The following is a 143621-nucleotide window of genomic DNA, read 5'->3' as shown; positions in this document are numbered from 1 at the left end:
CTTTTTCAACACTGTTGTAACTACGAATGGTCACTGAATGAATTCCTGTAAGTCGAGGACTATCTGTATCTTAAATGTAAAAAAAACACTTGGTGTTTCGTTAAATTATACTCACTCTGTGTAAATGTTTTTCAGCTGTTGAGACAGAGTCACATTCTTTGTGGCCAGAAAGCTAGACATCTCTGCGGTTATGACTGCAGCGCTCACACCGTCTTTATCCAGTACAACAGGGCTGCACATATATCCTGAAAGTTTACAGGGAAAAAAAACTCAAACCCTATTTGTAAAACTGCTCCGATACAAGTGATGAAATGCAAAAAGGCACATAAAATAGTTATTACGACCAATTTTGGTCACCACAATTCAAAAAAAATATATACGCTGAGACTTTGGAAAAAGTGCAAAGAAGAGCAACTAAGATGAATTAAAGGCCTGGAGACTAGAACATATGAAGAACGGTTGCAGGATTTGGGTCTGGCTAGTCTAAAGACAAGGAAGATTAGGGGCGACATGATAGCAATATTCTAGTATTTGAGGGGCTGCCTCAAATTCTTCTCCAAAGCACCAGAGGGCAGCAGAAGAAACAATGGTTAGAAACTCATCAAAGAGAGAAGCAACCTGGAATTAAGGAGAAACTAAGAAGGCAAGAGACAGTGAGAACAATTAACAATTAAAATATAAAATACTAGTGCTGATAACCCGGCGTTGCCAGGGTATTTATTTATAGGGGGAAATGTCTGGAGCAAATGTAATGTCTAATGTTGGATTTTCCCACTTATCAGAACGAGCCCCCTTGTGGAGTACTGTGAAACCGTCGCCATGGTAACCCCACTGCATTGTACAGTAGAAGCCATTTTGCGGCAGTACAGTAGAAGCCATTTAAAGGCACAATAGGCTGTATCGTAACAGAACACACACCCCGAGGGGTGTTACGGGTATCTTACCCCCACAGTATTTGTTTCCAGAGGGTAAGTCATCTGTCTACCAAGTTAGGTTGAAATTGCTCGAGGCATTCCAGAGTTATGCTGGAACATACATACATACATACACACAGCCATTTATAGAAGATATAGATAGATAGATAGATAGATAGGTAGGTAGGTAGGTAGGTAGGTAGGTAGGTAGGTAGGTAGGTAGATCTATGTTCCGTTACTGTTTCATAAGGTGAAGCATATTACCGATGGCTTCTTCAAAAGCAAATAAGACATTTTTTCCTTGGTCTATCAGCTCCTTGGCTCGGTTTCCCATCCATTTAAATCCCGTTAACGTTTCCTGTGTGGACCAAGGTTCAATGAAAAGATACATGAGAACGGAAGAGGAATTTCTTTTAAACGTATTTATTATTACTACCTGTAGTAATATTGCTCTACGTGGTGATGTCACTCGACCTCATATTTCTGATGTACTGTACACCTACACCAGTGATTGCTAACTTTTTTGTCATTGTGTGCCGAAAGCGTGCGCGCGCACTCATAATGCAATGTGCATGCAACCCACCCTGCGCGCACGCCTGTGAAGGCAACCCCAGATGTGCGCCCCGCGTGACCCACCCGCATGCATGTGCATCTCCCGCATGAACCCTGCACATGTGTGGCAGACCCGAAAACCAGCTGGCACACATATGCGCAGTGAAGTTGACCTGGAGTGACGGCCGGTGCGACCTAAATTCGCCATCACGGGCCTATACATTTATTAGCTTCTAAGTGATGTCAGAAATATGTGGCCGAGTGACATCACCAAGTACAGCAACATTGCTACAGGCAGTCCTTGACTTATAAGTTTATTTAGTGACCGTTCGAAGTTACAACGGCACTGAAAACAGAGATCTACGACCACTTTTCACACTTAACAACCGTTGCAGTATCCCCACTGGCAACTGACTCAGATTTACGATGGTTGCAGTGTCCCCAGACTCAAAACTCAAAGGGGGGCAAAACTCACTCAACCAAAGTTTTGCTTAGCAACAGGAATTTGGGGGGGGTGTCAATTGTGGTTGTAAGCCGAGGATTGCCTGCAAAGGGAAACCCAAAGGAACTGGACCCTTATGTTGTGGCATTCCAGGGGATCTGGTAGCAGACTCGGACAGTGAGGAAGTTGGGGAGGAACATGAGCCAGTCCTGGAGTCTGGGGAAGGCTCTGATGAGGGCTCTGTGTCGGAGGCAGAGAGGGGGCCAGAGCCGTATGCCAGTTATCAGCTGCCTTCACAGTCGGATATCAGTGAGGCAGAGGAACAGCTGGAGCCTGTTCCCAGTGTGCGCATGCGCAAAGCTGCCAGGAGAAGGGAACAGCTAAGGAACAGGGGCGACTTGGGAGTAAGGCCACAGGTGGATGATGAATGGCCCCTCCCAGAGGAAATAAAAGAGGAGCGAAAGGGGAGTGGAGTTTGCAGGAGACAATTAGTTCGCTTAATTGGTTCGTGACTCTCCAAGACTCCTTGCCAAGTAATTGCTGCTACAGCATGGAGTTTCAAAGATATCGGCCTGGCAGCTCTCCAAGCCCAAAAAAGGTCTGTAGCTGTGAAATCTCTTGAAAGACTGTTGGCCAGAGGAATTTTGCTGGAGAGGAATTCACTTTAAAGCTAAATAAAAGGGGTTTTATTGGGACGAGGAGTCGGCTTTGTGCTTTTGGGAAGCCTCGGTCAGAACACCTTACCTCAAAATGAAAACCTTCCTTAAGAGCGATCGCTTGCAATATTTTGGAGGACACGGTGCTCGATAACATATATACGTCTTTAATGGCATTGGGAGCCTGACTTTGATTTTTCCAGCATGTATACAGCCACCATCCTAAAAGAGCTCCAAATTCGTTGCCGGAAAACACTTTCCATTCTCCACTGCAGGGATGAGAGAGGCTGCCAGTGGTTAAGAGAATAACCTGACAACATAAATATGTCGGCGAAACAGTAACAATAGCGACAATGGCACGAATTCTAATTCTGAACTGGTTTTGTTTTTCTTCACATGCAATTTTTGGATTGCAATCATTCGTTAAGTGGCCATTTACTACTGCTGTCTTTTAGGATATTTTTTATCTTCTGAATCTAGCCTAGGATTTAACAGAATAACAAGCAGAGTTGGAAGGGACCTTGAAGGTCTTCTAGTCCAACCCCCTGCTTAAGTAATTTCTTTAACCGCGCAACTAATAACGTCTGTGTCAGGCCTGCAGCCATATTCCTTTTGGATCTTTGGCCTGCCACACTTTCTGTTATTCTACTATGCCTTTTCTATTGTGGGAAAATGAGAGGAGGGGATTGTACAGAGTTAGATGCTACGTAGCCAAAACAAAATTCTTTCTAGAAGCCCAAGGTCATCCTTTGTCTCTGCACCTGACCGGAACTGGATGGGTGGAACTACCAGCATGGCAGTAGAAGATTGGACCATGTGATGGACTTGTGAGTGTGAGAGCAAGATCTTGAACTTTCAACTGGGTGGGAAAACTGGGAAGCTTTCAGATTCGGGTTTTCCCAGATGTGCCAACATGGCTCTCTTCATAAATTGGAACTTTGAGCAATACTTTGCCTTGGACCCTAATTTAATTTTGGATGCTATTTGGAATCCCGATATATAGGTAGTGCTTGACTTACAACAGTTCATTTAGTGACCGTTTAAAGTTACAACGGCACTGGAAAAAAGGGACCTGTGACCATTTTTCACACTTATATCTGTTGCTGCATCCCGACGGTCACGGGATCAAAATTTGGACACTTGGCAATGGACTCATACCGTATTTATGACGGTTGCAGCGTCCCAGGATGTGATCCCCTTTTGCGACCGTCTGACAAGCCAAGTCAATGGGGGAAGCCAGATTCACTTAACAACCTTGTTGCTAACTTAACAACTGCAGTGATTTCCAAAGCAATGTTGGCAAGCGTCTAATGGAGATTCTTAGCCATCCAGGTCATGGTTGTCCCAAAGGTGCTTTTTTCAAGAGGCAACTGGACTTTCTGGTTTTTCTTTGAAGACATTTCGCTTCTCATCCAAGAAGCTTCTTCCACTCTGATTGGATGATAAGGAATCACCAAAAATGGGAGTTCTAGCCGCTACCAAAAAAGCCAACACGGTTCTAGGCTACATAAACGGAGGGATAGAATGGAAGGATTTATACTCTTTTTAGAAAACTGGTCATTTGCATCCTTTTAGATTCTTTGATGCGTCCTTTTTTATTCTTTTATTTTTTTCTATTTCTTTTAATGCAAATGACCTGCAGACCTGGTCTGCAAGGAGTATAAATCCTTCCATTCAATACAATACAATAGTAGAGTTGGAAGGGACCTTGGAGGTCTTCTAGTCCAACCCCCTGCCTAGGCAGGAAACCCTATATTGTTTCAGACAAATGGCTATCCAACATCTTCTTAAAGACTTCCAGTGTTGGGGCATTCACAACTTCTGGAGGCAACTTCTGTTCCACTGATTAATTGTTCTAACTGTCAGGAAGTTTCTCCTCAGTTCTAAGTTGCTTCTCTCCTTGATTAGTTTTCACCCATTGCCTCTTGTTCTACCCTCAGGTGCCTTGGAGAATAGTTTGACTCCCTCTTCTTTGTGGCAACCCCTGAGATATTGGAACAATGCTATCATCTCTCCCCTAGTCCTTCTTTCTCTTAAGCTAAACATACCCAGTTCCTGCAACCGTTCTTCATATGTTTTAGTCTCCAGTCCCCTAATCCTCTTGGTTGCTCTTCTCTGCACTCTTTCTAGAGTCTCCACATCTTTTCTACATCGTGGCAACCAAAACTGGATGCAGGATTCCAAGTGTGGCCTTACCAAGGCATTATAAAGTGGTATTAACACTACGCAAGACCTTGATTCCTCACCATCCAGTCAGAGCTGAAGAAGCTTCTTGCATGAGAAGCGAAACATCTTCAAAGAAAAACCAGAAAGTCCAGTTGCCTCCTGAAAAAAAAGCCCCTTTGGGACAACCGTGGCAAGAACGAGGCAAAACTCACTTAACAAACGTCTCACTTAGCCACAGAAAGTTTGGGCTCAATTATCATAATTTGAAGACTACCCATATTAGATTTATATGCCACCGATCTCTTTTTACATATTATTCACCATGGCAATTTATCATACCTAGAGGAAACACAGGCTCTAACAAAACAGTCTTTGAATACCCTGTTTCCCTGGAAATAAGACCTTCCCGGATAATAAGCCCAATCAGGCTTTTGAACGCATGTGCTAAAATAAGCCCTCCCCTGAAAATAAGCCCTCCCTGAAAATATTGCAACACAGCAGCAGCCACGAGGTGACAACCACAGCCGCCTCCTGCACCCCAAAAATAATACGACCTCCCCGAAAATAAGACCAAGCGCTTATTGCGGGGGTCAAAAGAAAATAAGACCCTGTCTTATTTTTAGGGAAACATGGTAGTACAAAAAAAAATAGTTTTCTTTTTTTTAAAAAAAAGATTTAATACTTCCCAGGTATTCCTCCCAAACAAAGAATAATTAAGTTTGGTAATCGACAAACTAACCTTCCTTGTTTCTCGGCCACTGCAAGCCGATCGGCGTCCGGATCATTGGCTAAAATAACCTGAGCGCCTTTCTTATCCGCCAGAGCGAAAGAGAGAGTCTGGAAGGAGTAAAAGGTAAAAAGACCGGCACAAATTATCCTTTGAAATAAAACCAAGAAAAAAATATTCTACCCTCACCAAAACAAGCATGGATGGTAGGAATGGGACAGTTCGCTTAGGCCAGGGGTGTCCAAACTTGAGAACTTTAAGACTTGTGGACTTCAACTCCCAGAATTCCCCAGCCAGCATAGCTATGCTGGCTGGGGAATTCTGGGAGTTGAAGTCCACAAGTCTTAAAGTTCTCAAGTTTGGACACCCCTGGCTTAGGCCGTCTCACCACCGCCAACTTACTGCGGTGAACTCGCCGCAGGATAATTCAACAATTCAATTTTATTATTTAAAACAATTTTAAAAATTATTTTAATTTTTGCATTTCCCGCTTTGTTCTGTCTTTCCTTTTGTATCCTTTCTTTAGCTATTCTAGTCCACCGTTTCTTGGATATTAGTGTTAACTCTTGTCCCGCGGTGAGGTTGGGCCATGCTGAATTGTACTAGACCTCCGACAGCTCATTGCACGGGTGTCAAACTGGATTTCTTCAAGAGCTGGATCAGCATTGTAGTTCTCCTCCGTGGGCCGGCTGGTGGGGGGGGGGGGGAGTGGGGGAGACAGGACGGATGCCTCCTGCAGCACCCTGCCGGCCAAAATACGCTACGGGTGGCCACGTGCACCCTCCCCCCCGTGACCCAATTTCAGTCTGGACAGCCTCCTGCAGCACTTTGGTGGCCAACATGGGGACGTGGGAGGACCTGGGCACATTCCATTTAGGCTGTCAGAGGCACTGCGGGCCAGTCCTTTGCTATTTCCGTGGGCCAGACTTAAGCACCCCGTGGGTCTAGATCCGGCCCGCGGGCCTTGAGTTTGACACCCCTGGTTTACCGCAAAGCTCCAGAAGTCTAGATCGCGATGCCAACATCATGAGGAAGAAGCGCAAAAGATTTTGGAAGCTGGATCTGGTTCAATGGCACGAGGTGCAAAAAAAAGGACTCATGTTTTGAAAACCGCTGGGAAATTAGAAGCGGGAAGAAGCGAAGAAATCGACTAGCCGTTTTTGAGAGTTACAAGTGTAGGCAAGCTTGAAAGAATGTTGACATTCAGAACTACGCTTTAGCTGCAAAGAAATGCCCGAAGGGACAGGAGACGAAGTGAAGATGGAAAACAATGCACTAAATCATGTTTTACCAGTACACCTTTCCCTTCTTCTGGATTTGGGTATTTTACGGTGGGAAATTCCGGATCGGGGTCCTTCTGTTCAGGCACCGCGAAGGGAGGACTAAAGTCGAACGCCTTAAAGGCCGACTGCACAAACTCATGGCCTACCCCGTGGACAGAGGTGTGAACGAATTTCAACTTGGTCTCCTTGTTTATATCCCTGAAATCAAGTAACACGAAGGACATTTAGCTGGTAGAAGATTGTCTGCCGCAAGGAATAACAAAAAGGGGAAGGGGGGGAATTATGGAACACTTGCTTACAAATTGCCCAATTCAGTAGAGCTAGTCCTCAACTTACAACTGTTCATTTAGTGGCCATTTGAAATGATAATGGCATTGAAAAAAAGTGCTGTAGCCTGTCAGCAGATTCACTGTCCACCTGTGGCTTTACTCCCAAGTCGACCCTGATTTCTGAGCTGTTCTTTTCTTCTGGCAACTCTGCGCATGCACACACTGGGAACAGGCTCCAGCTGTTCTTCTGCCTCACTGATGTCTGACTCTGAAGGCAGCTGGTAACTCGCATACGGCCCTGGCTCCATCTCTGCCTCCGACACAGAGCCCTCATCAGAGCCTTCCCCAGACTACAGGACTGGCCCATCTTCCTCCCCAACCCCCTCACTGTCCGAATCTGCTGCTAGCTCTGTTGATGCTAGTGGGCCACAACACTGGCTTATTGGACTTCTGGCCATGGTTGCTTTTTGGTTAACCTGGTTACTGGATTACTCGTAGACAGAGGCTGCTGAAGGTGCGAGTGAGAGCTCTGCCCCAGGACTTGTGGTGAATGGGGTAACATTTATGGGCACAGTTGGAGCAACAAAGGGGAGTTAGACCTGTTCTCTGGTTCTATTGCTTTCGTGCCAGGCCCCGGGCCATCACAAAATCGGACAAAACTCCATTAACCAATGTTACACTTAGTAACAGAAATTTTGGGCTCAATTATCATCATAAGCCGAGAACTAGCTGTGTTCGTGATTTGAGCTCCAGTATTCTTTAGCAGCTATGAATTTTGAATTGTGTAATGATTGAAAGCGTTTTTACTTTGTTTCCCCCCCCCCCCACTTCTGTTCTCCACCCAACGTCTCTTCCTGAGATGGGCGGCTCCATAAATGGAACCTGGAATAAATACAGACAGCCCTCAACTTACGACCGCAACGGAGCTCGACATTTACGTTGCTGAGCGAGACATTTGTTCACCGCTGTTTTGCTAACCCCGTTTTACGACTTCCCTTGCCAGCTTTGTGAAGTGAAATCACTGAAGTGGCTCAACATGGTTATTAAGTGAATCTGGATTCCCTGTTGGGTTTGCGTGTCAGAAGGTTGCAAGAGGGAATCCCGTAACACACACACACCCTGCGGACACTGCAACCGTCATAAATGTGAGTCGGTTGTCGAGCGTCCTAATGTAAGTCATTTTTCCCAGTCCCGTTTTAATTTTGGTCACTAAGTGAACTGCTGTTAAGTCAAGGACTACCTATAATGAAACAAGCCACTCACCTGTGACAACAGTGCCGCTGTATATCTTTGAAGTAATCCTTGTTAACCGTTGCGTAAGGATCATGGAGGAGGGGACTCTGATCAATCAGGCTGTCCTCCCATGCTTGAGGCCACGGCTCTAGGTTCCCATTAATGGCGTCAGCGATGCCGCGATCGTGCGGCCCAATGATCTGAGAGCCATTTTCCCAATAGACCTAAAGGCCACAGAGATTTATTTTTAATCTTTGGTAGCAAATGTTTTGGCTGTTTTCTTGACCTAGGCCGTTTTTTGCCCTCCCCAGGCTTCAGGAAAGCCTCCGGAGCCTGTGGATGGGGAATCACTGACCTACGCTATTTAAATTCACGCTAACATCCCTGGAATTAACCGAAAGACTATTTTATTTTATTTACTACTACAATGCCTCTAATCTTTATAAACAACTCAAGGTGCAGATGTATCTAACTATTCCTTCCTCCTCCCTATTTTCCACATCACAGCAGCAAAACTCAACTGTGAGGTGGGTTGGGCCTAAGCTGGGTTTCATGCCCAAGGCAGGACTAGAACTCACCGTCTCCTGGTGATTGGCCCCAAGTCCCCCAGTTGGCTTTCATGCCTAAGGTAGAGCCAGAATTCAACATCTCCTAGTTAGTGGCCCAAAGTCACTCAGCTGGGTTTCATGCCTAAGGCAGGACTAGAACTCACCGTCTCCTAGTGATTGGCCCAATGCCCCCCAGCTGGCTTTCATGCCTAAGGTAGAGCCAGAATTCAACATCTCCTAGTTAGTGGCCCAAAGTCACTCAGCTGGTTTTCATGCCTAAGGCAGGACTAGAACTCACTGTCTCCTGGTGATTGGCCCAATGCCCCCCAGCTGGCTTTCATGTGTAAGGCAGAACTACAACTCACCGTCTCCCAGTGATTGGCCCAAAGTCACCCAGCCGGTTTTCATGCCTAAGGCAAGACTACAACTCACAGTCTCCTGGTGATTGGCCAAAGTCCCACAGTCAGCTTTTATGTCTAAGGTGGGTCCAGAACTCACAGTCTCCTAGTATTTGGCTTAAAGTCACCCAGCCGACTTTCACACCTAAAATGAGACTAGAACTCACTGTCTCCTGGTTCCTAAGCCTGGCGCTTTTAACTCCTGGTGCTTCAATCCATCCCAAGATATTTCTGCTAGGAAAACCATGCAAGGTAATACCTTATATCCATTGTCTTGTTTGGGATTGTGAGATGCAGTCACCATAATTCCAGCAGCAAGTTTGAGGTGGCTCACTGCATATGGCTGTAGGAAACCGGAAGAAAAATATTAAGAAGGAAGAAGAATGATGTCTGTTCTGACCCAGCCTTAGCAGATTAGCAGAAGCAAGAAACAGAGTCCTTGTCACGAAAAAACCCTCCTTATTTACCTCTTGTGAATTAATGGCATTCACCCACCAAAAAGCCCGGGTCCTTCAAGTTAATTGCAGCAACAGAACTTATCATTCCTTGCGATAATTGCAAGGCCACCGAAAGGCTGCAAATTAAGTTCTGGCAAGCAGTCTTTGTGGCACGAAACACAATGAGCAAAATCTTCAGAAATACGAACTGTTGTCTCCTACGACCACCACTCCCCTTTCCTTCTATTTATTCCCAACCAGGGAGAGGCCATTCAGGGTGCATGTTTGCTTTGTTTCCTGAGTCGACTCATTGTCCTCCATTGTTCACCTCTCCTAACTGCTCTGTGCATACATGCATCTGGAACAGGCCCCAGCTGTTCTTCCTCCTCACTCATCTCAGCCAATGGGGAAGGCAGATTCACTTAACAATCGTGTGACTAACTTAACGTCTGCAGTGATTCGTTTAACAGGGACAAGAAAAGTCACAAAACGACGCAACACTCCCTTAACAAATGTCTTGTCAGCGATGGAAAGTTTGGCAATTATGGCCGTAAATTGAGGACTGCCTCTATAGGAAGCACCCTTATGTTTATGATTTTATGTTGCAATAACAACCAAAATCACTTGATGAGTTGGACGGCTATAGAAATTGAACCAATATTCTGGGGATGCTCCTGAAACAATCCCATTCCAATTCTTATTGGAATACAAGATGGAAGAAGAGCAGGTTAAGGAGACAATGGTTGCATGTGTGATAACCTTTGGCGATAATGTACATTTGGACAAATGGCAAGAACTATGGGAAAGGAACAGAAAAATAACATTGTCAATACCGTATAAGGAAAACTTATATGTTTTATAGGTGGCACCTTCCACCCGCAAGAATTGCCCAAATGTTCAGAAACTGAGCACCAAATTGCTGAAAATGTGACCATGAATCAGGCATGTACTACCACATGTGGTGGCTGTGTCAAAAAACAAAAGAATATTGGTAGAAAATCCAAAAGAGGCTGATAGAGAGGACCGAAGAGGAAACAGAATTCACACCGGAACTATTTCTTTTGGGAATTATAAATCATAAATATAATAAGGGGGTAATTTACTTAACAATAAATATTATTATTAATGGTCTTTGCTGAAAATTAGAAAAACAGGGAAACTCCACAAGAAGGGGAAATAATTAGGAAAATTCTGACTTGTGCTGAAATGGATAAATTGACATGGGAATTGAAGAACAAAGACAAATCAGAATATTATAAGATCTGGGATGAATTTTATCGATGCTTGGAACAAAAAAGAAAAGATTCAAAATAGGCAATGGCTAAGAGTCATAGAATAGAATTATGTATGAAACTATAACAGTGAAAATGTATAAGATAAACACAAAGCAACATGATTGGAAATACGGTATTTCTATATTTGTAAATACGGAATAGATCAAATGTTAAAAAGAAACAATCCCACTGTATCTGCCCTGCCAGTGTGCACCAGCGACAAAAACGACAACGAAAACCCTACCACAAAAGGAGTTGGTGTGATCTGAGAGAAAAGGTAGACCGGAACTCCCTGGGTGACGAAAGCGGTGGCAGTGAGTCTTGCAAACCTAACAGCCAGAAAGGAAACAAAAAAGATGAAAAGTCAAACTTGAATTCTATCACAACTAACTATTGTGTTTAGTTGGCACCTGAAATGGCTTTACATATTATTATTATTTTTCCCAACAGAAACAAAAGCTTATGTTTTATAAACTAAGCCAGGGGTGTCCAAACTTGGCAGCTTTAAGACTTGTGGACTTCAACTCCCAGAATTCCCCAGCCAGCAGAGCTGGCTGGGGAATTCTGGGAGTTGAAGTCCACAAGTCTTAAAGTTGCCAAGTTTGGACACCCCTGAACTAAGCCGTCCAGAGTCACTTTGTAGTGGTGGGGGACAGCCAACGTAAAAATTTACTAAATAAATAAGTCGGCTCAATCAAATGAATTTATTAGTTGACACATGAACACATTTAGTAATAAATTAATATATTTCTCACTAGTTGATAACCCGGCATTGCCTGGGTATTTATTTATAGGGGGAAAATGTCCGGACCAAACATAATTTCTAATGTTGAATTTTCCCCCTTACCAGAGGGATCCCCCTTGTGGAATACTGTGAAACCATTACCATGGCAACCCCACTGCACTGTACAGTAGAAGCCATTTTACAGCAGTACAGTAGAAGCCATTTTAAGGCACAACAGGCTGTATCTTAACAGAATACCCCCCTCCCCCCCGAGGGGTGTCTTATCCCTACAGTATTTGTTTCCAGAGAGTAAGTCATCTGTGTACCAAGTATGGTTGAAATTGCTCGAGGTGGTCCAGAGTTATGCTGGAACATACATACACACACACAGCCATTTAGAAAGAAAGAAAGAAAGAAAGAAAGAAAGAAAGAAAGAAAGAAAGAAAGAAAGAAAGAAAGAAAGAAAGAAAGAAAGAAAGAAAGAAAGAAAGAAAGAAAGAAAGAAAGAAAGAAAGAAAGATGGATAATAGATAAATAGATAGACAGACAGACATAAGATAGATATAAGAAGATTCTAATTTAATAGGAATACAGCAAAAAGTGTATTCCTGTTAAAAGTTACATTTTATAACACTATAGTTTCTGTTTGTTTGTTTATTTATTTGTATCCCGCCTGTATTATTTTAGAGATAACTCAAGCTGGCAGCGATATGCAACAGAGCTTCTTCCTTCTACGATCCCTACAACAACAGTTTTGTGTGTGAGAGTGACTGGGTCAAAGTCCCCTGCTGGTTTTCAGGCTTAGGGCCAAACTAGAACTCAGTCTCCTGGTGATAGAGCTAAAGACACCCAGCAAAATGTCATGGCTAAGATGGGACTAGAACTCATCACCTCCTGTTGATTGGTCCAAAATCACCCAGCTGATTTGATGGCTGAGGTTGGAACTAGAACTCACCGTCTTCTGGAGATTGCTCCAAAATCACGCAGTTGGTTTCATGGATACGGTGGAACCAGTGGTGGGTTGCAGGTGGTACATCCTGGTACGGGCTTACCAGATCCTGCCCGGAGCACCGAGTACTGTTCTGCTACCGTGCTCCGGACGGCCCATCTGCCTGCTCGCGCTCCTTACCGTCTTTTAAAGCTGTTGGCGCTTCCGCGCACGGCACGTACAGCGTCTGCGCAAAGCTCCGCTGAGCAGCTGGGGCATCACGGAGGCTTGCAGAAGCGTCATTTGACGCTACAAAGCAGGCGGGTGACACCGGGGCCTTTCCAACCGTACCGACTGGAACGCAATCCGGAACCCACCACTGGGTGGAACTAAAACTCATCATCTTCTGGTGATTGCCTCAAAGTCACCCAGCCGGCTTTCATGTCTAAGGCAGGACTAGAACTCCCAGGTTCCCAGTTTCTATCCCGATGCCTTAACCACTACACCACGTTCGTTCTCTTGTCCTCTAGGACAATAGCACTTAAGATTTATACACCTCCTCACAGTGCTTTACAGCACTATCTGGGAGGTTCACAATGACAGCCTCTTGCCCCCCAACAATCTGGGTCCTCACTTTACCGACCTCAGAAGGATGGAAGGCCGAGTCAACCTTGAGTTGGTGAGACTCGGACTTTTGGAAGTGGGCAGAGTCAGCCGGCAATCCTGCATTCAAACCACAGCGCCACGGTGGCTCATCCTGATGCTTACCACTCATGAGCTTCTCTTTATGGAAGCCGTCTAAAATTGCTTTTAGAACAGACAGGTTATTTTCTAGGAAGAATAATGACTGCCTAGACTGAACTGAGATTAAAATAATAATAATAATGAAGATGGTGAAGAAGAAGGAGGAGGAGGAGGAAGAGGAGAAGAAGAAGAACAGAAAAAAGTCACGAAATATCGAGACCTGGCCATCGCAACTAAACGGCTATGGATGAAACATGTAACAGTGACACCCATTGTGATCGGGGCACTTGGCATCATGTCCAAGAATTTTACAAGATACATCAACAAATCACAGCTTCCTGCAATAACATCAGTGGAACTGCAAAAAACTGCGCTCTACTCGGAACATCTTATATTTTAAGAAGTTACTTGGTTGATACCTAGGACGCTGGCAGCAACCCGTATCAACCATTAGCACCAGTCACTGGTACCTGTGACACATTTTTGAATGTTCAGTTGGCTGAGTTTCATGCTTAATGAATAAAGTACAATAATAATATTTCCTTGTGATTCAATCAAAAGATTAACAACTTTGAAAACAGAAGCCACTAATTCAGGGGTGTCAAACTCAAATGTCCTCGAGGGCGGCATCAGGACTGTGTTTGACCTTGGGGGAGGGGCTGGGGAGGAGGCGTGGCCAGGTTGGGCGTGGCCAGCTTGATATCATGTCGGGAGCGCCTGTGGGGGCCCAAGAGCTCTGCCTGCGAAAACACAGCTCGCGGCCCTCCCCTCTGGTTTTGCTGGCAGAGGGTGGCAGGAGGCTGTTGCAGCCGAAAACGGAGCTCCGGGAGGCGGGGGGAGTGCAGGAGGACCTCCCGAGATCCATTTTCCCTGGCAGAGGGTTGTCCAGAGGCCATTGCAGCCGAAAATGGAGCTCAGGAAGGGGGGAGCGTAGGAGGCCTCCCGAGCTCCATTTTTATTGGCAGAGATACCCCGGTCCAGTCCGTCGCTGTTTCCTGGGTGGCCCCGTGGGCGAGATCTAAGCACCCCGTGAGCTGCATCCATCCCGCAGGCGTTGAGTTTGACACCCCTGCTCTAATTGGACAAGCACTGCAAGAATTGTGACGGATACCTTTTGCTGCTACCCCCCGTTGATGGATGAGCCCGCGCATCGTAGCCTATAACCACTCCTCTCTTTTTCAGGTCACTGATGTTCTTTTCCAGATACCTACAAAATCCCTGAAAACAAAACAAAGCAGTTGCGTTTAGCCGTTTTATTAAGCTGTGTCGGTTTTGGCACACCTTGTTCCGACCGACGCTTCACAAAATCACGAAGCAGACTCCTCGTCCCGACATATTTATTAAGCGAATGTGAATTTATTGTCAGTTGCGCATCCAACTTTCTTTAGTGTGGTCATTGCTTGGAAAATGGGGACCCGACTTCCTTTAAATATGCACGCGGAAATAACTCTGATACCTGGGAAGTCTGAATAATAGTCAAGTCATTCATCTGGGATGTGCCTGGCCCCATCGCCGCTCGAAGTCCCGCCGTCCCAAATTCCATCCGTGAGCCGAAGCATTTCAATAGTTCTTCTGTGCTTCCCTTGGCAATCAGCTGCTTCACTATTTCCAAGGTTTTAGGATTCTGCAAAATATTACAAACTTGAGTTTAGTTATGTCCTCTTGTTGTATACCTGTATGGTGAGCTTCTTGAAAGTGTTTCTCATATATCTATATCTATACCTACCTACCTACCTACGTAATATATAGCCACCCATGACATGGAAAGTGGCTATCATCTAGCTATCGTCTGTCTGTCTGTCCACAGACACATACACACACACACATATATATATATCACACTTAGCTTTCGTTAGCCCAGTGGTGGGCAACCTTTTTTTTCAACTGAGCCAAATCTCGCCAAAACCACGATTGAAATTTATTTTGAGAGCCACATTTTTAAAACCGAAAATACATAGGATGGTACACTGTTTTTAGTTTCAATAAGTTTTTATTGAGAATATTCTGCATGCAAGTATCCACATAGGTCGGGAGGATACAAATAACACAGCTAATAAAACAAAAATTTTAGAACGATATTATTTATCGATAACGTTAAATTCCGTAAAATTTGCCTTACAATGTAGAGAAAATTACATCCTGACAATGACTGACAAAGTCACAACCACTAATGTGAACATTTGCCTTGCATTTCCTTGGATAGTTTGAGTAAGTCAGGTTTGTATGTTGTTGTTTTTAATTTCATCTCTCTCTCCCACTTTCTTTCTTTTTTTCTTTTTCTTTCTCTCTCTCTCTCTGGCTCTTTGTCTCTCTTTCCCTCCCTCCCTCTCTGTCTCCCTCTGTCATTTTCTCTGAGTGTCTATCTGTCTCTCTCTCTCTCTCTCTGTATCTCTCTCTCTCTCCTCCTTCCCCCATCTCTGTCACTCTGTGTGTGTGTGTCTGTCTCTCATTCACTCTGTGTGTGTGTCTGTCTGTCTGTCTCTGTCTCTCCCTCTGTCTCTCTCCCCTCCCTTCCTCTCTCTCTGTCACTCTGTGTATGTGGGTGTGTCTGTCTCTCACTCATTCACTTAATCACTCACTCTGTGTGTGGCTCTCTCTCTGTCTGTCTATCTTTCTCTCCCTCCCTCCCCCTCTCTGTCTGTGTGTGTGTGTGTGTGTGTGTGTGTGTGTCTGTCAGTCTCTCTCTGATTCCCTCCCTCCCTCCCTCTCTCTGTTCCTCTCTCTGTCTGTCTGTCTCACTCACACACACACACACACACACTGTGGTCACCTTGTTGAGTGTTCCAATCACAAACACTCAACAACTGGCCTGCATTTATGGTATTTTGCAGAATTCTGCAGTCATAGGACCAAAATTGATTGGAACACTCAACAAGGTGACCACAGTGTGTGTGTGTGTGTGTGTGTGAGTGAGACAGACAGAGAGAGAGAGAGAGGAACAGAGAGAGGGAGTGAGAGAGGGAATCAGAGAGAGACTGACAGAGTCTGACAGAATCAGAGAGGTACTTTTAACTACCTGGCAGCGGCGTTTTGCCTTGGGGGGCTCCTCAGAACATCCCAAGACTTCGGAGGGAAGCCTCCAGCCCGGAGCAGGAGCAAAGCCCCTTTCCCAACTGGCCCCTCCTCCCTCGGAACGCTTCGGAGGGAAGCTTCTGCAAAAGCCCGGGTGAGTGACAACAAGTTCCCGCCTTTACGAAGTCTCCGAGGCTGTAATTTTCTGAGCTGTGCGTGCGCGCCTGTTTTCCACTGATGGCCTCCGGAATCATCGCTCGCCGCTGCTCCACGCCGTGGAAAACAGGCGCGCGCACACAGCTCAGAAAATTACAGCCTCGGAGACTTCGTAACGGCGGGAACTGGTTGTCACTCACCCGGGCTTTTGCAGAAGCTTCCCTCTGAAGCCCGAGAGGAGGGAGGGGAGCGGGCGCCCGGCACACAGAAGAGCCACATTAAAGGGTGTAAAGAGCCACATGTGGCTCGCGAGCCGCGGCTTGCCGACCACTGCATTAGCCACTGCTAACATTGTCAGAGTGTAAAAACCATTAGAGAGACATCTGCCTTTATACACTATTAATTTGGCTACTGCACGCCTGAGCAATATATTTTAAGTTCCGGAGATCGCAATGTCTGTTTCTTCTTTTATAACTACACCTGGAACTCATATTTTTAGGATAATTCGCAACACACACACACACACACGCACACACACACAATATGTTTACAGCAAATTCTCGACTTACAACCACAAGGGAGCCCAAAATTTGAAACCCATGCTTGATACTGTATTGCAATTTTTTTCACTTCCTATTTTATGATTATTTTGTGACAGAAGCAAACAGTCTTCCACGCTTTTGCTGGTGGTTTTACCTAAGACCATCCTGAGTATATAAAATGGCAGATATTTCAATTGAATTGAATTCGAGGACCGTTTTGCAATTCCAGATTACTTTGTCATAAATCGTCTTGAGTGAAACGTAGGAGCCAACGTTTGTTCCTGTGTTCCAGGCGGCTGCTTGCTTCGTTCCAAGATGACGAGATCGGCCCCCGTAACAGCTTGCCAAATTCAATTCCTGTTTTGCAACAGGCACAATTCGGCTTATCGGACGAATGATCCAACTGAACTTTACTTAAAGTTTTGTAATTTTTCTGCCCCTCTGAGCTACTTGCTTAAGAGTGGAGACTGTCACAAATCTGCTTTACTAAGAGGGGCTTTGAGGGAGTAACACCTAAAAAGGTTTTTGCAGAATAAGGTTGCTCAATTAAAATTCTATTCTGCTTGCATCTTGCATCAGGCACCACTGAATGATTAATCCATTGCAAGCGTTCTTTGGTTCCAGAAATTCTTGAGATCAAGAGGTGGTCATTCTATTCTATTCTATGCTATTCTATGCTATCCTATTCTTTATTCTGATATTCTGTTTTGTTCTATTCCAATATTATTCTACTCTATTCTATTCTTTATTCTGATATTCTATTCTATTCTATTCTATTCTGTTTTATTCTTTATTCCAATATTCAATTCTTTATTCTGATATTCTACTCTATTACGATATTATTCTACTCTACTCTATTCTATATTCTGATATTCTATTATATTCTATTACGATATTATTCTACTCTATTCTATTCTTTATTCTGATATTCTATTCTATTCCAATATTATTCTACTCTATTCTATATTCTGATATTCTATTCTATTCCAATATTATTCGACTCTACTCTATTCTATATTCTGATATTCTATTCTTTATTTTGATATTCTATTCTATTCCAATATTATTCGACTCTACTCTATTCTTTATTCTGATATTCTATTCTATTCTTTATTGATATTCTATTCTATTCCATTCCTATTCTGTTGTTTTATTCTTTATTCCAATATTCTATTTTAATCTAATATTCTATTCTATGCTAAACTATGCTATCCTTTTCTTTATTCTGATATTCTATTTTATTCCTTTCTTTATTCTGATATTCTATTCTATTCCGATATTATTCTACACTATTCATATTCTTTTCCGATATTATTCTATTCTATATTCTGATATTCTATTCTATTCTTTATTCTGATATTCTATGCTATTTTTTGAAAAATCGACAGTGCTAATTAATTAAATGTAATCACCAGGATATAAATGTGTACTAGAGAGCTATAAAATTTAATTTGGATCATCACATGCCCTAAGCATTTAATGCTTGTAGCACACATTATGTACTTTAACCTATTCATAAAATCGAAACCCAGAATGATTAAATTTACGTGATTCAATGCTCGCTCTATGCTGTGCTATCTTACGTAGGATACAACGAGGTGTGTCACATGAGTTGCGTTAGGTTTCTAAGAGACCCTACAAAGACAAGAAGACTTTATAATTGCCTATCGGACTGAAATAACCGAGCAAGCCGAATACCAGAATTAAGGCAGTTGGAAGGGACCTTGGAGGCCTTCTAGTCCAACCCCCTGCTCAAGTAGGGGACCCTGTTACGGATTGCCCCAAAACATATTTCACAAGCCATCCTGAATACTTCTGCAGATGTCGCAAAGAGTCCCCTGAAGCGTGAGATGGGCCGTTATCTAAATTTGATAAATTAATTAAAAGGCCCAATCACTATCCGGAATTGAGGCCCTTATTTTATTTCATAATTCAGGTGACTTGCATGCCACTGAGATGTAGAAAGGATAAATAAATTAAGCTGTCTAAGCAGGGCATTAAAATGCAAATAAACACCCAGAGCTATAAAGGCAGTTCCCAACTTACAACATTCAGTGACGTTACTGGGAAAAGGGACTTATGACTGTTTTTTACACTTACGACAATCGTAGCATTCCCCAAGGTCACGTGATCGAAATTCAGGGGCTTGGCGACTGACTCATCTTTATGACGGTTGCAGCGTCCCCGGGACATATGATCAAGGCAGTCCAGGTAGTCCTCAACTTACAACCGCAAGCGAGCCCAAAATGTATCTTGCTAAGTGAGACATCTGTGAGGTGAGCTTTGCCTCATTCTACCAATTTTCTCGCCACAGCCGTCAAGCAAACCCCTGCAGTCCGTAAATGGGTCACACGGTCGTTCAGTGAATCCGGCTACCCCCACTGACGTTGCTTTTCAGAAGGCCGCAAAGGGGAATCCTGTGATGCCACCGTCATAAATGCGAGTCAAGTTGTCAAGCATCCAAATGAAAATTACGTGGCCCTGGAGAGGCTTGCAATGCTCGGTCGCAAGTGTGAAAAATGGCCCAAGGCCCCATTTTTTTTCCAGCACCGTCGTAACATCAGACGGTCACTAAACAAACTGTTGTAAGTCGAGGACTACCTGCCTATGGAGCAATGACTTAAAAGCCCAAGGCAGTAGTATCCTCTATAGTACAGTTTAGAGGAAAAACAGCCTCCGTTAATCAGAAAGGCGGACGTTTTGCAAACTGAATGTCTCAGGCATCTGATTTATTTACTATTAGGAGCAGCTTCGAATGACAGCAACCCGGAAGCCACCGCTGGTTCAAATCCTGCTTGGGCCTTGAACTCGCATCGGATTTTCTGCCGGGGGGGGGGGGGGAGGGGGGGGAGGCCGGCCAGCAGGAGGAACAAAGGAGGAAGGATCCAAGCGTTGGCCAGAAATCCAGCAAAACCAGCCCCAGCCCCACTGCAAAGGGCACCCCGCTACAAACCCATTGGAGCAATTTAAAGGAATTCCAGGACTGAAAGTAAAGGGGGGGGGGGGAATCCACATTTTTTTGGGAAGGGGGGGAGCCCAGTCAAAACCCATTTTTTTCCTTGTTTTTTTGGGGAGGAGTGCCTGGTAGCAACAGATCCCCAGCCATACCCCATTTTTTTGTTGCTTTTGTTTTGGGGGGGGGGGTGCTTAGTAGCAGATCCCCAGCTAAACCCCATTTTTTCATATTTTTTTGGGGGGTGGTAGTGCCTGGTTGCAATAGATCCCAGGCAAACCCCATTTTTCCTTTTTTGGGGGGTGCCTTGGGTTGCAACAGATCCCCAGCCAAACCCCATTTTTTTCTTGGGTTTTTTGGGGGGTGGGTGGGGGTGGGATGCTTGGTTTCCAATATTTCAATATTATTCTACTCTACTCTATTCTATATTCTGATATTCTATTCTTTATTCTGATATTCTATTCTATTCCAATATTATTCTACTCTACTCTATTCTTTATTCTGATATTCTATTCTATTCTTTATTGATATTCTATTCTATTCTATTCCTATTCTGTTGTTTTATTCTTTATTCCAATATTCTATTTTAATCTAATATTCTATTCTATGCTAAACTATGCTATCCTTTTCTTTATTCTGATATTCTATTTTATTCCTTTCTTTATTCTGATATTCTATTCTATTCCGATATTATTCTACTCTATTCATATTCTTTTCCGATATTATTCTATTCTATTCTTTATTCTGATATTCTATTATATTCTATTCTTTATTCTGATATTCTTTGCTATTCTATTCTTATTTTTTGAAAAATCGACAATGCTAATTAATTAAATGTAATCACCAGGATATAAATGTGTACTAGAGAGCTATAAAATTTAATTTGGATCATCACATGCCCTAAGCATTTAATGCTTGTAGCACACATTATGTACTTTAACCTATTCATAAAATCGAAACCCAGAATGATTAAATTTACGTGATTCAATGCTCTCTCTATGCTGTGCTATCTTACATAGGATACAACGAGGTGTGTCACATGAGTTGCGTTAGGTTTCTAAGAGACCCTACAAAGACAAGACTTTATAATTGCCCATTGGACTGAAATAACCGAGCAAGCCGAATACTAGAATTAAGGCAGTTGGAAGGGACCTTGGAGGCCTTCTAGTCCAACCCCCTGCTCAATATAATTCAGGTGACTTGCATGCCACCGAGATGTAGAAAGGATAAATAAATTAAGCTGTCTAAGCAGGGCATTAAAATGCAAATAAACACCCAGAGCTATAAAGGCAGTTCCCAACTTACAACATTCAGTGATTACCGTGAAAAGGGACTTATGATCGTTTTCCACACTTACGACCATCGTAGCATTCCCCAAGGTCACGTGATCGAAATTCAGGGGCTTGGCGACTGACTCATCTTTATGACGGTTGCAGTGTCCCCGGGACATATGATCAAGGCAGTCCAGGTAGTCCTCAACTTACAACCGCAAGCGAGCCCAAAATATATCTTGCTAAGTGAGACATCTGTGAGGTGACCTTTGCCTCATTCTACCAATTTTCTCGCCACTGCCGTCAAGCGAATCCCTTCAGTCCGTAAATGGGTCACGCGGTCGTTCAGTGAATCCGGTTACCCCCACTGACGTTGCTTTTCAGAAGGCCGCAAAGGGGAATCCTGTGATGCCACCGTCATAAATGCGAGTCAAGTTGTCAAGCATCCAAATGAAAATTACGTGGCCCCGGAGAGGCTTGCAATGCTCGGTCGCAAGTGTGAAAAATGGCCCAAGGCCCCATTTTTTTCCCAGCGCCGTCGTAACATCGGACGGTCACTAAATGAACTGTTGTAAGTCGAGGACTACCTGCCTATGGAGCAATGACTTAAAAGCCCAAGGCAGTAGTATCCTCTATAGGTTTGATGATATCGCTCCTGACGGGTTTTTTAATTTTGTGATTTTATTTAGGGGATTTTAAACTGTGATCTTAATTGTTTCCATCCATCTGTCTACCTCCTCCATGTATATGTGTATGTATTGTCCATATTTGTACTTTATATGTTTTTTATTGTACGCCGCCCCGAGTCCTTCGGGAGAGGGTGCGGCTAACAAATAAAATTTTATTATTATTATTTATTATTATAGTACAGTTTAGAGGAAAAACAGCCTCCATTAATCAGAAAGGCGGACGTTTTGCAAACTGACTGTCTCAGGCATCTGATTTATTTACTATTAGGAGCAGCATCGAATGACAGCAACCCGGAAGCCACCGCTGGTTCAAATCCTGCTTGGGCCTTGAACTCACATTGGATTTTCTGCCGGGGGAGGCCGGCCAGCAGGAGGAACAAAGGAGGAAGGATCCAAGTGTTGGCCAGAAATCCAGCAAAACCAGCCCCAGCCCCACTGCACACCCCCTTTGGGGGAGCAAAAAGGGCACCCCGCTACAAACCCATTGGAGCAATTCAAAGGAATTCCAGGACTGAGAGTAAAGGGGGGGGGAGAATCCACATTTTTTTGGACGGGGGGAGCCCAGTCAAACCCCATTTTTTCTTGCTTTTTGGGGTGGTGGTGGTAGTGCCTGGTTGCAATAGATCCCAGGCAAACCCAATTTTTTCTTTTTTTGGGGGTGCCTTGGGTTGCAACAGATCCCTAGCCGAACCCCATTTTTTTCTTGGGTTTTTTGGGGGGTGGGTGGGGGTGGGACACTTGGTAGCAACAGATCCCCAGCCAAACCCTGATTTTTTTCTTGCTTTTGGGGGGGGGCTAGTAGTAACAGATCCCCAGCTGAACCCCACTTTTTTCTTAGGGTTTTTTAAGGGGGCGCCGGGTTTCAACAGATCCCCAGCTGAACCCCAATTTTTTTCTTGGGGGTGGGGGAAACGACGACGCCTGGTTGCAAGAGATCCCAGCATGCACCCCCTTCATAGCCTTGGAACAAAACCTTAGCAAAAGGAAGGGAGGCCACCAGGAGACCCCCTCCCCCACTCTCCCAACCCCGATCCTCTGCTGGGAAGCTTCCTCTCCGGAGCCCCGCGGGGGGGGAGATCGGGAATCGGGGCGGCGATCGACCCTCGGGATCCCTTCCGATCTCTCACCTTGTCCCAGAGAAGCCACTGGGCCGCCGCCGCCCGGGCGCGATCCGCCTCCTCCGCCGCCATCCCGATGCCAAGAGAAGCGCAGGGAAGGGCCGGACTGCCGGCTCTCTCGGCGGGCCCCGCCCCGGGAGGCGGAGTAAAGGTGGGCGGGAACCTCCCCGACGAATGGCAGCGCCCACCTGGGGAGAAGGGAGGAGCTCCGCGCAGGGGCGGTGTGTGTGTGTGTGGGCGCCCAAGGAGGCGATTTGCCCCGCTCCGCCCATTGAAGGACAGGGAGGGAAGGGGAAGGAAAGGGGACCACTAGGAGATCACCTTAGAGGCAACCAATGCCTGCAATTCTTTCCTGGCATTGTCGGGAGCCAATCCCGGCCTACGGTTGCTCAGTCATTTCTGGTAAATTTTTTATTGGGTATTTTTTTGGGGTGTGTGTGCCTGGTTGCAACACATCCCTACCTGAACCCCAATTTTTTCCTTGTTTTATTTTGGGGCACCAGATTGCAACACATCCCTAGCTGAACCCCAATTTTCTTCTTGGGTTTTTTTTAGGGGTGCCTGGTTGCAACACGTCCCCAGCTGAACCCCAATTTTTTCTTGCTTTTGGGGAGGGCACCAGGTTGCAACACATCCCCAGTTGAACCCCAATTTTTCCCTTGTTTTTTTAGGGGGCACCAGATTGCAACACATCCCCAGCTGAACCCCAATTTTCTCCTTGGGTTTTTTTTAGGGGGTGCTGGGTTGCAACAGATCCCAGCAAAACCCCATTTTTTCTTGGTTTTTTTTGGGGGGTGGTAGCATGCTACACTATTGCTCAGTCCTTTTCCGGCAAATTCCCCCCACCCTCCCTGCTCTGCTCTGCTCAGGATGATGGGTGGGGTTGCTTAAGACAGCTCAAAGACTCCTTTGTGGCCGAGGAGGTCCTATGGGGGAGAGGTTTCAATTGCGGAGATGTAGGGAGAGACCTTTGCCAATGTCCTGAAGCACAGATTTACCCAACTGTATTTTTTTTTACTACAGGTAGTAGTAACTTACGACTTACTTACGTAACTCGACTAACAACAGTTCATTTAGTGACTGAAGTTACAACAGCAGTAAAAAAAGAGTGACTTAGGACCAATTTTCACACTTAATGACCGTTATAGCATCCCCCCGTGATTTATATTCGGATGTTTAATAAACTGACTCACATTTATGACAGTTGCAGCATCCCGGGATTAGCCGATCCCCTTTTATGACCTCCTGACAAGCAAAATCCAGGGAGAAGCCAGATTCACTGAAGCAACCGTGTTAACTGACTTTACGACTGCAGTGGTTCACTTAACAACGGCGGAAAGAAAAGTAGTAAAAGAGGGCAGAGCTCACTGAACACATTTCTCACTTGGCAACGTCGATTCGGGGCTCAGTTGTGGTCGTACGTTGAGGACTAGCTGTATTCTTACTGGTTTTCATTTAGGAGGTATATTTCAGGTAAGAGAATCTTAGATCTGCCCCAAAACACAAGAACTTGCCTATGGACTTCAATTCCCAGAATTCCCCAGCCAGCCAAGCATGGATGATTCTGGGAGATGTGGGGGCGGTGCTTCGGGAAGCCAAAAATAGCTGTATTCGGTGTATAAGATGCACCAACATTTCTGCACTCTTGGAGGGGGGGGGGAAAGGTGTGTCTTATACTCTGAAAAATGTGGCACATCACCCAGCAAGGCTCAACCAAGCTTGGGAGAGTTGCCCCTGCCAAAAATTGCAAAATAATCTAAAGCTTGTGAGAGAATTTATTTGTCTTACGTTAGAAAAGAGATGCATTCATTTCATCAGATAGGAAATATATTTGTTCTGAGTGACCTTGATATTCTTTTCCTAATGAAACATTGCTCTTACAAAGTCCAACTTTCTTGGAGCCATAGATCCCATGTGCCAGGTGTAATAGCCCATAATTAAGCGTATATCTTGCAGTGAAGTTATCTTAATTATTACCTTTATTAATTGCCTTTAGAACAGATCACAGCGTATTTTCCCAGTGGCTTCACTTCCTGGCGAATTGATATCCTTTCTCTTTCCGTAATTAATTTTAAACTATGGTAAGAGAGGAAAGAAAGGGACGCAGTGGCTCAGTGGCTAAGACGCTGAGCTTGTCAATCAGAAAGGTTGGCAGTTTGGTGGTTCGAATCCCTAGTGCCACATAACGGAGTGAGCTCCCGTTACTTGTCCCAGCTTCTGCCAACCTAGCAGTTCGAAAGCACGTAAAAATGGAAGTAGAAAAATAGGAACCACCTTTGGTGGGAAAGTAACAGCGTTCCTTGCGCCTTCAGCGTTTAGTCATACCGGCGACATGACCACGGAGACGTCTTTGGACAGTGCTGGCTCTTTGGCTTTGAAACGGAGATGAGCACCGCCCCCTAGAGTCAGGAACGACTAGCACATATGTGCGAGGGGAACCTTTACCTTTAAGAGAAAAAAAGAAAACAATAACTGAGTCTAATAATAAACAGTAAGATGAAAAGCTAAATGAAAGAAACCAGAGAGTCTCAAACGCCTCTTTATATTCATGTATTATATATTTGCACAGTGCTTTCCATTAGTGCAAAGTTGATTTAGTACAATCAATTAAAATACTGTTATAACACAAACGATAAGTTAAGACCGGTTGGAAAATAATATTTTCTTTTTTAAAAAAAGTTTTAAAAGGTTTTTAAATCTATCTATCTATCATCTATCTATCTATCTATCTATCTATCTATGCGAAATACCACTCATGCATCATCATGAAATCTCCAGAACCGTAAAGCCTACAAACTTGAAATTTGGTATGTAGGTTCCTCTTGGCTTCTAGGTGCCCGCTAAGAAAGGATTTTTCAAAATGACCATCAGATCATTAGTATTTCTTATATTATTATATTATTGGAACTCTGTTCCAACTGCCACTTGGGTGTGGGTGTGGTCAGTGCGTGACTCATCCAGCCTGCGGGCTGGGAGCTTAGACATTCTACTCCCCCTCCCCACCTGAAAAATGAAAATGCTCTGATGCTAAAGAGTTAGACTGAGGGAGAGAAGGGGATAAGATAGGAGAGGCCTCTGTGGGGCAAGCCTGAGGGAGGGAAGGGGATAGGAGAGAATCAATGGGTCCAGCCTGAGGGAGAGAAGGGGAATAGGATAGGAGGTGTTTCTTTGGTGCAAACCTGAGGGAGAGAAGGGAATAGGATAGGGGTAGATTCTGTGGAGCAAGCCTGAGGGAGAGAAGGGGATAGGAGAGAATCAATGGGTCCAGCCTGAGGGAGAGAAGGGGAATAGGATAGGAGGCATTTCTTTGGTGCAAACCTGAGGGAGAAAAGGGAATAGGATAGGGGTAGATTCTGTGGAGCAAGCCTGAGGGAAAGAAGGGGATAGGAGAGGATCAATGGGGCCAGCCTGAGGGAGAGAAGGGGAATAGGATAGGAGGCGTTTCTGTGGGACAAGGTTGAGGGAGAGAAGGGGAGAGGAGAGGAGAGGCTTCTTCGGGCAAACCTGAGGGAGAGAAGGAAATAGGATAGGGGAGGATTCTGTGGGGCAAGGCTGAGGGAGAGAAGGGGAGTGGAGAGGCCGATTGTAACTACTCATTAATTTTCAAGCTGTAAGTGTCAATTTATCAAATTTATCAAAGACATCGAGGTGCATTGTGTGACCAAGAGAGCTTTGTGTAACTATCACAACAAGGCTGGGCTGCTAATAGGTAGCGCTTTGCACTTCTACATGCACATCCTTGTGCAAGACTAAGGAGGCCGTGTGAGTGTCCTACTCGGGTTGCACACTTGCAATTCCACATACCTTCACGGCACACAACAGTATGACACAATACACAACTAGGCCATTGCGGTGTGCCTATTACACAGAAGATTAAGAGAGGTGGCTTAAACAGACGCTAGCGACAAACAAGTGTGGTGAAACAACATAGAAACTTTCTGTTAGATATTAACTCTGTCTGCTGTGGTTTCCAACAAGGTCCTCTGTTCAGGCGGGAACAGAGATTGAATCCCATTGGTTAAGAGGTCTGACAGCTCCCTATAAAAGGGCTGCTGTCAGTTGCTGGATTGTGCAGACTTGTTCCTCTATAACAGGGGTGTCCAAACTTGGGAACTTTAAGACTTGTGGACTTCAACTCCCAGAATTCCCCAGCCATGCTGGCTGGGGAATTCTGGGAGTTGAAGTCCACAAGTCTTAAAGTTCCCAAGTTTGGACACCCCTGCTCTATAATAAAGAGCGGTTGTTACATTAAGCCTGTGTCTGCCTCCTCATTGTCCGATCTAACGCCTCCCAAGTGGAAAAACTTGCCTCCAGAAGTTTTGGGCACTCCACGTTTTTAAGAAGAGATTGGATAACCAATTGTCTGAAACGGTATAGGGTTTCCTGCCTGAGCAGGGGGTTGGACTAGAAGACCTCCAAGGTCCCTTCCAACTCTGTTATCCAAGTAATTATCATATTTATTTGAGCATTGTGTTGTTGGGATTGCTACGTATTAACTTTCAGGAGGGCATGTAGGTGTATTAGGATCTTCCTATTGTTGGAAGAAATGTCCTTCTGGATTCGGCTCCAAGTGGGGAAAAAGACACTGGAGACATGGGGGCTGCTTGGAAAGATGGTTTTAATGGTGGACAGGACCACATGGCTTGAGTCCTGAACAGAAAAGGTGATCACATGCTCCAGTGTTGGTGGAGAAAAAGAGATGCCGAGTCCCTGGTTTTATGCCCTCTCTGGCCTTTGATCTTGATCTTGTCTTCTGATTGGTTGTCAGACTCCCATGGGGCCATGCAGGGGCAACTCTCTAGGCTGCGTTTTGAATCCAGGTTTGGTTGAGTTCTCAGATGCCATGTGGCGAGTTGGGTAAAGAGCCAATATTATCATGCCTTAATCCCATCCCCCTGGAGCTGAAGAATTCTTTATTATGTAAAGCAGGGGTGTCCAAACTTGGCAACTTTAAGACTTGTGGACTTCAACTCCCAGAATTCCCCAGCCAGCTCTGCTCTGCTGGCTGGGGATTCTGGGAGTTGAAGTCCATAAGTCTTAAAGTTGCCAAGTTTGGACACCCCTGATGTAAAGGGACTGGCTTGGCCTTCTTAATGGCCCATTGACAAAGTGGGCGGAGGCAGGAAGCTACAAGGAGCTATTCTCTCTTTAAACATGTTTCTTTTCACATCCAGGGAAATGTAATATTCTGCCTTTTCAATAGTTCCTAGGATATTTCATTTTTCTGGGAGGGGGCTGGGGGATAACTTTCCACACCATGTGTCTAGCTGCCACACACTGAAGGTGATACGGAATACAGAATAACAGATGGAAGGGATCTTGGAGGTATTCTAGTCAACCCCCTTCTCAAGCAGGACACTTTATACTATCCCAGATAAGCGGCTGTCCAACTTCTTCTTCCATTGATGGAAAACATTTGGCAACAAGTTGTTCCACTGATTAAGTGTTCTCACTGTCAGGAAATTTCTCCTTCGTTCTAGATTGGTTTTCTCCATCTGTCACCTCTTGCTATAGGGTTTCCTGCTTGAGCAGGGGGTCAGACTAGAAGACCTCCAAGGTCCCTTTCAACTCTGTTATTCAACTCAGGCATTCCCAGTAATAGATCATGGTGACTGTTGCTATTTTTTTGATAATACCTGTGCAAGAGAGTGACAGAGAGAGAGAGAGACAGACAGACAGAGACACACACGGGGAGACACACACACACACACACACACACACACACACACACACACAGAGCAACAGAGAGAGACTTAATCACTTTGGAACTGTGGGATTAATTATGTTAGATCGGGTAATGGAGAGGCATACACAGGCTTAACGATAACAACAGCTCTTTATTAACTACAATGAGAACAATCCAGCGAAAGTTGAGCCTAACAGCAGCCCTTTAATAGGGAGCTGTCAGATCCTTCGACCAATAGGATTAAACCTCTGTTCCCGCTGGAATAGAGGACCTTGGTGGAAACCACTGTAGTTAGAACAAGTATGTAACAAATTACATTTTTCAAATCTTCAACTTTCATGATTTTCATGGGGAAGACTGCCCTCTGCTGGTGTGGAGATAACATTTCAAGCTCTGGATCCAGCTGTATTTAATGCCATATTTTTAGACACACCCCATCCTATTAATCTCAGAAATTTAAAACAATTTCCTAAATTACAAAGTGTAAAATTAGGAAGAGCAATCGTGATTGGATTTGTTATTTTCCAAACCTAGAATACCAAAGGAGAGGAGAACTGTACATTTGTATACATCAGCAAAAGTCTGCTGGCTTAGATTATATCTTCTCATGCTAACAATAAAGGAAAATTAAATTGGTTTACAAGAAGGACATACTTTTGCTGTAGAATACAGCTTGCTATCTGATCCATCCTAAGAACTCTTACATCTGATCAATTTTAAACCATGGAGACCTGCAAAAATCTTTATAAAACCCTAGTAGGACCATACCTGGAATACTGCATTTAGTTTTAGAATAGAATAGGAATTTTGTCTGAAACGGTATAGAGTTTCCTGCCTAGGCAGGGGGTTGGACTAGAAGACCTCCAAGGTCCCTTCCAACTCTACTATTGTATTGTATTGTATTGTATTGTATTGTATTGTATTGTATTGTATTGTATTGTATTCTTTACTGGCCAGGTGTGATTGGACACAGAAGGAATTTGTCTTTGGCGCATAAGCTCTCAGTGTACATTAAAAAAATACATTCATCAAAAATCATAAGATACAACACTTAGTGATAGTCATAGGATAATAAATAAGCAATCAATCATACTAGGAAAATAAATAGAACAATACAAATTGTAAAGATACAAGCAAGAAGGTTATAGTCATAAGTGGGAGGAGATGGGTAATAGGAAGGGAGAGAATGATAATAGTAATACAGTCTTCGTAAATAGATTGACAGGGTTGTGGGAATTAGTTGTTAGGCAGAGCGATGGCATTCAGGAAAAAACTCTCCTTGTGTCTAGTTGTTCTGGTGTGCAATACCTTTAGTGTCGTTTTGAGGGTAGAAGTTGAAACAATTTATGTCCAGGATGTGACGGGTCTGTAGATATTTTCACCACGTTGCAAAAAATTACATTACCAAAAATTATATTTACACATTTTGTTTGTTCGCCACATTACAAAAAAGAGGTTGAGACTTTGGAAAAAGTGCAAGAGAAGAGCAACTAAGATGATTAAAGGCTTGGAGCTAAAACATAGGAAGAACGGCTGCAGTTTTTGGGTTTGGTTAGTCTAGGGCAGGGGTGTCCAAACTTGGGAACTTTAAGACTTGTGGACTTCAACTCCCAGAATTCCCCAGCCAGCATGGCTGGCTGGGGAATTCTAGGAGTTGAAGTCCACAAGTCTTAAAGTTCCCAAGTTTGGACACCCCTGGTCTAGGGGAAAGAGGTGACATGATAGTAGTATTCCCATATTTGAGGGCCTGCCACAAAGAAGAGGAGGGGTCAGCTTATTTTCCAAAGCACCAGAAGGCAGAACAAGAAACAATGGATGGGAACTAATCAAGAAGAGAAGCAACCTGGAATTAAGGAGGAACTTCCTAACAGTAAGGACAAATGACCAGTGGAACAGCTTGCCACCAGAAATTGTGGGTGCTTTATTACTGGAGGTTTTGAAGAAGAGACTGGACAGCCACTTGTCTGAAATGGTAAAGGGTCTCCTGCTTGAGCAAGGGGTTGGGCTAGAAGACCTCCAAGGTCCCTCCCTGCTGTATTCTGACTCCAAATATTATTGGATCCCCACTGAAGCAAGAGCTTATTGAAAGGAGAATACTACGAATTGTCCAAATCTATTTGAATATGGCCTTGCTGTCAAAACCCATTAGCTCCTCACCTGAAAAATTAACATTGGGGTAGAGGGACTAGCTGGCTATTTTGGCATTTCAAAATAAATACGTCTCTTGTGGAGAGCGCAATATTAATCATTCAGGAGGTTGGCGGTTTTGTCACAGTTCTTGGAGAATGAAAACATTGGCCATTATGATGCTAACCGATCTGTCTCCCAGAGCAGATGAGTAGGTCAGAATACGGCTGTCAGTCATGTCTTCCTAAAGATTTATGGTTGGGAAGAATTCTTGAAGGACCAACGTCCAACCTTCTGCTCAGGGGAAAGATCCAAATTAAAGCATCTCAAACAGATGATTGTCTGCTTCAATACATCCAGTAAGTAAGAGCCCATCCCTATTCTGGGTCTTCTAACTGTTCTTATTGTCAGGAAAGTTTTTCAAAGTTGAACTTTGCTTTTCTTGTAGCTTCAATGCATTATTTGGTACTAGCTGGATACCTGTGCTTCGTGAAACTATGTGATTGGGCAATGCAGGAGACAATCAATTCAATCAGTTGGCTCAGTGGTGGTTGGTGACTGAAACACATAGGGGAATATTGCTCCCGCCGCCTTGAGTCCGGAAGCAGCAAAGCAGCATAGTTGGAAGGCGTAGACATCTTGGTGAGGTACCGACGTTTAGTACTGTAAGGAGGCCCAGACTGCTCCTGAGTGAAGGAGTGGAACGTCTGCCAGTTTGAACTGAGGTAATAGAATGGGAGGCAACTGGCAGTTGGAACAGAGTTCTTTTCAGGTGGGGAGGGGGAGTAGAACTCCTTAGCATCAGAGCGTGTTAATTACTGTATAAGAAATACTAATGATCTGATGATCATTTCGACAAATCCTTTCTTAGCGAGCAGCTAGAAGCCAAGAGGAACATAGGTGTCAAATAACAAGTTTGTAGGCTTTACGGTTCTAGAGATTTTGCGATGACTGAGTGGTATTTGTCTTTTATATATACAGATTTTGGATGATGGAAAGACCTTTTATATGGCACTTTTGCGATAATTGAAGCAGGTGATTGTACCACCCTCTCTGAAAGAGCGAAGGGGGTGTGATCCTATCACAAATCAGGAAAATCCTCCTGCTGTTAAGTTGTGCATAATGGAACATTGGTGGGTTCTCCATCTTTGTAACGTTGGAAGAAGGTGGGCTGCCCCCGCTCATGGATGGATTTATAGAGAAGAGAATATTTGTAGCTCAGGGTTGAACTGAGGGGTCTTTTGTGGTCTCAGAGCTTGGTTGTTTTCTTGTAGATGTTTCATTACCAAACTAGGTAACATCATCAGTACTAAAGGAAGTGAGGTTTTGTCTCTCTCTCTCTCTCTCTCTCTCTCTCTCTCTCTCTCCCTCCCTCCCTCCCTCCCTCTCCCTCCCTCCCTCTGCCTCTGCCTCTCTCTCCCCCTCCCATGGTCCCTCCCCCCTCTCACACACACACTACTCCCTTCTAATACTGATGATGTGACCTAGTTTGCTAATGAAACGTCTGCAAGAAAACCACCAAGCTCAGAGAGCACCAAGGACCCCACATGGATAGATTTTCTGCACATTGTAGATATAGATAATCCTTGTAGTTCCTTTTGACTCCACAGATCTGTTGTTCACTGATTCTCACAAGCTTCTCAAAGCGAAATATTTCCAATTTCTTCAATATCTCTACATAAAACTTAAATATCTAAGACTGGTAGTAAAAAATGCTTTAATGCTTTAAAGTTTTTTTTTAAAGTTCCGACGATCAGCTGTATGACCATTAGCTGTTCTGTGTGATCATTGGATTTTTTTTTTTTACTTTTTAAGGCATTTTTTAAAGTAAAAAAAAAAAGTTCAGACGATCGCACGGGACAGCTGATTGTTGCACAGCTGATTGTTGGAACTTTAAAAATGTTTTAAATCATTTTTAAACTACCGGTTTTGGAGAATCAGTACTGTATTTTTTGGAGTATAAGAGGCACATTTTTCCCTCAAAAAAGAGGGTGAAAATCTGGGTGCATCTTATACACTGAATACAGCATTTTTGGCCTCCTGAAACGCCTCCCCCTTTGCAAAAACAGCCATGCATAGCCTTTAGGAGGCTTCCAGAGTGCTCCTGGGAGATAGGGAGGGCAAAAATGAACAAAAAATTGGCTGTTGTTTTGCTCGTTTTTGCCCCCAGGAGCACTCTATAAGCTTCCTAAAGGCTATGTATGCCTTTTTTGGACAAAAAATAGGCTCATTTTCACGAAAAACGGGCGTTTTTTGGGAGGTCTGCAGAGTGCAAAACCTTTTTTAAAAATTTGCCTCTTCAAAATCTTGGTGCATCTTATACTCTGGAAAATACAATAGTTAAAAATGCTAAAAATAAGTTTTAAAAAAGTTGGTCATGCCTACCCAGTCACATGACCCTCCACCAAGCCACACCGCCACACCCATGGAACCGGTAGGGAAAATTTTTGAATTTCACCACTAAGACCCTCTTCATTGCTCTTCTCTGAACATTTTTGATTTCTCTGACTCCAACTTCAAATATGGTGTTCAGAATGGAACAAAGCTCCACTTTTTTTCCACTTTGGAATATTGCTGTCCAGTTTCTGCCTCTGCAAAGGTTTCATTACATATTTGAAAATGTGCATTCTGGCGAACGCCTTCTAAAAATTATATTAGTACATGTTTAAATGCAATGCTTGGGAAAGTAGAAATAAGAGCAGCAGGAACCAAATGCGAAAGAATTTATTTATCCACCCCCCCTTTGCAATCGGGTGGCAGGAATTAAAAAGGAGAAACATCAAATTCTCTTGTTGGAATTTTAGCTCTGAAAACAACTTGCTTGTTATAAATATGCATGCATTATTCCGGATCAATATTCAGAAAAATGATTGCACATAATTGCAAAGAAGGAAGGAAGCTTTCGAGCCAGACTTTAGAGCTATGCTTTGAACATCTGCAAAAGTAGAGTGGAATGACACCTTCTCTGAACTAGGAAACTAAGAATAGAATAACAGAGTTGGAAGGGACCGTAGAGGTCATCTAATACAACCCCCTGCTTAGGCAGGAAACCCTACACCACTTCAGACAAATGGTTATCCAACATCATCTTAAGAACTCCCAGTGTTGGAGCATTCACAACTTCTGGTGGCAAGTTGTTCCACTGTTTAATTGTTCTAACTGTCAGAAAATTTCTACTTAGTTGTAGGTTGCTTCTCTCCTTGATTAGTTTCCACCCATTGCTTCTTTTCCTGACTTCAGGTGCTTTGGAGAGTAGCTTTACTCCCTGTTCTTTGTGGATTTTGGAAGACTGCTATCATGTCTCCCCTAGTCCTTCTCTTCATTAAACTAGACATACCCAGTTCCTGCAACCGTTCTTCATATGTTTTAGCCTCCAGTCCCCTCATCCTCTTTGTTGCTCTTCTCTGCAATCTTTCTAGAGTCTCCACATCTTTTCTACCTCGTGGCAACCAAAACTGGATGCAGGATTCCCAGTGTGGCCTTACCAAGGCATTGTAAAGTGGTATTAACACTTCACATAATCTTGATTCTATAAGCTGACCCCTTCTTCTTTATGTTGTTGTTGTTAGTTGCAAAGTCATGTCTGACCCATCGCGACCCCATGGACAATGTTCCTCCAGGCCTTCCTGTCATCTACCATCCTCTGGAGTCCACTTAAACTCACGCTGATTGTTTTGGTGACTCCATCCAGCCACCTCATTCACTGCCGTCCCCTTCTTCTTCTTTTGCCCTCAATCTTTCCCAGCATGAGGCTCTTCTCCAGGGAGTCCTTCTTCCTTCTCCTTAGGTGGCCAAAGGATTTGAGTTTCCTCTTCAGGATCTGGCCTTCTAGAGAGCAGCCAGGGTTGATCTCCTCTAGGACTGACCGGTTGGATGGCCTTGCAGTCCAAGGGACTCAATGCAGGAGTCTTCTCCAGCACCAGAGTTCAAAGGCCTCCATTCTTTGGCCTTCAGCCTTCCTTCTTCTTTATGACAACCCATCAAATATTGGAAGACTGCTATCATGTCATCCCTAGTCCTTCTTTTCTCTAGACTGGCCATACCCTATTCTTGCAACCGTTCTCTGTATGTTTTAGCCTCCAGCCTTTTAATCATCCTCGTTGCTCTTCTTTGCACTTTTTCTGAAGTCTCGACATCTTTTTTGTAATGTGGTGGCCAGTGGTGGGTTTCACATAATTTTACCACCGGTTTGCCGGGCATTGAAAATGTGAGCGCACACATGCCTTCCACACCTGTACTTAGCTTGCACAAGGGGCTTGCACACATGTGCGCAGCTTAGAAAACGTGGCTAAATTTTGCCTTCCGTGCATGCGCTTTGCTTGTGCTCTAGGCTTGCATGCATGCGCACGGCTTTGAAAACATGGATAATTAGGACAGCACAGTGCCAGGGCAGGCGGACTTGAAGGTCGCTACTACTGGTTTGCTCAAACCGGTCCGATCCGGCTGGATGCCACCACTGGTGGTGGCCAAAACTGAATGCAATCTTCTTCTGGTTCAAAATTATTGACAAAAATATTCTCTCTCCATGGAGAGCTTCTCTGCAGCTACAAATAGCCGCTTTCCCTCCATCCGTTATTTATATAACAGAACCGTTCCCCGCTGAAGCCTAAAAGTTAACCTACGTCACATCTCTTCTTTCATATGTTTGTTTTCCCAGGCTGAGACGGAGTCTTGCAGCTGGCATTTTACATCACTCAGGTCTGAAAGAGTTTCCAGACATGAAGGGTTTTGTTGTTGTTGAGGGATTACATTTTTAAACAAATGTGGGGGCCTCCTTGACATCCGTGCAGGGAGAGTGAAGCAGAAAATATGGAGGAATAATATCTGACGATGCAAAGCTGCAGCTGGGGACATATTTATTAAAAGGTTGTGTCTCAATCCAGCTGTCCCTCTTGAGACTTCTGAATAAACAAAACAGCAGAAGTCTATGGAGATTCTCCGTCAATCCAGGTCAGGGTTGTCCCAAAGGTGTGTTTTCAAGGGCAAGTGGACTTTCTGGTTGTTCTTTGAAGGATGTTTCGCTTCTCATCCAAGAAGCTTCTTCAGCTCTGACTTCAGTTCAGAGTTGAAGAAGCTTCTTGGGTCAGAAACAAAATGTCTTCAAAGAACAACCAAAAGGCCCAGGTGCCTCTTGAAAAGCACCTTTGGGGAAACAGCAGCAGAAGAAGCACCAGCAGAAGAGGGCAGAGAAGAGAAACAAAGATGATTAGGGCACTCGAGGATAAAACACATGAAGAACGGTTGCAGGAACTGGGGATGTCTAGTTGAATGAAAAGAAGGACCAGGGGTAACATGATAGCAGTCTTCCAATATCTCAGGGGCTGCCACAAAGAAGAGGGAGTCAAGCTATTCTCCAGGGCACCTGAGGGCAGAACAAGAAGCAATGGGTGGAAACTAATCAAGGAGGGAAGCAACTTAGAACTGAGGAGAAACTTCCTGACAGTCAGAACAATTGATCAGTGGAACAGCTTGCCTCCGGAAGTTGTGAATGCCCCAACACAATTTTTAAGAAGAGGTTGGATAACCATTTGTCAAAAGAGATTACTTTAGCTCCCGTTACTTGTCCCAGCTTTTTCCAACCTAGCAGTTCGAAAGCACGTAAAAAAATGCAAGTAGAAAAATAGGAACCACCTTTGGTGGGAAGGGAACAGCGTTCCCTGCGCCTTCGGTGTTTAGTCATCGGCCACATGACCATGGAGACGTCTTCGGACAGCGCTGGCTCTTCAGCTTTAAAATGGAGATGAGCACCGCCCCCTAGAGACGGGAATGACCAGCAGATGTGCGCGAGGGGAACCTTTACCTTAAATGAGAAACATGTTTTTAAAGACAGAAAACAACAGGAGTGGGCCAGCCTATCTAGAAGACCAAAGACCTTCATCTCCAGGAGTGACGGGATGAAAACACGGCCCTTTAGGACATAGTAGGACCATTTAGCAGAAGAGCTCACTGCATTGCACAATCTCCTAAGGACATTGCATCGCCCGGCAAACTTCAACCAAACCTGGGAGCTCAGACAAACATGACCTCATAGGAATCTGACAACAGGCAATAGAATACATGTTCTTGCACAGGAACAGGAAGCTCAAGCTCAAAGCCCAAAAGAAGGCATAAACACCCAGCTGCACCAGAAAACCATGGGCTTGGTGGTACTGCTTCATCATTAAACCATCTTTCCAATCAGCCTCCGTGTTTCCAATTTCTTTCTCCTGGCTTGGAACTGAACCAGATGGATATGTCTTCCAACAAAACACATTGAAGAACAAAGCTAGCTGGTGTTTAAAAATAGCACAGTTCTAATCCTTAAATCTTTATAACTTTCTGGCTCAAGAATTTTGGGAGTTGAGGTCCACGAGTCATAAATAAGGCCCACAATTCCCCACCCTTGCTCTACTGTCTAAATGGCAAGGCAGTGAAGCTACTCTAATGAGCCAAAGAGTGCAAATATTTATTTTAAATAGCCAGCCAGGCCTGAGAATGTGAGATGACACACGCTTGTAAACGCGGCATTGGATGTGCTCTATTTTAAAGACATTTTGTTCGCTGGCATTCAGCCTGTTTCCTTTTTATTATTATTTAAAGAAAAGGACACCCCTATTGTACACATAAGAACTTGGTTGAACAGGTCCCCTCAGGTGAAAATCCATCTCGTTTCCTTTGCAAGAATTTCAGTTTTATGTTTTTGATAAAAAAGGAATCTGGCCATGCACCCCTCCCCCACTTTCACTTTCACTTTGTAGAAAGTTAGCTCCCCACACCTCCAAGAAGAATGAAATATTTTAGGTAAAGGTAAAGGTTCCCCTTGCACATATTTGCTAGTCGTTCCCGACTCTAGGGGGCGGTGCTCATCTCCCTTTCAAAGCCAAAGAGCCAGCGCTGTCCGCAGACGTCTCCGTGGTCATGTGGCCGGCATAACTAAACACCGAAGGCGCACGGAGCGATGTTACCTTCCCACCAAAGGTGGTCCCTATTTTTCTATTTGCATTTTTTATGTGCTTTCGAACTGCTAGGTTGGCAGAAGCTGGGACAAGTAACACAGGAGCTCATGCCGTTACGCGGCACTAGGGATTCGAACCGCAAACTGCCGACCTTTCTGATCGACAAGCTCAGCGTCTTAGCCACTGAGCCACTGCATCTCTTGAAATATTTTAGGAAATATTAAAAAGGCAGATTATATTTCCCCTAAAAGAGAAATAGAAAGGGAGACAGAATCTCAGAGCCCTCAGCAAATATTTGGTGCCCATTGAGAAGGACTGGGCCAGCCTATCTACAAGACAAAAGACCTTCAGCTCCAGGGTGATGGGATTAAGAGATGACCCTCCAGGACATGGTAGGAAGTTAGCCCCTCTCCTAGAAGAATGAGGCCTGGCCTGTTAATTTTAATTTTAACTTATTTTAAATGTATTGTTTTTTTAAAAATTCGGTTTGGTTTTTTGGATATGGATTTAATCTTTTTTAACTTTTGGGATCTGTGTTTTTTTATGTTGTACGCCGCCCTGAGTCCTTTTGGAGAAGAGTGGCATATAAATCCAAATAAACCAAACCAAACCAAACCAAATAGTCTAGGAAATATTAAAAAGGCAGAATATTATATTTTCCTGGATGAGAAATGGAGAAACATGTTTTTAGGCAGGAAACAGACTCATTCTTAATAGCCCCCACCCTCCTCATTAGCCCAACAGCAGATGTCAGCACTTAAGAGATAGAGATAGCTGCGTCTATTCATAGGCAAATGCCTTCACCCTACAAAGGTAGAATTAGCCCTCTACCCATCTCACCATGTGGGAAGATTAATCACCCAGCAAGGCTCAACCAAGCCTGGGACTCAGGACAGCCTCCAGAGTTGCCCCTGGGAGTCTGACAACCAATCAGAATATAAACTCAAATTCAAAAGCCCAGAGAGGGTATAAAATTCAGGCACTCTCAGGATCTCCTCTCTTTTTTCTTCTTCACCCAACATCTTCAAGGCATGTGGTCCTGTCCACCATACAAACCATCTTTCCAAACAGCCTCCATGTTTCCAGTGTCTTTTCCCCCCCTTGGAACGGAACTCCGATGGTCATTTCTTCCAACAACATAATAGGATTATCTAGCAGCAAGGCTCACGGCATTGCAAAATCACCTGGGGACATTGCATCGTCCCCCAGGCTTCAACCAAACTTGATTCAGACAAACATCACCCCACTTGGCCCCACGGGAGTCTGACAGCAGCCAATAGAATACATGTTCTTGCACAGGAACAGGAAGCTCAAGGGCAAAGCCCAAGAGAAGGTATAAATACCCCTCGCTCTCCACTCACACGTTTAAGGTGGTTCTGCTTCACCATTAAACCCTCTTTCCAATCAGCCTCCATGTTTCCAGCATCTTTCTCCCCACTCGGAAGTGAACCAAATGGATATTTCTGCCAACAACTTCTACCTGGACCTATAATCCATGTATCAAAACCTGTGGCGGAACTTGAATGACAGGTTTCAAGTTTAATAAAGTTGAATATTAATAATAAAAGGCGACTCTCATTCAGAACACGAGCTGAGCCTGCAGTTGACGTTCTGCCTGTAACTCTGGATGAAGTGGATCTCTGGGGTTTAGAGTTAATCCAGAATTTGGAATTTTTTCTGGACTCCTGGCCACTCCTTGAAAAGAAAGGGGAGGCCACGGGCAGCAAAGCTTTCCAGAACTCCAATAAGTGTACCAGTTGTGTCCTTTCCAGCATTAGGAGCAGAGGTGGCATTCAGCCAGTTCGCTCCCAGTAGCTGAAATCGTGGGTGCCAAACCACCCTGGCTCTATGCCATCTTATTGAGACATGTTTTTGAGGCTGGGCGCTCTTGTGACCTGCCAGCGGCCAGAGGAGCAGGCAGCAGATTCGGACAGTGAGGAGGTTGGGGAGGGACATGGGGCAGTCTAGAGTCTGGGGAAGGCTCTGAGGAGGGCTCTGTGTTGGAGGCAGAGAGGGGGCCAGAGCCATATGCCAGTTATCAGCTGCCTTCGGAATCAGACATCAGTGAGGCAGAGGAACAGCTGGAGCCTGTTCCCAGTGTGCGCATGCGCAGAGTTGCCAGGCGAAGGGAACAGCTGAAGAACAAGGGTCGACTTGGGAGTAAGACCACAGGTGGACGATGAATGGCCCCTCCCAGAGGAAATAAAAGAGTGAAAGGGGAGGGGAGTTTGCAGGAGACAATTAGTTCGCTTAATTGGTTCTTGACTCTCCGAGACTCCTTGCCAAGTTCTACAGATATCGGCCTGGCAGCTCTCCAAGCCAGATAAGGTCTGTGACTGTAAATCCTCCCTCGAAAGACTTTGCTGGGTGTGAATGAGCAGAATTCACAGCCAATTAATAAAAGGGTTTTTTGTCGGGACAAGGAGTTTGTTTCATGCTCTTGGGAAGCCGCGGTCAGAACAGGTGCATGGCAGAAGGTGCGTGCACAAGCAAAGTGCATGCGCGGAAGGCCGAGTATGCGGTGAGGCGAACCGGTGGTAACAAAATGTGAAACCCAACGCTGATTAGGAGTCACTGTGTGTGCAATCTTTCACGTCCTGGTTTCTTGCAGATTTGTCTATCACAACTCATCCAGGTGGGGCTGCCCTTCAAAACCGCTATATTATGTTTAGTAAAAATGTTCAGAGGATGGAAGGAATGGGTAAACATGTGCAAAATAAACAAAAACCTTCTTTTTTAGGTTAGCGACCATCGCTGTTGGAAAAGTATTGAAAGGGCCTTGTTTACTTTTGAAAATCTCATGAAAAGCTTCTTCTTCTGAGAATTCTGGATCTTATGCATCATGCATGAATCCTGGACATGTTAAATCCATGCCGAATTGCTGCTGTTTTGAGGACTCCTTAAAGGAAGCAAACTTTTGAAACACCACTGTTGGCAGATGCCAAGATCTGACCAATACCTGATCAAACCGGAACCTTGTGACCACACAGTCATAAACTACAGACTTACCTGTTCTCCTGCCTGCTGCCTTCTTTATGCCTTTCGAAGGATTAACAAGTTAATAATTGACAAATACGTATACAACGCTTTCCAATCTCCCTGTCTGCTTGTTGGATCACAAGCTAAGAGTCACTGGCAGAATTGTCTGAAGGGCATAGAAAAATGAACATGATGAGAAACTGAGTTCAGGGACAATGATCTAGAAGAGGAATAAATTGTATTTATTGGAATTTCATGTGAATTTCCAAGTTCTCACACAGTCTGATTTCTTGGGATGAAGGAAAACATCTTCAGATATACCTCTAGCACTGATGATGTTACCTAGTTGGGCCATGAAATGCCTGAAGGAAAACAACTTATTTCAAGAGAGCATCATAGTTCGAGAATCTCTGAGGTTTAAGAAGAGGTTTATTCCTCAAGTTGTATGATGCACACTTGAAACGTTGTTGATCTAGATTACGTATTAAACTTGTGTAGAGGGCACTAATGCAGGGGTGAAATCCAGCAGGTTCTGGAGAACCAGTAGCAGAAATTTTGAGTAGTTCGGAGAACCGGCAAATGCCACCTCTGGCTGGCCCCAGACTGGGGAGGGAATGGGGATTTTGCAGTATCCTTCCCCTGCCATGCCCACCAAGCCACACTACGCCCAACAAGCCACGGCCACAGAACCAGTAGTAAAAAAAATTGAATTTCCCCATTGCATTAATGGCACATCTTCTAAAAGCAAGATGAGCTATCTCTGGTTGATTTGAAGGACGAGGTGAAGTGTGAGATTTAGGTAAGTCCAGAAATGTAGGCTAAACTGGGAGATTGAAAAAAACAACAACACTTTGGAAGATGTCTATGGAGATTCTCAGTCATCCAGGTCACGGTTGTCCTCCAAAGTGCTTTTCCAAAAGGTAAATGGACTTTGTTTTTCCTTGAAGACATTTCTCATCTCATCCAAGAAGCTTCTTCTGTTCTGATTGAAGGATTTCTTCAGTTCATCTATCTATCATCTATCTATCTATCTATCTATCTATCTATCTATCTATCTATCTATCTATCTATCTATCTATCTATCATCTATCTATCTATCTATCTATCTATCTATCTATCTATCATCTATCTATCTATCTATCATCTATCTATCTATCTATCTATCTATCTATCTATGTATCTATCTATCTATCTATCTATCTATCTATCTATCATCTATCATCTATCATCTATCATCTATCATCTTCCATCTATGTATCATCTGTTTATCTATCTATCATCTATCTATCTATCTATCTATCATCTTCCATCTATGTATCATCTGTTTATCTATCTATCTATCATCTATCTATCATCTATCTATCTATCTATCTATCTATCTATCTATCTATCTATCTATCTATCATCTATCTATCATCTATCTATCATCTATCTATCTATCTATCTATCTATCTATCTATCTATCTATCTATATCTATCTATCATCTTCCATCTATGTATCATCTGTTTGTCTGTCTGTCTGTCTGTCTGTCTGTCTGTCTGTCTGAATGTCTGTCTATCTATCTATCTATCTATCTATCTATCTATCTATCTATCATCTATCTATCCATCCATCCATCCATCCATCCACCCACCCACCCACCCACCCACCTACCTACCTACCTACCTACCTATCATCTATCTATCTATATATCCAAGACATACAAAAAAATTCTGCCTGGATATGAGAGCATCTCCAATGCAACTCAAAATTGCCCTTAAATACATACATTGTGCCTGAGACTATCCAAATATTTCCTTATCAGGTAGACAGAGCTTAATTATATGGTCTCCCAGAACAGATAATAGGTGGTGTTAAAACACAAATAATCTTTTTCCTTCCTCTCTGCTTGAGCTATAATTTGTGGTTTCTAGTTTTCAGAACAGCCGCTAGCAAATGCGGAATGTGTATCCCCACTACTAAAGGGATTGCTGAGGTGAGTTTAGGAATATATAGTGTGGGAAGAAATACCCATCCGATTCCGTTCCAAGATGGGAAAAAGGCTCTGCTGTGGCCCGCCAGCCGTCTGCGGAGCTGGCAACAGAGTCAGACAGTGAGGAGATTGGGGAGGAACACAGGCCAGTCCTGGAGGTTGGGGAAGGCTCTGATGAGGGCTCTGTGTGTCAAAGGCAGAGATGGGGCCGAGGCCGTCTGGCAGTTCTCAGCTGCCTTCGGAGCTAGACAGCAGTGAGGCAGAGGAACAGCTGGAGCCTGTTCCCAGTGTGTGAATGCGCAGAGCTGCCAGAAGAAAAGAACAACTCAAAAATCAGGGTCGACTTGGGAGTAAAGCCACAGGTGGATGATGAATGGCCCCTCCCAGAGGAAATAAAAGAGGAGCAAAAGGGGAGGGGGCTTTTGCAGTTCATTCATTCGTTTCAGGAGTGTGAAGATCTGTCCCTGAGTCTCAGAGACTCTGTGCCAGGTCATTCCTTCCACAGCACTTCATTTGGGAAATATCTACATGGCAGCTTTCCAAGCTAGATAAGGTCTGTGGTCATAACGTCACCTTTGAAAGACTGTTTGCCAGGCCTTGGCTGAAGGTGAATGAGAGGAATTCACATTCGTCTAATAAAAGGGGTTTTGTCGGGACCAGGAATCTGCTTTGTGCTTTTTGGGGAAGCCGAGGTCAGAACAGGCTCTGGAGACAAAATGGAGGCTGGAGACTGATTGGAAAGAGGGCTTAATGATGGATGGATCCACCAAGCACTTGGGTTCTGGGCAGCTGACCACATGGAGTTGAGAATGGGGAGGTTTTATACCTTCTCTTGGGCTTTGCCCTTGAGCTTCCTGTTTCTGTGCATTTCTATTCTATTCTATTCTATTCATTCCTATTCTATTCAGAATTCTCTTTATTCTCTTCTATTCATTTTTAATTCTATTTTATTCTACTCTAATTCTTTATTCTATTCTATTCTAATTGTTCCTTCTATTCTAATTGTTCCTTCTATTCTATTCTATATTCTTCATTCTATTCTATTCATTTCATTCTTAATTCTGTTCTATTCTATTCATTTTAAATTCTCTTTTATTCTACTCTAATTTTTCATTCTATTCTATATTCTTCTTTCTATTCTATTCTATTTCTATTCTATTCATCATTCTTAATTCTCTTCTTCTATTCATTCTTTATTCTATTCTATTCTACTCTAATTCTTCCTTCTTTTCTATTCTTCTCCACTCTATTCTATATTCTTCATTCTGTTCTATTCTACTCTAATTCTTCATTCTATTCCATTCCCCCTCCAAAGCATCTCCAGAGCACGCAGGTCACCTCTGCGGACCACTCCCCCTCCCGCTCCGTGAGCTGGGCATGCTCAGTCGGGCTCTGGCCTGTGGGGCGGGGCCAGTGGGTGGAGCCACTCCGGAACGCGGAGGAGGCGGGGGGGGGGCTTTCCGAGGCTCACACGGGTCGGAGGAAAAAAAAAAGGAGAGAGAGAGAGAGAGAGAGAGAGAAGGATCTGGCTGGCTGAGCGATGCCTCCCGCAGGAACGACGGCTGCTGCGCCCGCTTACGACGCCCTCCGGCCTCTCGGTGGGTGTTTTTTTAGGGGGCGCGGGCGGGGGGGCTGCAAAAACCGGGGGTCTCCCCACCCCCAGCATCCCAAATCCCTTTGCAATTCCGGTGGGAAACTTTGCAAAGTTGGCTGCTTTTTCTCACCCTCCGCAATTGACTTAAGAGGGGTGGGGGGAACGCGGGAGGATCAGGACCCCCCCCCCCAAAGTTTACTCTCTCTCTCTCGCTCTCGCTCTGTGTCCTTCCACCCTCCCTCCCCCGTCTCCCCGCTTTGATTTCTCTGCCTTCCCCAGCAGCCCCAAAGGCGGCCCAGCTCTTTGGAGCCGAAGGGGGAAACTTGGGGGGGGGGGGGGGCTCGCCTGGCCGGCCAGGTTCCTGGGGGTCGCCCCGGATTTCAGCCTTTGGGGTGGGAGGTCCTGCACTTTCTTGGCAAAGGGCGAGGGTTACGATGGAGACCTTTTGTAGGGTTTTTTTTGATGCTTAATCGGGGAAGGATTCGTTCAAATGTCCTTGGGAATTTCCCCGCGGTTGTTTCTCTTCTTCCCTTCCTTCCCTTCTTCTTTTCTTTCCTTCCTTTCCTTTCCCTTCCAATTTTTCCTTCCCTTCCCCTATTTTTTCTCCCCTTCCCCTCCTCTTTTCTTCCTTCACTTCCTATCCCTATTTTTCCTTCCCTTCTTCTTCCCTTCCCTTCCTATTTTCCATTTCCTTCCCTATTTTTCCTTCTCTTCCCTATTTCCCCCTTCCTATTTTCTTCCTTCCCTTCCCTTCTTCTTCCCTTCCTATTTTCCCTCCTCTTCCTATTTTCTTCCTTCCCTTACCTATTTTTCCTTTCCTTCCCTTCTTCTTCCCTTCCCTTCCTCCCTCCCCCATTCTTTTCTTTTTTCCTTTCCTTTTTTCCTTTCCCTTTCCCTCCTTCCATAAAGGCCAAAGCAAAAGTTTTGCAGCTGTTGGCCCTTCCCCATGAAGAAGTAATAACTTAGGGAGAATATTATATCCCGAGGCTGAAATTGCGAGGTAGTAGTAGTAGTAGTAGTAGTAGTAGTAGTGTAGTCCAGCACAGGATTGCCTGGCTGGTTGCTACACGGTAGTGCAAAGGACAGGAATGTTCACACAGTTGCATACACACCCCTGAAAGGCCCGTCTTTCGCTTAGGTGAAGTTGTGATTTCAGGCAGGTACAAATCTTTATCGGTAGGTTGCAAGTTGGTTTCATCCTGAAATGGGCCTTGGGTTTCTGTTTTTCCAGTTTTTTCTTTCCTAACAAGAATTTAAAAAGCAGCATTTTTAGCATGCCTTTACAATCAGTCCAATTCTACTGCTAATGTTGTGAGAAAAGGAGGATGCAGAATACAAAACGACAAGAGTTGGAAGGGACCCTGGAGGTCTTCTAGTCCAACCCTCTGCTCAGGCAGGAGATCCTGACCTATACCGTTCTGGACGGAAGGCCGTCCAGCCTCTTGGTGAAAGCCTCCAGTGATGGAGCATCCACAACTTCTGGTGGCAAGTTGTTCCACTGATTAAATTGTTCTAACTGTCAGGAAATTCCTCCTTAGTTCTAAGTTGCTTCTCCCTTTGATTAGTTTCCACCCATTACTTCTTGTCCTGCTTTCGAGTGCATTGTAGAATAGCTTGACTCCCTCTTCTTTGGGGCAGCCCCTGAGATATTGGAAGACTGCTATCATGTCACCTTAAATCCTTCTCTTTGGTAGGCTAGACCTATAGGTAGTCCTCGACTTACAACAGTCCGTTTGCAACGGCGCTGAAAAAAGTGACTCGTGGCCATTTCTCACGCTTACCACCGTTGCAGCTGTCCCCAGGGTCGTGGGAGCAAAATTGGCAACTGATTCACATTTATGACCGTTACGGGGTCCCGGATGTGTCTGTCATGAGAGCCGCTTGTGCGACCTTCTGGTGCGGAATCCAGATTCCCGTCATAACTGTGTTCCTAACGCAACAACTGTGGTGATGCCCTGAATGCGTGTGGCAAGGAAAGTTGTAAAAGGGAACAAAACTCACTGAACAACGGTCTCTCTTTGCGACAGAAATTTTGGGCTCGATTGTGATAGTAAGTCGAAAACTGTATTTTGGTACCCAGATGGGGCATAGGCCACTACTTATAATGCTCTCAAGTGTACACCTAGGAAGCTATAGTATTAGTATAGGTAATAAGTATAGTAATAGTAATAAAAAGTAATAGTAGTAAATAGTAATGAAATAGTAATAATAATAAATAGTAATAGTATGGCAATAATACAGTATAATAATAGTAAAGTAATAAATAGTAGTAGTATAGCCATAGTAAATAGTTATAGTATAGTTATATAGTAATAGTATAATAACAGTATAGAATGTGTAATAACTACAGTAATAGTAATAAATAGTATAGTAATAAATAGTAATAGTAATAGGTAGTAATAGCAATAACAGTATAGTAATATAGTAATAGTATAATAATGTTATGGTATATAGGTAATATGTATAGTAATAGTAATAAATAAGGATAGTAATAAACTACAGTACAGTGATAGTAATAAATAGCAATAGTAATAAATAATACAGTAATAATAAAAAGTGTGTAGTATAGTAATTGTATAGCAATAGTTTTACAGTAGCAATAAATAGCAATAAATAGTATAGTATAGTGATAGTAATAAATAGCAATAGTAATAAATAGTACAGGAATAGTAATAAACAGTAAGACTGTATTATAGTAATAGTATAGCAATAGTAATACGGTAGCAATAAATAGTAATAGTGTTGTAGAGCAATAGTATAGTAGAACAAAGTATAGTATAATAATAGTATAATTTAGTAATATAGTAATAATATGGTACAGTAATAGTATAGTAGAATATAGAATAGTAGAATAATTTGATTGTTTGAAATATACCCACCAGGTATCCGCATGCACCGAAAACTCTATTCAAATCTCATGGACAGTTAGTTACGCACAGTTTCATGGCATGCAGTAGCTTGTAATCACTACTAATTAACCTACTTTTGTTTAGGAATTTTCTCCACCTAATTGTATCTCACACGGTTTTTTTGGGAGTTGCACTAAAGAAAGATTAAACGTGGCTGGAAGGAATATGCTTTGTGTTTTTAATACAACTTTGCAAGGTTGGAAGTTACGTCTTTAAGTGAGTCAGGGCAGTAGAAATGAGGTTGGGGATAGAAGGATTAACAGGTTCTGCCAAATTTGCTCATTCTTCAAATTCTTCTACATTGTTCATCACAATATTGAATAGTTTCATCACATGAATGGAAATATTTTTGGATCTGCCCGAAAAATGAGGTTCATAAAATGTCTTACGGCTTGGGTGTGCTTTTGGAACGATTGAAGGAAGTTCATTCTTTGATTCGTTTGGTTTAGTCAGATATTTTATTATTATTATTATTATTATAAATAGAAACCCCTTCTGTTTCTGCATCTCTCACTCTAAGCATTCTTTTAAAATTTTGGCAGCTAGTTAATATCCTGCTCTGGAAATAGCTATAACTAATGGCAAAAACATTGTTAGTGGATGCTCTATAACCGTGATGGCGAATCTGCGGCACGCGGGTGGCATGCAGAGCCTTGTCTGCCAGCATGCGAGTTGCCGCCCCAGCTCAGCTTCACCACGCATGCGTGTGCACCTCCCGCTAGCCAGCTGATTTTCGGATTTCTGCCGTACATGCGCGAGGGGGTAGTGTGTATGCGGGAGAGGCATGTATATGCCCTGGGGGGCATCACATGTGCATACAAGGGGGAGCGTGGGGGCCTGTTTTTCATCCCAGGAGCCTGCAGGGAGGCCTACTAGGCCCAAAACGGAGCGTGGGGGTTCACATGCGCGCAGGGTGTCACACGCCCCATTGCATTATGGGTGCGGGCGCGCGCTTTTGGAATGCGACAACAAAAAGGTTAGCCACCACTAACCAGCACTTGCAAGAATTCATTTAGTGACGGTTCCATATTATAAGGGCCCTGGGAAAAGTGACTTATTTATTTATTTATTTATTTTATTATTCATGCTTCTAGACCATTTATGACCATTTTTCACACTTACGACCGTTGCAGCATCCCTCATGCTCATGATGAAAATTCGGCTGCATTTATGACGGTAGACGTGTCCCGAGGACATCTGATCGTCTTTTGCGACCTTCTGGCAAGCCAAATCAATGGGGGAAGCCAGATTCACTTAATATTACAATTGCAGTGATTCACTTAACAACTGTGGCAAGAAAGGTTGTAAAACGGGATGAAACCCACTTAACAAATGTCTCACTTAGCGATAGGAATTTTGGTCTCGGTTGTGGACTGCCAGCACTTCCTCTGAATTTGAAGGCAACAAGTACATGTTTCCACAGGAATTAGGTAAATACAGTACCATGAAAAATATTTATTTTCTGAGAGAACATAGACTAATAGGGTTGGGAGAACTTTGGAAGTTCTCTAGTCCTTCAGTTCCTCACTTCAAAATTTAAAAAGAAAAAAAAATATTTGTTAGACCCAGTTCTTGCTTAAAATTCCAAATCCTTTTTTTCTTTCTTTGCTTTCTACAATGCCATAATTTTTCAGTTAAAACCCAAATAATAATTAAATGGAAACATTTTGCCATTCAGTTGGCAAAAGGGGCATTTGAAATCCAAGAGATTGAGGAAATGTTACAGGGTTAAATCACTAGAATAGCCTTGAATCAGTTGGATTGAGATGGTCAACTGTAGAAAATAAATGAGAGAAAGAAAGAAAGATAGAAAGTAAAAGAAGGAAAGGAAAGAAAGAAAGAAAAGAAAGAAAGAAAAAGAAAGGAAAGAAGGAAGGAAAGAAAGAAAGAAAAAGAAAGAAAGAAAGAAAGAAAAAGAAGGAAAAAGAAAAAGAAAAAAGAAAGATAGAAAGAAAAAGAAAGAAAGAAAAAGAAAAAAAGAAAGACAAAAAAGAAAGAAAGAAAAGGAAAGAAAGAAAAGAAAGAAAAAAGAAAAAGAAAGAAAAAGGAAAGAAAGAAAAAAGAAAGACAAAAAAGAAAGAAAAAGAAAGAAAAGAAAAAAAAGAAAAGAAAAGAAAGAAAGAAAAAAGACAGAAAAAGAAAAAAGAAGGAAAGAAAGAAAGAAAGAAGGAAAAAAGAAAGAAAAGAAAAGAGGAAAAGAAAAGAAAGAAGGAAAAAATAAAGAAATAAAAAGAAATAAAAGAAAAATAAAAGAAGGAAGGAAAGAAAAGAAAGAAAGAGAAAAAGAAAGGAAAGGAAAGAAAGAAAAGAAAGAAAGAGCAATAAATCTAAGAGGTCAGATTCCAGAAATCAAATTTAAAAAGGAGGGAATAACAATGGGTTTTTTTTAAACAAAGCTGATAAATGATACAGGTCATAAAAATAGAGATAAATAAATGAAATATAACTTGAGGCGTTCTCACAGAGGATTGACTTATTCTCCAAAGCACCTGAGGGCAGGACAAGAAGTAACGCATGGCCCAAAGGTGCTTTTCCAGGAGGCAACTGGACTTCCTTGTTTTTTCTCTTAAAGACATTTCGCTTCTCATCCAAGAAGCTTCTTCAGCTCTGACAGGATGGTGGGGAATGGAAGGACCATCCGGTCAGAGCTGAAGAAGCTTCTTGGATGAGAAGCGAAATGTCTTTAGAAGAAGAAAAAGCAACAAGAAAGTCCAGTTGCCTCCTGGAAAAGCATCTTTGGGACAACCATGGAATGGCTGGGAATCTGCACAGACTTTAAGTAATGGGTAGAAGTAGAGTTAAGGAGAGAACGAATCTAGAATTAAAGAATTTTCTGACATTGGGCACAATAAACCCGTAGAATGTCTCGCCTTCAGAAGCTGTGGGTGCTCTCATCCCTGGAGGTTTTAAAGAAGAGATTGGACAGCTATTTATCTGGCAAAATATAGTCTCCTTCTTGAGTAGGGGGTTGGACTAGAAGACCTCCAAGGTCCCTTCCAACTCTTATTCTATTCTATATGTAAGTTAGAGAAAGAATTGTTTCAGAAAGAATAGTTAGCTGCCCATCCAACTTCCTTTATTGCTTGTCGCACTTTCTTTATTGTTAGTTGTAAATAAGAAGCTACAATTACGTTGTGAGCTTTGGTTATTATTATTTTCATAGGGGTAACACTCCTTTTTTTTCGAGATTTCAGTTTGATCTGGAGGTTAAGGACGGAAGTCCAAGTAAGGAAATCTAAATTCCTGGGTTTACTTTTGGAATTGTCAAAGGCAACTGGATAATTTTTACTCTCTCGGGCGGCCTAGGAAAAAATAATGACAACCCACCCAGAAAAATGTTGCCAAGAAAGCTCCGGTACTCAACACACACACAAACACACTATCCAATCTTGTTTTTTTTAAAATGATACTCTGTCTGCATCTTTTCTTCCTGTTTACATAGGAAAGGAGGACAAAAAATGATTAGTAAATCACATTTGCTGCCACACAAAGTATAAAGAATATTGCTGCCTTTTATTCAACTGGGGTGGGGGGGGGCATAAGGCATGTATATGTATTTGTTTCTTTTAATGCATCTTTTAAAAATCTTCTTGTCAGGCCTCCAGTCATATTCCTTTTAGGATCTTTGGCCTGCCACACACACACTCTTATTTTACTATGCTGTTTCTTTAGTGGGGAATAGGGAGGGGGGAATAGTAAGGAGCAGAATGTGTTGTTGTCAAAACGAAACATTCCTTTCTAGAAGCCCAAGGTCATCCTTTGTCTCTGCACCTGACCGGAACTAGATGGGTGGAAATGCCAGCGTGGCAGAGGAGGATTGGACCATGTGGTGGACTTGTGGGTGTGGGGACAAGATCATGAACTTTCAACTGGGTGGGGAAAACCCAGGAAGCTTTCAGATTCGGGTTTTCTACAGATGTGCCAACATGTCTCTCTTATTTAATTGGAACTTTGATGGAAGCCATGCCTTCAACTCTGATTTAATTCTGGATGATATTCGGCACACTCATGTTTGTTTGTTGGTTCCTGTCTTTTGGGGAGTTTTGTGTTTTAACTTTTTATTGAACAAAATATAAACTACCCTAAAAAAGAGAGAATATCACTGCATTTTATAGCTTTAACCTTTAGTCTAAGGCTCTGACGCGAAGCCCTCTCTGTGGGCACATGAGCCATCGGCCCAGCTGAGCTCCACCATGCATGCCCAAGTGCCTCCCGCTGGCCAGCTGGTTTTCAGGTCTGTGTTGCGCATGCACGGGATGGGGTGAATGCGGGAGCACATGCACACATGCGCAGGGGGCGGGGGGAGCATAGGAGGGCGGGGGGAGCACAGGGCAGCCCATTTTTGGTCCCAGGAGGTTTCAGGGAGGCCGGTTAGGCCCAAAACGCATGCGCAGGGGTCGCATGTGGGGGTTGTGCACGCATGCGCAGGGGGGGCAGGGCATGCACAGTGGGTGCTGTGCACGCATTGCGTTGTTGCATGCGCTATTGGCACACAAGGACAAAAAAGTTAGTCTAAGGAAATTGACTAATGCTGACATTTTCTGATTCCTCTTGTAGGATTTGGGTATTGTGTTCGTAACTCGCTTTTATTTTTCCTACACAGGAAATAATATACCACGTGACTCATATTTAAAAGAGAACTTCCTTTTTTAAAAAAATTTACACTGTTTCATTTTCTTCCTCTAATTTTTCTTCCTTGGTACGCTTTACATTTGGCTTTTGCAAAAGAAAATTCTGAGAAAAAGATTCACTTTGGATTTAAAAAGCATTTAAAAGAAAATGCATGCGTTATGAAGAGTTGTGTTGTCCTGGAACTATTTAAAGTAGTTTTAATGATGGAGTTGTGATTTTTTTTAAAAAAAAGTATAATCTGTTCTGTAGAATTTTGTTTGGATAACGTCTGGGAAATTGGAGACAAGGGGTAGCCAAGATTATTTTGTTCTGATTTTTTAGGTTTTTCAGACTAACATTAAATGCAATCACTCATTATCCCAAAGGTGTTTTTTCAAAAGGCCACTGGACTTTTTCCCCCCTCTGAAGACATTTCGCTTCTCATCCAAGAAGCTTCTTCACTTCTGAAGAAGAACTGAAGAAATTCTTTGGTCCGAACTGAAGAAGCTTCTTGGATGAGAAGTGAAATGTCTTCAAGGAAAAACAAAGTCCAGTTGCCTTTTGAAAAAGCACCTTTGGGGAACAACCATGGTCTGGATGACTGAGAATCTCCATAGGCAATCTTGCATTAATTCAGATTTTTATTCTTGAGTCAGGATCATGCACACATTTATAGCAGTCCGCCTTGTAAAAAGTTGGCGACTTTTATTTTTATTTGTGTATTGTTCTTTTCCAAGCTACGAAGGGGAATTTGAATTCAGCATGCCATGCATAACTCTTTACAATGGATGTGGGGACACATTCATTCTCTTTAAAAATTACAATTCAGAATTTGACGTGGACCAAATGAAGTTAGAATAACTAGGGAAGCAATTGGCAATAATTGTCACTGAGCCACATTTTACAGTTTGGGAAAAGGGAATCTTTGGGAATGTCCGGTTTCTTGGAAAATAAAGAATCGCTAAGAATTGTTTTGTTTGTTTGTTTGTTTGATTGGATTTATATGCCGCCCTTCTCCCAAAGGACTCAGGGCGGCGTACAACATTAAAAAACACATATCACAAAAGTTAAAAGGAAATTAGATAAATATCCAAAAAAACCAAACCCAATTAATAGGACAATAACATTTAAAAATTTAGATAAAATTAACAGGCCAGGACTAAATGGACTAATCGTTTCAAGATGGAAAAGTGAATTGCCAAAATCCTGCCTCAGACATGAAACTGTGAGTTCTAGTCCTCTCTTAGACATGAAAGTCAGCTGGGTGACCTTGGGCCGATCACCACAAGACTGTGAGTTCTAGTCCTGCCTTAAACATGAAAGTCAGCTGGGTGACTTTGGGCCAAAGTGTAACTGTAGTGTAAAAACAGAGGGAAATGACATTTATGAATTAGTGACTGGCACAGCAAATGTAGATTCAGTACAGATAATCCTCGACTTGCAATAGTTGATTTATTGACCGTTGAAACTTACAAGGGCACTGAAAAAAGTGATTTATGACCATTTTTCACACACCTGTCACAGCCTTCCCATCGTCACATGATCAAAATTTGGATGCTTGGCAACTGACTCATATTTATGACGGTTGCAGTGTCCCAGAGTCACGCGATTCCGTTTTGCGATTTTCCAACAAGCAAAGTCAATAGCCAGATTCACTTAACAACCACGTGGCTAACTTAACAACGGTTCATTTAACAACTGCCGTGTGAAAGGCCATAAAATGGGGTGAAATCTATTTAACACACGTTTCGCTTAGCAACGGGAATGTTGAGCTCAATTTTGGTCATGTTGGGGACTACCTGCATGTAACTTCAGATCAATCCGAATAAAGCATTTTGATTTTCAAGCTCAGCACTGATCAATACTGTAAAGTAGGTAATTGTTTGATTTAAAAAACAAACAAACATTTGAATCCTTTATCATAATGACAAGGAAAAAGAAGTATTTTTTGGCTGATTCTCAAAAGAAACAGGACCGCTTAGTTTCTACTGTCCACACAGAGGAAATCCATTTCCTGGATTGGCCCATTCTTGAATAGCAAATTCAGCAGAAACAGGAAGGTGAAAAATAATGCATATTTACTGTTCTGATGCATGGTGGAAATTGACCTCATTTTTGGGAAGTCCAAAATGACAGCTTGTTGGGCATGATTGAAAAGACTCCAACACAATCGTTTTGGGGTACTTTTTAGCTTTGCAAGTTAGTCAGAAGTCTTTCAGAGGAGAACTTGGTTTGACATACCACAGGGGTGTCCAAACTTGGGAACTTTAAGACTTGTGGACTTCAACTCCCAGAATTCCCCAGCCAGCATGGGAGTTGAAGTCCCACCATGGCTGGCTGGGGAATTCTGAGAGTTGAAGTCCACAAGTCTTAAAGTTCCCAAGTTTGGACACCCCTGACATACCATGTTTCCCCGAAAATACAACAGGGTCTTATATTTTTTTGACCCACGAAATATGGCCTTGGGCTTATTAAAGGGGCAGGGCTTATTGTTTTGAATGTGCCAAGCCGCAGGAGCTGGGGGGCGGGCAGAGCGCCACATGGCTTGGCGCCTTAGGGATACCTCCTCTAGGTCAGTGAGTGGTGCTCTGCCCAGCTGGAGAGGCGGTTTGCCAGGTGGCTGCTCGTGAGCGTGATCACCTCATGGCTGCTTCGCCCCTGAGGCTGTGCCCGGCTCTTCGGGAGCGAGTTCGCAAGGGAGCAGCCGCCCGGCAACTCCCCCCTCCGGCCAGGCAGAACGCCACTCCCCAATCTAGCGGTATTCCAAAGGTGCCAAGCAACGTGAGCGCCTTTCTTCCGCCCTCCGGCTTCCGTAGCTTGGCGCATTCGGGATACCACTAGATCGGTGAGCGGTGCTCTGCCTCGCTGGAGGGGGGGGTTGTCCAGGGGGCTTATATTTGGGGCGGGGGCTCATATTTTTGTCCACCCGAAAAATGTGGCAAGGCTTTAGTTTCAGGACATGCTGTATTTTCGGGGAAACAAGTTATTTTTCTTCCTTTCCTTTCCTTCACTTCCTCTTTTCTTCCTTTCCTTTTCTTCCCTTTCCTTTCTCTTCCCTTCCTATTTTCTTCCTTCCCTTCTTTTCCTCTTTTATTCTTTTCCTTTCTCTTCCCTTCCTCTTTTCTTCCTTTCCCTTTCCTTCCTCTTTTCCTTTCCTTTCCTTTCCCTTTTCTTCCCTTCCTCTTTTCTTCCTTTTCTTTCTCTTCCCTTCCTCTTTTCTTCCTTCCCTTCCTCTTTTCTTCCTTCCCTTCCTCTTCCCTTCCTTTTCTTTCCCTTCCCTTACTCTTTTCTTCCTTTTCTTTCTCTTTCCTTTCTCTTTTCTTTCTTCCCTTCCTCTTTTCTTCCTTTCCTTTCCTTTCCTTCCCTTCCTCTTTTCTTCCTTCCCTTCCTCTTTTCTTCCTTCCCTTCCTCTTCCCTTCCTTTTCTTTCCCTTCCCTTACTCTTTTCTTCCTTTTCTTTCTCTTTCCTTTCTCTTTTCTTTCTTCCCTTCCTCTTTTCTTCCTTTCCTTTCCTTCCCTTCCCTTCCTCTTTTCTTCCTTCCCTTCCTCTTTTCTTCCTTCCCTTCCTCTTCCCTTCCTTTTCTTTCCCTTCCCTTACTCTTTTCTTCCTTTTCTTTCTCTTTCCTTTCTCTTTTCTTTCTTCCCTTCCTCTTTTCTTCCTTTCCTTTCCTTCCCTTCCCTTCCTCTTTTCTTCCTTCCCTTCCTCTTTTCTTCCTTCCCTTCCTCTTCCCTTCCTTTTCTTTTCCTTCCCTTACTCTTTTCTTCCTTTTCTTTCTCTTTCCTTTCTCTTTTCTTTCTTCCATTCCCCTCCTCTTTTCTTCCTTCCCTTCCTCTTTTCTTCCTTCCCTTTCCTTCCCTTCCCTTCCTCTTTTCTTCCTTCCCTTCCTCTTTTCTTCCTTCCCTTCCTCTTCCCTTCCTTTTCTTTCCCTTCCCTTACTCTTTTCTTCCTTTCCTTTCCTTTCCTTCCTCTTTTCTTTCTTCCATTCCCCTCCTCTTTTCTTCCTTCCCTTCCTCTTTTCTTCCCTTCCTCTTTTCTTCCTTCCCTTCCTCTTCCCTTCCTTTTCTTTTCCTTCCCTTACTCTTTTCTTCCTTTTCTTTCTCTTTCCTTTCTCTTTTCTTTCTTCCATTCCCCTCCTCTTTTCTTCCTTCCCTTCCTCTTTTCTTCCTTCCCTTCCTCTTCCCTTCCTTTTCTTTCCCTTCCCTTACTCTTTTCTTCCTTTCCTTTCCTTTCCTTCCTCTTTTCTTTCTTCCATTCCCCTCCTCTTTTCTTCCTTCCCTTCCTCTTTTCTTCCCTTCCTCTTTTCTTCCTTCCCTTCCTCTTCCCTTCCTTTTCTTTTCCTTCCCTTACTCTTTTCTTCCTTTTCTTTCTCTTTCCTTTCTCTTTTCTTTCTTCCATTCCCCTCCTCTTTTCTTCCTTCCCTTCCTCTTTTCTTCCTTCCCTTTCCTTCCCTTCCCTTCCTCTTTTCTTCCTTCCCTTCCTCTTTTCTTCCTTCCCTTCCTCTTCCCTTCCTTTTCTTTCCCTTCCCTTACTCTTTTCTTCCTTTCCTTTCCTTTCCTTCCTCTTTTCTTTCTTCCATTCCCCTCCTCTTTTCTTCCTTCCCTTCCTCTTTTCTTCCTTTCCTTTCCCTTCCTCTTCCCTTCCCTTTCCTTTCTCTTTCCTTCCTCTTCCCTTCCTTTCCTTTCCCTTTCCCTTCCCTTCCTCTTTTCTTCCTTTCCTTTCCTTCCCTTTCCCCTTCTTCCCTTCCCTCTCCTTCCCTCCCCCTTCTCTCCCTTCCCCTCCTCCCCCTTCCCCTCCCTCCCTCTTTCCTCTCCTGTTATGGAAGTGATCTCACATCATGTTTAATTACCTAACCAAATCATTTGGGAGGAAATAAAGTGCAAAAGAACAATTTTTTTTTGGGGTAAAAGCAATACCAAACACTATTTGGTTACACAACACTTTCCCCCATCCTTATTAAAAGGAAACAATTTAAAGGTCTCTAGCCTTGAAGCCAAGACTCACAAAAATCTGAATATTTCCAGTAGGATAGCAGATAGAAGACACACTTGGATTAACTTCTATATAAGATCTCCCTTCCTGCCAGCTTGGGCAAACTAATGTACTCAGCAATATATAATTGCCCAGTTGATGGGTTCAAATCCCTGTCGGAGATATGCCTAACATCTGCTGGTTGTCTAGTGCCCCCTACTGGTCAGTAGCTAATAAATATTTATATTTTTATCCAATCCTTAGTGCAGGGGTGTCCAAAGTTGGCAACTTTAAGACTTGTGGACTTCAACTCCCAGAATTCCCCAGCCAGCCATGCGCTCCTCGTCTTACAACAGTTCATTTAGTCACCGTTCGAAGTTACAGCGGCACTGGAAAAAGCAACTTGTGACCGTTTTTCACGCTTTATAACCATTGCGGCTTCCCCAGGTTCATATGATCGAAATTTAAACGCTTGGCAACTGATTCATATTTATGACGGTTGCAGTTTCCCGGGGTGATGTTACCCCCTTTTGTGACCGGGTCCATGAGGAAGCCGGATTCACTTAACAACTGCGTTGCTAACCGAACCACCGCAGCGATTCGCTTCACAATGGTGACAAGAACGGTCGTAAAATTGGAGCGAAGCTCACTTAACGACAGGAATTCGGAGCTCCATTGCGGCTGTAGGTCACATTACATTGCATCACATTACTTGTATTGGCCACCAAAGGATCTTTACAATTAAAGAATCTAAACACACATGAGAATCTTGTTATTCTGAACTAGGCTTCCCAAGATCGTGAAGCTGACTCCTCGTCACGATAAAACCCCTTTTATTTAGCTTAAAGTGAATCTCTCTCCAGCAAAATCCCGGCCAACAGTCTTTCAAGAGATTTCACAACTACAGACCTTTATCTGGCTTGGAGAGCTGCCAGGCCAATATCTTCGAAACTCCATGCTGTAGCAGCAATTCCTTGGCAAGAAGTCAGGAACAGATCTTCACCTTCATGAATTCAACTGATTGTCTCCTGCAAACTCCACTCTCCTTTCGCTCCTCTTTATTCACCGTCCACTGTGGCCTTACTCCGGAGTCAATCCTTGTTCCTTAGCTGTTCCCTTCTCCTGGCAGCTGTGCACACACTGGGAACAGGCTCCAGCTGTACTTCTGCCTCACTGATGTCTGACTCTGATAACTGTCAGACATCCCTGGCCCCCTTTCTGCCTCCGACACAGAGCCCTCTTCAGAGCCTTCCCCAGACTCCAGGACTGGCCCATCGTCCTCCCCAACCTCCTCACTGGTCTGAGTCTGTCACCAGCTCTGCTGGCGGGCCACAACTTGTCTTGAAAATGAAATTAATATGTGTGTATATATATATATAAACACAAAGCCACCTGGCTCTGAGAGGTAGGATGAACCCACCTTGCTTGCTCCAAATTTTTTATCAGGAAGAAATGTTCTCTAGATGTTTGACCTCTTGCATTGTCCAAGGGTAGATTTGACCGACACGGTGACCTCTTTTGCCTTCTGTCTCCATAGGAGCCCCTGAAGCCTTGGCAAGCCACAGTTTCGGAAACGCGACCGATAAATCTGAAAACGGCTCTTCCAAAGATGGAGGAGGAGGACACCTTGAATATATCGCTTATTTCCTCATTCCGGTATTCTTCCTTATGGGGCTGTTGGGGGTTTTAATTTGCCACGTGCTGAAGAAAAAAGGCTATCGGTGTACGACGGAAGCGGAGGAAGAAGATGAACAGCTTGGGGAAAAGATAGGTAAGGTTGTTTCCGTTTTCATACAGGCCTAGAGGAACAGTTTTGGGCTTTCCTGATTTCTAGGTTGCTTCCCTCCTTGATTAGTTTCCATCCTTTGCTTCTTGTCCTGCCTTCAGGTGCTTTGGAGAATAGCTTGACTCCCTCTTCTTTTTGGCAGCCCCTGAGATATTGGAACGCTGCTTTCATGTCTCCCCTAGTCCGTCCTTCCTTCCTTCCTTCCTTCCTTCCTTCCTTCCTTCCTTCCTTCCTTCCTTCCTTCCTTCCTTCCTTCCAGCCCCCTCCCTCCCTCCCTCCCTCCCTCCCTCCTTTCTTTCTTTCTTTCTTTCTTTCTTTCTTTCTTTCTTTCTTTCTTTCTTTCTTTTTTCCTTCCTTCCTTCCTTCCTGCCTGCCTGCCTGCCTTCCTGCCTGCCTGCCTGCATGCATGCATGCCAGCCCCCCCTCCCTCCTTCTTTTTTTCTTTCTTTTTCTTTCTTTCTTTCTTTTTTCTTTCTTTCTTTTTTCTTTCTTTCCTTCCTTCCTTCCTTCCTTTCCTGCCTGCCCGTCTGCCTGCCAGCCCCTCCCTCCCTCCCTCTTTCTTTCTTTCTTTCTTTCTTTCTTTCTTTCTTTCTTTCTTTCTTTCTTTCTTTCTTTCTTTCTGCCCGCCTGCCTTCTTCATCCCTCTCTCCTTTTCTTTCTTTCTTTCTTTCTTTCTTTCTTTCTTTCTTTCTTTCTTTCTTTCTTTCTTTCTTTCTTTCTTTCTTTCTTTCTTTCTTTCTTTCTTTCTTTCCTGCCTTCTTCCTCCTTCCTTCCTTCCTTTCATCCACCCACCCACCCACCCATCCATACATACCTACTTCCCTCAATCATTCATCTTATGGTTTAACCTCCAGCACCCTAATCATCTTTGAGGCTTTTCTTTGCACTTTTTTCGAAAGAACATAGCATTACAGAGTTGGAAAGGACCTTGGGGGCCTCCTAGTCCAATTCCCTGCTCAAGCAGGAGACCCTATAGCATTTCAGACAAATGGTTGTTTTCTTCAAAACCTCCAGTGTTGGAGCATTCACAACTTCTGAAGGCAACTTCTGCTCCATGGGTGGATTGTTCTCACTGTCAGAAAATTCCTCCTTATTTCCAGGTTGATTCTCTCCTTGGTCAGTTTCCATCCATTGTTCCTTCTCTGGCCTTCAGGTGCTTTGGGAAATAGCTTGACCCCCTCCTCTCTGTGGCAGCCCCTCAAATATTGGAAGACTGCTATTATGTCCCCCCTGGTCCTTCTCTTCCCTAGACTAGCCATGCCCAGTTCCTGCAAACGTTCATTGTATGTTTTAGCCTCCAGTCCCCTCATCAACCTGGTTGCTCTTCTCTGCACTCGTTCAATATCTTTTTTATATCGCTGTTGCCAAATAGGAGAAATAGGAAGAAATGACTCTTTTGCCTTTATTTTTTTTAGTTTCGCTTTTTTCAGCCATATCAGCTTTCGATAAGCATCTCCCCCCTTCAAGCTGTTTTTCAGAGATAGCAATTTCAACCTCTGCTTCATATGCTGTTTTTGAAAATGTTGTTGTCACGTAGTTTATCGCTCTTTTCCAGGAACCAAAGAAAAAAAGTTACTTTTTGGTTTGCTTGTATTTTACTTTTAGAATTGAATGACAGCGTCAATGAAAACAGCGATACTGTGGGACAGATAGTTGATTATATCATGAAAAATGAAGGTAAGGGACCCTCAAGTTCTTAGAAATGACTCTACAAATTTATTTGGCATTTTGAAATGTAGAAGTTCCCCTCACACATATGTGCTAGTCGTTCCTGACTCCAGGGGGCGGTGCTCATCTCCATTTCAAAGCTGAAGAGCCAATGCTGTCCAAAGACGTCTCTGTGGTCATGTGGCGGCATGACTAAACACCAAAGGCGCACATAACGCTGTTCCCTTCCCACCAAAGGTGGTTCCTATTTTTCTACTTGCATTTTTACATGCTTTCGAACTGCTAGGTTGGCAGAAGCTGGGACAAGTCACGGGAGCTCACTCCATTATGCGGTGCCAGGGATTCGAACTGCCAACCTTTCTGGTCGACAATCTCAGTGTCTGCCATATTTTTCGGCCTATAAGATGCACTTTTCCCCCAAAAAGTGGGTGGAAATGTCTGTGCGTCTTATAGAGTGAATGTTGCTGAAGCCCCGCCCACCCACCAGTCCTCACTCTTCAGCCTCTGCCTCCCAGCAATTTGCCTCCTTGCAGCAAATGGAAAACAGCCTAGTCAGCTTCAACACAGCCTGATTTAACACAAGCAGCTGATTGGCAGTTGGATCAGCCTCCCAGAATACCACCAATCAGCTGTTCCCGGCTGCGGAGATTGCTACCGCCAATTGTCAGCATCAGGTATTGCCACGTCCACGCACCCATTTTTCCACCTCTGCGCGTCCCATTTTTGGCCTCTGCATGTCCTGTTTTTGATTCCTGCCGTCGAACAGGTCAAAAATGGGGTGTGTGGGCTGTGGAGATCAAAAACGGGGCGTGCGGAGGCAGCGATAGGCGACGGCGGTGATGGGTGCAATCCCCGCAGCCTGGAACAGCTGATTGGCGGTATTTCTGGGAGGCAGAGGCAGAATTATTTTTTGTTTTTCTCCCCAAAAGTTAGGTCTGTTTTATAATCCAGACCATCTTAGAGTCTGAAAAATATGGTATTTTTGTGTCTTTGGAAGGAGTGTAAAGTGATGAAATCCAGCACTTTCATTCATGTCGTATAATTAATTATTCAGTTTTATAGGTAAAATCGCGCATAAATTTTTAAACATTCGCTTCTGTATGTGCGCAAATTGCTTGCAACCGAAAGTACTTATTCGAAGAGTCAAATCTTAAAGGTGAACAGGTTTGTCATGTCCTCAAGACAACATCCCTCATGCATGAAAGAAAGATAAGAAGTTATTTGTCAACGTTCAGAATTTGTCAGAACAAAACGTCAGATGAAACCTACAGAAAACTGTCAGAATATTCATGAACTGGAATAGGTCATAGCAACAGGTCAGCCATTGGGGACTGAGTGGCAGAGACATGGTAATAAGGTCAGCCAATGGGAGATGAGAAAGTAAGGAGCCTGGGCGTAAGTAAGTAAGAAAGTAAGGAGCCTCAGCTGTGCTGAGCTCTGAAACTGAAACTAGTCTGTGCTGAAAACTAAACTGGTCTACTGCTCTGATCTGAAACCGAAGAACCACCGTTGGTATTGTATATTTACTTATGTGTTATATTGCATATAAAGAGAAGTTAATGAATCCTACTGAATCAGTTACCTGTGTGTGCTTTCTGGATTTGATTTCTGCAACCAACTCTTACAAAAATCATGACACACACACACACACACATCTTAGAAATCATTTCAACATTTTCTGGGTGCAAATACAACATGGCTCAGCTTCAGGGATTTTTCTCCCAGCCCTCTGAAACTAAAAAAATCACTTAATTTGATGTCTCCCTAGCACCCTAAAAGCGGTTGAAATCAATAGAAGAATGTAGAACATAGAATAACAGAGAATATGTGTCGCTCAGAGTTGAACTGGGGAGTTCTAAGTACTCTCTAAGCTTGGGGGTCTTCTTGCCGGCGTTTCATGACCCAACTAGGTAACATCATCAGTGCTTTATCAGGACGAGGGCTTGGCTTTGTGCTGCTGGGGAAGCCTAGGACAGAACAATACTATTTGCAGGCTGCCTTGTGCCTCTCCACTTTCTGCTGAGTAGATGTGCAAAGCATTGCCCTGAAAAACTTTACTTTCTACCAGTTCTGTCTCATAAGTAAATTATTCAATTTAGCTCATGGTGTCAGGGTTCCAAATAGCATCCAAAAGTAAATCAGAGTCCAAGGCAAAGGATTGCTCAAAGTTCCAATTGATGAAGAGAGCCATGTTGGCACACCTGGGAAAACCCGAATTTGAAGGCTTTCCCACCCAGTTGAAAGTTCAAGATCTTGCCCCCCACACCACCACATGGTCCAATCTCCCACTGCCATGCTGGCAGCTTCCACCCATCCAGTTCCGCTCAGGTGCAGAGACAAAGGATGACCTTGGCTTTCTAGAAAGGATTCTGTTATGGCTACATACCATCTGATTCCATACAATGCCCTCTCCCATTTTCCCACAATAGAAAATGCGTACTAGAATAATAGAAAAGTGTGGCAGGCCTAAGATCCACAAGAAAATATGGCAGCAGGCCTGACACAGGGTTTGCCGTCTTCTCTTTCACCATTTTGCTCAAGACCGTAGTAGAGAATTCAGAACAAAAATATAAAATATGATTTCTAACTTTTGCAGCAAACGCAGAAGTGCTGAAAGCCATGGTGGCTGATAATTCTGCCTGCGATCCAGAAAGGTAAACCACATCTTGTTGCAAATGGTTTCTCTCTTCCTTAAACAGCCTCAAATAAAGCAGAGCGAATAACTCCTGAATCTTTCCGCTAGAAAAGGATGATAGGAAAGCAAAATAAAGGAACAGAATTTAAACATCAGGAAGAACGTTATCCCTGTTAACTCAATTACCATTCAATTCCTTGGAATTAATGAGTCTGATTTAAATGAGATGAAGGAAAAGGAGGAGGTAAGGATGAGGAAGGAAAAACTAGGAGGAGATAGATGAGGACAAACTAGAAGGAGATAGATAAGGACGAAGGAAGAGTAGTAGAAGAAGATAAATAAGGATGAGGAAGGAAGAACTAAAAGATAAGGAGAAGGAAGAGAAGTAGAAGAAGATAGATAAGGACGAAGGAAGAGAACTAGAAGGAAATAGATAAGGACAAAGGAAGAGAAGTAGAAGAAGATAGATAAGGAGGACGAAGGAAGAGAACTAGAAGGAGATAGATAAGGACGAAGGAAGAGTAGTAGAAGAAGATAGATAAGGAGGATGAAGGAAGAGAACTAGAAGGAGATAGATAAGGAGGATGAAGGGAGAGAAGTAGAAGATAAATAAGGATGAAGGAAGAACTAGAAGATAGATGAGAAGGAAGAGAAGTAGAAGAAGATAGATAAGGACGAAGAAAGAACTAGAAGATAGATAAGGAGAAGGAAAAGAAGTAGAAAAAGATAAATAAGGATGAGGAAGGAAGAACTAGAAGATAGATAAGGAGAAGGAAGAGAAGTAGAAAAAGAGAAGGATGAAGGAAGAGAACTAGAAGGAAATAGATAAGGACAAAGAAAGAGAAGTAGAAGAAGATAGATAAGGAGGACGAAGGAAGAGAACTAGAAGGAGATAGATAAGGACGAAGGAAGAGTAGTAGAAGAAGATAGATAAGGAGGACGAAGGAAGAGAACTAGAAGGAGATAGATAAGGAGGATGAAGGGAGAGAAGTAGAAGATAAGTAAGGATGAAGGAAGAACTAGAAGATAGATAAGGAGAAGGAAGAGAAGTAGAAGAAGATAAGGACGAAGGAAGAGAACTAGAAGGAAATAGATAAGGACAAAGGAAGAGTAGTAGAAGAAGATAGATAAGGAGGACGAAGGAAGAGAACTAGAAGGAGATAGATAAGGAGGATGAAGGGAGAGAAGTAGAAGATAAATAAGGATGAAGGAAGAACTAGAAGATAGATAAGGATGAAGGAAGAGAACTAGAAGGAAATAGATAAGGACAAAAGAAGAGTAATAGAAGAAGATAGATACGGGAGACGAAGGAAGAGAAGTAGAAGAAAAACAATAAAAATATATTTAAAAAAAGATTAACAAAAGCTTTGTGAAACAAGGTCATTTTGAAAAAAAAAGTGTTCGGAAATCATGTAGTCTGTGGATTCAGGGGAAAAAAAGATAGTGGGAATTAATTCATCAACTGCTTGTCCTAAATGTCCATTTTCTTCCTGTATTTCTGCTCCTAAAATTAGCCCGACGACTCCAGGCAGCCCAGTGAGTCCAGGTTCCCCGTTGTCTCCTGGAGGTCCTTTGTCAAAACACATTTGCCGAGGGCATCACTTGCACACCATCGGTGGGGTGGCTGGGACAGGCGCTTGTTCTCGTTGCAGCCATAAACGGTGGAATCTCTTCAGTCCAAATAAAAGGGGCAAAGAAGCCAAAAGACCCCGACAAGGACAGGTCACCGTGCTCTCCGTGGGAAGGTAAGTTGGCTTGGTTTCATGAAAGGGGCGTGGCCCAGTTGGCTCCCGTTTGCAAGCTGGGAGTAGAGAAGAGGGGAGCCAGTAGGAGACTGTGGGGCTCAGACCGGATCTACTCAGGTAAATCACGGATGTATGACTTACCTTGGTCTAGTGGATAAGGCACCAGGCTAGAAACTCGGATGACGGGAATTCTAGTTCCACCTTAGCCATGAAAGGTGGTTGGATGACTTTGGGCCAATCACCAGGAGACTGTGAGTTCTAGTCCTCTCTTAGAAATAAAAGTCAGCTGGGTGACCTTGGGCCAATCACGGGAGACTATGAGTTCTAGTCCTCTCTTAGACATAAAAGTCAGCTGGGTGACCTTGGGCCAATCACCAGGAGACTATGAGTTCTAGTCTTGACATACACATAAAAGTCAGCTGGGTGACCTTGGGCCAATCACCAGGAGACTGTGAATTCTAGTCCTCTCTTAGACATAAAAGTCAGCTTGGTGACTTTGGGCCTATCACCAGGAGACTATGAGTTCTAGTCCTCTTTTAGATATAAAAGTCAGCTGGGTGACCTTGGGCCAATCACCAGGAGACTATGAGTTCTAGTCTTGACATACACATGAAAGTCAGCTGGGTGACTTAGGGCCAATCACCAGGAGACAGTGAGTTTTAGTCCCACCTTTGATATAAAAAGTGGCTGGGGGACTTTGGGCCAATCACCAGGAGAATTCTAGTCCCACCTTAGCCATGAAAGTCAGCTGGGTGACTTTGGGCCAGTCACCAGGAGATGGTGAGTTCTAGTCCCAGTTTAGCCATGAAGGGCGGCTTGGGTGGTCAGTCACTCTTTCTCTGCCCAACTTATTTCACTTGTGGAAAAAGCAGGAGGCGGACGGATATGTTCACCGGCTTGAGTTACTTCTAAAAGTAATAATGAATGGTTGAATGAATGGATGAATGAATGAAAAGAGAAGAAGCCAAAGTAGGCAAGGGACAGGAATGATTGGATGATCTTTTCCAAGATATCTTTCTACTACGATTTCTGTGGCAATTTCCCATAACATCAACTCTGCTAGATGGACTCGCTTTCCTTTTAACGAACTGCATTGTTCCAGATTTCGGGTTACCAAAGTGGAAGCTAAAGGTGCTGCGAAGGACCGGAAGCAGTTGGTGTCCATCAGTGGAGGCAACGTTGGCGACGCGCCCTCTACTCCTGGGAAAGAAAGCTGTAAAGAACAACCAGCTTCCCTTCCTGTCACACCGGAATTGAAAGAGACGCCGAAATCGACACCGAACAAACAGGGAAAGATTGTGAGATCGGATTCAGGATAGCGTTCTGCGGGCAGAAAGTGATGGCAGGACATGTCAGGTCAGTAAGCTCCAACCAGATCTTTGTCCCAAGTTCTAGAAGCCCTTAAAGGCCAAAAAGATCTCAGATTTTCTTCTAGTTCAAATAAATATATTAACAGAATAACAGAGTTGGAAGGGACCTTGGAGGTCTTCTAGTCCAACCCTCAGCTTAGGCAGGAAACCCTACACCACTTCAGACAAATGGTTATCCAACATCTTCTTAAAAACGTCCAGTATTGAAGCATTTACAACTTCTGGAGGCAGGTTGTTCCACTGGCAGCAGATTCGGACAGTGAGGAGGTTGGGAAGGAAGATGCGACAGTCCTGGAGTCTGGGGAAGGTTCTGAGGAGGGCTCTATGTCGGAGGCAGAGAGGGGGCCAGAGCCGTATGCCAGTTATCAGCTGCCTTCAGAATCAGACTTCAGTAAGCCGACGAACAACTGGAGCCTGTTCCCAGTGTGCGCATGTGCAGAGTCACCAGACAAAGGGAACAGCTAAAGAACAGGGGTCAACTTGGGAGTAAAGTCACAGGTGGACGGTGAAGGGCCCCTCCCATAGGGAATAAAAGAGGAGCGAAAGGGGAGTTTGAAGGAGACAATTAGTTCGCTTAACTGGTTCGTGACTCTCTGAGTCTCCTTGCCAAGTTTTGCAGAGATCGTCCTGGCAGCTCTCCAAGCCAGATAAGGTCTGTGACTGTAAATCCTCCCTCGAAAGACTTTGCTGGATGTGAATGAGCAGAATTCACAGTAAATTAATAAAAGGTTTTGTTTTTTTTGTCGGGACTAGGAGTTTGCTTCATGCTCTTGGGAAGCCTCGGCCAGAACAGAACAGAACAGGTATGTTTAGTCTGATGAAAAGAAGGACCAGGGGTAACATGATAGCAGTGTTTCAATATCTCAGGGGCTGCCCCAAAGAAGAGGGAGCAGAGCTATTCTCCAAAGCACCTGAGGGCAGAACAAGAAGCAATGGGTGGAAACTAATCAAGGAGAGAAGCAACATAGAACTAAGGAGAAACTTCCTGACAGTGAGAACAATTAATCAGTGGGACAACTTGCCTCCAGAAGTTGTGAATGCTCCATCACTGGAAGTCTTTTAAGAAGACATTGGATATCCATTTGTCTGAAGTGGTGTAGGGTTTCCTGCCTAATCGGGGGGTTGGACTAGAAGACCTCCAAGGTCCCTTCCAGTTCTGTTACTCTATTTCTATTCTATCTGGGATTCTAGGCTCACACGGAACTATTTTGTAGTTCCATGACCAGAGATTGCCAGCGTGATTGACACTTCTAACCATCTTATTTTTCTCCTTGTCTTCCGCAGGATAAAAGAAAGCAAGGAAGACCATAGAAAAGGGGGAAGAAAAAAGGACTTCTCATGGAGGTATTTGGGAACGCCACACCTTGGGCAGCTTTCACTAATTGAATCTCTGCACCGTTCGGCCCCAGATATTTAACATATTGTTAATCACGGAATATTGAATGGCGTTTATTCATCCGGAATGTACTGCATATATGTATGTTTAAAAATGCCTTTTTACTTTTATTTTTCTTCTGTCAAACTTAATGAAAACACTCTCTCGGAACCAGGGGGGGGGAGCCCCCAAACTCTTGCCCCACAAGTGTCTTTTGTATACGTTGCACGGCACGAGTTTGAAGCAAATTGACCAAAGCAAATAATGCAAATTGTGTAATCTCATCCTGTTCCTCTCTTGAGAACAGGAGAAGGGAAAATGTGTTTTCGCCTTAATTTATTGCGGGTGTCCCAACGGCTGCTAAATAACATCATCTTCATTTAACGACCCCATAATCCCTTGCGGGGTGGAGCCTGGGCAACTGAATGGAGCTGAGTGTTTACTGGCCGGATGCCCTTCGCTGTCGCCAATGTGGAGTTTTGTTCAGCAGATATATTCTCATTGTGTCCATTGTGGGAGAAATATCTCCCTCTACCTAGGATTGAACTCCCAGCCTCCTAACTGTGAGGCGAGAGCTCCACCTCTAGGCCACCGCATCCCTCCAACAGCTGCTAAATAACGCACTGCCTTAACTACATTTAATCTGCGACTTTACTGTCGTTGCTGGTTTGGTTCTCATAGCCGAATTTAGCGTACTTCTGCTGATTGAATTTTGTAGATGTATCCGAGAAGTAGTTGGAGGCCAGGCGTGCAAACGTATTCTTAACGTTTTAAATAAGGCCCTTTCTTTGGGCAAACTGTGATCATAAAAATACAGGCAGTCCTCGACTTAACGACCACAATCGAGGCCCAGTTTTCTGTTGCTGAGTGAGACAGTGGGTTTTGCTCCCATTTACGACCTTTCCTGCCACCGCAGTTGTTCAATCGGTGACACGGTTGTTAAGTGAAGTCCCTTTTTCCAGTGACGTTGTAACTTTGAATGGTCGCTAAATGAACTGTCCTAAGTTGAGAACTACCTGTATTCTGCTGAGTTAGGCGTGCTCTTTTTCACATTATCTTTGTCACTCGCCTTTCTACGGGTTGGTGCCAATATATCTATGGCATTTGCTTAGGGGAAGCATCTTCTGTCGATATTATTTCTTTCTGATATAGCTATTTGTGCTACATGAAGATCCGATCCCTAAATTTGGAAATGAAGGGTGTGATGGATGATCTCAATGAGTCTTTACTCTCAATCAGAGGTGAGGAATTGTGGCCCCTTCATGACTTGTGGACTTCGACTCCCAGAATTCTTTAACCAGCATGGCTGGCTCAGGAATTCTGGGAGTTGAAGTCCACGAGTCATAAAAGGGCCAAATTCCCATGCAGGCTCAGGAATTCTGGGAGTTGAAGTCCACGAGTCATAAAAGGGCCAAATTCCCATGCAGGCTCAGGAATTCTGGGAGTTGAAGTCCACAAGTCATAAAAGGGCCAAATTCCCATGTTGGCTCAGGAATTCTGGGAGTTGAAGTCCACAAGTCATAAAAAGGGCCAAATTCCCATGTTGGCTCAGGAATTCTGGGAGTTGAAGTCCACAAGTCATAAAAGGGCCACAGTTCACCATTCCTGCTCTAAATCTTAGTCTTGTTAACCTGATGCTCAGTGGATTATTATTTAACTATTAATCTGTTCTTGAGGAAATAATCTGATTACAAGTATACTTCAGGTTTACAATGAGTTGTACTAAAACCAGTTGCATCATCTTCAGCTAGAAAACCTTTAAATCAATATTCACGTCTTCAGCTGTTAACCAAAACCTTTGGATTTGCACAGAAACATCGGTATGCTTGAATAAGTGTTTCTCGGTTGTAGAACACAATTCTGCCATTTTCACCGATCGGCTTCTGCGATTTATCAGCTGCCAAAACGGAGAGGGACTCAATTTTCACATTAAATGTAATTTAAGCGTGCATTAAATGTATGTTAACCATTTGGTTTGGCTGTGAGCAATTTTTTGTACAATAAACCTGATTGTTCATTTTGAACAATAAAAGCAACAAAAGCCCTTTTTAAACAGCAGTGTGACCTTGTTTTCTTTAAACTTTTCTGTTGTGGTCTGCCGGCGGCCTGCGGAGCTGGCAGTAAGGAGGTTGGGGAGGAAGATGGGCCAGTCTTGGAGTCTGGGAAAGGCTCGGACGAGGGCTCTGCATCGGAGGCAGAGAGGGGACCAAGGCCATCTGGTAAGTTATGTGCTGCCTCCGGAGCCTGACATCAGCGAGGCAGAAGAACAGCGGGAGCCTGTTCCTACTGTACGCATGCGCAGAGCTTCCAGAAGGCAAGAACAAATAAAGACAAAAAGGGCGACTCGGGAGTAAGGCTTGGAGATGATTGGCTCCTCCCATAAGACATAAAAGAGGAGCAAACAGCCGTGAGCCTTACAGGGAGCAATTAGTTCATATAGTCCAGGGGTGTCCAAACTTGACAACTTTAAGACTTGTGGACTTCAACTCCCAGAATTCCCCAGCCAGCAGAGCTGGCTGGGGAATTCTGGGAGTTGAAGTCCACAAGTCTTAAAGTTGCCAAGTTTGGACACCCCTGATATAGTTGGTTCAAACTCCGAGAAGTTCTGTTTGACTCTGTGCTCCGTTTGGCCTTGCAAAAGGATAGGATAGGGCGGGTGGGAGGGGCCAGCTGATCGTCGGAGCTCCCAGTTCTCCCGAACCGGTGCAAACCAGTTGAATCCCACCTCTGGTGGTGTACCTTGTTTCTAAAGAACTAGCACTTTTAAATTCAAATCGGGGGAAAAAATTGGACCTTTCCATGCCTTTTAAATCGAACAATTAAAGGGAAGAAAAAAATAGCATGGAAGTTAATAGTTAATTCTGTATGGAAGTACATACCGTGTTTATCCGAAAATAAGACAGGGTCTTACTATCTTTTGACCTCTAAAATAAGCGCTTGGCCTTATTTTGGGGGAGGTCTTACTATTTTTGAGGTGCAGGAGGCCCCTTAACTTCAGCCCGTGGCCCGCGATCAGCTGATCCAGGGAGGGCCGGAAGTTCTGTTCCTGGCACACTCTTGGCCAGCCGTAGTGTCGCTTGGCCAGCTGCTCTTTTTGCGGCTGCCACTAAGAGAAGGGGCGCTAGGGTTTGCAGGAGCAGCCTCCGCGAGACTGTTCTGCATGGATGGCAGGTCCATGTGGGGCGCGTGGGGCATGTTCCCCCCTCCCCCCTCCAGGAAATGGGGACTGACTGCAGGCAGTTAAATCTTTTCGGGGAGGGTTTATTTTAGTGCATGCACGCAAAAGCTCAATTGGGCTTATTATCCAGGGAGGTCTTATTTTCAGGGAAACGGGATAATTCCGCCAATGTGTTAAATGGAATTCCAGACTGAGGACGAAATGAGCATAGATTTGATTTTTGATTTAATAAATAATATATAATGATCGAGAATATTTCTAGCTCAGATTGTGGGGAGTGTCTTGGTTTTCACTGTCAAACCTTGTAACATTATCAGTGTGAGAAGGGAGTGGGTTTTGCTATCTGTTTATATATTAATATGTAAGTGCTAGTATATTAAACTGTATTTAGTATATAGTACCGAGAGCAAACCCCACTCCCTTCTCGCACTGATGATGTTACTTGGTTGGGTAATGAAATGTCTGTAAGAAAACTACCAAACTCAGACTCCATAATATACAGTAATATAAAGCAAGCCATTCACCTGGGAGGAAACTTTACTATGAACATAAGTATGCAACCCACTTGATAATCTTCCTCAAGGGACAGAATACGAGAGCCAATATTACTGGTTTTGAAACCAGCAAGGTTCAAAATGCATCCATTACTGGGACAGCTCCATTGATACAGAAAAATAAGGCATTGTTATTTTTATATCCAGTGGGTTACCTAATATACTGTATATCCATACATATATACAAGTCTTCCTTCCTTCCTCTTCCTTCCTTCCCTCCCTCCCATTTCTTCTTTCACCTTCCTTTCCTCACTCCCTCCCTCCCATTTCTTCTCTCATCTTCCTTCCTTCCTTCCCTTTTCTTTTCTCCTTCCTTCCCTCCCTCCCATTTCCTTTCACCTTCCTTCCTTCCCTTTTCTTCTTCCTTCCTTCCATCTTATTTCTTCTTTCATCTTCCTTCCTTCACCTTCCCTCCCTCCCATTTCTTCTTTCACCTTCCTTCCCTTTTCTTCTCCTTCCTTTCTCCCTCCCTCCCTCTTCTTACATCATCCTCGCCCTCCCTCTCTCCCCTTCTTTCATCTTTTTTCCTCCCTCCTCTCCTCCTTCCTTCCTTCCCTCCCTTCCTCCTCTTTTATCTTCCTTTATCCCCTTCCTGCCTGCCTGCCTCCCCCCTCTTTGCAAAAACTCAGCGATACAGAGGGAACATCCCAGCTAGGCCAACCCCCCCCAAAAAAGACTCCATTAGCCACCATATACAATTGCTAGGAACCACAAAAGTCAGACCAGAACCGATAATCATGGCGTTGGGCCTGACTGTTTGACCATCTAGAATTCCGGTCAAGAATAATCCGTACCCCGTTGCAGCTCCCAATTAAAAATATAAAGTATATAATAAAAAACAACCCCAAAATAGTTATTTCATAATCTGTTGGTGCAGACTCTTGTGGCGAAGATACCCAGAAAGAAATCCTAGCCAGGAAAAGAGAGGGAAGTTCAGAAAATAGTGTTTTAACGCTTATTCTTGGAAATGGTCCTAAACCCTTCGCTCCCGCTCTATTTCAATTTTTATTACAGCCTGCTGCCCATGTTTAATCCTGCAGGTGGCGCTCTTTTACGTCAAGAAGAAGCAAGGCCCGAAACTGGTTTGCACTTTGCTTTGCATTCACTAAAGATATGTTCTATTAAATGCAACAGGCTTTGGAGGAAGAAATGAAGTTTTTCCTGCAGTTAAACAAAGGCTTGTGCCGAAGATACGATTAGACCAGGGCTAGGTTGCTTTCGGTGCGCACACGGGGGGAGGGGTGGGGGGAGCGCAGGAGTGGCGTTCCCCCGAACCCCATTTTTGGTTTCAGGAGGCTTCAGGGGCCAAAATGGGGAGGGGGTCACATGTATGCGTGGGGGGGATCGGGCGTGGGGGTAACTAGCGCACATGCGTGGGCAGAGTGCAGGGGGGTCATACACGCATGTCCAGGGGGGCGGGGCAAATTGCATTATGGGTGTGGGCATGCACGCTGTCTCTCTCGCGCACTCGATTTTGTCACGCGAGGACAAAAAGGTTAGCCATCACTGTTATAGGTCATCTAGTCCAACCCCCCCCGCTCAAGCAGGAGACCCTACACCATTTCTGGCAAATGGCAGTCCAATCTCTTCTTGAAAGCCTCCGGGGATGAAGCCCCCACAACTTCCAAAGGCTAAGCCTCCGTACTAAATAGGTACAGTCCCAGGGGTCTAATTGGAGGGGTCTTATCGTGCTTTTTACACGTGTGAGAAAAAGAGGAAGGGTTTTCAGTTGAAACAGAAAACTTGTTTTGACCTCCCGTCTGTGGATCTTTTTGGCTTTTTTTTAGCTTTGAGACGAAGAGAGGAAGGTCAGTAAAAACCCACTTTTAGTGTCCCAAGTGTGTAGATCAGGGGTGTCCAAACTTGGGAACTTTAAGACTTGTGGACTTCAACTCCCAGAATTCCCCAGCCAGCATGGCTGGCTGGGGAATTCTGGGAGTTGAAGTCCACAAGTCTTAAAGTTCCCAAGTTTGGACACCCCTGGTGTAGATGTTGCAATGACCTGGTTAGCCTGTTACAAATTTATCCCTTTTAATAACATTTGTTAAATCTGAAAAGAGGGGTACTACCCTGTTTTCCTGAAAACAAGACCTTCCTGGATAATAAGCCCAATTGGACTTTTGAGTGCACGCGCTAAAATAATCCCTCCCCCCCAAAATAAGCCCTCCCTGAAAATATTGCAACACAGCAGCAGCCATGAGGTGACCACGCTCGCTGCCTCCTGCACCTCAAAAATAATAAGACCTCCCCAAAAATAAGGCCAAGCGCTTATTTTGGGGGGGGGGGGGTCAAAAGAAAATAAGACCCTGTCTTGTTTTGGGGGGAAACACGGTAAGTTCCTTGCTTTTTTCTGTCCCAAGTTTGCAAGATGGAATTTCAGTTTGCTGAAAATGTAGGGTGTTATTTTTAAAAAAGAAAAAAAATCTGTCGTAACTTACCTGAACACTTTCTGTAGTTTTCCGTCTTTTTTTAAAAAAAACATGCAAATCTCCTGATATCATTTTTAATGCAAATTATCCCAAAGTTTTTCTTATCTACACCTCGGCTTTCTACACACAAATCATTTCCTTGCAGAAATTTCAACATGAAACGTAAGTATCCTTAATTTAGGCTGGAAAAATGGGAAGGGAAGAGTGAAGGGGAAGAGAAGGAAATGAAAGGAAAACAAAGGGAAGGGAAGGAAAAAGGAAAGGAAGGGAAGTGGAAGAGAAAAAAGTGAAGTAAAGAAAAGGAAGGGAAGGGGAATAGAAGGAAAGGAAGGGAAGGAAAGTAAAGGGGAAGAGAAGGGGAAGAGAAAAAAGAGAAGGGAAGGAAAAAGGAAAGGAAGGGGAATAGAAAGGAAAGGAGAAAGGAAAGGAAAGGGGAAGAGAAAAAAGGGAAGGGAAGGAAAAAGGAAAGGAAGGGGAATAGAAAGGAAAGGAAAAAGGAAAGGAAAGGAGAAAGGAAAGGAAAGGAAGGGGAAGAGAAAAAAGGGAAGGGAAGGAAAAAGGAAAGGAAGGGGAATAGAAAGGAAAGGAAAAAGGAAAGGAAAGGAGAAAGGAAAGGAAAGGAAGGGGAAGAGAAAAAAGAGAAGGGAAGGAAAAAGGAAAGGAAGGGGAATAGAAAGGAAAGGAAAAAGGAAAGGAAAGGAAAGGAAGGGGAAGAGAAAAAAGGGAAGGGAAGGAAAAAGGAAAGGAAGGGGAATAGAAAGGAAAGGAAAAAGGAAAGGAAAGGAGAAAGGAAAGGAAAGGAAGGGGAAGAGGAAGAGGAAGAGAAAAAAGGGAAGGAAGGGAAGGAAAGGAAAAAGGGAAGGAGAAAGGAAGGAAAAAGGAAAAGAAAAGGAAGGGAGTGGGAGAGGGAAGAGAAGAGGAAGAGAAAAAAGGGAAGGGAAGGAAAAAGGAAAGGAAGGAAAGGGAAATAGAAGAGAAGGAATGGAAAACAAAGGGAAGGAAAGGAAAGGAAAAAGGAAAGGAAGGGAAATAGAAGGAAACAGAAAGAAAGGAAACAAAAGGAAAAGAAAAGAAAGGATTGAAAAGAAAGCTTGAAAAGTCCTCCCATACTAAAGTTGGTGTCTGGAGACCACAGAAAGCCCTGTGTCAAAAGTTTCAACATATCCCTCTTTAAGGGCATAAAATTACTTTTGAATTACCCGTCTAGTGTTTTTGAGTTCCCGACTTGATGCTTTTGTGGCCTTCTGCTTACCTACCCCCCCCCCCCCCCAAAAGAAGGAAGTGGGCGCCAAACAGGGTTTTGAGCACCAAATATTAGAAATGGCTTACAATCACCCGCCTAACTTTCCCACCACTTTGAAACAGGACACACCTAAAAAAAAACACCAAACACTATCGCATCATAAACCCTACCATGGGCTACACACAATTTGTTTATTAAAAACAAGCCCTGTCCCTCCAGGAATTAATGGAAAATCCCTGTTCATTCTTGGTGATTCCTCCATCACGAGTCTTCTCTCGACCCTTTCCGAAGAAGATGCGCATCCTTCAAGCGCATCAAAGCACAGATCCTGAGAACTGTTCCTTACCGAAGGATAGGCTCTCAGGGCGTGGTCAGACAAAGAGGGCGTGGCAGTGGTGAAATCTAATCTTTTTCCTTACTGGTTCTATGGGCGTGGCTTGGTGGAGGGTCATGTGACTGAGTGCGCGTGGCTATGTAGTCATGTGACAGGGTGTGTGTCAAAAGACAGAAACTCACTTTAACAATGTCCTGCTGGAGCAGGGGGTTGGACTAGATGACCTCCACGTCCCTTCCCGCCCTGGATTGCTGTGCTCTTTCAAAGTATCCTCTGAAGCTGTGTCTAGTGCCAGGTTTGTGGTCCTCCCTCCCTCCCTCTCTTTCTTTCTTTCTTTCTTTCTTTCTTTCTTTCTTTCTTTCTTTCTTTCTTTCTTTCTTTCTTTCTTTCTTTCTTCTCTCTCTCTCTCTCTCTCTCTTTCTCTCTCTTTCCTTCCTTCCTTCTTTCTTTTTCTACCCCCTATGAAGCCTCCTGGGAGCAAAAACGGACCCCAAATGCTAAAAAAAAAGTTAATCTGATCGTCGGAACTTTTTTTTTCACTTTGTTAAGCATTTTTTTTAACCACTGGTTCGGGCGAACCGGCCCAAACCGGTAGCATTTCACCCCTGCGGCCAATTGGTCAATGTCTTCTAGAATAGAAGGTCGGTCCATGAACATTAGATGGGTGATGTTCAGGAGAGCTCATCCTGTGGGGCTGGACAAAATGTAGAGTGGATCCAAGGACGTCTACTGTCATTATACCCTGACTAGTGGCTAAGACACTGAGCTTGTCTATCAGAAAGGTCGGCAGTTTGGCGGTTTGAATCCCTAGTACAGGTTTCCTGCATGAGCAGGGGGTTGGACCAGATGACCTCCAAGGTCCCTTCCAACTCTGTTACTGTTATACAGTACATTACACAGAAATGAGTACACCCGCCCCCGATTTTGTAAATATTTAAGCACAACTTTTCATGTGACAACACTGAAGAAAGGACACTTGGCTACAATGTAAAGTAGTGAGTATACAGCTTGTAAAGGTAAAGGTTCCCTTCGCACATATGTGCTAGTCGTTTCTGACTCTAGGGAGCAGTGCTCATCACCATTTCAAAGCCGAATGGTTTACAAATAGTTTGTAAAGAGTCCAACAGATGTCTGCCAAAGTCTTTCGAGATAAGGCTGATAAGCACCCAGCTTTATCTCCCTTGTAAACGCTGCCAAAGACCTAATTGGCAATTAGCTTTGCAAGGCCACACGGAGCACAGAGTCAAAACGGAGCTTCAGAATTTAAACCAACCAGAATGAACAAAGTTGCTTCCTGTAAAGGCTCACTTGCCTTTGCACCACCTTTATGTCCTATGGGAGGGGTCAATCACCTCCAAACCTTACTCCCGAGTCATCTCTTTTGTCTTTACTGTTCGTGCCTTCTGGCAGCTCTGCGTATGCGCACACTGGGAACAGGCTCCCCCTGTTCCTCTGCCTCACTGACGTCTGACCCTGGAGGCTCCGGAGGCAGCACATAACACCCAGATGGCCCTGGCCCCCTCTCTGCCTTCGATGCAGAGCCCTCGTCCGAGCCTTCCCCAGACTCCAGGACTGGCCCATGTTCCTCCCCAACCTCCTCACTCTCTGACTCTGCTGCCAGCTCTGCTGGCTGCTGGCGAGCCACAACACTCGGCTTCGGTATGTCACAGTAGATGTTGGCATTCATGGTTCCCTCAATGAACTGTAGCTCCCCGGTGCCGGCAACCCCACCGTGCAAAGTGAGGGGTGTATTCACTTTTGTTGCCATCAGTTTAGACATTAATGGCTGCGCGTTGTGTTATTTTGAGGGGACAGCACGCTTACCCTGTTATACAAGCTGTATACTCACTACTTTACATGGTAGTCAAGTGTCATTTCTTCAGTGTTGTCACATAGGAAGATATACTTAAATATTTGCAAAATGTGAGGAGGTGTACTCCTGTGATACACTGTATATTTTACTTGGTCAATTCCTTTAACCAGCTCTGACCATCCTGAGCCCAGAACTCCCAAGTGGCTTTCTCAAGTGAAGCAACTCCTTCTTGTTCAAGAGACACATATCATCACTATCCCGACAGCCGCCTAATAGTCTTCCTCCTCCTCTTCAAAAATTTCACCAGCCGTAGCGGCCTCCAGGGCTGCCAGGGCCTCAGCGACTTCTGCATCATCTTCCAGTTCTCCGTTGACCTTGGCGAGGCCGTCCCGCCTGGCCTCCCATGCAGGCTCTCCTTTGTTCCTCGCAGAGAGGATCTGGGTGGCTATTTGGTCCTCGAATGAGAGGCCAAAAAGACTCGTCCTCCTCCAGACACCGTCCCCTTCATCGGACTCATCAGACTCGTTGCACGGGAGGTTGTGGACGACAGCCATGTTTTCCGTGCTTTGGTTGATTTGCACCAGATGGTTTGAGGGGTTCTCCTTCGTGACAACCCTTGATTTCTCCGCAGGGTTGTCCTCGGGGAGAAAAGATGGGTTATCCAACCGAAGGTCTTTGTCTCGGATGTCTGGTAGGGCACACACGATGGAAAAAATGGTTTCGTCGATATTCGAGGTTTCCAAAGTTTGCTTTGGGTGATTTTCATGATCAAAAAACTCGAGTTTATCACCTGTGTTTGGCTGAAAAACTCTTTGGCCTGGAGGATCAGGATGCTGAGCAGAGGAGCTGTGCAGGTTAATCTCTTTAAATTGGCTTTTAGGTGGAGGGGCGCTGAGATTCTTGGAGGAATGGATCCCATTCACGTTACATTTTACTACGACGTTTCCAAGTCCTTTCTCCGGAAGAGCAGGGATTCTGGAACTCCAGAGAGCATCCTTGGAGTAGGGGGACCTGCATTGGTTTGCTGCTACCGGTGTCTCAGCAATCTGGGCTTCGTTTTGATGGCCCAGAATGTCACTGTTCTGCTTGCCGTGAAATTTCCCTCTTTCTTCCTCCTCTGGTTTATAGTTTATCTCGTTGATGTATGCAGCCGTCTGCACGTCTTGGGGATGAAAGATGTAGCTAGGGAAAAAAGGAGGATACCCAGTTATTCCATTTTTTCTCCCTCCGTTATGGAGAAACCTGCTCATTTCCCCAGGATTTCTCACCTGAATTTTGAGCATTTTTACCGCGATAGAAAAGCACCGCGCAACTACATTGAAATGGAATTAAAGTTAACTACCGATGTTCTTGATGTTTGGCAATGCACCCAAAAAAACCTCATTCTTTCATTGTGCTTTCACTTCTACTTGACTGTTTAATAGTGTCTGTTGTGGGGAAAACTGATTAACAAATTGTCTGTCTGTCTGTCTGCCTGCCTGCCTGCCTGCCTACCTACCTACCTACCTACCTACTTACCTACCATATGTGTGTCCCATCCATCCATCCATCCATCTCTCCATCCATCTATCTACTATCTACCATCTATCTTTGTGATCCATCCATCTCTCCATCCATCTATCTACTATCTACCATCTATCTTTGTGATCCATCCATCCATCCATCCATCTACCTATCTATTTACCATCTATATGTGTGTCCCACCCATGTCCATCCATATCTATCTATCTATCTATCTATCTATCTATCTATCTATCTATCTATCTATCTATCTATCTATCTATCTATCTACCATCTATCTTTGTGATCCATCCATCCATGCATTGATCCATCCATTGATCCATCCATTGATCCATCCATCTCTATCTATCTATCTATCTATCTATCTATCTATCTATCTATCTATCTATCTATCTATCTATCTATCTTATCTATCTATCTATCTATCTATCTATCTATCTATCTATCTACCATCTATCTATCTATCTATCTATCTATCTATCTATCTATCTATCTATCTATCTATCTATCATCTATCTATCTATCTATCTATCTATCTATCTATCTATCTATCTATCTATCATCTATCTATCTACATCTATCTATTTATCTACCATCTATCTCTGTGATCCATCCATTCATCCATCCATCCATCCATCCATCCATCCATCCATCCATCCATCTATCATCTATCTTTGTGATCCATCCATCCATCTACCTATCTATCTACCATCTATATGTGTGTCCCATCCATCCATCCATGTCCGCCTTCTATCTATCTATCTATCTATCTATCTATCTATCTATCTATCTATCTATCTATCTATCTATCTATCTATCTATCATCTATCTATCTATCTATCTATCTATCTATCATCTATCTACCATCTATCTTTGTGATCCATCCATCCATCCATCCATCCATCTATTTATCTACCATCTATCTTTGTGATCCATCCATCCATCCATCCATCCATCCATCCATCCATCTACCATCTATCTTTGTGATCCATCCATCCATCCATTTATCTACCATCTATCTTTGTGATCCATCCATCATCTATCTATCTATCTATCTATCTATCTATCTATCTATCTATCTATCTATCTATCTATCTATCTATCTATCTATCTATCTACCATCTATCTTTGTGATCCATCCATCCATCCATCCATCTATTTATCTACCATCTATCTTTGTGATCCATCCATCCATCCATCTATTTATCTACCATCTATCTTTGTGATCCATCCATCCATCCATCCATCCATCCATCCATCCATCCATCCATCCATCTATCTATCTACCATCTATCTTTGTCATCCATCCATCTATTTATCTACCATCTATCTTTGTCATCCATCCATCCATCCATCTATTTATCTACCATCTATCTTTGTGATCCATCCATCCATCCATCTATCATCTATCTATCTATCTATCTATCTATCTATCTATCTATCTATCTATCTATCTATCTATCTATCTATCTATCTATCTATCTATCTATCTATCTATCATCTATCTTTGTGATCCATCCATCCATCCATCTATTTATTTATTTTTATTTATTTATTATTCGTATTTATAGACCGCCCCCTCTCCCGAAAGGGACTCGGGGCGGTGTACAGTCACTAAAATGCGTTATAAAATACATACATAAAACAGTTAAATAATTAAATACGTAGGTGGAGGAGGTTGCAAGACTGTATATAGAATAATAAATATAGTACATTAAAAACTCTAATAACCCAAGAGTTAAAATATTACCCAAAATTACCCATTAAAATATATCCACCGGGAGGTAAAAACTAAGAATGTGCCAGGCCAGCTAATCGAAACAGGTGAGTCTTTAATTTTTGACGGAAGGAACGGAAGTCAGTGGTAGTTCTAATGTCGGGGGGGAGGTCATTCCAGAGGGTTGGGCCCATCACAGAGAAGGTCCTACCCCTAGGCGTCGCCCGCTGGCACTGCCTAGTGGACGGCACCAGTAGTAGTCCCTCCCTGTGAGAGCGCATTGGTTGTAGGGATGTGTGCGGGAGGATACGATCCCGCAGGTAACTGGGTCCTGTGCCATGGAGCGCTTTAAAGATGGTAATCAATACCTTGAAACGCACCCGAAAAACCACAGGTAGCCAGTGCAGCTCGCGCAGGAGAGGTGTCACGTGGGAGTATCTTGAGCTCCCCACAATCACCCGCGCGGCTGCGTTCTGGACTAGCTGTAGTCTTCGGATGCGTCCCAAGGGAAGCCCCATGTAGAGGGCATTGCAGTAGTCCAGGCGAGACGTCACCAGCGCATGAGTGACCGTGCGTAGGGCATCCCGGTCCAGTAGGGGGCGCAATTGACGCACCAGGTGAACCTGGTGGAACGCCCCCCTTGCCACGGCTGCCACATGGTCATCCATAGACAGCCGGGCATCTAGGAGGACTCCCAAATTGCGCGCCCGCTCCACAGGGGGGAGTTGTTCACCCCCTATGGCCAGCGATGGAGTTAGCTGGCTGATCCGGGGTGCCGGTAGCCACAGCCACTCAGTCTTGGAGGGGTTGAGTTTGAGTCTGTTGTCCCCCATCCAGACCCCGACGGCTTCCAAACACCGGGACATCACTTCGACAGCCTCGTTGGGGTGGTTTGGGGTTGAGATGTACAGCTGCGTATCATCAGCGTACAGATGGTATTCAACCCCAAAACCACGGATGATCTCCCCCAGCGGCTTCACATATGTGTTGAACAGGAGAGGCGAGAGGACCGACCCCTGCGGCACCCCACAAGAGAGTGGCCTCAGGGTCGACCTCTGCCCCCCTGTCAACACACATTGCGTCCGGTCGGAGAGGTAGGAGCCGAACCACCGTAGAACGGTGCCTCCGACTCCCATCCCCCCCAGCCGGCCCAATAGGATACCATGGTCGATGGTATCAAAAGCCGCTGAGAGGTCTAATAGGACCAGGATAGAGGAACAACCTCTATCTCTGGCCCTCCAGAGATCATCAACCAACGCGACCAAGGCTGTCTCCGTGCTGTGCCCGGGTAGGAAACTGGACTGGCGTGAGTCTAGATATTCGGATTCGTCGAGGTGTCGCGGAAATTGCTGCGCCACCACATTCTCAACAACCTTCGCCAAAAAGGGAAGGTTGGAGACTGGACGGTAATTAGCTAGTTCCGTTGGGTCCAGTGAAGGCTTCTTGAGCAGGGGCCTCACCACCGCCTCTTTCAAGGCGGTTGGCAAGGATCCCTCACCCAACGAAGCGTTCACCAGGCCCAGAAGCCAGCCTAGTGTCATCTCCCAGGATGCCAGTACCAGCCAGGAGGGATACGGGTCCATTGAACATGTGGTGGGTCGCAGCCGTCCACGTAACCTGTCCAAATCCTCGGGGGCAACAGAGTCAAACTCCTCCCAGAGTGGTCTCACAAGACTCGCTGTTGACGGCTCGTCCGGTCCACTGAAGGGGGCCCATCCGCTCCGGATCTGAGCGACTTTGTCCTGCAGATATTCCCCAAACTCCTCTGCTCTTCCCTGCAGGGGTGCCCCCCGCGTCCTCTGTGATAGGAGGGAGCGGGTCACCCGAAACAGGGCGGCAGGGCGGTTATCGGCGGACGCAATAAGGGCGGCACAATGTCTACGTTTGGCCGCCCTTAATGCCACAAGGTAAGTCCGCAAGTAGGCTCTTACCTGTGCTCGATCAGATTCGGAGCGTGAGGACCTCCACCTGCTCTCTAGACGTCTCCTGTGGCGTTTCATCACCCTCAGCTCCTCGGTAAACCAAGGAGCCCGGGTGGATCGCTGCCGCAGGAGACGTCGCAAAGGCGCAACCCAGTCCAAGGCCCCAGCCGCCGCCCTATTCCAGGTGGCCGCTAGGTCCTCCGACCGGGACCGGGTCAGGGCTATAGGTATTGGCCCAAGCTCCGTCTGGAATCTATCCGGTTCCATCAGGTGCCTGGGGCGGTACCAGTTTATAGAGTCTGGTTCCGCCTCCTCGCGGTGGGGGATAGCGCCAGGGAAGTCCAGCCGGAGGGATGAGTGGTCTGACCATGACAGGGGCGTGATGACTAAATCCCCTATTCCCAGATCACTCGTCCACTGTTCAGATACAAAAATGAGATCCAGTGTGTGGCCCCCTTCGTGAGTGGGGCCCTGCACTAATTGGGTCAGGTCCATGGCCGTCATGGAAGCCATGAACTCCCAAGCCACCTCAGAAGCCTCTCCCGTCGACGGCAAGTTGAAATCCCCCATAACCAGAAGCTTGGGGGTCTCAACTGCCGTTTCCGAGATCAGCTCGAGGAGCTCGGGCAGGGCTGCTGATGCATAGCGAGGAGCCAAGTATACAATCAGCAAGCCCCACTACCTCCCTGGGCCCCATTTCACACCACGGGACTCACACCCGGGTATCTGAGGAACAGTGAACTCTCTCGGCTCCAAACATTCCCGAATAACTACCGCCACCCCACCACCCTTACCCAGGGCCCGGGGCTGATGAAATGCCCGGAAACCCAGTGGGCACATTTCCACGAGGGGCAAACCGCCCTCGTCGCCCAACCAGGTCTCCGTTATCCCTGCAAGGTCTAGCTCCCCCTCTGAGATCAACTCATTGATGAGGGGGGCCTTGTTAATCACAGACCTTGCATTGCAAAGCATCAGCCGCAGGCCCTGGCTCTGTAGCTCCTGACTACCCAGACTGCGGGGGTTGGTACAAACGACCGGGCATAGCCAGCAGCCACGGTCTCCCAACCGACCTTGGGATCTTCTCCTGTCCTCGCATCCCCCTCTCCCCACGACCGTTGTAATAAAACAACCCTCCGTTGAAATGACCTTTTCTTTCCCCCCCCCACCTCGTTCCCTTCCTTCCTGGACTCACCTGTTTGCCTGGCACTGGCTTCCCTCCCGGTCTGATGGACCCTCCCCCCCACCCTGGAACCCCCTAAAAAAGATACAAAGCATTTAATTAAAAACCCCCTTAGCTTCCGTTTCCTGCACCTCTCGGGGTTGACAAACCCGTCATCGAGGCGGGCCCTTGAGAGAGCCAAGGGCCATGCCTGCGAGAGAGGGGCCTCCCCTGAGGTCTGACCTCAGGTAAATTGATATAAGAATCCAGTGGGGTTAAGGTGCTGCAGATGGTAACAAAGTCAGTAGGAGGGGGGGGGGGGGTAAGAGGCAGAATCCTGTTCGTATTTGGATGAGGATGGGGGGGGGGCAGATAGAAGTCCAAATGTCCAGATGGTGCAGGCATAAAAGAGGTGGCAAAGATGATAAATGATGATAAAAGATGACAAAAGTGGGTGAAAGCCCTATATGGTCCCAAGTGGGCATAAGATGGTTCCAGGTGAGCATGAGCTCATGGACAGAAGTCTAGGGTCCTCAGTGGGTGGGGGGGCGTTCTTAGCCTAGGCCTGCTTAATCCAGGCACCACTCCGGCCTCTCCATGGCCCTAGATCTACCATCTATCTTTGTGATCCATCCATCCATCTATCCATCCATCCATCCATCCATCCATCCATCCATCCATCCATCCATCGATCCATCTATCCATCCATCCATCTACCATCTATCTTTGTCATCCATCCATCCATCCATCCATCCATCCATCCATCCATCCATCCATCCATCCATCCATCCATCCATCATCTCTCTCTCTCACTCATCAGCTTTCAAAATTTACAAGTGAAAAAAAAATGACTGTGGAAGCTAGCCATATTAATTAACCTTCTTTGAATTTAGCCCTGCCAGAAATGAGATGGAGGCGATCCTACCTTTTAATCATTTTACAGCATTTGCACCCCATCTGGATTCTTCTTTTGTCAGTATCTGTAAAGAGAAGCGGGTGGGTGGGTGGGTGTTTAGAAACAGACATCAGAGGCAGGGAATTTTATGCAAAATAGCAAGAGGTGGGAATTTCTACTTTATTTTTGAAATGCGTGTTGGATAAAATGAGTTTTCAATCACCTATGTTTAAACATGGAAAACACTAAAGGTGATGGACATTTGACTCCATCAACATGTTGCTTGCACTCCCCTTCCTTCCTTCCTTCCATCCATCCTTCCTTCCTCTCCTTTCCTCTCTTTCTCTCTTTCCTTTTCCTTCCTTCCTCTCTCTCTCCTTTCACCATGCTCTTTCTTTCTCTCTCTCTCTCATCCCCTTTTCTTCACTCGTTCCTTTCTCTCTCCCTGAACCCCTGCTCTTTGTTTCTCTTTCTTTCTTTCTTTCTTTCTTTCTTTCTTTCTTTCTTTCTTTCTTTCTTTCTTTCTTTCTTTCTTATCTCCTTCCTTCCTTCCTTTCTGTCTCTCTCCCCCTCCCCTCCCTTCCCCTCCCTTTCTTTTTCTTCCTTCCTTTTTTCTTTCTTTCTCACTCTCTTTCCCTTTTCTTCCTTTGTTTGTTCCTCTCTCCCTCTCTGATCCCTTCCTTCCTTTCTCTCTTTTTCTTTCTTTTTCTTCTTTCTTTTTCTTCTCTCTCTCTCTTTCTTTCTTATCTAAGACATCGCAAGGTTAAACCAGTAGAGAAACAGCGAAGGAGTTTTCTTCCTCTAATAGTATTAGAAACAAAAAGTATTTCCTTCGTTAAATATTAACTAGCGGCTTGCCTCCAAATGGAGTGAGACAGCAGCAGAGAACCAAATCCAGACTCCTGTGACGGCAAACCTTGAGAAGTTATGCTACAGCAGATAAATTTAAAAAGTTCCACCCACTCTTTCAAGAGCTGTGGCTTATGGGTCCCAAGTGCTGTGAAAAATCTAACCCACGTACCGATCAGAAATCAGACAGGGCTGAAAAGGCTAGAAAGGAGAAATCCTCGGTTAAAGTGGCTTCCCTTAACCCAGCAGAATTTTAAAAATGGAAACAAGTTAAAGGCGGCAGTCCTCAACTTACAACAGTTTCTTTAGTGACCGTTCAAACGTTACAATACCACGGGGGGGGGGGAGTGACTTATGACTGTTTTTTGCACTTAGGACAGCCTTCCCGTGGTCATGTGATCAGAATTCAGACTCTTGGCAACTGACTCTTATTTATGACGGTCGTAAAAGTCGCCGGGCAAATGTCTCACTTAGCAACAGAGATTTTGGGCGCAATTGTGGCCGTAAGTCAAGAGCTACGTGCATTTAGAATGGATGGGGAATATAGGCCATTTTAGCACACTGTTTATAAGTTATAAGTTACAAGAGGTTCTTCAGACTGATGGAGACATGAAAATATGTTAACCTACTTACCAACAAATCAGAGGGAGTTGAAGGACCATGATTTTAACCTCACGGGCATCTGAAATGATAGTTATGAAAACTGGTTAGGAGACAAATCAAGATGAAGTGAGGTACTAATACCACTCTATAAAGCCTTAGTAAGACCACACCTAGAATACTGCATCCAGTTTTGCTAAGACTCTGGAAAGAATGCAGAGAAGAGCAACCAGGATGATGAGGGGACTGGAGGCTAAAACATACGTTGAATGGTTCCAGGAACTGGGCATGGCTGGTCTATTGAAGAGAGGGACCAGGAGACCAAGGAGAGATTCAACCTAGAAATAAGGAAGAATTTTCTGACAGTGAGAACAATCAACCCATGGAGCAGAGGTTGCCTTCATAAGTTGTGGGAGCTTCATCCTTGGAAGCTTTCCAGAAGAGATTGGACTGCTCTTTGTCAGAAATGACATGGGGTCTCCTGCTTCGGCAGGGGGTTGGAGTAGATGACCTCCAAGGTCCCTTCCAACTCTGTTATTCTATATTCAATGGAATGGATCACCTTCAGAAGTTGTGGGAGCTTCATCACTGGAGGTTTTCCAAAAGAGACTGGACTGTCCTCTGTCAGAAATGGCGTAGGGTCTCCTGCTTGGGAGGGGGGGGGGTTGGACTAGATGACCTACCAAGTTCCTTCCAACTCTGAACATCAATCTACTGAAGGTATATGGTTAGCCCACAAGGAGAACTCAAAAAAAGACTGTCTTTGAGAAAGACAGAAAGACGAATAATCTACGCACCACCCAGCTTTTATTGTTCAAGGAATTCTTGGATAACAATATTCTTTTGAGATTTCCTGATAAAGCAGGAAGAAATACAACATCCATGAAATCCAAGAAGTATTTCAACTATTTTCAGCCAGCATATTTCTAGAGTTGCTTCCTTCAATAGCTTTGCCTGAAGTTCACTTTTGACCGACTGATCTTATCTGAAACCTGCGCCTAGAGGTGAGGCAATCTGGTGCTCTCCAGATATTTATAATTATTAATATCCATCAGCTCTGGTCAATTAGGTTAATAATAATAACAACAACAACAACAAAAACAACTCTGCCATTGCCGGTCCCAAGCCCGGATGAGAAAGGAGGAGGGTTGGGGTCAGGTTGGCAACCTGGCCCCATTAAAACACGCCAACCCATACAATATGGTGAAAGAAACGACTAAACATTCTATACTGCATCGGTCGTCGCGCAGGTTAACAAGGGCCGCAGCGGATGTTGAGGTCCCTGGGCATCCATCAACAAGTGGGCTACAAGTGGACCAGCCAACAAAACGACAAAAATATAGTGCAGATGAAAATCGTGCCATAATGGCCTGTTATTACAATTCAGAGCCCCCCAAAAAAAGAGGCTACTTAAAGCGAATGTATGATTTATGGAAACAACAATATCCAGATTTAAATGTTAGTGAACAACGACTAGCAGATCAAAGGCGATTTATTATACGGAAAGGGCGTTGGTACTTACCTGATACGCCTCTTCTCATAATGGGGGAGGAGTATCCAGACTGGGTTAACCTTGTCCTCTCACTGATTGGACTGAGTCAGATAAGCTCTTTGGGACACGCCCACTGGTCACCGGGTACAACCCAGTTATCGGCGAAGAACTCTATCCGACTCGTTGAACCGTTCACTCCAGACTTCTTAAAACATATATTATCTTTTATTGTATCAAACAACAACATAACTTAAGAACCATCAACATAACACTTTACCAACATAACATTGTCAGGGAGGGGCTGGATACTCCTCCCCCACTATGAGAAGAGGCGTATCAGGTAAGTACCAACGCCCTTTCTCCATAGTGAGGGGGAGGAGTATCCAGACTGGGACGTACCAAAGCCTACACGTCCCTAGGGAGGGAGACCCCTGAGGCCCATGGCCCCCCCTAACTCATGCCTGGTGAGGCGTGGCCCCCGCCCTATGGGCCACTTGCAACACCCTGCGGCCAAAAGAGGCCTCTGCCGAAGCAAGGGAGTCCAGTTTATAGTTCCTTACGAAAGGGGAAGGGGAAGCCCATGTGGCTGCCCTGCAGATTTCGGCCAAGGAAGCCTGCGTGGCCCAGGCCGTAGAAGTGGCTGCGTTCCGCGTGGAGTGAGCAGTGATACGGCCTGGCGTGGACAGGCCCTGTGACTGATAGGCAGTGGCAATACAGGATCGCAACCACCTGCCTATGGTTGTGGAGGTCACCTTTTAACCCCGAGTTAGAAGGTCCCTCTGACTAATCCCTTCCAATATGGAATGCAGAAAGTGCATCTTGAACCTCCTATATCGGATATAGCGGTTCAGGCGCTTCAGATCCAGGATTGCCCGAAGGCTTGGAGATGACAAAAAGGATGGAGTAGTGTCCCTGACCCTGCTGCTCTGGAGGCACGGGCTGAATGGCCCTAATCTCCAACAGGTGCTGGATGGCCTCCTGCATCAGCAGTTTATGGGTCGGGTTGTTAGAGACTGGACATATCTGGAAAAAACTTGGGGGGGTTGGACAGAAACTCTAACGAAAGGCCATGCCTGATGGTATCCTGCACCCACTTATCAGAGGATGAGAGGTCCCAGCGGTGGACGAAGTACGCCAAGCGCCCCCCGATGGGAGGAGAGCTGGACCTAGACTTAGTTTTTGTGGAAGGAGCGCCCCCCTCCGCCTCTTCCGCCCCCTCGAAAGGACTGCTTTTGCTGCCTGCCTTTCTGTTGCCTGTCTGGGTATCTCTGCCTGGCCAAGAATCCCCCCTGGTACTGCCTGTTCCCTGGGTACCCTGCCTCTGATCCCCTAAAGGAGTCCTGACCCCGAAAGAAGGAGCCAGAGTCTTGACCCCGGGAGTAGGAGCGCCTAGGGTACGGCACCGTCCTGAAGCTGCCCTCCTTTGGGGTGGTGGGAAGGACCTTCCTCTTGTCCTTATTCTCGATTAGGAATGGCTCCAGTGCTGGTCCGAAGAGGGCGTCTCCTGTGAAGGGAGCTGATGCCAATCGCCACTTGTGACGGATGTCTGCCTGCCAGTGTCGTAGCCACAGCAGTCTGCGGGAAGCCACCGAAGAAGTGATTGCCCTGGAGGCAAACCTGGCTGTAGCTAGGGTGGCATCCGACGAAAACTGGATGGCCGCCACCAGCTTGTTGATGTCCTGATGGGCTCGGACATCTGCTATGGGGGTGCGTTGCTGTAGTTCCTGCAGCCACAGCAAGGAAGAATGGTTGATGAAGGAGGCTGTGGTGGCTGCTTTCACCGCCCAGGCGGCCGCCTGATGACCCCTCTGAAAGGTGAGGTCCGCCTTCCTCTCCTCCAACTTTAAAGCATCTTCTGGTTCCCCTGGCAGGTTGGTAGTTGTGTGCAGAGCCACGACCGGGGCGTCGATGGAGGGTTGGGCCAAGGTCTTCGCCATCTCCTGGTCCACGTTAAAGAAGATCCTGTTGTTGGATAAAGGCGAAGGGCCCACAGTGGGGGAAGCCCACTGGTGTTTGACCAGGTCAAGGAAGGCCTTGGGCGTAGGAATCGTGTCCGCCTCGATGGTCTGCTCATCAAAAATGTTCTCCGCTGAGAAGCCCTGGCGTGGAGGTGGAGCCTCTGTAGCTTTGCTACCCAGCTTGGCTGCTGTCTTGAAAAGCAGAGATTTGAACAGCGAAGGCTGGAACAATCCGGTGGATGTAGGCTTGAGAGGCGGCATGCCTTCATCATCCGATAGCTTGCTCTTCCTGATCTCCCCCTCCTCACTTTCCAGGTCACTGTCCTCCTGGGATGAGGCTGAGGAAATAGGAAAGTCTTCCTCCTGGACATCCAGGTAGTCAGAAGCCCTGGGAGGGGAAGGAGGAAGCCCCTGTGGCTGTGGCTGTTGGAAGGCCGCTGCCATGCATTGCTGAAAGGCCCTCATCATCATCTCCTGGAAATTGGGTGCCCCTATGGGAGGGGACTGTCCCATGCCTCCTTGTGCTGGAGGAATGCCCAGGCCTGGAGATCCTGTGGGCAGGGCTGCTCCCACTGCAGAAAGGTAGGGGAATTGCCCCCCCTGAGCAGGGCCCCAAAGGCCAGAGGTGTCTATAGCAGTGATGTGCAGTCAGGTGAGGCAAGTGAGGCACAGCCTCACCACTCTCATCATGAAAAAAAAAAGTAAAAGGAAAAAGCTGAGCTAGTTACTGCCTCACCGTGGATGACTCTGCTTAACTGTTAAAAAAAGCTGGAAAAGGTACGTGTGGGTTGGAGGGAGGGGGAGGAATTCAAACTTCATCCTCCTGGCGCTGTGCAGGGCTTTGGGCAAAGGCTGGAGGGAAGGACCCTGGCTCGCTTGTGCTCTCCCTCCCCAAGAGTAGTTTGATTGCAGGCAGAGCCACATTGTGGAGCCAGTGTGTGTGCTACAGCATGGCTCTTTGCCTGGCTTCCTGCCTCCTCCTGTGGTCTCCTCACTGGTGCTCTCCCTCCCCAAGTGTAGTGACTTCCTCCCCAGGCCCCCATTCATTTCTCTCTCTCTCACACACAGCTGGATAAAACTATATAAAAATCTAGCCCAGCTTCACTGATTACAAGTTTGAAAAGGCAACGTGGCTCCGCCTGCAATCAAACTACACTTGGGGAGGGAGAGCACAAGCGAGCACTGAGGAGACCACAGGAGGAGGCAGGAAGCCAGGCAAAGAGCCATGCTGTAGTACACACACTTCCCCCCAGCCTCTTTCTTTTGGAAGGCTCGGATCGGCTCCCCTCCGGCTTCTCTGCCTCTCCTCTCACCCCAGCCTGCCAGCAGGAGGTGGTGGGTGGGCTTTATTGTGTTCCAGGCATTTCCCACTCAGACAACAGGCTGCATTTGCAATGGTGGAGGTGTTTGGGAAAGGCAGCAGGGGAATGGGGGGGTGGGGTGGCAGAGGAGCTGCTTTCAAGCCACTGGAAAAGATATCCAATCCAACTTTTGTGTGTGTGGGGGTTTGTTTGAGAGTGAGTGAGAGAGGGAAGGGGTAGGAGAGATAGTCCAATCCAACTTCTGTGTGTGTGTGTGTGTGTGTGTGTGTGTGTGTGTGTGTTTGATTGAGAGAGGGGGAGGAAGGGAGAGAGGGAGGAAGGAGGGGAAGGAGAAGAAAAAGAAAAAGAAAGAAGGAGCAAAGGAGAAAAACAAATGCTGTTGCTTTAAATTGGAACTGAGCATGCCTGGCTGTGGAATTCTGGGAGTTGAAGTCCACAAGTCTAAAAATATTTGAAACCCAGCACTGTGTCAGTGCCTCACCAGTCATAAACCTCACCGCACGTCACTGGTCTATAGGGATCCTAGCCTGCATTGCTGGGTTCTTCTCTGTGGCTCCCATGGGGGAGGGAGTCCCTGGAGCTTGCCCCTCTGTGCCCATGCCTGGGGTGCTCTTGTGGCCACTTGCCTTCTTGCAGAGCCTTTCCAAGGTCTGATGCCTTCGCCTCTCGTACTTGGAGGGAGGCTTGGGCGGTTTCTGCCCCCCCTTCCCTTGGATCTACCCTGGGGGAGAGGCGCTTCTGTTTAGACTTAGCCTTTCCTCTCCCCCCTTCTATGGACAGTCTCTGGGAAGGTTACTGACCTGGTTGCCTGGTCTTCTGCCCCTCCGATGGGGCTGCTGGCTGGATTAGCAGCTTCCTGGCTTCCTGCTTCCTCGGAGCTGCTGGGCGCCGTCATCTTGGACCACATGGCTCCTCCTGGCTTCAAAATGGTGCTGCACAGCTTGGAAGAAAGGGCGCTACTTTTAAAAGTGCTCACCTAGCCGCTGGGGCTTTCCGGAGCTGCCGCGTGCCCTTGCCGCTGGATTCCTGCCTTCTTCTGACGCCGCTGTGACCAGGGATTTCTTCTTCGGCTTCCCTGCGATCGTCTGGCCACGTGGAGGTAGCGTGGGCGCTCCGCGGTGCTTAGAAAAGCCGCAGTTCGCCACTCGACTCTGGGGGGAGCGGTGGAGCGCTCCTGTGCTTGAAGAACCTCCACAGCACGGCTTGCCTCCAGGAGGCTTGTGCCCTCTTCCTTGCTTGTCCGGCAAAAGTCCTCACTGAGTGACTCCGGTCTCACTCAGCGGCCAGGGCAGCGTGCCGCCCCAGAGGGCTTGTGGCAGTTCGTCTTGCAGATAGGAGGCTAAAGCGCAGTGCTGGGAGGCAAAATTCGTGGATCCAAGTCTTTTTTCCCTCTAAATTGTAGAAAGTTGCTGGAGATCCAGAATGGTCAACCGTCCAGCGAGTGGACTGAGCCGATAACTGGGTTGTACCCGGTGACCAGTGGGAGTTCCCAAAGAGCTTATCTGATTCAGTCCAATCAGTGAGAGGACAAGGTTAACCCAGTCTGGATACTCCTCCCCCTCACTATGGAGAATAAAGTGTTTAGCGAAGTTGAACTTGAGGAAATTCAGGCAAATTGCAAAACAAAAACAACAACATCACAAGAGGAATTAACTGATACGCAAGACACAACTAAAGAAATCGTAGTAGAACTCCCAGAGGAAGCTGTCGGAGAGGAAATAACAACACTACCACCAGAACCAGTTACCATTGAACCAACTGATGAACCAACTCAAAAACAAAAAGAACTGAAGGACAAGATCATGGAGCATTTTCTGGCTAGTGAGGAAAGGCAACGTTTACCATCATTCAAAACTGTCCCTAAGAAAATTTTGGGTCCTATCATGAAAATGGTTAATGCAGTGCTTTCAACAATTGAATCGGGATCCATCTTGGAAATGAATCAGTTAATGTACAGTGCAGCTGTAATAGTCACTAATGAACTAGGCATTAAAATCAAAGTACCTAATCACATAATGGAAAAAGCATCAAAGCCAAAGTGGAAAATCCGATTAGAACAAAAAAATCAGGGCAGATGCTAGCAACTTAAAGAACATGCATGAGCAACGAGTTAAAAACAGCAAAATCATAGATCAGCAAATCAGAAGATATAGATTGGAAACATCAATGAAGCTGTAGAGATTGTAAAACAGCAGATAACAGCAACAGCTAGAAAAATTGAGAGATATGAGGCACGAATCATCCCATACAAACAAAATCAACAATTTCGATCAGACCAATGGCATTTTTATCAAAGTCTTAATGTGAATGGTGACACCAAAAGTGAAAAACCAGAAAAGCAGGCCACAGCTGAATTCTGGAAAGGATTGTGGGGAAATGCAAAGGACTACAATAAGGAAGCAAAGTGGATACATGACTTTGAGAAAAGCATTGGTAACAAACAAATGCAAGTATTAGAAATAACAACTGAGATGGTCAAAAATCGAGCAAAAAATGTAAAGAATTGGACATCACCTGGAAATGACCAATTACATGGTTTCTGGCTCAAATATCTGACCAGTTTACATGCAATATTGGCCAGGCAACTGAATGAAATTTTACAAAATGGTCAAATTGATGAATGGTTGACAATTGGAAAAACATACTTGATTCAGAAAGATGCAACTAAAGGAACAATACCTGAAAACTACAGACCAATAACATGCTTGCCAACAACCTTCAAATTACTCACAGGCATTATTGCAGATAATATTATGGATTATTTGGAAACAAACAACATCTTGCCAGTAGAGCAAAAAGGCAATAAAAGAAGGAGCAGAGGCACAAAAGATCAGCTCCTGATTGATAAAATGATATTAGAAAACTGTAAGAAAAGAAAAACGAACTTGAATATGGTCTGGATTGATTATAAAAAGGCATTCGACTCATTGCCACAGAGTTGGATCATAAAATGCTTAGAAACAACTGGCATTAGCAAAAATATTACATCCTTCACTGAAAAGGCGATGAAAAAATGGAGAACTGAGTTGGCAGTAGGGGATGAAAACTACGGAATGGTTAATATCAAGCGAGGAATTTTCCAGGGTGATTCACTTTCACCTCTTCTCTTCATCATCGCGATGATCCCGCTATCGGTAATCTTAAAAAAAATGAAATTAGGCTACCAAACAGCCAAAGAAGCTGAAAAATTTTCGCATTTATTATATATGGATGATTTGAAACTCTATGGTAAGTCAGAAATAGAAATCCAATCACTGACAAACACAGTCTGAGTATTCAGCACCGATATTTCAATGAAGTTTGGCATGGAAAAATGCGCCGCTGTATCCATAAAAAGGGGCAAAATCACTGCGTGTGAGGGAATTGAAATGCCCAATGGCCAACTAATTAAGTGAAAATGGAGCCTACAAATACTTAGGCAGTCTGCAGTTGGATAGCATCAAACATGGAGAAGTAAAAACTATTGTCAGGGGAGAGTGCACCAACAGAGTTAGGAAAATTTTGAAATCTAAATTAAATGGTGGAAATACAATCAAGGCCATAAATACCTGGGCAACACCAGTTATAAGATACACAACTGGTATAGTTAACTGGACACAAGCTGATTTGGACATTTTGGACCGAAAAACCAGGAAACTAATGACAATGCACTACAGTTTACATCCACGCGGTGACACTGATAGACTATACCTGCCCCAAAAATCAGGTGGCAGAGGATTATTACAAGTGAAGCAAATAGTTGAAGAAGAAAAACATGCACTGGCTGATTATTTAAAAGAAAGTCAAGAACATCTATTAATCAAAGTAAAGAACAAAAATCTACTGAAGGCCCAACAGATGAAACAAGAATACAGAAAAGATGTGATAAAATCAAGAATGGAGAGTTGGCAGAACAAAGCATTACATGGTCAATTTCTGGAAAAAATAAAAGATAAAGTGGACAGTGAAAAAACTTGGTTATGGTTAACAGCAGGTACATTAAAGAAAGAAACAGAGTCACTAATCCTGGCTGCGCAAGAACAAGCTATCCGAACAAATGCCATTAAGACCAAAATCGAAAAATCCTCTGATGATGCCAAATGCAGACTCTGCAAAGAAGTTGGTGAAACTGTTGACCACATACTCAGCTGCTGTAAAAAAATCACGCGGACTGATTATAAAGTGCGGCACAATTCAGTAGCACAAATGATCCACTGGAATTTGTGCAAAAATTATAATATTAAAACAACAACAAACTGGTGGGAACATAAGCCTGAAAAAGTCATCGAAAATCGGATGGTCAAGATCCTATGAGATTTTCGTATACAAACGGACAAAATACTGGCGCATAACACACCAGACATCACACTGGTTGAGAAAAATAAGGTTACAATCATAGACATCACAATACCAGGTGATAGCAGGGTCGCCGAGAAGGAACATGAAAAAGTCGCGAAATACCAGGACTTAAAAATTGAAATTCAACTATTATGGCACAAACCAGCAGTGGTAATCGTCACACTGGGTGCTATTCCAAAAGCACTGGAATTACATTTAAAACAGTTAAAACTTGACAAAATCACCATCAGTCAAATGCAAAAGGCCGCACTGCTTGGATCCGCACACATATTGCGAAAATACGTTATGATGTCCTAGGCCCCTGGGTGGGGCCCGACTAGTAATTAATGCCAAATCCGGTGAAACAATCGGCCGCTGTGATACAATTGTATAATAATAATGGCTATCTTGCTATTTGAAAATTCTAAATTTACCTGACTTGAACATTCTGACTCTACAAAAAACCTCCCTACTTGGAACAACTTATATCCTCCGACGTTACCTTAACTGTTCCTAGGTCCTTGGTTAGGACTTGAGCTGTTGAGCTACCAACCGGCCCCAAAGGCTGTGAATCTCACCAAAAATTAACCACATAATAATAATAATAATAATATTGTATGTATGTATGTAGTCCTCGACCTACGACTGAATTCATCCAAATGAATTCCCAAAACACTGCAGGATTCAAAAACTCTTCCTGCTAGCAGGAAGTGAGACAGCAATAATTTCCAACGTGGAACAAATAGAATATTTTTTTAAAGAATTCAAAATAGAAAAGAGAATAACGAGAAAGATTCCTTAAAAAGGAAGGGGGAACTGAGCAGCGGTGGGTTTCATTTATTTTTACCACCGGTTTGCTCCGCATGAGCACACTTGCTTCTCATGCACCTGGCCTTCGGTGTATGAGCTTTGCTCGTGCGTGAGGCTTCCACGCATGTGCACAGCCTCAAAAACGTATCTAAATAGGATGGAATAGCACTAGGGCGTGATCTCCGCTACCAGTTTGCCCAAACCAGTCCGAACCGGCTGAATACCACCTCTGGAACTGAGGATGAGAGAGATTAACAGAGTTGGAAGGGGCCTTGGAGGTCTTCTAGTCCAACCCCCTGCTTAGGCAGGAAACCCTGCACCACTTCAGATAAATGGTTATCCAACATCATCTTAAGATCTCCCAGTGTTGGAGCATTCACAACTTCTGGAGACAAGCTGTTCCACTGATTAATTGTTCTAACTGTCAGGAAATTTCTACTTAGTTCTAGGTTGCTTCTCTCCTTGATTAGTTTCCACCCATTGCTTCTTGTTCTACCCTCAGGTGCCTTGGATAATAGTTTGACTCCCTCTTCTTTGTGGCAACCCCTGAGATATTGGAAGACTGCTATCATGTCTCCCCTAGTTCTTCTTTTCATTAAACTAGACAAACCCAGTTCCTGCAACCGTTCTTCCTATGTTTTAACCTCCAGTCCCCTAATCATCTTGGTTGCTCTTCTCTGCACTCTTTCCAGAGTCTCCACATCTTTTTTAGATTGTGGTGACCAAAATTGGATGCCATGCTCCATAATATTTTTATTTTTTTTATTTTTTTAAGAAAAAAAATCTTTATTGAGGATTTAAAACATTAAATACAAATACCTTTAAAAATAATTTTGTATGTCACAATCCTTTTTGACAGTACTAACATAACCATTTACTATTCAAATACATTTTATACATTCCTATTATTCCTATATCTATTCATCTATGTTTCTAAGCTGTACATTTCATGTTCTATTATTTATCCATTGATACTAATGGATTTCCCAAACTGTATACTATTCTGAGTCTTCCTTGTCCCTTAACTCTACGGTGAGTTCATCCATCTCTGCGCAATCAAGAATCTTTTGGATTATCAAACAGTCTGTCAGAATAGTATCACTTTTCCAACATTGTGTGAGTGCTGTTCTCACTGCTGCAATTATGTGCCAAAATTAAATATTTTATCTCTTTCATATATTTTCCCTTAATAATTCCCAGAAGAAACAATCTACTTTGAGTTCTATTTGGTGTTTGTCATTTCCTGTAAACACTTTTGTATTTTAGTCCAATATTTTTTTTGCTTTTGGGCATAACCACCATACATGAAGGAAGATACCCTGCGCCTGTTTACACTTGCAAGAGTTTGGATTTAAGTTTGGATACATTTTTGCCAGTCTCGAGGGGGCTAAGTGCCTGCGGTCAATCATGTGCTCCATAACTTAAATGAATTTTTTTTTTAAAAAAAAACACAGCTCTTCCTGCTAGCAATCTGTCTTAAGTTATGCTGTTTTGGGACATAATGTATGGCATGTAGTCTATCTGGACTACGATGACTGTTGATCTTGTTGGAAACCTGCACTCCTTGTAGAAATGACTGGAACAGGCAGCACTTAGCCAGTCGGGAGGCAAATCAACTCTGCAGCTGCTTCCCTGTCAAACTCGTTTTTTTAGCTGGGTTGATGTCAGAAAAAGGTTTTCACCTCTAGCCTGCAACCAGGGACGCACTCCCCGCTCCGCTTTGATTCGTTTTGTCAACATGTTTTTGCTTTCTTGCCACCTTCAATCCTGGGAAGGCTCCAGTCAGTCACCTCAAGAACTGGTCCAACGAGAAATAGATTTGCCGAGAAAAAAGAGTTCTCCCTTTTTTCCCCCAGCTAGCTTTGGAAATGCAACTTGGAATGGGACAGAATACAAAAGAATCGAGGAAGGCTTGATGGCTTAAGACAGATTGTCCTCGAGTTAGGACCACAACTGAGCCCAATATTTATGTTGCTAAGTGAAGCATTTGTTAAGTGAATTTGGCCCATATCTATATATTATAACCTATGTCAAATCTCTATGCTTACACTCTGCGATTTACTCTCTGTATTATCTAATATTTATATGTTCATATCCAATCTCTCTGCCTAGACTCTACGATTTACTTTCTGATTTATTATATCATCTATATCTATATATCTACATCTATATTTAACTATATATCTATAACAGGAATGGCGAACCTTTTTTGGCTCGCGTGCCAAAAGCAGAGGGGAGTTCAGGGGGGTTGTGCGCAGGCGTGCCACACTCATAATGCTATGTGCACGACCCCAGCACGCATGACCAGTGCTCCCCCCCATTTTTGCAGTGCTTTTTTTGCCCTCCCCAGGCTCCAGAGGCTTTATAGGGGCCTGGGAAGGCAAAAAGAGCCTCTCCCGCCCCCCTGGAGGCCCCCCGGAGGCTTCAGGAGCTTCCCTGAAGCCTCCGGAGCGCAAAAAACAGTTCAAGAATGGACTTCTGGTTCTCTTGTAGGGACAATTTTAGCCCTCCAGAGCTTTCATGGGCCTTCAGGAGGCTTCCCTGAAGGCTCTGGAGGGCTAAAAACAGCCCTACGAGTAAACTAGAAGTCCGTTCCCAAATTTCCAGTTTGACCATAGGGCTGGTTTTTTGTGCTCCGGAGGCTTCCTGAAGTTTCTGGAGGACGAAAAATAGCTTCAAAATAAGGCCGAAGTAAGCTGGCCAGCACGCACATGCGCACTGGTCAACTGACAGGGCAACTCACTGTATTAGAGTCCATTTGCTTTTACTGACGTTTATGGGCAGAACCATCCTGGAAGTGACTTATGCTGGGATGCTAAACAGGGAAATGAGATGGATTTTATTGGGACTGGGTTGTTTGCATGATCAACAGAATTTGCATTTCATGCTTCACAAAAGAACCCAGAAAGAGGCAGTTGTATCGGAGGAGGGGGAAAAATATTATCCAGGAGGAAACTGAACAGACAGCAAGTACAAAGTAATGTTTTGTCATTCTTGGTCATAAATAGACTTTTTTAAAAGATCTGCCCCTATGCTGGTGATAATCATAAGATCTATATGTGTGTTCCTAAAGAAGACCAGAGAGTCCTACAAATACTGCAACCTCACAACTTGTGCAATAGGTAAAGGTAAAGGTGTCCCTTGCACATATGTGCTAGCCGTTCCCGACTCTAGGGGGCAGTGCTCATCTCCGTTTCAAAGCCGAAGAGCCAGCACTGTCCGAAGACATCTCCGTGGTCATGTGGCCGGCATGACTAAACGCCGAAGGCACACGGAACGCTGTTCCCTTCCCACCAAAGGTGGTCCCTATTTTTCTACTTGCATTTTTACGGTCTTTCGAACTGCTAGGTTGGCAGAAGCTGAGACAAGTAATGGGAGCTCACTCCATTACACAAGGCTAGGGATTCGAACCGCCGACCTTTCTGATCGACAAGCTCAGCGTTTTAGCCTCTATTCTATTCTATTCTATTCTATTCTATTCTATTCTATTCTATTCTATTCTATTCTATTCTATTCTAGATACGAGGCAGGAAGTGATAAGGATAAATGAAACTGTCTCACAGGCAAAAGTTATTTGTGCAAAACTGGTCAGTGTGTTCTGATTCATTCAGGTTCTCTTTTATGAATTGGATTATCTGGTTTGCTCGGTTGCCAAGTCACGTGGAGGAAGTTAGGACTTCTGCAAGAACATCCCCTTCACTCCGACCAGCTAAAAATGTAAACACGCTAGACTAGTCAAACTGCTCCCATACTTACCAGATTTTTCAGAGTATAAGACACACCAAGGTTTTGAACAGGCAAATTAAAAAAAAAAAAGTTTTTGCACTCTGCAGACCTCCTCCTCCTCAGCCCGTTTTTTTTCAAAAAAAAGGGCACCAATAGCCTTTAGGAGGCTTATAGAGTGCTCCTGAGGGGTGGGGGTTGGGGAATGAGCAAAAAAGTCCTGTTTTCTTTTCTCATTTTTGCCCTCCCCAGCCCCCAGGAGCACTCTATATGCCTCCCAAAAGCTATGTATGGCCATTTTTGCTGAAAGGGGCGGGGTTTTGGGACGTAAAAAATGCTGTATTCAGTGTATTAGACGCACCCAGATTTTCAGCCTCTTTTTTGAGGGAAAGAAGTACGTCTTATACTCCAAAAAATATGGTAATTTACCACTTGGCTCACCCAGCCTGTATTCTATTATCCTCAAGTTGATTACTAGAGGTAGTTGCTGGCTAGCTTAAGTTTCTTTCATGCAGGTGAACACACTGCACAAGTACAGGTAGTCCTCCAATGGAGCCCGACATTTCCGTCACTCAGTGAGGCTTTTGTCAAGTGAGTTTTTTGCCCCATTTTACGACTTTCCTCCTCACATTTACTAACTGGATTGCTGGGGTCATTAAATGAGTAGCGTAGTTATGAAGTGAATCTGTCTTCACAGAAGGTTGCAAAAGGGAGTCATGTGACCTTGGGACACAGGAACGGTCATAAGTGTGAATCAGTGGCCAAGCATCTGAATTTTGATGCTGCAAAGGTTTGTAAGTTTGAAAAACGGTCATGAGTTCCTTTTTGCAGTGCTGGTCACTAAATGAACTGTTGTAACTCAACTTACAACAGCTGGTCCTTGACTTATGGAGCCCAAAGTTTCCACTGTTAAAAAAGACAGTTGTTGAGTGAGTTTTGCTCCATTGTATGATCTTGCTTGCCACCATTGTTAAGTGAATCACGTCCGTTGTTAAGTTAGTAACACAGTTGTTAAATGAATCTGGCTTCCCCATTGACTTTGCTTATCTGATGGCCGCAAAAAAAGATCATGTGACTCCTGGAATTATCATAAGTACGAGTCACCTGCTGAGCATCTGAATTTTGATCACCTGACCATGGGGATGTGGCAATGGTCGTAAGTGTGAAACACGATCAAATTTTTCAGCGAACGTTGTAATTTTGAAAGGTCACAAAACAAATGGTTGTCCCAAAGGTGCTTTTTACAAAAGGCAACCGGACTTCATTTTTCCTTGAAGAGGTTTCGCTTCTCATTCAAGAAGCTTCTTCACTTCTGAAGAAGCTTCTTCACTTCTGAAGAAGCTTCTTCAGTCAGAACTGAAGAAGCTTCTTGGATGAGAAGCGAAACGTCTTCAAGGAAAAACGAAGTCCGGTTGCCTTTTGGAAAAAGCACCTTTGGGACAACCATGACCTGGATGAGTGAGACATTAAATGAACGGTTATAAGTCAAGGACTCCCCTGTACACACACAATGGAAAATTACTTCTGCACCAGCAGACCATTACATTAGTAGCTCACCACTTCCACACCGGCAAGATTCAGTCTTCAAGCCTCTCCTAAAGCAATTATTTCACACCTGCTGACCTCAAAATATTGTCGACATCAACCACCAATTAGTGCAGGTGTGTCAAACTCAAGGCCTGCAGGCCGCATCCAGCCCGCAAGGTGGTTAGATCAGGCCCATGGGGCCGCCCTGGAAATGGTGAATGAAAATGGAGCTCAGGCGGGCCATGCACGGTCCACCTGGGCTCCGTTTTTGGCCGTGACGGCCTCCTGCAGCCCTCTGCCAACAAAAAGGACTAGAGCTTGGAAAGACCATATGTGGTGCCCCCGACAGGGGTCGGCTTCAAAAATTTCAGCCATGGTTCTCTGCTCGGTTGCTGGGTGGGTGTGGCATGGTGGGCGTGGCCTAGTTGGCCTCCTACACCACGGGGGAGGGGGGGTGTTCGCCTTCTCCAGGCTCCAGAGGCTTTCCTTGAGCCTCTGGGTGGGCAAAGAATTGCCTAGACCCGTGATGGCGAACCTACGGCAGCCATTTCCTCTGACACATGCCCTTTCCTGTTGCAGGTTTATGGCATGCATGCACACTCACTGATCAGCTGGCCTTTGCGCATGCAGCTGTGCCAGATACCAGAAGAGCTTGGTCTTTCATTTTCTGGCACGAGCATGCGCACCGGCCAACTGATCACTGCATATGCAGTGCAACTGGAAGACTTGCTGGCGGGTGCACATATGCACACTGGAAACTGTAAGTTCATTTTCCAGCATGGGCATGCCACCCTGGGCAGCTCCTCTTCCTGGGCGCGGCCCATTTGAGTGAAATTCCTGAGAAGTGCGCACATGCGCGAAGTGCTCCCTTTTCGGCATTCGCTCATGTGCATACTCCCTTTTCGGCATTCACTGCCAAAAACCTGCCAAAAAGGTTTGCCATCACTGGGCTAGACCAGAGGCGGTATTCTGCCGGTTCGGCATGCTTTAGGCGAACCGGTAGCGGTGGCGGGAGGCCTCGCCCACCCGGCCAAACATCATCACGGACGCTCTGCGCTTGCACAGAAGCGCCATGCGCGCACTCTCAGATCCGAACCGGGAGGCGAAGATAATAGGAAACCATTACTGGCCTAGACCATCTCTGACGAAAAAGTGAATTTCAGGAGCAAGCATCAAATCAAACTTTGACACACAATTGCAACGGGGATTTTTTTTAATCAAGCAACTGATTCTCAAGGGAGAACAGCCCTTTCTTGTTAAAAGACGCCGTGAAAAATCAGAAGGGCGTTTCAAATAGTTGTGCTATCTACTTCTTTATGTTCCAAAATGAACTTTTTAAAAAGTTTTTTTAAAAAATCATAAACATTTTGAATAGAGTGTATTGTCAGGGCCTATCCCACCTGTGCCACTCCAACATGCGCACGTGCTCCTCATAGGGAGGGAGTTTTCACCCTCCCCAGGCTCTGGAGGATTTTCTGAAGCCTGGGGAGGGCAAAAACGGCCTACTCTGGCCCTCTGGAAGGCCAAAAAATTAGCTGTCCATCTCGTGCATGTGCTGAGGGCTGCCGTACTGGCTAATATGGCTCCATGCCATAGGTTCGCCATTGAGTAATTTTCTGTGTCTTCTTTGTCCTTTATTTTTAATGCCAATCTTTCCATCTCTGCACAGTCTAATATTTTCCGAATTACATCCTCTTCTAATGGGAGCGTTCTCATTTTTCCAATATTGTGCAAATACAATTTTTGCTGCTGTCAATACATAGCGAAACTAAATATATAGTCCCTTTATCGTAGCCCTCTGGCATTATACCAAACAAAACATATTTCTGGTTTCCAATCTATATGTTGCTTAATCACCTTTTCCAACCCAGTAAGTATTTTTGCCCAATATTTTCTTGCTTTCGTACAAGGCCACCACATATGATAATAAGTACCCGGAATCTGATTACACTTCCAACATTTGGTGGATATATTCCTAAACATTTTTGGTGATCTTGCCGGTGGCTAAAGTTTTTTTTTTTACATCCCACCTTTATGAAGGCAGCAAACGTATCCAATGCTCATTTAGCAACCGTTCAAAGTTATGGGATGTTTTCCTTAGCGACTGTGGTGATTTGCTTAACGACCGCAGACGAAGTGATGCCTTGAGTCTGTTGTGATCATATGACATTGAGCTTAGCGACTTGCGACCTGTGGCCAATTGATCACTAATTGTGGCCACTAAGCAATGAATTGTGGTCACTAAGCAAGCATATATGTGAACTTTCCTATGTCCTAGCAAACAAAACAACACTGTTCTGACCGAGGCTTCCCAAGAGCATGAAACAAGTTCCTTGTCCCAACAAAAAACCCTTTGATTAATTTGCTGTGAGTTCTGCTCATTCACATCCAGCAGTCTTTGAATTTCAAAGGAGGATTTACAGTCACAGACCTTATCTGGCTTGGAGAGCTGCCAGGCCAATATCTGCAAAACATGGCAAGGAGTCTCAGAGAGCCACGAACCAATTAAGTAAACTAATTATCTCCTGCAAACTCCACTCCCCCTTCGCTCCTCTTTTATTTCCACTGGGAGGGGCCATTCTTTGTCTGCTCTTACTCCTGTCGAACCCTGTTCTTTAGTCTGGCAACTCTATGCATGCTCACACTGGAAACAGGTTCCAGTTGTTCGTCTGCCTCACAGATGTCTGACTCTGAAGGCAGCTGATAACTGTCAGATGGCCCTGGCCCCATCTCTGCCTCCGGCACAGAGCCCTCCTCAGAGCCTTCCCCAGACTCCAGGACTGGCCCATCTTCCTCCCCAACCTCCTCACTGTCCGAATCTGCTGCCAGCTTTGCTCGCTGCTGGCGGGCCACAACAGACGTAGACAGCAGCCATTTAAGTCTCTGATCATATTCATATCCTAGTCATCAAAATCCCCCCCACCCCTCTACCATTGATGATGTTACCTAATTGGGTAACGAAAGGTCTGCAAGAAAACAAGCAAGCTCAGAGAGCAGCAAGGACCCCTCATTCCAACCCTGAGCTACACATATTCTCCTTTATTGAAACCTGCCACTGTTGTTCATTCATTCATTCATGAATTCAGCTGCTGATTCAGTTCTACAGAGGACTTGTTGAGTCTGTCATCTGCATCTCCATAACTGTCTGGTTTGGCTCTGCAACCCAACAAGACAGTCACGGACTTCAGAGGAGAATCAGAACTGCAGAAAAAAACAATGACTGCCAACCTGCTTTCCATTGAGGACCTGTACGCTGCACGAGTCAAAAAGAGGGTGTAAAAATATCTACAGACCTCTCACATCCTGGACATAAATTGTTTCAACTTCTACCCTCAAAATGACGCTATAAGGCACTGCACACCAGAACAACTAGACACAAGGACCGTTTTTCCCTGAATGCCATCACTCTGCTAAACAACTAATCCCCACAACACTCTCAAATAATTTACTAAGACTGCATTATTATTATTATTCTCCTCATCCTTCCTGGTACCTATCCCTTCCCACTTACGACTATAACCATGTTGTTTGTATTTTTCAATTTATATTGTTTTTATTTATTTCCTAATACGATTATTAGTAACCTTGACTATCCCTGTGTTGTATCTTTTTATTCTTCATGAATGTATTTTATTCACCTAATGTACATTGAGAGCATATGCACCAAAGACAAATTCCTTGTGTGTCCAATCAATCCACTTGGCCAATAAAGAATTCTATTCTATTCTATTCTATTCTATTCTATTCTATTCTTATCCTTATTCTATCCTTTATCCTATCCTATCCTACTCTACTTCTATTCTATATTGTTCTATTCTATTCTAATCTAATCCTTATTCTATTTTATTCTGTCTTATTCTATTCTATTTTATTCTATTCTATTCTAATCCTTATTCTATCCTTTATTCTATTCTATTCTGTTTTGTTCTGTTCGGTTCTAGTCTATCCTATCCAAATTCTATTCTATTCTACTATTCTATATTGTTCTATTCTATTCTATTCTATTCTATTCTATTCTATTCTATTCTATTCTAATCCTTATTCTATCCTTGTCCTGTCCTGTCCTGTCCTGTCCTGTCCTGTCCTGTCCTGTCCTGTCCTATCCTATCCTATCCTATCCTATCCTATCCTATCCTATCCTATCCTATCCTATCCTATTAATATATCGACCCAGAGGCAACTTCAGGACCAGTTGTTATTAAATGTACACAACTAAGGGCAATCAAAGAGGTGTAGATCTGAAAGGCACTTTATTAAGGTCATAGTAATCACTGAGAATCTTTTGGCTCAGCAAAATGAGAGCTTGCAAGGCAACATCAACTTGTGACTTAAGGTGCAAACAAATAATGAACATGTAAAATGCCCCACTGTAAGGATCTCGGATGTGTAGCAATCAGGGCCCAGGGAAGGAATTTAATCCTGATTTTCGCTGTTGTCAGCAAGAAAAATATATCCACACAGCACTCAGGTCAGGTTTGCAGATCTGCCACCCTGTTTTCTCCCCCACCCCCACCGCCCCATGTACTTTTCATTTAATTCAAAACTAATCAAGGAGAGATTCCTTCCTTTTCTTCTTTCTCCTTCCTTCCTTCCCTCCCATTTCTTCTTTCATCATCCCTCCCTCCCTTTTTTCTTTCTCCTTCCTTCCTTCCTTCCTTCCTTCCTTCCTTCCCTCCCTCCCTCCCTCCCTTTCCCTTCCCACTTCATTCTCCTTTCTTCTTCCTTCCCCTCTTTCCTTCTTTTTCCTTCCTTGCTCTCTTCCAATCTTCCCTTCTTTTTTCTTTCTCTCTTTCCCCTCTTTCTCCTTTCCGGTCCCTTTTTGGATGCTCCAATGGAAAAGGGGAAATATTTCCTCCTTTCGTTTTGTTTTCAGTTTGTCTTGATAGCCCGCTGCCAGCGAAAAACGGCGTGTGGGATGTTTGTGTTTTCTCTGGCAGAGGGATGCAGGAAGCCGCCGTGGCCGAAAACGGGGCCTTCTGAGTTCTGTTTTCTCTGGCAGAGGCAACGTGGGCTGGTCCTTCGCTGTTTCCAGGAAGGCCCTGTAGGCCAGATGTTAAGCACCTCTGGCCCCCAGGGCCTTGAGTTTGACACCCCAGTTGTAAAATAAGGCAAACTTCCAAACAAGTCTTGCTTACCAATGGAAATCTTTGGCTTGTTTGTTTTCTAAGTTGAGAAATTCCTGTATAAGCTTACCTGCTTATCACAGGAATGGAGTTAAACCTTAACAAATTGCCTTGCGTTTCTTCCGCAGGGAACGCTGAAAACTAGATTTATGTTTCAGGTAATATGTCTGGCATTTAATGTCTGAGCTCCACTTTTTTTTATAAGGGCCAGAGGCAGAGAGAAGATACAAAACAGGTTTGAAACCTGTAGCATCACCTGAATTGGGACTGTTCAAAATTTTGGCAGATATCTCTTTAAAAAAAAAAGTATGGGATGGCCTTCCCGACCTCAAATGTGGATTTTCCTGGAATTAGTTGTTAAGAGGTGATCCTGATCTCTGGCACTATATGAGAAGAATAAAATGTTCTGCTTTTGTCTTTGTATATTCTATTCCACGAGAGCTTCTCTTTCGTCCTTTCGTTTGCTCCAAGCTTGTGGTTTGACAAGATTCCTCAAGAAATCACCTTGATTTCTTTTCCAAGTTTAAAAATGCCCCTTGGCAGGTAAGGATAAAGAGCTGCACAATTTCAAATCTTGACATTTTCACAGAGAAGCGTTCCGAGAACATCGAGACTATTCCTCGTTGACTCGCTATATTTTTAAATATTTTGTTTTAATCCCACCTTTATTATTTTTGTACATCATTTAAGGAGGTAGACGTACCTAATATTCCTTCCTAGCTCCTATTTTTCCCCAAACAACAACCCTGTGAGGTGGCTTGGGATGTGAGAGAGTAACAGGCTTAAAGTTACCTAGCTGGCTTTCAAACCCAAGGTTGGACTAGAACTCCCAGTCTCCGGGTGATTGGACCAAACTCATCCAATCAGCTTTCATGGTTAATTTTGGACTCGAACTCCCAGTCTCCGGGTGATTGGACTAAACTCATCCAATCAGCTTTCATGGTTAATTTTGGACTCGAACTCACAGTCTCCGGGTGATTGGACCAAAGTCACCCAGTCAGCTTTCATGCATAAAGTTGGACTAGAACTCCCTGTCTCTTGGTGGTTGGACCAAAGTCATCTAATCAGCTTTCAGGCCTAAGGTTGGACTAGAACTCCCAGTCCCCAATCAGCTTTCATGTCTAAAGTTGGACTAGAACTCCCTGTCTCCTGGTGATTGGCCCAAAGTCATCCAGTCAGCTTTCAGCGCTAAAGTTGGACTAGAACTCCCAGTTTCCAGGTGATTGGCCCAAAGTCACTGAGTCAGCTTTCAGGCCTAAGGTTGGACTAGAACTCCCAGTCTCCTGGTGATTAGACTAAAGTTGCCCAGTCAGCTTTCATGTCTAAGGAGGGATGTAGTAAATCCATCAAGTTCCATCAAGTCATTGTCCACTCTTTGGGAACCAGAAAGAGAGGTCTTCTCCATAACAATCTGTCCTTAACCTTCACCCTAACTTAGTCTTTCAAACCTTCAATGGTGGAAGGCTGTAAGATGTCAGCAAAACGATGCAGAAAAAATGGAATGCTTTCCTTTTCTCCAGATCTGGTAGGCATAAGAATGTGCAGCCATGAGCATTCACTGAACAGTGGCACTGTTCAAAATCTCTCAATGAAACCCACCGCAAAGGCTATTGAAAAAAAATTGCAAGGAAAGGGAGTGCTAGTTATGTGCCCATGATATGAATCCAACATGTGAATAATAATAGTAATAATAACGCTTCCCTGCATAAACACTGCATAATGAAGTTAACGAAGAGAAGGTTTAGGGGAGATACAATAGCTGTCTTCCAATACTTGAAGGAGAAGAGAAGGTCAACCTATTCTCCAAAACACCAGAGGGCTGGACAAGAAGCAACCAATGGAAGATCACTAGAGGGACATTCAACCTAGAAATAGGGAGGAATTTCCTGACAGTAGAAGGATTAATCAATGAAACAGCTCATCTGTGCAAATTGTGGATGTTCCATCACTGGACATTTTCAAGAAAAGATGGAACAACTATTTAGATGTAGATGAACAGAGTTGGAAGGCACCTTGTAAGTCATCTTGTCCAACCCCCACTCAAGCAGGAGACCCTACACCATTTCTGACAGATGGCAGTCCAGTCTCTTCTTGAAAGCTTCCAGGGATGAAGCTCCCACAACTTCCAAAGGCAACTTCTCTTCCATGGGTTGATTGTTCTAACTGTCGAAAAATTTCTCCTTATTTCCAGGTTGAATCTCTCCTTGTTCAGTTTCCATCCATTATTCCTTGTCTGGCCTTCAGGTGCCTTGGAAAATAGGTTGATGCATGCGCAAAATGCCCTTTCAGTGAGCCGGTAAACTGGTGAGGAACCCACCACTGGAAGGACTCACTGGAGAAGAGCCTCATGCTGGGAAAGATTGAGGGCAAAAGAAGAAGGGGATGGCAGAGAATGAGGTGGCTGGATGGAGTCACGGAAGCAGTCGACGTGAGCTTAAATGGACTCCGGAAGACCTGGAGGAACGTTGTCCATGGGGTCACGATGGATTGAGCACGACTTTGCAACTAACAACAACAAAGCTTGCTCCCAACTCAAGCCACCCTGAATCAATTGTCCCAGGAAAAATAATTAGAGGACTTAACCGCTTTGTTAGAAAGAACATAAATCTGATTGTATCCACTACAGGGGCAGCCAGGAGTGGAAAAGCTGTTGCAATCAAGACTTTATCTCTTTAGGGCATTGTAAAACGTCCTGTTGACTGGAGGACAACCTTACAATTTCCAGACAAGGAAAGTAGTCTAATTGTAAGGTGGCTCCATGCAAACTTCTATTTTTCCACCTTCCCTTTGAATGGAAAGGTGTTTGATTATTATTTTTTAAATCTTAGCGTTATTTACCATCCTGCCTTGAAACAATGCTTGGAGGCTGAAGCAAGAATTTGTTCCTTTAAAAGATTTAGTATTGTTTGGCTTGGGGCCAGCTTGCCAAGTCATCCATCCTTGGCTTTTCCCAGAAGAATAGAGATACTGTTCAAAACCTACCAACCCAAAAGAGGAGTAAAAATGACTCAACTACAGCGAAGCATTAGACGATGCACCGGGACAAACCTGGGATTGTGAAAATGAGTAGCGGCTACATGAGAAAGTGTTCTCTATCCCAGTGGTCACCCACTGGTGGTCCGCAGAAAAATCTTTGCATTTTTGCATTTTTTAAATATTGCTGTTCTGACCTAGGCTTCCTGAGAAAGCATGAATCACCATCTTAGTCCCAGAAACCCTCTTTTTTTTAAACAGCTGTGAATTATGGTCATTCACAGCCCGTAATGATTGATCAAAAGTCTGTGAAGAGTCCGACAGAGGTCTGCTGGAGTTGCAACAGTCTTTCAGGGTAATGTTGATAAGCACCCGCCTTTATCTCCCTTGAAATACTGCCAGAGAATTAATTGCCAATTAGTTTTGCAAGGCCAAACGGAGCACAGAGTCAAACAGGACTTCTCAGAGTTGAACCAACTATATGAACTGATTGCTCCTTGTAAAGGCTCACGGCTGTTTGCTCCTCCTTTATGTCTTATGGGAGGGGCCAATCATCTCCAAGCCTTACTCCCGAGTCGCCCCTTTTGTCTTAACTGTTCTTGCCTTCTGGCAGCTCTGTGCATGCGCACACTGGGAACAGGCTCCCACTGTTCTTCTGCCTCACTGACATCAGGCTCCGGAGGCAGCATGACCCTGGACCAGATGACCCCGGTCCCTTCGTTGCCTCTGACACAGAGCCTCGTCCAAGCCTTCCCCAGACTCCAGGACTGATCCATGTTCCTCCCCAACCTCCTCACTGTCCGACTCTGCTGCCAGATCCACAGGCCATCAGCGGACCACAACAATTGCACTAAATCAGGGATCTGATCAAGGAGAGATTCAACCTAGAAATAAGGAGAAATTTTCTGACAGTGAGAACAATCAACCCATGGAACAGAAGTTGCCTTCGGAAGTTGTGGGAGCTTCATCACTGGAAGCTTTCAAGAAGAGACTGGACTGCTATCTGTCAGAAATGGTGTAGGGTCTCCTGCTTGGGAAGGGGGTTGGACTAGATGACCTACAAGATACCTTCCAACTCTGATGATCTATTAATCACTTAAACATGGGTCAGTGCTGTGCGGCAGCAGCCAAAAAAAAATCTAATACAATCCTTGATTGTATAAACAGAGGCATAGAATCAAAAACACCTGAAGTATTACTATCGCTTTATAAAGTAAGGCCACACCAGGAACATTGCATCCAGTTTTAGTCACATTACAAAAAAAATGATGTGGAAACTTTGGAAAAAGTGCAAAGAAGAGCAACTAAGATGGTTAAAGGCCTGGAGACTAAAACGGTTGCAGGATTTGGGTACGGCTAGTCTAGAGAAAAAAAGAACTAGAGGTGACATGATATCAATATTCCAGTATTTGAAGAGCTGCCACAAAGAGGAGGGGGGGGGGGGTCAATTTATTTTCCAAAGCACCAGAGGGCAGGACAAGAAACAATGAATGGAAACTAAGCAAGGAGAGAAGCAATCTGGAACGAAGGAGACGCTTCCTAACAGTGAGGACAATTAACCAGTGGAACAGCTTGCCACCCCAGAAGCTCCATCATTGGAGGTTTTTAAGAAGTGGACAGTGTCTTATCTGAAATGCTATAGGTTCTCCTGCTTGAGCAGGGGGTTGGATCAGAAGACCTCCAAGGTCCCTTCCAGCTCTATTCTGATTGATTGACTTCTGAGATCCCTTCCAGTCCCATGATTCCATGTTCTATTTATGTCAGAGCCTTCATGAGTGCAGAAAATATGGACCTACTTATGCAAATGGAATGCTCTCACTTTTCCTTCACCTTGAAGTGGATAACCACCTGTTCTGCTGATGTTCCCTAGAAGATGCAAACAGCCTGTGGCTCATTCCCCCAGGGCCAAAGGATGGACATGACCATATTTTTGAAGTCTGCTCAACATGATCAAAGAAAGGGATGTTTTGTTGAAGTTTGTCTGCTTTTAAATGTATTTACTAGGAAAACAGGATGGGAAGCTTTCATTGTGGCATTTCCCTTTCTGTCAAAATAATAAACAAACAAACTAATTAAGAGAAAACCCAATAAAGTCTTCAGGTGGAAGAGAATATTTGTAGCTCAGGGAGAACTGTGAGGTAGTCTCTGGGGTTGGTTGTTTTCTTGCAGACGTTTCATGACCTAACTTGGTAACATCAGCAGTGTTAGAAGGGGTTTCCAAAGTGGAAGAGGGGGAGGAGGAGGAGGAGGAGAAGAAGAAGAGGAGGAGGAGAAGAAGAAGAAGAAAAAGAAAAAGAAGAGGAAGAGGAGAAGAGGAGGAGAAGGAAGAGGAAGACAAGGACAAGGAGAAGAAGAAAAGAAGGGGAGGAGGAGGAAGAGGAGGAGAAGAAGAAGGAGAAGAAGAAGAAAAGAAGGAGGAGGACAAGGACAAGGAGAAGAAGAGGAGAAGAAGAAGAAGAGGGGGAGGAGGAGGAGAAGAAGAAGAGGAGGAGGAGGAGGAGGAGGAGGAGGAGGAGAAGAAGAAAAGGGATTCATTTCTTGGATTTAGGATTTAGCAATTGCAATTGCCCAAGACAATAAAAGAAAAGAGATCACGCTGGACAGTTGTGTTTATTTTGAGTGATCACCCTGCCATTGCCACCTCGAAAATATGACCTTTAGTTCTCTGATGGCTGCCCTCTCCTTCTTCAGCATGCTGGACAAACATATTTACTCAGAGTTTAGGAAGCACCATGGAAACAGGAATAGCTCTGCAATATTTTCCCAGTTGAGAAGTTTTTGCTGCTTGCTCCAGACTTACCACCACATGAGTAAATGAAGGAGGCATGGAGAGAGGTAAAAGCAATATCTTACTATAGCTGTCAAAATATGTCAACTGCTATGACAATATTAAAGAACCATTTATCAGCCCACTAATATTACGCCATCCTTCCCATATAACACCAGTGCTGTGGCCAGTGGTGGGATTCAAAAAATTTTAATTACCTGTTCTGTGGCCATGGCTTGGTGGGCGTGGCAGGGGAAGGTTACTGAAGGTTACCCTTCCCTCCTGGGATCACCTGGGACTCGGGAGGCAGAAAATAGATGGGGGCGGGGCCAATCAGAGGTGGTATTTACCGGTTCGCCGAACTACTCAAAATTTCCGCTACTGGTTCTCCAGAACTGGTCAGAACTTGCTAAATACCACCTCTGGCTATGGCCTAGCTACAGTATATGTAGTTTTATTTATTTATTTACTAACTAATGTTGGTTTGAAACTCAACATTAAGAACACTAAGATCATGGCATCCGGCCATCTCAATTCCTGGCATAGATGGGGAAGAAATGGAGGTAGTGACAGATTTTATTTTCCTGGGCTCCAAGATCACCGCAGATGGGGACTGCAGCCAAGAAATCAAAAGAGGCTTGCTCCTGGGGAGGAAAGCTACGGCAAATCTAGACACTATACTAAAAAGCAGAGACATCACCCTGCCAACAAAAGTGTGTATAGTCAAGGCTGTGGTTTTCCCAGTTGCAATGGATGGCTGTGAAGGTTGGACCATTAAGGCTGAGCGCCAAAGAATGGAGGCCTTTGAACTCTGGTGCTGGAGAGTCCCTTGGACTGCAAGGCCATCCAACCGGTCAGTCCTAGAGGAGATCAACCCTGACTGCTCTTTAGTAGGGCAGGTCCTGGAGAGGAAGCTCAAAGACTTTGGCCACCTAAAGACTCCCTGGAGAAGAGCCTCATGCTGGGAACGATTGAGGGCCAAAGAAGAAGGGGACGGCAGAGAATGAGGTGGCTGGATGGAGTCACTGAAGCAGTCGGTGTGAGCTTAAATGGACTCCAGAGGATGGAAGAGGACAGGAAGGCCTGGAGGAACGTTGTACATGGGGTCGCAATGGGTCGGACAGGACTTTGCACCTAACAACAAACTTACTAATTTTACTAACCTGCATTTATTGATTTTTTACAAATAACCCAAGGCTTAGTAATAAACCCAAGAATATAACCAACAAACCTCCCTTCTCCTATTTTCTTTACAAGAACAACAACCTGTGTGGTGAGTTGGATTTAAAGAAAAGCACTGGACTAAAGACCCTCAGCGGGATTTCGTGGCTACGGCAGAACTAGAACTTTCAGCGACTGGCTTTCTAGCCTGGTGTCTGAACTGCTAGTATGTCTCAACTTTGATAACTTGAAGATGTGTGGCCTTCAACTCAAGGCACCCAGCTGGCTTTCATGGCTAAGAACTCACAGTCTCCTGTTGATTGGCCCAAAGTCACCCAACCAAGCCAGCACTAGAACTCACAGCCTCTGTCTTTCTAGCCTGGTGCCTGAACCAACTAGGTGCTAATATTTCTCAACCTTGACAACCTGAAATGTGTAGCCTTCAACTCCCAGAACTGTTGGCTGGGGAATTCTTGGAGTTGAAGTCCACCTATTTTCAAATTGCCAAAGTTGAGAAACACTTATTCAGTCAAGTTATGAGCATCCTACAAGGTCAATAAGAAACATTTTTAGCTGAATAATTTTTATCGGAGCCTTGAATGCTTCAAGGTACAGAAACCAGCAGAGATCAGGTGAGAGGGAAAGGGCATTGTGATAAAACATGTGCCATAACATCACAACGCAAACCCAATGCTTTAAATTGGGAGGTTGATGGTCAATATCTTCCATCACCCTGCACTACATTCAATTACGTTCATTTTTTTTTCCTGAATGAAATCCATAGTTTAGAATAGAATAGAATGGAATGAAGCTGGAAGGAACCTTGGAAGTCATCTAGTCCAGCCCCTGCTCAAGCAAGAGAATCTATATACCATCTCAGACAAGTGACTGTCCAGTGTCTTCTTAAAAAGCTCCAGTGATGGAGTGTTCATGATTTCTGGAAGCAAGCCAGAACACCACTGGTTAATTGTTCTTACTGTTAGGAACTTTCTCCTTAATTCCAGGTTGCTTTTCCCTTTGATCAGTTTCCAGACACTATTTCGTGTTCTGCCCTCTGGTGCTTTGGAGAATAATTTGACCCCTTCTTCTTTAGGGCAGCCCCTCAAATATTGGAACACCTCTATCATGCCTCCCTAGCAGACATTCAAACAATTAGCTGCCAGTCAATATCTATATATTCATATATCTATATATCTGTATATCTATATATCTATATATGTGTTGTATTTGTGCCGATAAATAAATAAAGGGAGACTATTTATAAAAAGGCAACATTAAAAATAAAAATATGGTTTTCTGCCTGGATGGTTTTCTGTAATGAGCCGAAGGACAGAAAGGGGGAGTAGTGAGCTCCCTCCCATATTTGGGCATACCAGGGGTTGTAACACAAATACATATCTATATATCTATATATATTCTCTCTATCTCTCTATCTATCTATCTATCTATCTATCTATCTATCTATCTATCTATCATCTATCTATCTATCTATCATCTATCTATCTCTATCTCTATCTCTAATATCTATCTATCTATCTATCTATCTATCTATCTATCTATCTATCTATCATCTCTCTATCTATCTATCTATCTATCTATCTATCTATCTATCTATCTATCTATATATATATATATATATATATATCTGTGTGTACTGATAAATAAATAAAGGGAGACTAGTATAGATCTATTTCGAGCTAATTAGCTCTCATCAGCTAGCCATACCCTTACTGGGATTTGAACCTGGGCTGTATTATATCTTAGGCAGGAGTCTTAGCCACTAAGCCACAGGCTCGCCTCCTTATCAGTTGAGCCAGGGAAATAGGTATGTAAAGGTATGTATAGTCTCCCTTTATTTATTTATCAGTACAAATACAACACAAATATAAAAAGGCAACATTAAAAATAAAAATATGGTTTTCTGCCTGCATGGTCTTCTGTGATGAGCCGAAGGACAGAAAGAGGGAGTAGTGACCTTCCTCCCATATTTAGGCATACCAGGGGTTGTAACACAAATACATATCTCTCTCTCTATCTCTCTACCATGGCAGTGTGTGTGTGTGTTCCAGCCTAACTCTGGAACGCCACAAGCAATTTCAACCAAATGTGCTACACAGATGACTTACTCTCTGGAGAAAAATACTGTGGGGGTAAGACATCCCTAACACCCCTCGTGGTGTGTGTTCTGTTAAGATACGGCCTGTCTTGCCTTAAAATGGCTTCCACCGTATTGCCGTAGAATGGCTTCTACTGTACAGCGCAATAGATTTGCCATGGTAACGGCTTCACAGTATTCCACAAGGGGACTCCCTCTGGTAAGGGGGGGGAAAATCCAACATTAGAAATTACGCCTCTGCGGGGCGTAATTTTAAAACATTTTAAACTAATTTAATTCTGGCTGAAATCAGGGCTCAGGGAGAAGTCGCTCTTGCCATCGTCTCTTCAGGAATTGTGGCGAATTTAATGGAAGGAGAGAGGACAGCGCATTCCGCACTTACATTGCCACTTGACATTCCTGTGTAATAGAGGATTGGGACAAATAAATACCCAGGCAACGCTGGGTTATCAGCTAGTTCAATATAAACAAGGGTTTTGCATTCTCTATATTAAAATCTGGATCCATGCTGGGTTTTACGACTTAAGATTCAGCTGCCCTTTGCAAGAGGCCGCCATAAAATCTGTTGGGTGGAATCGTACAAACATTCAGAGATAATACGCAAAGAATTTGCACTAAATGGCCTCATTTTTCCATTCATTTCAACTCTTCAGCTGTTGCCAGTTACGAAATAAATCTCAGCTATTGGTGACTTTGAAAAAAAATTAAAAATTAAAAAAAAACCCAATGGAGCAAACCGTTTACAGACAATTGAAATGTAAGCCTAAACAAGAAGATAGACAAATAAAGTCATGGGGAAAAAGTAGATACAAAGAAAGAATAGAACGATGTCAGCAAATATTGGTTTTTCCACCTGCCCTGCCCCGTTCCGAGCCAAGGAACCAAAAATAGAAACTATCCAATGATAAGAAGGACTTTGTTTAAAGTATGGTTGGAGGAGGGAATTGAGGTTGGAGGAAATAGTTGTGAGGCTCTGTGTTTTGATGCACCTGCAAAGCCAAAGGAGATTCCATTGGGGAATAAAAAAAACGAAAGAAAAAATAATTTACAGCTAGTCTTCAACTCACAATGATTCGTTCAGCGACTGTTTGACTTATGGCAAAGGTAAAGGTTCCCCTCGCACATATGTGCTAGTTGTTCCTGACTCTAGGGAGCAGTGCTTTTCTCCATTTCTAAGCCAAAGAGCCAGTGCTGTCCGAAGACGTCTCTGTGGTCATGTGGCCGGCATGAGTAAATGTCAAAGGCCCAAAGGTGGTCCCTATTTTTCTACTTGCATTTTTATCTGCTTTCGAACTGCTAGGTTGGCAGAAGCTGGGACAAGTCACGGGAGCTCACTCCGTTACACGGCACTAGGGATTCGAAACACTGAACTGCTGACCTTCTGATCGATAAGCTCAGCGTCTTAACCACTAAGCCACCGTGACAACAGTTCATTTTGTGACCCGTTCAGAGTTACAACGGCGCTGAAAAATGTTACTTATGACCCCTTTTCACACCTGTGACCACTGCAGAATCCCCAGTATAATGTGACCGACATTCAGATGCTTGGGAACTGGTTCGTACTTATGGAATTGCTTGGTGTCCCAAAGTCATGTGATCTCCTTTTTGCAACCTATTCTATTGTGTTCGGTTCTATGCTTTCATTGCACTATTCTATTTTATTCTATTCTATTCTATTCTATTCTATCCTATTCTATTCCTTTTTCTTTTCCATTCTATTCTTTTCTATTCTCCATTATTCTATTTTGTTCTGTTCTATTCCTTCATTCCAATATTCTATTCTATTCTATTCTATTCTATTCTCCATTATTCTATTCTGTTCTGTTCTATTCCTTCGTTCCACTGTTCTGTTCTGTTCTGTTCTGTTCTATTCTATTCTATTCCTTTTTCTTTTCCATTCCATTCCATTCCATTCCATTCCATTCTATTCTATTCCTTTTTCTTTTCCATTCCATTCCATTCTTTTCTATTCTCAATTATTCTATTCTGTTCTATTCCTTCATTCCACTATTCTATTCTATTCTATTCCATTCTATTCCTTTTTTTCCATTTCATTCCATTCCATTCTATTCTCCATTATTCTATTTTATTCTCTTCCTTTTTCTTTTCTATTCCATTCCATTTCATTCTATTCTCCATTATTCTATTCTATTCTGTTCTGTTCTGTTCTATTCCTTCATTCCTCTATTCTATTCTATTCTATTCTATTCTATTCTATTCTCTTCTATTCCAATCTATTCTATTCTCCATTATTCTATTCTATTCTATTCTGTTCTGTTCTATTCCTTTTTCTTTTCCATTCCATTCCATTCTATTCTCCATTATTCTATTCTGTTCTGTTCTATTCCTTCATTCCACTATTCTATTCTATTCTATTCTATTCTATTCTATTCCATTCCCTTTTCTTTTCCATTCTATTCTATTCTATTCTCTTTTCCATTCCATTCCATTCTATTCTATTCTCCATTATTCTATTCTATTCTATTCCTTTTTCTTTTCCATTCCATTCTATTTTCCATTATTCTATTCTGTTCTGTTCCTTAATTCCTCTATTCTATTCTATTCTATTCTATTCTATTCTATTCCATTCCATTCTATTCCTTTTCCCCCATTCCATTCCATTCTCCATTATTCTATTCTATTCTATTCTATTCTATTCTATTCTATTCCTTTTTCTTTTCCATTCCATTCCATTCTATTTTCCATTATTCTATTCTGTTCTATTCCTTCATTCCTCTATTCTATTCTATTCTATTCTATTCTATTCTGTTCTATTCTATTCTATTTATTCTATTCTATTCTATTACTTTTTCTTTTCCATTCCATTCTATTCTATTCTCCATTATTCTATTCTATTCTATTCTATTCTATTCCTTTTTCTTTTCCATTCCATTCTATTTTCCATTATTCTATTCTGTTCTGTTCTATTCCTTCATTCCTCTATTCTATTCTATTCTATTTATTCTATTCTATTCTATTCTATTCCATTCTATTCCTTTTCCCCCATTCCATTCCATTCCATTCTCCATTATTCTATTCTATTCTATTCCTTTTTCTTTTCCATTCCATTCCATTCTATTTTCCATTATTCTATTCTGTTCTATTCCTTCATTCCTCTATTCTATTCTATTCTGTTCTATTCTATTCTATTCTATTCTATTTATTCTATTCTATTCTATTACTTTTTCTTTTCCATTCCATTCTATTCTATTCTCCATCATTCTATTCTATTCTATTCTATTCTATTCTATTCCATTCCATTCTATTCCTTTTTCTTTTCCATTCCATTCCATTCTATTCCTTTTTCCATTCCATTCCATTCCATTCCATTCCATTCCATTCTATTCTCCATTATTCTATTCTGTTCTGTTCTGTTCTACTGTACTCTACTCTACTTAAAAAGAATATAAAAAGGAAGGAGCTAAACATTTTGGTTCAATTTTGCAAGTCTTACATGATCTTAAAGCATACATTCAAAGCACCTATTCAGAGAAAAGGAAATCAGGCAGGATGAGGAAAAAAAGTGCTACTTTTGATCATTAGCTTTCAAGGAGAAAAAGTACTGTAGGTTTTTTTTTTGGGGGGGGGGTTGTGGTTTTATGTACCCAAGCAGCACACAGCTACTTGTTAATTATCTCATTGTCTGCAGCCATGCGAGACCTGTAAAAAAAAAATAACATTCCACGCTTTCAGATACAGGAGAAAACAATCACAACATTGAAAATATGCTCTCATAAAGAAAGGAGGTGATTCACGAACACGTTATGTCCTCCAACTATTTTGCAACCTGGGAGAGGAATTGAACATTTAAAATTCTAGGATGGGGGGAAAAAGCCCACCATATGGGAGAAAAAAAAGTGAATTAAAAACATCAGATTCATTCAGGAAATTCACCCAAGTCCATCTGGCCCTGGAGATCAATTGAGGAAACAGAATTGTTTTGAACACCCAAAATCGATTTGGGGGGAGAAAAAAATGCATTGCCAAACCTCGAAATGGGTTTGAATTTTTATAAATAGCTAATTCTACAGGATGAGGGACGCGGTGGCTCAGTGGCTAAAACACTGAGCTTGCGGATCAGAAAGGTCCGCAGTTCAGTGGTTCAAATCCCCAGCGCCGCGTAATGGAGTGAGCTCCCGTTCCTTGTCCCAGCTTCTGCCAACCTAGCAGTTCGAAAGCACATAAAAATGCAAGTAGAAAAATAGGAACCACCTTTGATGGGAAGGTAACACCGCTCCGTGCGCCTTCGGTGTTGAGTCATGCCGGCCACATGACCACGGAGACGTCTTCGGACAGCGCTGGCTCTTCGGCTTTGAAACAGAGATGAGCACTGCCCCCTAGAGTCGGGAACAACTAGCACGTATGTGCGTGGGGAATCTTTACCTTTTCTTTACAGGATGATGCCAACGACTTTAAATATCTGAATGCAATAATAATATAACAGATCACGCTTTCAAATTTTTAAAAATTTCCCTTTCCATATGCAGCTCACGGTGTCTTCACAGACTTATCCAGGCCTTGGAACAGAAAGGCAAGTACACATTTTTCTTCTTCTTCTTTTTTAAAGAAAACGTTTACAAATTCCTGCCACTACGTAGAAAACTGTTTCTCAAACTTAGCAACTTTTAAGATGTTAGACTTCAACTCCCAGTATTCTCCAGCCGATAGTTTGTGGAATTTTTATATACGGTCCTAGTGTAAAGCCTTTGTGTTTTACCACGCCTTGTTTTTAAATAAATGTTGGTTGAAACACCCGTTAAATCATTAGCTAGCGTTGTCACGCTTTACCTCTCCTAGCTCCCTAGAAATAGTTTCATAGCAAGTTACATTTTTCTTAGAATTAGAGAGGAAACAATGGGGGGGGGGGGGAAACATTCTAATTAAATTCCTGGAGGCACAGGGCTGCTGGGTCGGTGGGTGGAGGTGGCAACAATACAATTTAATCCTGCAAGTTACAGGGGGGAAAAGGGGGAATACAAGCCTCAAACTTCATTTGGTGACTCCGAGAAAAATCATTAGAAAGGCAGTGATGCGAAATTTACAGGGTTGCCTTACACACAGGAGCAAACCGTTTGCAACATTTATTTCCTTGAATGCAGGAAATATGGATATTTTGATTAGTTTTTATACACCGTATGAAACCTGGGTTTGCAACTTACCGTGTGGCTGACGAAATAATTATTCTGCTTCAGCCTCTGGATTGCTCCAGATTTGGCTAGAAGGAAGAAAATGGAGTAAAAAAAAAAAAAAAAGAAGGGGAAAAAATTTCCACGAATCAAGTTTCATTTCTGAAAATCATACCCACATCAATGGACTTCTTTTGGCAATTCCAATAGTCCTTGATTTACGACCACAATGGAACCCAAAATGTTTGTTGCAAAGCAAAACATTTGTTAAGTGAATTTTTCTCCCACCTGACGACTTTTCATGCCGCAGTTGTTGTTAAGTGAACCACTGCAGTTGTTCAGTTAGTAACATTAGTCATTAAATGAATCGGGCCTCTCCCTTGACTTGGCTTGTCAGAAGGTCGCAAAAGGGGATCACGTGGGCACTGCAACCGTCATAAATACGAGTCAGTTTCCAAGCATCTGAATTTTTGATCACCTGACCATGGGGAGGCTGCAACGATCGCAAGTGTTCAAAAAAAGTTCATAAGTTGCTTTTTCAGTGCTATTTTAACTTCAAACGAGCTTCCTAGAATGTTCTCCGCTGTCCTCACCACTCTCTGTATGGACTTTCTATCTGAGGCAGGGCGGCCACCAAATCAAGCAGAGAGTGTTTGTTAAAACACTCTCTAAATGAGACTCACTGAATGAACTGTTGTTAAGTCGAGGATTACTTTTAAATATGGAAATTATACATGCTGTTCTGCGGAGTGTTCCCCCCCCCCCCCCGCGACAACTTTTCAGTCTGGCTTAGAAAGTGCCAGAAACAAAAATAACTCTGAGGCATTTGCATGGAGTTTGCTGAGCTCTGGGTTGGCTTAATTAAATTGTGATTTCTGTAGGGATTTAGAAGGACGAGTTAAGTACCTGACTTTTGTGGGAGAGGCGTGTTCCCTGCTTAACCCAGGTGGTTAAGCAGACAACAATTAAATTTCATTTCATCCATGTCCAAATCCAAATTAAAATAAAAAAAAAGAAATGCAATTTGTCAGATGGCCGGTATTTTGCAGGTGTTCTTCCATAGACTTTCCCCTCCAGCTCTTTGACATTTCTTAAAACGTAAAGGTTCCCCTCGCACATCTGTGCTAGTCGTTCCCAACTCTAGGGGGTGGTGCTCATCTCTGTTTCAAAGCCGAAGAGCCAGCGCTGTCCCAAGACGTCTCCGTGGTCATGTGGCCGGCATGACTAAATGCCGAAGGGGCACGGAACGCTGTTACCTTCCCACCAAAGTGGTTCCTATTTTTCTACTTTCATTTTTTGCGTGCTTTCGAACTGCTAGGTCGACATTTTTTCCTTGCTAGCAAATTTTGAAGGGGGTCCCAGCTGCCTTATGCTTCTTAACACTAAGAATAACTTTATAAGTCACTTTGAATGTACACGAATCGACATACATTAAAATGAAATTTCATTACATACAGCTCTCAAAGGGTCACCACCTTCAATATACACTACGTAAACAAGACAAAATAGACAGACAAATAAATAAATACAAAATTCTAGTTCTAGTTTGCGCGTGTACATGTACATGGTGAGAGAAACAAATCCTGAGAGTTTAACAGACAGACAGCCTAAGGACAAAGCTGTTATAGAATCTGGTAGCCCAGCTAGAAATATTTCAAAATCCCCCCCCCCAGAGGGGAGTAACAGAAACAGACCGTACAGTAGGTGTGTGTGGGTCTCTAATGAAGCTTTGAGCTCTAAGCACACAGCGCTTAGAAGCAGTATTCTGAATAATGGGAAGCAAACTTCCTAGAATGTTCTCCACTGTCCTCACCACTCTCTGTATGGACTTTCTATCTGAGGCAGGGCGGCCACCAAACCAAGCAGGGATGCAATTTGTTAAAACACTTTCAATTGTGCCTTTGTAAAAAGTGGCCAGGATAGAAGGAGAAAGAGGTGCTTTCCTCATCCGACGCAGGAAATGCAGACGCTGGTTTACACACTTCCCTAAGGATGACGTGTGGAGAGACCAGTTCAGATTGTTAGTTATCTGCACCCCCGGATACTTAATACTATTTACCACCTTATAGCTGCATCCTAGATACTGAGTGGAGCACAACCGTGCTGGCTCTTTCTAAAATCTACAATGATCTTCTTTTTAATTAACATTTAGAACCAGGTTCCTTTTTATTGCACCTGTCCATCAGAGCCATCACCTCTGGCCTACATGCATCTTCATTGTCATTATTGAGTCCATCACCTGCACCTCCATAACTGTCTGGTTTGTCTCTGCAACCCAACAAGCAGACATAGAATTCAAAGGATAATTAGAACTGCAGAAAAAACAATGGCTGCCAATCTGCCTTCCATTGAGGACCTGTACACTGCACAAGTCAAAAAGAGGGCTGTGAAAATATCTACACACCCCTCGCATCCTGGACATAAATTGATTCAACTTCTACCCTCAAAACGATGCTATTGAGCAGCGATGGCGAACCTTTTTTGGCTCGCGTGCCATAAGTGGGGGAAGCGCAGGGGGGTCGTGTGCAGGCGTGCTGCATCCATAATGCAATGAGCGACCCCCCAGTGTGCATGTGCGTACTACAGGCGCTCCCCCCTATTTTTTGCATGCTTTTTTTGCCCTCCCCAGGCTCCAGAGGCTTTATAGGAGCCTGGGGAGGGCGAAAACAGCCTCCCTTGCCCCCACTGGAAGCCCTCCGGAGGCTTGAGAGACCTTCAGGACACTTCCCTGAAGCCTCCGGAGCAGTCAAAACGAACCTCCAAGCAAACAGGAAGTGACTCCAGTTTGCTCGGAGGGTCGTTTTGAGCACTCCAAAGGCTTCAGGGACCTTCAGGAGGCTTCCCTGAAGCCCCCGGAGCAAACCAGAAGTCCGTTCCCGAACGTCTGGTTTGCCCATAGGGCTGGTTTTTTGTGCTCCGGAGGCTTCAGGGAAGCTCATGAAGCCTCCGGAGAGCCTTGGGGGGGGGGAGGCTCTTTTCACCCTCCCCAGGCTCCTATAAAGCCTCTGGAGCCTGGGGAGGGTGAAAAATGGCTTTAAAAAAGGGTGAACTTGTGTGCCCTGACAAATGGCTCCGCGTGCCACCTGTGACACGCGTGCCATAGGTTCGCCACCACTGCTATAGGGCACTGCACATCAGAACAACTAGACACAAGGACAGTTTTCCCCAAACTCTGCTAAACAACTAATCCCCACAACACTGTCAAATTATCTACTGACTGTATTACTATTATTCTTCTCTTCCTTCCTAGTATATATCTCTTTCCACTTATGACTGTAACCATGTTGCTTGCATCTTTAAAATATATATTGTTTTATTTGTTTTCTAGTATAATTTGATTGCTTATTAGTCGCCTATGACTATCACTAAGTGTTGTATCTTATGATTCTTGATGAAGTATTCTATTTTATTTTTCTTTATGTGCACTGAGAGCATCTGCAAAGACAAATTCCTTGTGTGTCCAATGACACTTGGCCAATAAAGAATTCTATTCTATTCTATTCTATTCTATTCTATTCTATTCTATTCTATTCTATTCTATTCTATTCTATTCTCTCCATATTCTATTCTCTCCATATTCTATTCTCTCCATATTCTATTCTATCCTACTCTATTCTATTCTTTCCATATTCTTTCCATATTCCTTCCATATTCTATTCTATTCTATTCTATTCTATTCTATTCTATTCTATTCTATTCTATTCTATTCTTTCCATATTCTATTCTATTCTATTCTATACAATTCTATTCTATACAATTCTATTCTATACAATTCTATACAATTCTATTCTATTCTTTCCATATTCTATTCTATTCTATCCACCACTGCTTTGTCATTCGCATACTTCACAATATAATTTGTAGCAGATTTCTTTACATGGGTTAAAAATTTTGCCCCCGTTTTACAATGTTTCTCGCCACGTTTGTGGAGTGAATCGCCACAGGGGTTCAATTAGTAACACGGTTGTTAAGTGAAGCTGGTTTCCCTGTTGACTTCTCTAGGCAAGCCTTGAGTTAATACATGTGTAAGGGGGAATAAAAACCCTATGCCGACGTTTTATCACCAAACTAGGTAACCTCATCAGTGCTGCAAAATTACAAACATTGTAGTCTTCTCTTGTAGGACTTGTTGCCATCTCTAAATCACTTGGGTCATCCTCTTCCACATTTTTTCTACTTTGTTGAAATCCTTTTTCAGATGCGGGGACCAGAAATGGATAGAAACAATACACCTGTCAGCAAGTGGTTGATTCTTGATTTTCTTCTAATATTATTACCTGAGGACGCAAATGGGATTCCTACAAAACGTCAACCCAATATATCTCAGCTTCATCTATCTCACTGTTCTGACCTCGGCTTCCCAAAAGCATGAAGCCGATTCCTTGTCCCGATAAAACCCCTTTTATTCAGCTTTAAAGTGAATTCCTCTCCAGCAAAGTCCCAGCCAAGAGTCTTCCAAGAGATTTCACAGCTACAGACCTTGATCAGGCTTGGAGAGCTGCCAGGCCGATATCTTCCAAACTCCATGCTGTAGCAGCAATTACTTGGCAAGAAGTCAGGAACAGATCTTCACCCTCATGAATTGAACTAATTGTCTCCTGCAAACTCCACTCCCCTTTCCCTCCTCTTTATTCCCTCTGGGAGGGGACATTAATCGTCCACCTGTGGCCTTAGTCCTAAGTCAACCCTTGTTCCTTAACTGTTCCCTTCTCTTGGCAACTCTGCGCATGCGCACACTGGGAACAGGCTCCAACTGTTCTTCTGCCTCACTGATGTCTGACTCTGAAGGCAGCTGATAACTGTCGGACGGCCCTGGCCCCCTCTCTGCCTCAGATGCAGAGCCCTCATCCGAGCCTTCCCCAGACTCCAGGACTGGCCTGTGTTCCTCCCCAACCTCCTCACTGTCCGAATCTGCCGCCAGATCCGCTGGCAGGCCACAACACTTACTAGGACCTTACTACTTACTACTTACTAGGACCTACATTTTGGAGATCCATTAACTACTGATAAATTAACTCCCCCTGAAGACCTCATCTCCCATTTCATACTGTGAATACCATTCCCCCCCCCCCCCATGCCCATTGGCATTCCGAAACAGACAGTCCCCGACTTCTAACAGTTAATTTAGTGACCTTTCAAAGTGACAATGGCACTGAACAAAGAGACTTATGACTGTTTTTCACACTTATGACCTTGCAGCATCCCCATGGTGACACGGCCAAAGTTCAGAAGCTTGGCAACACAGACATATTTATCATGGTTGCAGTGTCCAGGGGTCAAGTGATTTTCCTTTTGCAATTTTCTGGCAAGCTAAGTCTACACATTAACAGAGCTGGAAGGGACCTTGTAGGCCATCTAGTCCAACCCCCTGCCCAAGCAGGAGACCCTGCACCATGTCTGACAGAGGGCAGTCCAGTCTCTACTTGAAAGCCTCCAGGGATGAAGCCTCCACAACTCCCAAAGGGAACTTCTGTTCCATGGGTTGATTGTTCTCACTGTCAGGAAATTCCTCCTTATTTCTAGGTTGAATCTCTACTTGGTCAGTTTCCATCGATTGTTCCTTCTCTGGCCTTCATGTGCTTTGGAAAATAGCTTGACCCCTTCCTGTCTTTGGCAGCCCTCAAATATTGGAAGACTTCTATCATGTCTCCCCTGGTCCTTCTCTTCACTAGACTAGCCATGCCCAGTTCCTGCAACTGTTCATTGTATGTTTTCGTCTCCAGTCCCCTAATCATCCTGGTTGCTCTTCTCTACACTCTTTCTAGAGTCTCGACATCTTTTTTTATAGTGTGGTGACAAAAACTGGGTGTGGTCTTACTAAGGCTTTGTAGATGGGTATTAATACCTCACTTGATCTTGATTGTATCTTTCTGTTAATGCAACTTAGGATTGCCTTGGCTTTTTTGGCTGCTGCCACACGCTGTTGGAAACCAGATTTACTTAACCATCGGGTTACTAACTTAACAACTACAGCTATTCACTTAACAATGGTGGCCAAAAAGGGCAACATTCACTTAACCTCTTTCTCACTTAACAACGGAAACTTTGGGCTCAATTGTGGTGCTCAGATGAGGACCTCTGGTGAATTCTCCTGCCTTCCTGTTAGAGCAACGTAGTGAATCAACCACGTAAAAAGATTGTACATGTTCCATAGGCAACCATTTGATTCCACAATATGGAGCTCCATATTGGATCCTTTGTTTGGACTATAATATAGTTGAAACCCAAGTCACATTTCCACTTAAGAGAAAAGGAGGATGGAAGGGAGCCAGTGAATTAGCATCTTGTTTCCATGAAAACGCCTTAGCATGCTAAATCCATGATAAGTATCCCAGCACGTCACAAGGATGTCGTTGTGAGGATGCTATGTTAAGTCAGGGGTCATTCGGACTTAGAGGATAACAGAATAATAGAATTGGAAGGGATCTTGGAGGTCTTCTAGTCCAACCCCCCTGTTCAGGGAGGAAACCCCTACACCACTTCAGACAAATGTTTTTTTTTTCAGGAGGCAACTGGACTTTGACTTTTTTCTTTTGAAAACGTTTCACTTCTCATCCAAGAAGCTTCTTCAGCTCTGACAGTATAGTGGGGAATGGAAGGATTTATATTCCTTGTCAGACAGCTGGTCATTTGCGTCCTTTCAGAGGGTCGTTGAGGCCACTTGGAGATTTATCTGCGTCCTCAGGGTCACCCGAGTGTTGCAAATGGTTCCTTTAGTCTGCCATTTTTTCCCTCTGGAAATCCATTTCTACTGCCACACCATTCAAAGGATCTTCATCCCAAATTGTATAGCTAAAAGTCTGTCTAATCCATGATTTAATATCTAGATAGCAAGACCTCTGTGTGTTCTACTCTACGGTTGTTAGAATCCCTCACTTCTGAGTATGAAGGCTGGGCTACGAGCATCAACACCTCCACCGTCAAAACAAGGGAGAAACAAGGCAAACAGTCAACCTCAGCTGTTAGGAAACTTCTCTGAACAACTGGGTCAGATGTTATGCTATCTCCCTGCAAGCCACACAGTTGATTTTTTTTTGCAGAAACTTTACCATCCACTGAACACAACTTCATCAGGAAGACACATGAATGCATTTCCATTGGATTCCTTCCTTTGAAAATTTTGAATTTCTGAGGCCGGGGAAAATGACCCCATTTGCAAAAAATATATTACTATATTGTATTGTATTGTATTATTATAATATATTATAATATAATATAATATCTAATATAATATAATAATATAAAAATGAAATGAAATAATAAAATAAAAATCAATCAATAAAAATAAAATAATAAAATAAAAATCAATCGATCAATAAAAATAATAAAACATATTAATAACATAAATAAAAAAATAAATATTAAATAAATAAAATAATAATAAAATAAAATAAAGTAAAATAAACTAATAAAATAAAATTAATAGAATAAAATAATAAAATAAAAAATAAAAGTAAAAAGATGAAAATAGAATAAATTAAAATTAAAATTGTTAAAATTAAAATTACAACTTTCTCCCCAGGGGATCCCCGGCGTGCCCGGAGCTTGTCCCCATGCAACCCATCGGTTGTGCAGAAGACAACAGGGGGCACCTAACATCAAACGGCTGATGTACCTTCAAAACGTAGGTAGGTTCTGTGCATCACCCCAGAACACCTTTTGATCTTCTACATTTTAACCACCCGTGCCGGAATTTCAACTTCTTTGTTCGTTTCCAGAAAGCTACGCCTTCTTTTCAAAAACATTTCAGGCTTCAGGAGCCTTACTAAGCATGCCAGCAAACGATAAAGGCTCTACGTTTCTTCCTTTCCCCCCTTTCTCGTAGTACAAATACAGGCTCCCAGGTAATCATTTACCATTTTTCTTTCTGACCTGAAGGTTGCAAACTCTCTAGAACGCCCATAGGAGAGAGAAAAATAAACATTTACGGCGGTCAAACACAGCTGCTCCCAAGGCGGCTACAACACCAGTTACACCATTATACAACTGCAAAGGGGAGGTTTATAGATCTCCAGCTTCACCCGGAGAAAGAAACCATTTTTCTTTGGGGAGACGTCAGCGTGAAAACAACCGAGAATAAGTTCAATAACCGTTCCACCTACGTCAAATCAACCGGACCACGGCTTCTGCCACAACGAAGGAATTGCTATATTGAGAGTCCCCGTTTTTTTAAAATGTTCCCAACAACCTGGTGAGGTAGGCTAGAGACAAAGAGCTAGTGATTTGTAGAGTAGAAAAATCACACGGAAAGGAAATTTCCACCTAAAGTCTTCCCACGATTCAGCGCAGTCCAGTTCCCACTATATCACCCTATCTTTGTAAACTGCTAGGCAACTTTACGGTTTTACACACACACACACACACACACACACACACACACACCGTGTCTCCCAAAGGTGCTTTTTCAAGAGGCAACTGGCCTTCCTTTGTTTTTTTTCCCTTGAAGAGGTTTCGCTTCTCATCCAAGAAGCTTCTTCAGTTCTGACCGAAGGGTGGAGAAATGGAAGGAATCAGATGAACTCCACGTGACCTCAACGACTCTCAGAAAGAGGATTAATGACCAGATGACTGCAAGGAACATGGTGAAGAATGGAAGGATTTATGTTCCTTGAAGTTCCTCGGTCCTTAGGACACTTTCTGAGAGTCGTTGAGGCCACTTGGAGGTTCCTCTGAATCCTTCCATTCACCATCATTCAGTCAGAACTGGAGAAGCTTCTTGGATGAGAAGTGAAACATCTTCAAAGAAAAAAAAACCAAGAAAGTCCAGTGGCCTCCTGAAAAAAAAAAGCACCTTTGGGACAACCACGACTTGGATGACAGAGAATCTCCAAAGACTTTTAACTACAACTACAGAGTTGAAGAAGCTTCTTGGATGAGAGGCGAAAGGTCTTCAAGGAAAAACAATGGAAGGCCAGTTGTCTCTTGAAAAAGCACCTTTGGGACAACCTTGTCCTGGGTGACTGAAGATCTCCATAGAGACCTAAAGCAGGGATCCCCCAATTGGGAGATACATTTTTGGTGGGAAGCCAAGAGAAGTTGATGTGAAGAATTTTTTAGTTACTAATTCACTGTTCTCAAAGCAGCCAAGAAATTAAAAGGCGCTTGCTGCTGGGGAGGAAAGCGATGGCAAATCTAGACAGCATCCTAAAAAGCAGAGACATCACCCTGCCAACAAAAGTGTGTCTAGTCAAGGTTGTGGTTTTCCCAGTTGCAATGGATGTCTGTGAAAGGCTGAGCACCAAAGAACTGAAGCCTTTGAACTCTGGTGCTGGAGAAGACTCCGGCGAGTCCCTTGGACTACAAGGCCATCCAACCGGTCAGTCCTAGAGGAGATCAACCCTGACTGCTCTTTAGAAGGCCAGATCCTGAAGAGGAAACTCAAAGACTTTGGCCGATTGATGAGAAGGAAGGACTCCCTGGAGAAGAGCCTCATGCTGGGAAAGATTGAAGGGCAAAAGAAGAAGAAGGCATATAAATCCAAATAAACCAAACCAAACCAAGAAGGGGACCACAGCGAATGTGGTGGCTGGATGGAGTCACCAAAGCAGTGAGCTTAGAGGATGGTAGAGGACAGGAAGGCCTGGAGGAACGTTGTCCATGGGGCCGCGATGGGTTGGACACGACTTCACAACTAACAACAAAGCTTCATTGTCGTGTTTCCATTGTTCCTTTGGATTCATTGTGGTGTTTGGGATTTGTAAAGGAGCAGGGGTGCAATAAGACGGCACCTAGTTCACAGTTCAAAGGGAGTCATCTTTAACATGAATAAAACAAGCTCATTCTAAGTCCTCGACTTACGACCACAACTGAACCCCACATTTTTCTGTTGCTCGGCAAAACAGTTGCTAGGAGGGTTGAGCCCCGTTTTACGACCTTTTTAACGCAGTTGTTCAATGAAGCACTGCGGTTGTTAAGCAAATCTGGCTTCCCCCGTTGACTCAGTCCCCCGGGAGCCAAGGTTACAAACAATAATCACGTGACCCATCACAAGCCCCCCCCCCAATTTTGATCACATGACCACAAGGAATCAGGTGACCACCGTCCGAAGAGCAAAAAAACAATCAGAGGTCACTGTTCTTCACTGCCGTTGTAACTTTGAACGGTCACTAAATGAATGGTCAGAAGTTGAAGGCTACCTTTAGGTGAACTACCCTTCTTCAGTAGGGAGAACTTCAAAGGTAAGAAAGGTTTGGTCACCATGCTATCAAAATAGATGTGGAGACTCTGGAAAGAGTGCAGAGAAGAACAACCAAGATGATGAGGGGACTGGAGGCTAAAACATACGATGAACCGTTGCAGGAACTGGGCCTGGCTAGTCTAGGGAAGAGAAGGACCAGGGGAGACAGGATAGCATTTTCCAATATTTGAGGGGCTGCCACAGAGAAGAGGGGGTCAAGCTATTTTCCAAAGCACCTGAAGGCCAGACAAGGAACAATGGATGGAAACCGACCAAGGAGAGATTCAACCTAGAAATAAGAAGACATTTTCTGACAGTGAGAACAATCAACCCATGGAGCAGAAGTTGCCTTCAGAAGTTGTGGGAGCTTCGTCCCTGGAAGCTTTCAAGAAGAGATCGGACTGCCATTTGTCAGAAATGGTGCAGGGTCTCCTGCTTGAGTGGGTGGTTGGACTAGATGACCTACAAGGTCCCTTCCAACTCTGTTAATCAGTTCTCTGTTAACCCACAAAAAGGTTTCTCCAGCATCTAACATGACAGTGTTGAGGTCCTCTACTTGAGGGCCTGTCCCAGAGGAGAAGGCATGGGCCTCTTCTCCAAAGCACCCGAGGGCAGGACAAGAAGCAACGGATGGGAACCTATCAAAGAGAGACCCAACTTAGAAGTACGGAGAAACTTCCTAACAGTGAGAACAATTCATCTGGAATGGATGGCCTCGAGAAGCTGTAGGTGCTCCTCACTGGAGGGTTTTAAGAAGAAACTGGACAAGCATTTGTCTGAAATGGTAGAGGGTCTCCTGCTTGACGGTTGTAGTATCCCAAGGTTTTTGCGACTTTCGGACAAGCTAAATCCAGATTCACTTAACAACCGCATTACCAGCTTAATGATGGCAGTGATTCATTTAACCACCGTGGCGAGGAAGGTTGTAAAATGGGGCATGGCTCTCTTAACAAATGTCTCACTTAACGACAGAAATGTGGGGCTTAACTGCGATCATTAAGTCCAGGACTACCTGTCCAGGTGAAGCAGCGCCCAGGGATGAAGTCATTCCTCTGAAAAAAATTCCCAAATTTTTCCAATCCTGGTTGAAGCGCAAAACAACTAACTATTGATCAGTGGAACTGCTTGCCACCAGAAGTTGTGAGTGCTCCAACACTGGAGGTTTTGACGAAGCGGCTGGACCAGAGGTGGGTTGCTGCTGGTTCAGCCTGGATTGGCTGAACCAGTGGTAGTGGCAGCAGGAGGCTCCGCCCACCCACCCAGAAATGTCTCACACACACGGGAGCGCGCCCGAACCGGTAGTAACAAAATTGGCAACTCACCACTGGGCGGAGCATTCATTTATCTGAAACGGTAGAGTCTCCTGCTTGAACAGGGGGTTTGACTAGAAGACCTCCAAGGTCCCTCCATTACAGGTAGTCGTAGATTTACAACAGTTCCCTTAGAACTTTTACAACCGTTTCAACAGCACTGAATAAAGTGGCATCCGACCGTTTTTCGCTGTTACGACCTTTGAAGCTTCCCCGTGGTCACGTGACCGAAATCCAGCCGCTTGGCCACTGGTTCCTACTTACGACCGTCGCTGTGTCCTCTTTTGCCACTTTCTAGTAAGCCAAGTCCATCTTCAAGCTAGCTTCCCTTAACAACCACCTGACTTGACCATTGCAGTGAGAAAGGTTGTAAAACGGGGCAGAACTCATTTAACAACACTTCTCGCTTAACAAGGGAAGTGTTGGGCTCCATTGTAGTCCTAAGTCGAGGAGTTTGGCTTCGAGCCTCCTCTGCCAGCTGCAGCCTACCTGCCCCGGCTGTTGGACTCGAATGAGCGACCAGGCGCCCGGAATCAGATCGATTCTTCTCGACTTACTTCGGAGAAAGTGAAATCCCTCCCACGCGGCGCCAGGAGGGGATCTAAGAAGAAAGGATCCCGGATTCCCCCGCAGATCCAGGTGAGCAGGGAAGGGGGGGGCACAGGTGATCCGTGGGATCTCACCCCGCAGGGGAAAACGAACAGAAAAAGTTGCGCAAAGGGAAGAAAAATCGCGCAGGGCAAAGCAGCCAACTCACCTGTCGCCTCGGGATCGTTCCGGAATGGAAGAAGGCTGTGGATCGCAGTGTGCCATCCCCGGAACTAAGTCGCTCAGTTTCTGTCTCTCTCTCTTTCTCCCACTTTCTCTTTCTTTCTGCCTCTCTCCCCCACCACTCTCTGTTTCTGCCACTCTCTCCCTCCCACTCTCTCTGCCTCTCCTACTTTCTTTCTCCCTCCCTCTTTCTCTCCCCCCCACTCTCTCTCTCTCTCTCTCTGTTTCTCTCAGTTTCTCTCTCTTTCTGCCTCTCTCCCTCCCACTCTGTCTCTTTCTCCCACTCTCTTTCTGCCTCTCTCTCTGTGTGTCTGTCTGTCTCTCCCACTTTCTCGCTCTTTCTCCCTCTCTCTCTTCCTCTTTCTCTCTTTTTGCCTCTCTCCCACTCTGTCTCTCCCAATTTTCTCTCCCTCTTCCTCCGTCTTTCTCACTCTTTCTGCCTCTCTCTATTCCACTCTCTCTGTCTCTCTCACTTTCTCTCTCTTTCTCCCTCTCTCTCTCTTTTGCCTCTCTCTCTCCCCCCCTCTCTCCCACTTTCTCCTTCCCCCTTCTCCCCCACTCTCTCTCTCACTTTCTCTCCCTCCCTCCCTCTTTCTCTCTTTCTACCATTCTCTCTCTCCCACTTTCTCGCTCTTTCTCCCTTCCTCTTTCTCTCTTTCCGCCTCTGCTTCTCCCTCTCTCTTTTCGCCCCTCTCTCTCTCTTCTGCCCTCCTCTCTCCCCCACCGATTCTGCCTCTTTTCGCAGGAGCCCGTCCGAATGACCGCCCCTCATTGGGCAGCGGGCGTCACGTGGACGACCAAGCTGGAGGGAGTGTGTGTGTGTGTGTGTGGTGCGTGTGTGAAAAAGTTTTACAAAGTTTTGGGAGTGCGGGGCTTTGGAGAGAACCGGGACCCTTCTTTTCTTGCAAGCGAGCCGGGAGGGGGGGAATCTCAGGCGACAAAAGATGAAAGGAAAGCCCCGAGTTTGTTTGTTTGTCAGAAAAACAATAACAATCAATCAGTCAATCAAGAGCCTCTCTTGCTTTGTTCTTCTGTCAGGTAGATTTTGGGTGCTGTTTTCTCCTCCCCCCTCCGCCTCCCCCACCCCAAAAAACTCCCAGGAAGAGTTCGTGAAGGGGAATAGGACTCAGGAGTCAGGATCCTGACCTGAGCTACTCACAAGGAAGTTCCCAAGGTGCTTTTACAGGAGACAAGTGGACTTTCTGGTTTTTTTCTTTTGAAGTCGTTTTTGCTTCTCCTCTAAGAAGCTTCTTCAGCTGAAGAAGCTTCTTGGAGGAGAAGCGAAATGTCTTCAAAAGGAAATAACCCCAAGAAGAAGTCCAGTTGCCTTCTGAAAAAGCACCTTTGGGATAACCAGCACCTGGATGACTGAGAATCCCTACAAACTTCGAGCTAATATTTTGTACGATTTGATAGCTTATTAGTAACCTTGGCTATCCCCATGTGTTGTATCTTTTCATTCTTGATGAATGTAGTTTATTCTCCTTATGTACACTGAGAGCTTATGCACCAAAGACAAATTCCTTGTGTGTCCAATCACACTTGGCCAATAAAGAATTCTATTCTATTCCATTCCGTTCCATTCCATTCCATTCTATTCTATTCTATTCTATTTCTACTCTACTCTACTCTACTCTACTCTACTTTACTTTACTCTAGTCCTAGTCCTAGTATTAGTCCTAGTCCTAGTCCTACTCCACTCCACTCCACTCCACTCTAAACAATTTGGGATGAATACCCTTTGAATGGTGCAGGAATAGGAATGGATTTCCAGAGGAAAAACTGCAGACCACAGGAACCATTTGCACCACTCAGGTGACCCTGAGGACACAGATAAAACTCCAAGTGGCCTCAAAGACTCTCTAAAATGGTGCAAATGACCTGTAAGGAATATAAATCCTTCTATTCTTCAACCATCCATTCCGAGCTGAAGAAGCTTCTTGGATGAGAATCCAGATGTCTTCAAAAAAAAAAAAAAATCCAGAAAAAACCAGAAAGTCCAGTTGCTTCTTGAAAAAGAGCAGGAGTTGGATTAGAAGACCTCCAAGGTCCCTCCAAATTGTTATTTTGTGTTCAGTCAATCAAGGCTCACGCTGTTGTTTTCCTGTGTCTACAGAGATGCTTGCCTCTAGACCTCAAATCTAGAAATGCTTACTTAATTTAATTATTTAATAGGAAATTCTGTGTGAAAAGTATTCCATGGGGGCGCAGTGGTTAAAATGCGGTACTGCAGGCTACTTCTGCTGACTGCCGATTGCCGGCTGTTCGAGTCTCATTGGCTCAAGGTTGACTCAGCCTTCCATCCTTCTGAGGTGGGTAAAATGAGGACCCAGATTGTTGCGGGCAATAGGCTGACTCTGTAAAGTGCTTAGAAAGAACTGTAAAAGCACTGTGAAGCGGTATATAAGTCTAAGTGCTTTTGCTAGCCCTTCTTTCTTTCCTACCTTCCTTCCTCAGTGGTTAGAATGCAATACTGCAGGCTAACTCTGTCCCTAGCCAGCAGTTCGATCCTGACCAGCTCAAGGTTGACTCAACCTTCTGTCCTTACGAGGTCGGTAAAATGAGGATCCAGATGGCTGGGAGCAAGAGGCTGACTCTGTAAACCACTTAGAGAGGGCTGTAAAAGCACTGTGAAAAAGTATATAAGTCTAAGGGTTATTGCTAGTCCTCCCTCCCTCCCTCCGTTCCCATCTCCCTCCCCTCCCTTTCTTCCTCCCTCCCTCCTTTCCTCTCTCCCTTCCTTCTTCCCTCAGCCAGCAGTTCAATTCTGACTGTCTCAAGGTTGACTCAGCCTTCCATCCTTCCGAGGTGGGTAAAATGAGGACCCAGATTGTTGGGGGTGATATGCTGACTCTGTAAATGGCTTAGAGAGGGCTATAAAGCACTGTGAAGTGATATATAAGTCTAAGGGTTATTGCTAGTCCTCCCTTCCTTCCTCCCTCCCTACCAAAATACTTTCCTCAAGGGTGAACAAAATCCCCCCCAATGTTGGGTCTGTGTTGATCATGGCCTAGATCATTTAGTGGATGAGCTGCCATTGTTTCTAGAATTATGAAGATACTCCAAATGTCAACCGCTGCAAAACAATGCCAGGTCCCGGAAGAGGAAAAGCTGTGATCATATTTATTTTCCACTAGCTCAGGGGTCGGCAACCTTAAATACTCAAAGAGCCACAAAGGTCCTAACCAGAAGCCCTCCCCCATTCATTTCTGGAGCCGACCGGAAGTCCAGTTCCCCCACCATAGAGTCTCCTCCTAGCACGGCGTCCTTTTTCCTCTACCTGTCCTAACCGAAAGCCCTATCGATTATAGAGCCGACTGGCGACAGGGAGCCACAACAAATGGATAAAAGAGCCACATGTGGCTCCAGAGCCACAGTTTGCTGACCCCTGCACAAGCTGATAACCCGGCGTTGCCAGGGTATTTATTTATAGAGGAAAAATGTCCGGACCAAACATAATTTATTTATTTACGTAGTTTTAATTTATTGTCATTTATTTGAATCTAGTGGCTTCCATTTGTATTCGACTGCTAAATATTGATGTCACGTCCTCCATGCCACACTTGTATTTTGATTTAATTGTACGTCGCCCCGAGTCCCTTTGTGGAGAGGGGGCGACTGATAAATTGAAACAAATAAATAAATAAATAAATAAATAAATTTCTAATGTTGGATTTTCCCCTTACCAGAGGGAGCTCCCTTGTGGAATACTGTGAAGCCGTTACCATGGCAACTCCACTGCGCTGTGCAGTAGAAGCCCTTTTAAGGCACAACAGGCTGTCTCTTAACAGAACACACATCCCGAGGAATGTGAGGGGTGCCTTACCCCCACATTATTTTCCTCCAGGGAATAAGTCATCTGTGTACCAGGTTTGGTTGAAATTCCTCGAGGCATTCCAGAGTTATGCTGGAAACATACACACACACACACTGTTCTTTTTCTGGGATTCAAGAGAAACTTGGTAACACCATCAGATGGGTGTGGAAAAAATATATAGGTGTGCAACACACTTGCTCCATCTACTGGTCAATCATAATGTTACTTTTACCTTTTAACTCAAGATCAAATGGCTAACAACTTCTGGATGCGCTCGTGGGCAGTCCAACGCCGGGGACCCGAGAGAGTTCACCTAACTGAACAAAACTCCGCATTGGTGACTGGAAGGGGATCCGGCCAGTAAATCCTCAGCTCCATTCAGTTGCCCAAACTCCACCACACAAGGTTTGATGGGCAGAGGTGGATTGCTCCCAGTTTTACTACTCGTTAGCTTCGCGCATATTTGCGTACGCGCAGAACAATTTAGAGTGAACTGCATATGCGCACACACTACAAAATAATGTGCCAGCAATGGGACCAGGGAACCAGTTCGGGGGCGTGGCCATCCTGGGCTGCTGCTGGTTCTGAGTCCCAGGCCAAAAAAACACTACCGGTCCGGCCGAATCTGTGAAGTGTCTTTTGCCCCATTTTACATCCTTTCTTGTGGGTGTTTCTTAAACTTTGGCAACTTTAATTTTTATTTTTAATTTTATTTTTTTATCTTTATTTTTTTATTAAAATTTTTAAATAAACTTTACAATTATCACCCCCCTTACCCACCCGACCTCCCCCCGACCTCCCAGAGCAAAATACAGGGTATAAACATTTAACAACCATACGCTAACATAAGCTAACTAATTTTAACATGTTACTATTCTTGTGCTTTAACTCCCCCTTTATTAAACCAACTTTGAATAAATTGTAACATTCCTTATGCCTTCATTCATAAGCTAATTGAAATGTTTTAGTCCGGTATTTGTTTTGAATATAGTCAATCCATCTTCTCCAGTCCAGCTTGTACTTCTCATCTGAGTGATCCTTCAGATACGCTGAGATTTTGGCCATCTCAGCTAAGTTTACTACTTTTAATGTCCATTCTTGGATAGTGGGCAACTCTTCCTTCTTCCAGTATTGTGCCACCAACAATCTTGCTGCCGTCGTTAGGTTCAAGATCAAATTAGTCTCTATGACAGTACAGTCTGAAACTATGCCTAACAAAAACAACTGGGGTGTGAACTTTATCCTCTTTTTCAAAATATTTTGAATAACCCACCATATTTTTATCCAAAATGCTTTAACTTTTTTACAAGTCCACCAAATATGGTAGTACGTGGCACCAACACAGTCACATCTCCAACATTTAGATTGTAGATTCGGATACATACAGGCTAGCCTTTTTGGATCTAAATGCCATCTGTACAACATCTTATAGAAATTCTCTCTCAAGTTCTGAGCTTGCGTAAACTTTACATTTCTTACCCATATCTCTTCCCATGTTTCCATCACTATTGGCTCTTCAAAATTTTGTGCCCATTTTATCATACAAAACTTTGGCAACTTTAAGATGGGTGGACTTCGACTCCCAGAATTCCCCCCAGCCAACCATGAACTGATGGAGATGAAGGCCACCCTCTTAAATTTGCCAAAGTAGAGAAACACTGGTTAAGCAATATGAACATTCTGATTTCATAATTTACAACCTGGAATAATAGGGATGGAAAGAACCTTGGTGGTCTTCTAGTCCAGTGATGGCAAACCTTTTTTGGGCTCACTTGCCAAAAGCGTGGGGAGTGCAGGGGGGTCGTGCCTGGGAGTGCCATAACCATAATGCAATGCGGGACCCCAACATACATGCCCACATGACCAGCGCAACCCCCATTTTTTGCATGCTTTTTTCACCTTCTCCATGCTCCAGAGGCTTTATAGGAGCCTGAGGAGGGCGAAAACAGCCTCCCACGCCCCCCGGAGGTCCTCTGGAGGCTTCAGGAGCTTCCCTGAAGTCTCTGGAGCGCAAAAAACCAGCCCCATGGGCAAACCAGAAGTTTGGGAATGGACTTCCGGTTTGCTCATAGGTTCATTTTTTGCCCTCCAAAGCCTTCAGGGAAACCTCTGGAAGGCCCCTGAAAGCTCCGGAGGGCTAAAACTGGCTCTACAAGCAAACTGGAAGTCCGTTCCTGAATACGCTGTTCCCCCCTTCTCTGTAACAGCATCTCCAGTACCCTCAAAGCACCAGAGGGCAGGACAAGAAACAATGGATGGAAGTTAATCAGGGAGAGAAGTAATTTGGAATTAAGGAAAAATTAGTGAGGACAATTAACCAACTTGCCTTCAAAAGTTGTAGGTGCTTCATCACTGGAGGATCTCCTGCTTGAGCAGAAGGCTGGACTAGAAGACCTCCAATTCAGTGGTGGGATTCAGCCAGTTTGCACCACTTCGGGGGGACCAGTTGTAAATTTTCTGAGGAGTTTGGTGAACTGTTTGTTGGAAGGAATCATTAGGGCAGAGAATCGGTAGTTAAATTATTTGAATCCCACCACTGCTCCTAGGTCCCTTCCAGCTCTATTCTGACTGACTGGAAGACTGCTACCATGTCGCTTAACAACAAACAAACTATGTCGATCATGAAGATTCACTTCATGACGCCTTCATTTAGCAACTGTGGCAAGAAAGGGCATGAAACGGGGCAAAACACACTTCACAACTGTCAGCAATGGAAATTGTGGCTACTGCCTGTCGTCATCATGCTTTAATAACCTCATAATCCCTGGCGTGGTGGAGTCTTGGCAACTGAATGGAGCTGGGTGTTTACTGGCCAGATGCCCTTCCTGTCGCCAATGAGGAGTTTTGTTCAGCAAATATATTCTCATTGTGCTCAGGGAGAGAAATATCTGCCTCTACCTAGGATCGAACTCACAGCCTCCTGATGGTGAGGCGAGAGCTCCACCTCTAGGCCACTGCACCACTCTCAAGGATTACTACCTCTACTTGTGGAAACTTTGTGGAGAACGCAAACTTTGAGAAAAATGACACCAGAAAGCTGTTAGTTTTAAACATAACGGCGTTTATGTTTATTCATACAAACAATGTATAGGCAAGACAAATATATGGTTGAAGACAGCCATACATTTCTAATTTAACAACCCTGTAACAAAAGGTAGCTAAATTAAACATTTATGAAAATATAAATCTTTGACCCAGGGGGCTAATTCTTCCCCAGACAATACAAAGTTTACATAAAAACATTCAGTATGATCTATCGGTTGCAAATGATTTAAGAAAAGGCATTATTTATATTCTAGAGGGGGTCGTTTACTCAGAAGAATGGTATGCCACAGTCCATTCTCCATTGGTTGTACAAAAAGGCTCATTGAGGTTCAAAATGCAGATGGTTTTGGAAGTCCGAGAGGGTTAAACCCAGGTCCGGTCCAATCTTGTGCTGGGTTTGTCCTACCAGCCGACAACTTACCGGTCTCCAGAGAGAGACGAGAGCAAGAATTTCTATCACGAAACCAGGGAGATCTAGATGTCTCTTCCCTTCGTCATGTTCATCTGAAATCATTAAATCATAGATTTGTCAAGTTGGAACTCAACCAATCCAGGTTTGCCATGTACAACAAATATAACACCAGGAAAACGGATCAACACAATCCAGATGGGTGGCGTTCACTTACTCTCCCTACCGCTTCACAAATGTGAGAGTGCACCGTCCACGCATGCGCATGGCCTTCTGTGCATGCCCTTTGCTCCCGCACGCGGCTTCTCCCGCATGCACGCAGCTTGAAAACTTGCCTAAATAGGAGGGCATAGCGCCGGGGTGCTTGGGTGGTCCTATTTGCAGGTTGTTACTACCGGCTCAAGTGAACCGGTCCGAACCAGCTGAATATGACCTCTGAATCCAGACAATAAAATACCCCTTGGCTCTAACACTTTTAACCATTTTGCTTTGACTTCATACGATGTCGTACGCATGACTGTACCCTTCCTGACAGAGGATGTGGGTGTTTTAGTTACGTGACCTCTATACAGGTAGTCCTTGACTTACAAGAGTTCATTGAGTGACCGTTTGAAGTTATAACGTCACTGAAAAACATGTTCTGGGCTAGGCTTCCTTAAAAAGCATGAGGCAGAGTCTGGGTCCCGGCAAAACCCTTTTTATTTACACCACTGTGAATTCCTTTCATTCATAGTCAGCAAGGCTTGGCAAACAGTCTTTCAGAGGAATGTTTATCAACACGAACCTTATCTCGCTCGGAGAGCTGCCAGGTAACTAGTTTCCAAACACAGGCCAAGACAAAACTTGACAGAGAGTCAGAGGCACAAACAGAATTTTCCACTCTTGAAACGACCGAAGGAACAAATTGTTTCCTGCAAAAGCCCCCTCCCCATTCACTCTTTTGTTTCCTATGGGAGGGCCAATCAGCTCCAAGGTGTGGCTTTACTCCCAAGTCGACCCTGCTTTCTTAGTTGTTCTTCCCTTCTTGCAGCTCTGCACATGCGCACACTGGGAACAGGCTCCAGCTGTTCTTGTGCCTCACTGCTGTCTAGCTCCCTCTCAGCCTCCAAAGCAGAGCCCTCATCTGAGCTTTCCTCAGCCTCCAAGACTGGCCCATGTTCCTCCCCAACCCTCCTCACTGTCCGACTTTGCTGCCAGCTCCACTGGCCGCTGGCGGGCCACAACGAAAAATGACTTAACGCCATTTTTAACACCTACAACCCTTGCAGCATCCCCATGGTCATGTGATTTACTTTTGGAGGCTTGACAACTGTCTCACATTTATGACAGGTTGCAGTGTCCCCGGAATCACGGGATCGCTTTTTGCAAACTTCTGACGAGTAAAGTCAATGGGGAAACCAGGTTCACTTAACACAGGGGTGTCCAAACTTGGGAACTTTAAGACTTGTGGACTTCAACTCCCAGAATTCCCCAGTCAGCTATGCTGGGAGTTCAATTCTGGGAGTTGAAATCCACAAGTCTTAAAGTTCCCAAGTTTGGACACCCCTGACTTAACAACTGTGGGTTACTACCATATTTTTCGGCGTATAAGACGCACCTTTTTCCCTCAAAAAAGAGGCTGAAAATCTGGGTGCGTCTAATACCCTGAGCACAGCATTTTTTTGCCCCCCAAAACCCCACCTCCTTCTCCAAAATGGCCATGCAGAGCCTTTAGGAGGCTTTCAGAGAGCTCCTGGGGGCTGGGGAGGGCGGAAACGAGCAAAAGACAACCTCGGGAGCATTCTATAAGCTTCCTAAAGGCTATCCATGCCCTTTTTTGCACAGAAAATGGCTCCGTTTTCATGAAAAATGGGGCATTTTGTGCTCGTTTTTGATCCCCCCACCTCCCAGGAGCACTCTGCAAGCCTCTTAAAGGCTAGACATGGCCTTTTTTCTTTTAAAAAAAGGGCCCATTTTCATGAAAAACGTCCCAAAATATTTGGGAGGTTTGCAGAATGCAAAAACTTTTTTTTCAATTTGCCTCTTAAAAACCTTGGTGCATCTTATACTCCGAAAAATATGGTAATTTAATAGCTGCAGTGATTCGCTTAAGAAATGTGGCAAGAAAAGTCGTAAAATGGGGCAAAACTCACTTAACAAATTTCTCACTGGACAACATACATTTTGGGCCCAATTGTGGTCGTATGTTGAGGACTACCTATATTAAGTGGGGGTATTGACTTAGTGCTCAGATAGAATATTTGTAGATTGAGGGTTCTTGATTGTGTCTGAGCTTGGTGGCTTTCTTGCAGATGTTTTATTACCCAACTAGGAATATCATCAGTGCTAGAAGGGAGTGGAATTTTCAGGAAGGAGACGAAAGTGGGGTGGGGTGGGGTGGGAGAGGAGGAGGAGGAAGAAGAGAGGAGGAGGAAGGGGAGGACTGTGGGGTACTTGATGCTCCCACATCTTGGTTGTTTTCTTGCCGGGACGTTTCATGACCCAATTAGGGAATATCATCAGTGCTAAAAGGGAGTGGGGTTTGTTCTCTGTTTATATACCAGTGGGTTGCCCCATCAGTATTGTTGGGAGTCTTCTTGGTGGTTCCTTGATTAAGAAAGCAGAGATTATCAGATAGGCAGAGATTAATACCCAAAATTAATACTACACAAATAATCAATCAGTAAGCAACAGCTTAATCAAGGAACCATCAAGAACAGTTCCATCAACACTAAGAGTAAATCACTTGTATATAAATGGAGATGAACCAATTCCCTTCTACACTAGGGATGTTGTGTAGTTGGGTCAATGACATGCTTGCAAGAAAAAAACCAAGGTCTGGGAGCACCACCATCTTCTCCTCCTCCTCCTCCTCCTCCTCCTCCTCCTCCTCCTCCTCCTCCTCCTCCTCCTCCTCCTCCTCCTCCTCCTCCTCCTCCTCCTGAAAGCTCAGACTGCCCAAGGAGCGGCTGATACAGTTCTACAGAGGAATGATTGAGTCTGTCATCTGCACCTCCATAACTGTCTAGTTTGATGCAGCAACCAAACAGGACAGATGCAGACTTCAACAGATAGTTAGGACTGCATAAAAAACAATTGCAACTAACCTGCCTTCCGTTGAGGACCTGTACGCTGCACAAGTCAAAAAGAGGGCCGTGAAAATATTTACAGATCTCTCGCATCCTGGACATAAATTGTTTCAACACCTACCCTCAAAACGACTCTATAGGGCACTGCACACCAGAACAATTAGACACAAGGACAGTTTTGCCCCGAATGCCATCACTCTACTAAATAACTAATTCCCTCAACACAGTCAAACTATTTAGTAAGGCTGTAGTACTATTCTTCTTCTCATCTTTCCTATTACCTATCTCCCTTTCTACTTAAGACTACAACTTTGTTGCTTGTGTCTTTACGATTGATATTGTTTTGTCTAATTTCCTTATGTTTATTGCTTATTCAGCATCCTATGACTATCACTGGGTTGTATCTTATGATCTATGATGAATGTATTTTTATGATGACTATGATAATCATTTATCAATTATAGCTATCATGTACACTGAGAGCTTATGAACTGAAGACGGATTCCTTGTCCTTATCAATCACACTTGGCCAATAAAGAATTCTATTCTATTCTATTCCATTCCATTCCACTCCATTCTATTCTATTCCCCTTCTCTATTTTATTCTATTCCATTCCATTCCATTCCCTCCCCCTCCTCCACATCACAAACCATCTCTAGCACTATGATGTTACTAAGTTAACGTCATGAAACATCTGCAAGAAAACCCCCAACTTCAGGGAGTACCCCATAGTTCAACCTCAACTATGAAAGTTCTCCTTCTACCTTTTCCTTCCTCCCTTCCTCCTCTTCCTCCTCCTCCCCACCTACAAGCACTAATAATGTGACATAGTTGAATAATGAAAAATGTGCAAGAATACAACCAAGATCAGGCAATAGAAGGGACCACAAAGTCTTTAGACCCAGCTCCTTCAGGCATAATTGTCTGTCTGTCTGTCTGTCTGTCTGTCTGTCTGTCTGTCTGTCTGTCTGTCTATCTATCTATCTATCTATCTATC

At 44.1% G+C, this 143621-nt stretch overlaps 3 protein-coding genes and 1 long non-coding RNA gene across 6 annotated transcripts in view; 2 read left to right on the top strand and 2 right to left on the bottom strand.

Moving 5' to 3' along the window:
* PGM2 (phosphoglucomutase 2) overlaps positions 1–23168 on the bottom strand; it is a 32960-nt gene extending 9792 nt beyond the window's left edge. The window contains exons 1-11 of the mRNA XM_081959795.1: positions 23046–23168; positions 14752–14919; positions 14407–14513; positions 11144–11228; positions 9448–9531; positions 8273–8466; positions 6749–6938; positions 5470–5567; positions 2653–2833; positions 1179–1272; positions 116–245 (exon numbers count right to left, since the gene is read on the bottom strand). Coding sequence (XP_081815921.1) covers positions 116–245; positions 1179–1272; positions 2653–2833; positions 5470–5567; positions 6749–6938; positions 8273–8466; positions 9448–9531; positions 11144–11228; positions 14407–14513; positions 14752–14919; positions 23046–23108 — 1394 coding nt within the window. The 5' untranslated portion in view covers positions 23109–23168. The remainder of the gene's footprint in view (positions 1–115; positions 246–1178; positions 1273–2652; positions 2834–5469; positions 5568–6748; positions 6939–8272; positions 8467–9447; positions 9532–11143; positions 11229–14406; positions 14514–14751; positions 14920–23045) is intronic.
* A 21010-nt stretch (positions 23169–44178) lies between these two features.
* Positions 44179–69450, top strand: RELL1 (RELT like 1). Of its 2 annotated transcripts, XR_014175916.1 has the most exons (8): positions 44179–44334; positions 58356–58589; positions 60210–60281; positions 62869–62926; positions 64422–64652; positions 65755–66008; positions 67307–68855; positions 68916–69450. XR_014175916.1 is itself a non-coding variant. In XM_081959806.1 (7 exons), the coding sequence occupies exons 1-6, from the start codon at positions 44277–44279 to the stop codon at positions 65969–65971; spliced, it is 870 nt and encodes a 289-aa protein (XP_081815932.1). In that variant the 5' UTR covers positions 44179–44276; the 3' UTR covers positions 65972–66008; positions 67307–69450. The 2 variants fall into 2 exon arrangements, 1 of the variants encoding a protein (XP_081815932.1); XM_081959806.1 differs by having other exon boundaries at positions 67307–69450.
* Positions 47011–49629, top strand: LOC309395501. Its single transcript, XR_014175917.1, has 2 exons — positions 47011–48288; positions 48334–49629. It is a non-coding gene; the product is annotated as an uncharacterized lncRNA (long non-coding RNA).
* Positions 69451–74953: 5503 nt separating the features above from the next.
* PGCKA1 (PDCD10 and GCKIII kinases associated 1) lies at positions 74954–132798 on the bottom strand. Of its 2 annotated transcripts, none has more exons than XM_081959804.1 (4): positions 132271–132798; positions 85645–85693; positions 84193–84247; positions 74954–78130 (listed from the first exon to the last, which is right to left on the bottom strand). In XM_081959804.1, exons 3-4 carry the CDS (start codon positions 84222–84224, stop codon positions 77218–77220), a joined length of 945 nt encoding a protein of 314 aa, XP_081815930.1. In that variant the 5' UTR covers positions 84225–84247; positions 85645–85693; positions 132271–132798; the 3' UTR covers positions 74954–77217. The 2 variants fall into 2 exon arrangements, with proteins under 2 accessions (XP_081815930.1, XP_081815931.1); XM_081959805.1 differs by lacking the exon at positions 132271–132798 and adding an exon at positions 127642–127776.
* Positions 132799–143621: the final 10823 nt, after the last annotated feature.

Source organism: Natrix helvetica (assembly GCF_964273705.1).
Source record: "Natrix helvetica genome assembly, chromosome: 7".
NCBI classification, from domain to species: domain Eukaryota; kingdom Metazoa; phylum Chordata; class Lepidosauria; order Squamata; family Natricidae; genus Natrix; species Natrix helvetica.
Note: the sequence above shows the minus strand (reverse complement) of the source record. Positions and strands in the feature narration are given on the sequence as shown.

What these genes read in the sequence shown, in the direction of transcription:
- PGCKA1 (XM_081959804.1), bottom strand. Translation starts at nt 84,224, where the DNA reads ATGGGGTGCAAATGCTGTAAAATGATTAAAAG. An exon ending in TGCTGTAAAATGATTAAAAG is followed by an intron (nt 78,131 to 84,192) that starts GTAGGATCGCCT and finishes TTTTTTCCCTAG; the next exon opens with CTACATCTTTCATCCCCAAG.
- RELL1 (XM_081959806.1), top strand. Translation starts at nt 44,277, where the DNA reads ATGCCTCCCGCAGGAACGACGGCTGCTGCGCCCGCTTACGACGCCCTC. An exon ending in ACAGCTTGGGGAAAAGATAG is followed by an intron (nt 58,590 to 60,209) that starts GTAAGGTTGTTT and finishes TTTTACTTTTAG; the next exon opens with AATTGAATGACAGCGTCAAT. An exon ending in TTATATCATGAAAAATGAAG is followed by an intron (nt 60,282 to 62,868) that starts GTAAGGGACCCT and finishes TAACTTTTGCAG; the next exon opens with CAAACGCAGAAGTGCTGAAA.